This window comes from Opisthocomus hoazin, chromosome 26 (genome assembly GCF_030867145.1).
Source record: "Opisthocomus hoazin isolate bOpiHoa1 chromosome 26, bOpiHoa1.hap1, whole genome shotgun sequence".
NCBI classification, from domain to species: Eukaryota; Metazoa; Chordata; class Aves; order Opisthocomiformes; family Opisthocomidae; genus Opisthocomus; species Opisthocomus hoazin.
Window position 1 is genome coordinate 4,397,088 of NC_134439.1, and position 115,827 is coordinate 4,512,914.

The following is a 115,827-nucleotide window of genomic DNA, read 5'->3' on the forward strand; positions in this document are numbered from 1 at the left end:
GGTACTGGGGAGGGTGTGGGATGAATGCTGGGGTGCTGAGGTGGATGCTGGGGTGCTGGGGAGGGTGGGAGGATGTGGGGTGGGTCCTGGGGTGCTGGGGAGGGTGTGGGGTGGATTCTGGGGTGCCGGGGCGGGTGTGGGGTGGGTGCCGGGGAGGGTGTGGGGTAGGTGCTGGGGTGCTGGGGAGGGTGTGGGATGGGTCCTGGGGTGCCGGGGAGGGTGTGGGGTGGGTGCTGGGGTGCTGGTGAGGGTGGGAGGGTGTGGGGTGGATCTTGGGGTGCCAGGGAGGACGGGGAGGGTGTGGGGTGGATGCTAGGGAGGGCGTGAGGTGGGTCCTGGGGTGCTGGGGAGGGTGCGGGGTGGATCCCGGCTGGGGGTCCCTGACCTTCCTCCCCGCCTTGGTGCAGGATCGCGAGCAGCAACAACATGAACAAGTCGGAGAGCGACCAGGAGGACAACGACGACATCAACGACAACGACTGGTCCTACGGCTCGGAGAAGAAAGGTGGGGGGGACGCGGGGGTGCGCGGGTGCCGGCTTGGTGGGGGGGTCCCCGTCCCCCCCAGGAGGGGTGGGGGACGCGTCCTGGCCGCCCCGGAGCCGTTCAACCCCGGTCCTGAGCGTGCGTGCGGTGGGTGGCGGGGGGAGAGCAGCCGAGCGGGGGGGGTCCCTGACTGCCCCCACCCGTCTCTGGGTGCAGCGGGGGGGGGGGAGGGTGGGGCGCCAGCGGCCGCTGCAGCGTTTGGGGCAAATTCCGCCAGAAAAGGTAAAAAGCCGTCCTTTCTGTCTCTCTCCCCGTAGCCAAGAAGAGGAAATCGGACAAGGTGAGGGGGCTGGGGGGCGGGGGGCGCGGGGCGGGCGCGGGGGGGGGGCTGCCCCGCACCCCCAACCCCTCCCCGCTCTCGTTGCAGAACCCCAACTCGCCCCGCCGGTCCAAGTCCCTGAAACACAAAATGGTGAGGGGGCGGGGCTTCTGCCGGGGGCGGGGCTTCTGCCGCCGGGGGGTGGGGCTTTCACCTCCCGGGGGCGGAGCAGGAGTGTGGGGCGGAGCGTCGCGGCACGGGCGGGGTTTGTGGGGCCGGTGGCAGGGAATGGAGCAGGGGCGGGGCATTTTTGGGGGGTGGGCGGGGCATAGGTGGGAGGAGCTGTTGTGGGCGGAGCTTAGGGGCGGGGTCTGCCTGGATGGACTGGTGGCAGCATGGGGGGGGCTGGGAGCGGGCAGGGACCCTCGCCCACCCCTTGCCCTCCCCTTGCCCACCACCTGGCTTCCCCTTCGCCCCCCCCCCCCATCACCCCCCATCACCCCTCCTCTCTTCCAGGCGAGATCGGTGGGAACCCTGATCCCTTCAAGGTGAGCCCGGGCCGGGGGGCGATGGCGCCCGGTCCCCCCCCTCCGTCCCCCCACCCCCGGGTCGGCCGTGTCCCCCTCCGGCCCTGACGCCGCTCTCTGCCCCCCCCCACAGTACAGCAACTCGGCGGGCATCAACTACGAGACGCTGGGCCCCGAGGAGCTGCGGACGCTGCTGACCACGGTGCGTGGCCGGGGCGGTGGAACTGCTCTGGGGGTTGAGGACAGCGCTGGGAGGTCGGGGGGTCCCCGGGGTTGGGGTCCCCGGAGCCGTCATGGCCGCGCGGCTGCTCCTCCGCCCGCTCACCCGTCCCTTCTCTCCCCAGCAATGCGGCGTCATCTCCGAGCACACCAAGAAGATGTGCACCAGGTGAGAGCGTCCCTGCTCGGCGTTGGGGGGCTTTGGGGGGGGTCCCTGGGGTGCCCCAGTCCCCAGAGGAGCTGGGGGGGGGACACACACAGCAAAGCACCCGGCTCAGCCCCGTGTCCGCTCCGCCAGGTCCCTGCGGTGTCCCCAGCACACGGATGAGCAGCGGAGATCGGTCCGGGTTTACCTCCTCGGTCCCTCCGCGTGAGTGAGCGCACGAAGGGGCCCGGGGCCCTGTCCCGCTGCGGGGTTGGGGACAAGGCTCTGCCACCCGGGGAGGGGGGGGCTGCAGGGGGCACCCCAGATCCTGAGCGAGGGTGGGGACGGGGATGGGGACATCTCCGGGGAGGACTGGAGGGCTGGGGTCGGGATGGACAAGCCGGGTCCCGTGGAGCTGAATCAAGCCCCTGGCATCTCCCTTGCGTGGAGGGGTGCGGCACGGTGGGCTGGGGACCCCCCCCAGTCTGGGGACCCCCCCATAACGCCTCTGCCCAGGTCCCTGCCCGAGGCAGAGGGCAGCGTGGAGAACGACAGCTTCGAGGTGGCGGAGAGCCAGGCCCTCATGAGCGGCCTGCAGTGGGACGGCTCCTCCGACATCTCCCCCTCTGACTCGGCCTCCTCCAAAGCCAGTGAGTGTTTGGGGGGGGGGCGGGGGGCAAAACTGGGGGGCTCCTGGCTTCTCCTAGAACAAGGGGGGACAGACGGACCCCGGCCACCCGCAGCCACCTCGCAGAGTCCCCATAGTGTCTGCTGGGACATCTGGTCACCCACCTTCCTGGGGAGGGGAAGGTTTTGGGGTACATTTCCCTGGGTGTGGATCAGTGAGAGAGGGGGATCTCTGTTTTGGGGGTCTCTTGCTGGCCCAGCTGTTCCCCACCACCCCCAGCTCCTCCCTTTCTCTCCCCCCCAGGTACAAACAACTCCGAGTCCCGCAAGACCAAGAAGAAGAAGCCCCACTTGGGGCTGGTGAGCGGTGCCCCGGGGCTGGCTCCAGCAAGAAGAAGAAGCCCAAACCCCCCCCGCCCCACACCCCCAGCATCTACGACGACATCAACTGAGCGCAGCGGAGCTGAGGGGGGGGGGCACGGACGGACCGATGGACGGACGGACGGATGGACTCGGCCCTGGGCAGCCCCCTTCGGACACACAGCGGGTACCGGGGGCGTGGAGGATGGAGGACGTGGCTGTGGCTGCAGGGGGGGGGGGGTGAGGGGGGTGGGTTTTGGAGCCCCTGTTAGTGCCCCCCCCCCGCCCCTGCCGGTGCCTCTATTTATTCTGTGACCGTTTTTGTACGTGGGGCTGCCGTCGGGGCTCTGTGGGGACGTCTCGCTTGGAGATGGGGGCACAATTTCCCCCCCCAGCACACCCGGACCCCAGCAGGGCACCTGGCCCCCCCCCCCGAGGCAGGTCCGGACCTGGGTGCTGGGGTGCAGTTTCCCCCCCGCCCCAGCAGTTTGGGGTCACCCCCCCCCCAGCCTGGGGCTGCTCCCCCTGCCATGCTCCGGGCTGGCGCTTGCTGGTCAGGCTGGCTCAGGATGGGGGGAGCGTATTGGGGCTGGGGGGGGGGCAGGCTTTTTCCTGCTCTGAGGAGACAAGTGGGGGGGACTCCCCCCCAGATGTGCTGTAAGCAGCTGGATTTGGCTGCTGGGGACCGTTTGGGGCCCAGCACTGCCTCTGCGGGGCTTGCCCGGGAGTCCCTTGGCGGGGGGGACACTGCATGCTGTGTTCTTCGTGTCGGGGGGGGGGGGGGGCCACAGCCGGGGCTCTGTCCCCAGGTCGGGACACGGGAGCTGCAGTGGCTTTCCCTGCTCCCAGCTGGACGCCCCCCCCCCCCCCCATATGCCCACGACAGCTCTGTGTCCCCACATGCCTGGGGACCTGCTGCTGCAATTCAGGCTCTGCCTGCTGCTCATACCCCTGTGGGCTCTGGTCTCTGGCTTGGGGGGCGGGGGCACCCTGGGCCAGGGGCGGGGGGGCACACACAGGTCCCTCCGGCCAAATCCAGCCCACCCCAGCCTGGTAGTACCCCCACTCCAGCTGTTTTGGGGACGGGGTTGGCTCAGCCCCCCTCTGTTTTACCCCCCCCCCCGCTGTCTGACACCCCCAGTTCGGCTGTAGTGTCTGGGGGGGCTGCTCCTGCCCCCTCCCCCCCCCATTGCCGTGGTAGTGTGGCTGGTCACTTCGGGGGGGTTGGGGGGGGTGTCTCGCGTATTATGGTGCTCTCGACTCTGGATTCACTATTGATTTATAACTGCTGCTAAAGGCGAGGGCTGTGGCAGGAGCTAGGGGGGTTGGGGGGGGGGACCCCAGCTGCATGGGGACCCCCCCCCTGCTCCTTCCCTGCTGTGGTTGGCGATGGTTCCCAGCGTGGCTTCGGGGCTTGGGGGGGGGGGGGGGGCTGGACACCGGAGCACGCCAAGCTGGCCTTCGCGTGCCCCGGGGGGGGGTCCAGGCACCCAGAAACACCGGGGACCACCCTACCCCCCCCCCCCAGCCCCCCCCAACCACCTGGGGAGGGCATGGTCCCCGCAGTGGAGAGCCTGAGCCCCTCCGCCTGGGGGAGAGGGGCTGCAATTTGGGGTCCAAGGGGGGTAACGGGGCTGGGGGGGGGGGTCCTGTCCCCCCCATGTGTCCCCCCCAGCCGTGTCCTCACCCACATGACAGAGCCATTGGCCCCCCAGGGCTGCAGACGTGTATTCCTGCGCGCGGACCCCCCCATACGGGCAGCCGCGCCGTGCGTGTCCCGTCCCCGGGCTGCGGCTGCCCCTGTAAATAAATCTGCGTCTGGACTTGGTATCTCGGCCTGGCAGCTGCTGCGCGGCACCGGGACCCCGCTTAATTACGTGTATTTAATTAAGGCAGGCCGTCACACCCCCCCACACACTGTTTCCCACGATGCCCGTGCGGGGGTGGCCGGTTGTCGAAGTGACGCTCCCCGGAGCGGGGTAGGGGGAGGCAGCAGGGCGGTGGGCCCGCAGCGGTTCACAGAACCCCAGCATGGCCGGGGTTGGCAGGGACCTCTGGGGTCACCCAGCCCAACCCCCTGCCCAAGCAGGGTCACCCAGAGCAGGCTGCACAGCACCGCGGCCAGGCGGGGCTGGAATATCTCCAGAGAAGGAGACTCCACAGCCTCCCTGGGCAGCCTGGGCCAGGGCTCCGGCACCCTCAGAGGGAAGAAGTTCTTCCTCGGGTTCAGCTGGAGCTTCCTCTGCTTCAGTTTGTGCCCATTGCCCTTGTCCTGTCGCTGGGCACCACTGGAAAGAGTCTGGCCCCGTCCTCCTGACCCCCACCCTGCAGATATTTAGAGGCATTTCTAAGGTCCCCTCTCAGCCTTCTCTTCTCCAGGCTGAACAAGCCCAGCTCCCTCAGCCTCTCCTCGCAGGAGAGATGCTCCAGTCCCCTCCTCATCCTCGTAGCTGGGCTCTCTCCAGTAGCACCGATCTCCGTTGTGGGGGGTGTCCCCCCACTCCGGGGTGGCTTCGTGATGGCGTTCGGCTTTGAAACGGCTCCCGGGGTTGCTGCGGGGCAGGAGCTGCGGGGGGGGTGGACCGTCACTGCAGGGGACTCCTGCTCAGTACCGGGACCCCGAGCTGGGTGCGGGGCAGCTGCAGGAACCGGGAATCGCGGCGGGGAGGAGCAGGGAGAGGAGACCGGGTCCCGTCGGCCAAAGCCCTTCCGGTGCCTCCCAGGAGGGGGGGCCGCAGGCCCGGTGGGGGCCGGTCCTGGTCGTCCCGGTCCCAGTGGGAGTCCCGATGGGTCCCAGTTCCGGTGGGGGTCCCGGTCCCGGTCCCAGTGGGGTCGCGGGGGTCTCGATCCCAGCGATGGTCCCAGTCCCGGCGGCGGTCCCGGTCCCGGCGGGGGTCCTGGTCGGGGTCCCGGGGGTCCCTCCCTCCCCCCGCCCCCACTCACCGCGTCCCGCCGCCGCCCGCGCGCCGGAAGCGCTACGTCACAGCGCCGCCGCCGCGGGAACGGGCGGGGGGGGGGGGGTGCGGGGGTGCGGGGTGGAAACGAGGCGGCGGTGGGCGCGCACCCAAGTGCGTCGAGGCCGCGCGCCGCGCCACGCCACGCCTACCAGGCGTGGCCCGGCGCGCGCTGATGGCGGCGGCGGGGGCGGGGAGCTCCCGGGCGACGCCTCCAGGCTGGGAGGGAGAGGGGCGGGGACTCCGGGGGGCGGGGCGGAGTGTGATGGGCGGAGCCACGGCGAGGGACGGCGCAGGGCGGGGCGTCGGGTGGGGCGTGGGGAGGCCCCTCCCCCGAGCCTGGCCACGCCTCCCCGGGGCCTGTGGCGCTGCCCCGGAGCCTGGCCACACCCCTCCGAGGCAGGCCACGCCCCTCCGAGCCAAGCCACGCCCCTCCGCGCCCTGTCCCGAGCCCTGCGACCCCCGGTCCCCCCTCGGCGCCGCAGCCATGGCCCCGCCGGTCCCCGCGGGGAAGCAGAGGCCCCGAGAGCCGCCTCCGCCGCCTCCTTTATTCCTACCGGGGTGCTCGGGGAGGGGGGGGCACGGGGGGACCCCCGGGGCCGCCGTCAGGAGAGCAGCCCCTCGAGGGGCAGCTGGAGGTAGCGGCGGAGGGCGGGCGGCAGGCCCAGCTTGGCAGGGCGGCGTGGCACCGGGAGCCCAGGCACCGCCGCACCGCGCAACGGGCCAAGTGCTGCAGACGCCGCGGCTGCCCCGCCATCCGCACGGCCGAGGCGTAGAAATCCCGGTGCTCCTGGAGGGGGGGGACACACACACATAGAGGCACGGGGGTGAGCGAGACGGGGTTTGGAGTGGAGGGGGGGCGGACGTCGGGGTACCCCCCCGTCCCCGTTACCTCCCACAGCTCTGGGGGCACGGCCCCCACCCAGCCCTCGGCGGGGGGGACGCGGTCGTAGGCGTTGAGCAGCATCTCCAGCGCCGGGGGGTGCCGGCAGCAGAACTTCAGCATCTGCCGACAGCGAGCTGTCACCTGGGGGGGGGACGACACACCCCGCCGCGCCCCTGTCCCCCCCCCCCCCCCATCACATCACACACCCCCCCCCCCGCCATCGCCCACCTTGGGGTGCACCGGCCCGGCGCCGTGGTCCAGGAGGAGGGCGATGGTTTCCTCGGGCCGCTGGTCCCGGTATTCCTCGACGGCGTGGAGGGCGCAGTCCATGGGGGTGTACCCGGCGCAGTTGGGGACGGTGGCGTCGGCCCCGTGGAGCAGCAGCAGCCGCGCCAGCCGGGCCTGCCCGTTCCCGCAGGCGTTGTGCAGGGGCGTGTGGTCCTTGCGGCCGGCGGCCCGGGGGTCGGCGCCGGCTGCCAGCAGCCTCTCGGCCACCCGGTAATAACGCTCGGCGTCCCCGGGGCGCTCGGCGGCGGCGCAGGCGGCGTTCAGCGGGGTCTCGCCCTGCCGGCTGCGGCGGGAGGGGTCGGCGCCGTGCCGGAGGTAGAGCTCGGCGTGGGCCGCCAGCCCCTCCCGCGCCGCGACGTGCAGGGCCGTCAGCTCCCGCTCCCGCGTCCCCAGGTTCACCCGCGCCCCGTGCGCCAGCAGCAGCTCCGCGCACCTGGGGGGGGGGGGGGACAACGAGGGTGAGCCGGGGGTGGGGACCCCCCCACCGAGGGACCTGGGACCCCCCCACCGAGGGACCTGGGACCCCCCCGGAGGGAGCTGGCACCACCCCCCCCGGGGCCACCCCGCGCCCCTCGCCCTGGGGCAAACCCCGCCGGGACGCGGGAGCTGCAGCGCGGGGGGGCCCGGGGGGGCGGGGCTCGGGGGGGCTAGACTGTGAGTTGGGCGGGGCTTGGCGTTGGGGGCGGGGCTTGGCTTTGGGGGGACTTGGCATTGAAAGGGAGGGACTTTGAGGCGGGGCTTGGGTCTGGGGCGGGGCTAGCTTTGGGCGGGACCGTATGTTGGGCAGAGCCTGGCTTTGGGGGCGGAGCTTGGTGCAGGACTATTTTGGGCGGGGCTTGGCTTCATGGGCAGGGCTAGGTGCTAGATGGTTTGGGGCGGGGCTTGGCTTTGGGGGCAGAACTCAGCATTGGACAGGAATGTGTTTGGGGCGTGGCTTGGGTTTTGGGCGTGGCTTGCTTTGGGTGGGACCATATGTTGGGCGGGGCTTGGCTTTGGGGCGGGCCTTGGTCCACAGGGGGTGAGGGTGGGGCTTATCTTTGAGGGTTTAGAATTGCAAGGGTGCGGCTTGGGCAGGAGGTGGAGCCTAGCATGCAGATGAGTGCATCCGTATGGGCAGGACTTGAAGAGTGGGTGGAGGTTTGCTGGCAGAGAAGCATGTGGGAGGGGCTTGGCATGCAGATAAGGCTGGGAGCACAGGGGCTGGCACACATGTGGGCGGAGCATGGTATGCAGATTGTGTGGGCGGGGCCCTGCAGTTAGCCAGAGCCCGGGTGGGCGTGGGCATGAGCAGGGCGGGGCTCCGCATGCAGATGAGGCGCGGCGGGCGGGGCCTACGGGAGGCTGTCGGGCGAGGTGCAGAGGTGCAGGGGGGCTGTGCCGGCCGCGCTCAGCACGTTGGGGTCGGCCCCGAAGGCCAGGAGCAGGCGGGTGCAGTCAGGGCGGGGGGCGGCCGCGCTGTCGTGGAGGGGGGCCTGGCCCCCCACCACCGTGTCCACCTCGGCGCCCCGCAGCAGCAGGTGCCGGACGCAGTCGCTGTAGCCCCGGCCGGCGGCGATGCGCAGGGCCGAGGTCTGCTGCCGCCGGGCGCTCAGCACCCACAGCCCTGCCGGATTGGGGGGGGGGGGGGGGGGGGGGAAGGGGTCAGAGAGGAGGCGGGGGGGGGGGGCATCCTCCAGGCCTGCCCACCCACCCCTCACAGGACCCCAACCCGCCCATACCCCAGCCCAGCTGTGAACCCCGGCCTCACCCCCAGCCAGGAAAAGCCCTGTGGGGAGCAGTGATGGCCCCCCCTTCCCCAAGGCACCCTCCCAGTCTCACCCCCGCAAATTTGAGCAGCCAGCCCTCTTCCACCTCCCAGCCCCCAAGGAGCTGCACCCCCAGTCATCACCCCTCGCCCTGGCTCCCCCCGCTATTTCACAGGGAGCCCAGCAGTGAAGGGACCCTGCAGCCCCACGCAGCCCCCCCAGCCCCGTACCCTGCTCGGGCGACCAGACCAGCTCCTCGCTGACCATCTCCATGACCAGGTTGGCGGTGATCTCATCCTTAAAGATGCTCTTGATGCGCACGAGGTCCCCGGTGTACAGGGCGTTGTGGACAGCGGGGTCCCGGCAGTACTGGAGCCGCCGGGAGGGGGTCAGGGGGGGGTCGGGGGCTCTCCGGTAAGAGCCGTCGTGTGGCCGATTCCCGAGCCAGGGCTCGCCGGCGATCCTCCTGCTCCAGCAGCTCCCGCTGGAGCCGCAGCGAGCGCAGGGCGGAGGAGGTGAAGGTGAAGGTCTCCTGGGCCATGGGCACCCCAAGAGGGCAGGGGGAGGCTGGGGGGGACAGCAAGCTGCCTCCTGCGCCTGGGTGGGGGTTATAAATAGGGCTGTGCCCCACGCACAAATGCTGAATCAAGAGCCCAGGCCAGGCCGCCCTATAAATAACTCCCCCAGGGTGGTAAACAGGGTCAGATTGGCACGGGGCTGCCAAGGAGTTTAACCTGTTGGTGGGTGGGAGATGGGGACGGTCCCACGGGACTGGGTACCCCCAAACCCCGCAGGGCTCAGGCTGAGGCTGCGTAAGACCCCGGGGGGTAACGACACTTTGTGCCTGGGGGAGGCTGGGAGAGCAGGGAACCCCCCAGGGGAAGGGTTCGGGACGCTGCGGCTCAGCAGAGGGGGGACAGAGCGGCACCACTGGCTGCAGTGGCAGCGGGGACGGTGACACACGAGCAGACGGGGCAAGGCAGGGGCAGAACAGCCCTTTAATGCAGGTTTGGGAGCCGAGAGGGGCCGGCCTGCCCGCAGGAGTGGGGACAGGCATTGAGGCCGTGTCCCCCTGGGACTCCCCGGGTCCCCCCAGCTCTCGGCTCCAGAACAAACACAACAGAGAAAGGAGCAGGCGGGCAGCCAGTGCATCGCCTGCTCGCTCGGCATCCTCACCAGGCCACGGCGCAGCCCTGACCGGGCCAGCAGTAACCACGGTCCAGCCCAGACCGGGCCAGCAGTAACCCTCTCCCTGGCCATGCCACAGCTCCCCGAGGTCAGCAGCAATCAGCTTGGGCCGGGGCGGAGAAGAAATCCTCAGGCAGCTCTCCCAGGAGCCCGTCCAGGTCATCTGCACAGGCAGAGGGAGGAAGACACGCTGAGTTTTACTTGTGTCCAGAGGAGGAATCGACTCCACGTACCGGGGATGCAGTGGGAAAGACCCCCTTCGGCACTACAAAGGGGAGGAGACGCTGCCCACCCCCAGGAGCTGTTTTCCACAGGACATTGGGCTTTTCCTCCCACCCAGAGCAGCTCCAACTCACCCGTGTCGCAGCCGGCAGCTCCCACCAGTTCTTCTCGCTCGGGCCCGGAGCTCAGCGGGTGCAGGGAGAAGCCCCTGGGAGACTGCTCTGTGCTGTGGCTGCCCATCTTCCATCGTCCCCAGTCCCCAGGGGCAGCGGGACCTCGGGGGGGCTGTGCAGGGTGGTCTCGGAGTAGCCCAATCTGGGAAGGGACCTGCAAAACCCAGCAGAGATGAATCGTTGGGGGCCCACGGGAGGATTTCTCTGTCTCTCCCAACCCTCCCCCTTCCTCCCTGGTTGCTCTGGGAGTGCAGACCCCCTGGTAACAGCCTCGGGGGGAGTCCCAGCATGCCTGTGCCTCCAGGGCCACCGGCACTGTGCCCTCCCTCACCTCCCGCTGCGCTGGCGACGGCTGCGAGAAGCTGCCCTCGGGCTCCGGCGGGTAGATCTTGAGCAGGTTGTTGGGGGTGACGTTGAGGTAGTGGTTGCGGTGGGACGGGGAGAAGACGCCCACCTGCGGGGACAGAGCAGTGGGTCGCAGCCAGAGCTCTGGTGGCATCACCGGCTGCAGCCCGGGGAGGAGCCGGCAGAGCCCCTTCTCCCATTCCCGCGGGATGCGAGCCCGGCAGCTGGGCACGGTGACCACGGGTGAATGGTGCCCGTGGCAGAACCAGCCCCAACGCGTCGCTGCTGCCGGAGATCTGCCTCCACGTCCCCTACCTGCTTGAGGAGCAGCACCGAGCCGGGCCTGAGCTCGCTCTGCCTCTCTTCCAGCAGCAGGCGATGCACTGTGCCCTGCATCTCTCCTGCGGACGAGGAGGGGACCCGTTACCCACGGGAAGCGATGGCTGGGAGCACCGGCCCAACGCAGGCACGAGCATGGCCGCGCTCACCGGTCGGGTCCCTGAACACGGCACCAGCGTCGACGTTGGCTCTGGTCAGGGTCTTGATCATCACCGCCATGCTGGGGACCTTGTTCTTGGGGAGCTGCTTCAAGGCTGCCTGCACACAAAGACCCTCGTCACACCGATGTCCCCCAGCGCAGCCCCGTGGGGTCACGGGATGTCTGCAGGCAGCCCAGCTCGGCCCCCTCCCCACGCTGATGCCCAGCCCTGGAAACATCTCCAAGGGGCAAGGGGAGAGCCAGGAAACCGAGTCCCTGGGGCCAATGCCCTCACCCGGGGCCTCCCTCACCTTCCGCAGCACCATGACCACACTGTAGGTCCTGAGGAAGCAGCCGGGGTCCCTCTCGTCCAGCCCCAGCTCTGTCTTCATGGCAAGCCAGGGGCCCTTCCCAAAATCCTCCTCCACGGGCGGTGAGGAGCTGGGCAGTCCCTGCAGTCACAGGAAAGCCACGGTCACCATGGTGGAGCAGAGCCAGTGCATCTCGCAGCCCCGGGGACCCCCTCCCCTTCCGGCATCGCCCTCTGAAAGCCACGGCCTCGGGGACTGCCCGCAGCAGCACCGCTGGGATTCATATCTGGCTCTGCGCCGGAGCAGGGGGTTACCTCCGTCCGCGGCTTCGCCACAGCCCCGTGAGCCGGCGTTTGGGGAGCGGAAACGAGGATCTCCTCCAGGAGCTTCCCAGCGTGCTTACGGGAGAGAGAGAGACACGTCATGGGGCACCCAGGGGATGCTCCGAGGCTGCCCCAAGCCTTTGCATCTCACACCAGCTGCTCCCATCCCATCCCATCCCATCCCATCCCATCCCATCCCATCCCATCCCATCCCATCCCATCCCATCCCATCCCATCCCATCCCATCCCATCCCCTGCACCCACCTGCTGGGGCAGGATCCCGGCAGGCCCCGGGAAGCGGCGAGTCTTCCCCTGGGGTGGGAGACGGGGGGCAGCTCCGGGTGCTTTGCTGGCCGCCGTCACCAGCTGCACGAGGTGGTTGGTGACCACCGGCGTCTGCAGGCTGCCCGGGGCTGGCCTGGGCGGTTGCCTCGTCGCGGGCTCCACACAGCTCATCAAGGCCGGTGGGTTGGCAGGGGGCAGCCGGGGTGGGGGGCAGCTCTGCCGGGGAGCCTGTTCTGTGGGGGTCCGGGACACCCGCAACCCCACAGAGGAGCTGCTCGCACCAGGCTGGCACGGGGATGCTTGGAAAGGCCTCGGGGATGGGATCCTGGGAGTGGGGACAGAGTCCCAGGAGCCACCCAGCTTTCCCAGGGGGGTGGGGGGCCCGGGGGGGCAGGCACCGGCTGTGCTGGGCCTCAGCACCAGCTTGGGAGCAGGAGCTGCCTGTGGGGCGGGCAGGGGGTCCTGCCTGTCCTCCACCCCCGCAGAGCTAAGGGAGACCAGCTCCTCTCCCACCCGCAGCTTCTTGGGTGCTGCCCATTCCTGGGGGGTCTCCTGCCCCGTGCGTGTCTGTGGGGGCTTCTCCCACTGGCTGGGGGGCGGCCGGGCAGCGCCAGCCCCCGCTGGCAGTTCAGGGCCCTCCAGCTCCATGCAGGCAGCCAGGAAGAGATCATTGTCCAGCTCATCTTGGGGGGCTGCTCCCCTGGACGAGGGTCCTTGGCAGCCTGTGGGTTGCTCCCCCCGCCCGGCGAGGGGCCGCAGGCCGGGGGGTTTACCGGGGCGGTGACCGAGCTGGGGTCCCAGTGGGCGGAGGGGCTGCGCATCACTGGGTGACAAATAGCTGGGGACCACGAATCGGTTCTCTGCGTCCTCCACGGCCGAGAGGAAATCCTGCGGGAAGGAGGCACCGGGCAGCCAAACAAAACAGCCTCGTGTCCCCCCCTTCATGTCCCCCATCCCCATCCCACCCCACGCAGCCACCCCCGGGGGGGGGGGGGGCAGACTAGCGCGGGCCCTTGGGGACTGAAGCCAAGAGCCAGCCACCTCTTAATGAGCGACCACGCTTAATGAGTGACCGCCACCCGGGGGGGGCTTAACCCCCCCACCCCCACAACGTGGGGCAGCACCAGGCCCCAGAGCCAGGCCCTGGTGTCCCATAGGCCCTGTCCTGTCCCTCACCTCATCTGCCAGGTCCCCGTCGGCCCCGAACAGCTTCTGGAGGCGGCCGGCCTGCGGGAGGGGGGTGAAGCCCGAGGGGGGGGGGGGGGCCGGTCATGGCGTGTCCCCCACCCCACGGGGACCCCAAATCTGCAAACCCCCCCCCCTCCCCCCGCTCCCGTTACCATGGCAGCGGCGCGGCCTAGGCCCTGGAGGCGGAAGTGGACCGGGCCAAGTCGCGACCCCAGCGAGGGGGCGGGCGGGAACGGCGCCTATAAGTGCCCGGCGCCCCCTGGCGGCGGGGAGGAATGCGGCCGCGGGCCTTAAAGGGGAGGTGACAGCACCCAGCGCCCCCGCCCTTGGGCCGCCCACGCGTGTCCCGTGTGCACACGCGTGTGCCCCGGCCGGACCCCGCGCTGACTCACGGCGGCCCCGGAGTGATTCATCCCCGCACGCCCACGCGTGGGCCTGACCCTCCCCCCCCGCACCCCCCCGGGTGCCACACACACGCGTGTGCAATTGCACGAGCTGGCGGGCGCGGGCACACGCGCACACGCGTGTGCGCGCGAGGGGGGGAGGCACGCCAGCCCCTCGTGCATGCACATGCGTGCTGGCTGCCGACCCCCCGCCTGTGCTCACATGCGTGTGCGATGGCACGCCGGCTGGCAGTGGGTGCTTGCACACACGCGTGCCGCCGTGCACGGAGCACACACGTGTCATTGCACGCCCACTCATGCGTGATTCACTGCCAGCCCGTCACACACACGCATCCACACATGTGTTCACACTCATGTGCAAGCCTGATGGCACACCCGTCCCACGTGTGTGCACACGCATGTGTGCAGCTGCGTGCTACTGCCACAGACACTCACACGTGCACCGTTGCACAGCAGCCCATGGCACACGCATGCTCACACGGTGTGTGCCATCACACGCCAGCCTGTGGTGCACACACACTCACATGTGTGCCGTTGCACACTGGCTTATCAGACATGTGATTGCACACTAACCCACACGCAGCTGCACATGTGATTGTCACACACACATGCTGTTACACGCGTGCCACTGCACTCCAACCCAGGGCACACTCACACGTGTGCCATTGCACACTAGCACACGGTGCACGCTCCATACGTGCCAATTCACACATACACAATGTGAACACTCACACATGTGACATTGCACACCTGCAGGCAGCTCACACTCACACACAGGCTATTGCACACCAGCTGCCAATGTGCACGCACACCCACTCACACACGTGTGCTGTTGCACACCGGCACATGGTGCATGCTCACATGTGTGTCATTGCATACCCCCGCCACATGCACGCACACACATGTGCTGTTGCACACCAGCACGTGGTGCATTCACACCCGTGTGCCGTTGCACACCTGCACGTGGCACACACACACAGGCTGTTGCACACCAGCTGCCAGTGTGCACACACGTGCACTCACACACGCGTGCCATCGCACACCAGCACATGGCACACGCTTACACGTGTGTCATCGCACCCCCCCCATGCACTCTCACACGTGTGTCCTTGCACACCCACCCCCCAACGTGCGCTCACACCCGCGCGCCGTTGCACACCCGCCCCCCCCGGCCCCTTTAAGGCGCCCCCCCCCCCCCGCCGCGCCCCGCCCCGGAGGGAGGGGGAAGGGGGGGGAAGGGGGGGGGGCGAGGCTATTTTTAGCACAGGGTTCCGTCACGTGACGGCGAGTGACGTCACCGAATGTTGTTGTCGGGGCGGGCGGGGCCCCGCGGCAAAGATGGAGGGGCGGCGGGGCGCGCGCGGGGCGGCGCGGAGGGGCACGGCGCAGGTACCGGGGGGGGGGGGGGGTGTCGGTGCGGCGGGGTTACAGTGGGAGGGGGGCTTCGGGGGGGGGGGGGGGAACCGGAATTGCGGGGTGTAATGGGGGGGGAGCCCCCCTCGTGCATTGTTGGGGGGGCCCGGTGCAGTGGGGGGGCCGTGAGCCAGCGCGGTGGTTCCGCCGCGCGGGCCCTTTGCGGGGGGGGCCGTTGCACCGCGCCGGGCTGGGGTCTGCAGGCAGCGGCCCCCCCTCCCCCCCGGGGTCCGTCGCGCCGCTGGGGAGCTGAGCGTGGCCCCCCCGACCCCCCCTCGGGGCGATGCCTTGGCTGGGGGGGAGCTGCAGCAGCGGGGGGGGGGGGTCCCGGCCCGGCCCGGCCCGGCCCGGCCCGGCCCGAGCGTGTCGTGTCCGTCCCCCCCCCCCGTAGGGCTGGGTCCGACCCCTCGTCAGGAAACCCACGGGGGGGTCCCCCCCGTGTCCCCCCGTGTCCCCCCATTCCTCGCCACCCCCCCGGGCTCCCCGATTCTCCCCCCCCCGTTCTCCTGCAGAGCCTTGTGTAACGCTGCCGGCCCCCCCGGGGTCCCTCTCCCGCGCCCCCCCCTTAGCGACGACCCCAGACCCCCGGGGACAGCAGCCGGGAGCGGGGCCCCATCCTGCCCCCTGCTCAGGGCTGGGGGGGGGGGGCACGGTGCTGGACCCGGCCCTCGGCTCCAAGCAGCCCGGGACCCCGTGTTTGGGGCTGAGGGGGGGAGTGGGGGGTGTCTCTCGTGGGGGGGGGGGGCACCTCGCAGGGTGGGTGCTGGGGTGCTGACGAGGGTGCTTGGTCCCGCAGGGCTCCCGGGCGGCGCGGGCACAGCCCCGGCGCTGACGGCCCCCCCCGGCACCCGCCTCGGCGCGTCCCCCCGGCACCCACCGACACCCCCCGGCCACCATGGACCCCCAGAGCGACGCAGGTGAGATGGGGGGGACACACACACACCGGGGTGGGGGGGCTGCACCCTACCCTGTGCCGGGCATCCCCCCCAGACCCCAGCACGGGGGTGGGGTCCCCACCGCGGCGCCGGACCCCCCAGCTCCTCCCTCCAGCACCCATCGGGTGTCGCGGGGGGGGGGGGACGCGCACCCCGGCGTCTGACCCGACGCGGCTCGGCAGCACCGCGCGCCCACCGCGCCGCTCGGCAGCGCCCGCGTGGGTGTCGCCGTGCCAGACGGGCGCGTGCGGAGCGGCGGCGGGCGCTGTGCCGGGGGGGGGCCGGGGGGGGGGTCCCCACGCTGTGCCGAGCCACCCCGGTGACCCCGGACCCTGACATCCACCCGCGGAGGGGTGGGGAAACTGAGGCAGGGGGTCAGGTCACCGTGGGGGGGGGAAACTGAGGCAGGGGGTCAGGTCAGTGAGGGGGGGGGAAATTGAGGCAGGGGTCAAGTCACTGTGAGGGGGGGAAACTGAGGCAGGGGGTCAGATCACCGTGGGGGAGGGGGGGAACTGAGGCAGGGGGTCAGGTCACTGGGGGGGGGAACTGAGGCAGGGGGTCAGGTCAGTGCGAGGGGGGGAAACTGAGGCAGGGGGTCAGATCACCGTGGGGGGGGAAAATGAGGCAGGGGGTCAGGTCACCATGGGGGGGGAAAATGAGGCAGGGGGTCAGGTCACCACGGGGGGGGGGAAACTGAGGCAGGGGGGGAATTCCGGTGGCATCCGGACCCCGTGGACCCCCCGGGGCTGCCCGCAGCCATCAGGGTGCTCAGGAGGGGAAACTGAGGCACGGAGGGAGGGGTGGGTGACAGAGCCCCCCCCGGTCCTGCTGGATGGAGCCAGGGACTCATGCTTGGTTTGGGAGTGGGGGGGGGAGGGGGTGTCCCCTCTGTCCCCAGACCCCCCCCAGCCGCCCGCCGGTATTTTTGGAGCGGCCGCAGGGCTGGAGCGGTGCCTGGCACGGGGCTGGCACGCGGCGCGGTGGCACGGGGACACAGCCCCCCCCGTGCCGTCCTCGGGGGTCCCCTCCCGGCCGTGGCTCCGAGTCTCAGCCTTGGGGGGGGGGGCTTTGGTTGGCTGAAGCCCCTCGGCTGCTGCGATGAGTTGGGTGGGTCTCAGCTGGGCGTCCCCCGTGGGACCCCCCCCCTGCGCCCGGGGGTCCCCAGTCACCCTTTGGGTGCTCTGTGCCCCCCCCCCCCACTACTCCACTTACGCCCCTTTCCCGTGCTCCCCCCAAAACCGTGCTGTGTTTGGGGGGTCGTCCCGGGGGGCCGGGCACCCTGCTTCCCTCCATCCCTCCCGGGGGTCCCTGCTGCACCCCCCCCACCACCACTAGAAGGAGGGGGGGTCCGGGGGGGTCCGCGGCCCGGAGGGCTCGTTCCCGTGGCCTCCTGCCCGCTGGTGGCACCAGAAATAGCCGGGGCTGACGTCAAGGCCCAGCGCACCCCGGGGGGGGGGCTTGGGGGGGGCCGGGGGGGGGCCAGCCCATAAATATCCCGGCTATTAAAAGTCTCGGCTTGGGATTAAGGCACTGGTAAATAAACGTGGCTGCTGGCGGCGGGGGGGTTACGCACGGCTGGGGGGGGAGGGCGGGGGTGCGTGTGGGGGGGGGGTGTCACCATCCCCGGGGTGGGGGGGGGGCTGTCACAGGCTCAGCCCCTCGCCACCCCCCGGCCCCACCGAGCCGCTTCGAGTCACTGATGTGGCAGAAAAGGTGCTGAGTCGGCGTCTGCACACCCCCCCCCCCCCCCCCGCGCTGGCCTGGGGACCCCCCAACCCCCGGGGGGGGCTCCCAGGTGGGGGGGGGCCCGCTTGCGTTTGTTTTCCCGGGGTGGGGGCTAAACCCCTCCGTGTAACCCGGATTTTATTCCCGGAGGCGCTGATGCGGATTAACGTCCCCGGCAATTAGGGGCTCGGCTGGGGGGGGGGCTTGGGGGGGGGCAGGATGGGGCTGGGGGGGCATCGTGGGGACCCCAGCCCTGCTGCAGGCCTCCCAGTGCCCCCCCCCCCATCATGCAGGGGCAGCCCCTCTCCCCCAGCCCCCAGGGCAGTTTGGGGTGCAGCTGGGTGGCCCCTGTGTGTCCCGGGGGGGGCTGTATCGTGGGGGGGGGGGGCACACAACGCACCCCGTCCCGCGGGAGCCGCCGTGGGCCCCCCCCCCCGACACGCTGCCCTATTTATAGCTGGCTCCTCCTGTGCGTGGCTATTTCCAGGCACCGCAGAGAAGAGTCCGGCGGGGGGGGGGGGGACGGGGACGATGCACCGGGGGGGGGGGGCACCCAGCCCCACCCTGCCTGCGATGGCGGGAGGGGGGGCTGGATCTGCTCCCCTCGCCCCTAACTGCAGGGATGCTCGGTGACCCCTGTGCTGGGGGGGGTTGAGTTTGGGGGGGCTGAGGCTTTGGATGGATTGGGGGGGGCACACCTCAGGGCCCCCCCCCCGCGACGCTGCAGCCCCTTTAGGAGCGGCCTGGGTGTTTCTCTGCAGAGGGGGGGTCCGGCCATGAGCCCTCTCTGGAGCTCCTGTCCCGCGCCCAGCTCCACACCGCCCTCCCCACCCCAGGTGAGTGCTGGGGGGGGGTCCCGGCCCCCCCACCCCGTGCCCAGACCCACCAGCATCCCACCCCCACTGGTCCTGTCCCCCCACGTCCCCTCCCGTTGGGACATTTTGGCTGCATGTCCCCCCCCTCCCCCAGGCTGTCCCTTGCTGCGGGGCTGGGGGGGGAGCGCCTGGGTTGTGGCCCCCCAGCATCGTCCCCGGGAGCCTGGCACCCACAGGCAGTGCTTCCCCCCCCCCCCCCCCCGTGAGTTTCGGGGTGTCCCCATCCCTGGGGTAGCAGAGCGGCTGTCCCGGCGCTGGGGGGGGACACCCCGGTCCCCAGTGCTCTGCCTGGGGTGGGGGTGGGGGGGCACACGCCCCCCGGGGGGGTTCGGCGAGGGTCGCGGTGTCTCCCTGCCGGGACGGGGGGTCCCCGGCTGCTCTGCGCCGGCTCGGGGCGGGTTGGGGTGCTGGGGGGGGCCGTGGTGGCACCTGGGGACGCGGGGGGCTCCGCGTGGGGGGGGTGTGCAATGGGGAGAGCTGCTCTGCATGCAGGGGTGTGCAAGTGGACAACTGCTTGTGCATGGGTGTGCAACAGGGAGAGCTGCTCTCCTTGCATGGGTGTGTGAGTGGTCAGCTGCTCGTGCACGGGTGTGCAATGGGGAGAGCTGCTCTGCTCACACGGGTGTGCAAGTGGCCAGCTGCTTGTGCACGGGCGTGCAGGGGTGTGCAACAGGGAGAGCCGCTCTCTTCACAAGAAGGCGTGCGGAGGGACCAGCCCTTCTTGCACTGGTGTGCACGGGGTTGGCTCTCCTTGCACGAGTGTGCACAGGTGTGCAAGAGGGAGAGCTGCTTTCCTTGTGTGGGTGTGCAACAGGGAGAGCTGCTCTCATATGGGTGGGTGTGTGAGGGGCAGAGTCACTCGCCTTGCACGGGTGTGCAAGAGGGAGAGCCGCACTCCTTGCACAGATGTGTGTGAGGGAGCAGCCCTCCTTGCACGGGTGTGCACGGGGCTGGGTCTCCTTGCACGGGTGTGCAGGGGGGAGAGCTGCTCTCCTTGCACGAGTGTGCATGGATGTGTAAGAGGGAGAGCTGGTCTCTTTTCATGGGTGTCTGTGAGTGTGCAAGAGGGAGAGATGCTCTCCTTGCACGGTTGTGCATGGATGTGCAAGCAGACAGCTGCTCCCCGTGCACGGGTGTGCAAAGGGCAGAGCTGCTCTCCTTGCACTGACACGTGCGAAGGGCCTGGCCCTACTTGCACGGGCATGCGGGAGGGAGAGACGCGCTCCTTGCACAGACGCGTGCAAAGGGACTGGCTCTACTTGCACAGCTGTGCGTGGGGCTGGCTCTCCGTGCACGGGTGTGCACGGATGTGTAAGAGGAAGATCTGCTCTCTTTGCATGGGTGTGTGTGAGCGTGCAAGAGGGAGAGGTGCTCTCCTTGCACGGGTGTGCAAGAGGGAGAGGTGCCCTCCTTGCACGGGTGTGCAAGCAGACAGCTGCTCCCCGTGCACGGGTGTGCAAAGGGCAGAGCCGCTCTCCTTGCACCGACGTGTGCGAAGGGCCTGGCTCTCCTTGCACGGGCGTCCCGAGCCGTGGCCGTGCTGCCCATCCTGGCCTCCCCCAGCGGGGGGGGGCTCGCTGGGGGGGTCCCAGCCCCCACCGTGTCCCCATTTCCCACAGGACCCCCCCATTGCCCCCCCCCCCCGGTGCCAGCGCTCGGTCAGTGGGTCCCCCGGCTTGGGGGGGGGCCCAGGGCAGCGGGGGGTTAAGCAGCTCGGTCCCTCCCGGGGTGGGGGGCTGGCAGAGGGTGGTGGCCCCCCCCGCAGGGTGGTGGCCCCGGCCCCTCGCCAGCCCAAAGCCACTTCTGAGCCCCTAAGTGCAGGTTTGGCCAGGGCTGGGCCGGCCCCTCCCGGGGCTATTTTTAGCTGCCCCCCCCCAGCGGGTGCTGCCCTCCCCACCCCAGTGCTGGGTGCTGCCACCCCCCCCACTGCACCCCGACACCCACTGGGGGGGACTTTGTATGTGGGTGTCCCCAAAGTGGGGGGCTGTCAGGTCTGGGGGGGCTGCAGGGCACCCCAGTGTGCCCCCACCTCAAATCCCTCCCCCCCCGGGAGAACCAAACCCCCCGGGGGGTGTTGGGATGGGGGGGGGTCTGGGGGTGCCCCATGGCCGCCCTTGCATGTCGAGGGAGAGTTGGCACTGACTGGGGGTACTGGGACATACTGGGGGGGCTGGTTGGTGTATGGGGGGGCTGGTTAGTTTCCGGGGGGGCTGCCAGGCATGGGGGGCTGGTTCATACTGGGAGGAGCTGGTTTGTACTGGGAAAGGCAGGCTGGCACTGGGGGGACTGGTTAGCACTGGGGCGTGCAGCGTGGTACTGGGAAAGGGGGCTGGCAGGTTTTGGGGGGCTGGCAGTGGGGAGGGGGGGCTGGCTGCCCTGCGGGGGGGGTCGGTGCCCGAGCGTGGTGGCACGGTGACGTCCGCGGGTTCGTCCCGGGCACACGTCAGTGCCCGACGTGCGGCCGCGTGCGCGGGGCTGGGGGGGGCCAGGGTGCGTTAGCATGCGGCGCCCGCCCCCCCCCCGCCCCCGCCTTCCTGTTTGCGTGGGGATGGGCCCCCCCCCGCTGTCCCCCTCCATCCGCCTGGGTCCCTCCCCGTGTCCTTCACCGATGGGGGGGGGGTTTATGCCCATCCCTGGGTTGAGGCTTGCGGGGGGGGGGGTGGGGGGGTGGGGCTTGATCCTGCCCCCCCCATCTGGTTTCGGGGCCGGTTTTTGCACGTTGCAGATGTGGGGGCTCGGCTCGGGGTGACCCCTCCCCGGTTTTTGAGTGGGGGAGGGAAACTGGGGCCCGGGGCTGATCCAGGGCGCTTGGAGCTGGTGGGAGACCCCTGGGGTCCTGATGGGAGGGGCTTATCCCTCAACCCCCCCCCGTCCCAGGCAGCCCCCCACCCCTGAGACATCCCCAAACTGCTGCCAGCTCCCCCCTGTCCCTGGGACACCCCCAAACTGCTGCCAGCTCCCCCCCCATGCCTAGAATGCCCCCAGCTCCCCCCCCATCCCTGGGACACCCCCAAACTGTTCCTAGCTCCCCCCACATGCCTTGAATGCTCCCAGCTCCCCCCCCATCCCTGGGACACCCCCAAATTGCTCCCAGCCCCCTGCTCATCCCTAGGACACCTCCAGCCCACCCCCAGCTCCCCCCTGTCCCTGGGACACCCCCAAACTTCTCCCAGCTGCACCCTGTACCTGGGACACCCCCAGACTGCTGCCAACTCACCCCCCATTGCTGCGACCCCCCAGCCCCCCCCCAGTTCCCCCCCCCCCATCCCTGGGACACCCCCAGTCTGCTCCCAGCTGCCCCCCCATCCCTGGGACACCCCCAGTCTGCTCCCAGCTGCCCCCCCATCCCTGGGACACCCCCAGAACTGCTCCCAGCTCCACCCACATCCCTGGGACACCCCCAAACTTCTCCCGGCTGCCCCTCCATCCATGGGACACCCCCAAAATTGCTCCCAGCTCCACCCCCCATCCCTGGGACACCCCCAGCTCCACCCCCCATCACTGGGACACCCCCAGCCTGTCCCCAGCTCCCCCCTGCCCATCCCTGGGACACCTCCAGAATTGCTCCCAGCTCCACCCCCCATCCCTGGGACACCCCCAGAACTGCTCCCAGCTCCACCCCCCGATCCCCGGGACACCCCCAAACTGCTCCCAGCTCCCCCTTGCCCATCCCTGGGACTCCCCAGCTCCCCCCCTCCCCTGTCGCTGGGACCCCCGCCCGCCCGCTGAGCCTGCCCGCTGCCCGCAGGGGCGGAGGGGCCGGCGGAGGCACACGCGGCACCCGAGGCAGTCGGGGAGCGCCGGGGGCCGGGGCTGGACGCGGCGGCACGGGAGCGGCAGCTGCAGCGGGAGCTGCTGGCCCTCAAGCAGCAGCAGCAGCTCCAGAAGCAGCTGCTCTTCGCCGAGTTCCAGAAGCAGCACGAGCACCTCACCCGCCAGCACGAGGTCCAGCTCCAGAAGCACCTCAAGGTGGGCTGGGGGCGATGGAACCGGGGGGCATCACCTGCCTGGGGTGACGGAGTGGTTGGGTGGAGATTGGGGCTGATGGAGCTGGGGGGCATCTCCTGTCTGGGGTGACGGAATCATTGGGTGGAGATTGGGGGTGATGGAGCCGGGGGGCACCACCTATCTGGGGTGATGGAGTGGTTGGGTGGAGATTGGGGCTGATGGAGCTGGGGGGCATCTCCTGTCTGGGATGATGGAGTTGTCACGTGGAGACTGGGCGTGATGGCGGTGTGGGGCATCACCTGTCTGGGGTGATGGAGTCATTGGGTGGAGATTGCGGGTGATGGAGCCAGGAGGCACCATCTATCTGGGGTGACGGAGTGATTGGGTAGAGACTGGGGGTGTCGGAGCCAGGGGCATCACCTGTCTGGGGTGATGGAGTGATCGGGTGGAGATTGGGGGCGATGGAGCTGAGGGGCATCGCCTGCCTGGGGTGACGGAGTCATCGAGTGGAGATTGGGGGTGATGGTGGTGTGGGGCATCACCTGTCTGGGATGATGGAGTTGTTGGGTGGAGACTGGGCATGATGGAGATGTGGGGCATCACCTGTTTGGGGTGGTGGAGTCATCGGGTAGAGATTGGGGGTGATGGGGCATCACCTTTCTGGGGTGACAGAGTGATTGGGTGGAGACTGGGCATGATAAAGGTGTGGGGCATCACATACCTTGGGTGACGAAGTGATTGGGTGGAGACTGGGGGTGATGGAGCTGCGGGACATCACCCATCTGGGGTGACAGAGTCGTTTGGTGGAGATTGGGGGCGATGGAGATGTGGGTCATCACCTGCCTGGGGTGATGGGGCTACTGGGGGGAGATTGAGGATGGTGGAGCCATGGAGCATGACCTTTCTGGGGTGATTGGAGCCATTGGGAGAGTACTGGGGCTGGTGGAGCCATGGGGCATCCTGTGTCCAGGGTGATGGAGCTATTGAGGGGAGGTTGGGGGTGACGGAGGGGCAGGACATTGTTTGTCTTGGAGATTGTGGAGGTGCGGGGAGGGATTGTGGGTGATGGAGCTGTGGGGCATTGCCTTTGTCAAGGTGGTGGAGCTGTGGGGAGGGATTGGGGGTGATGGAGCCATAGGGCGTGACTTGGCTGGGGTGATGAAGCTGTTGGGGGAGACTGGGGGTGATGGAGCCATGTGGCATCGCATGGCCAGGGTGGTGGAGCTGTGGGGAATCAGCTGTCAGGGGTGACGGAGCTGGAGGGCATTGCTTATCCACACTGATGGAGCTGTTGGGGGGAGATTGGGGGTGATGGAGCCGTTGAACATCACCTGTCTGGGGTGATGGAGCTGTGGGGCATCACCTGTCTGGGGTGATGGAGCTGCGGGGCATCACGTGTCTGGGATGGTGGAGCCATGGGGCATCTGTTGACTGGGATGATGGAGCCGTGGGGCATCACCTGTCTGGGGTGATGGAGCTGCGGGGCATCCGTTGACTGGGATGATGGAGCCATGGGGCATCACCTACCCAGGGTGATGGAGCCGTTGGGGGAGAGGTTGGGGGCCATGGGGATGGGGGGGGAGGTTGGGCTCGATGGAGCCGCGGGGCACCGTGTTCCTTGGGGTGCTGGAGCTGCGGGGCGTCGCACCCCGGGGCGCCAGCGCTGTGGGGGGATCGGGGTTGGGGAGGGGGGGGTCCATCGCCGAGCCCCCCGCCCCATCGCGCAGCAGCAGCAGGAGGCGCTGGCCGCCCGCCGGCAGCAGGAGCTGGAGCAGCAGCGGCAGCGGGAGCGGCAGGAGGCCCTGGAGCAGCAGCAGCGCCTGGAGCAGCTCCACGCCCTGCGCACCAAGGACAAGAGCCGGGAGAGTGAGCCCGGGGGGGGGGCTGTGGGGATGGGGGGGGGCTGGGGGGGGCTGTGTGGGACTGGGCGGCCATGGGGGATGGGGGGCTGGGGTGGTATGGCGGGCTGGGGGAGGGGATGTGGGTGCTGGAGGCTCCCTGGGGGGGCTGTGGGGGGGGGCTGGGTACGTGCTGTCCGTCCCCCCCCCCAATCCCAGCTGTGCCCCCCCCAGGCGCCATCGCCAGCACCGAGGTGAAGCTGAAGCTGCAGGAGTTCCTGCTCAGCAAGACGAAGGAGCCGGGCGCCGGCCCCCCCAACCATTCCCTCCCCCAGCACCCCAAATGTTGGTAGGTCACCCCCCCACCCTCACAACCCCCCCCCCCAAAGCGGGGTGGGACCCAGGCATCCTAGCAGGGGTCTCTGCTGCCTTCCCCCCCCTCCCAGGGCTCACCACACCTCGTTGGACCAGAGTTCCCCCCCCCAGAGCGGCAGCCCGGGGACCCCCCCGTCCTACAAACTCCCCCTCCTCGGCACCTACGACGGCCGGGACGATTTCCCGCTCCGCAAAACCGGTGGGTGCCGGAGCGCCGGCGGGCGAGGGTGGGGGGACGCCGGGAGCCGTGCCGGGGGCTAACGCCGCTTCCCGGGTGTGCCCCCCCCCCGCACCCCCCCGCAGCCTCCGAACCCAACCTGAAAGTGCGCTCGCGGTTAAAACAGAAGGTGGCCGAGCGCAGGAGCAGCCCCCTGCTGCGGAGGAAGGACGGCACCGTCATCAGCGCCTTCAAGAAGCGAGCCGTCGAGATCACGGGTGAGCCGACACGCCATGACACGCCATGACACGCCACAACACGCAGCCCCCGGGAGCCGCCGGCCGGGACCCCGCGTCCTCTCGGGGCTTCCGGGGCGTGCGCGTGGGTGTGCGTCGTGCGTGCACGCGTGCTTCTGCACATGGATGTTTGGGTAGCATGTGAACACATGTGCTGCTGCACATACGTGCTTGTGCAACACGTGTGCAGGTACATGCTTGTGCAGCGTACACACGTGCTTCTGCACATACGTGTTGATACAGTGTGTGCAGACATGTTTCCGCACATACATGTTAATGGAGTGCGTGCACCGATATGTTTGTGCACAAACATGTTGGTGCACTGTCTGCACACGTGTGTTTTTGAGCATATGTTGTGTAACGTGTGCACATGTGTGTACCTGCACATACATGGTTGTGCCACTCGTGTCCATGTGTACTTGTGCAGGCACATGCTTGTGCAATGTGTGCGCATGTGCTTGTCCACATACACGATTATGCAATGCACGCACACGTGTGCTTCTGCACATACATGCTTGTGCAACATGTGCATATATGTTCCCGTGCAGATACACGCTTGTGCAATGCATGCATGTGTGTTTCTGCACACACGTGCTTGTACAACATATGCACACGTGTGCTTGTGCACATACGTGCTTTTGCAATGTGTGTGTGTTTGTGCACACGTGTACTGCACATACATGGTTGTGCAATGTGTGCACGCATGTTTCTGCACACACATGCTTGTGAGACATGCATACGTGTGTTTCTGCACATACATGCTCGTGCAGTGTGCGCACACTCGTTTCTGCAACAGCTGCACCTGCACACGCTTTCAGCACATGTGTACATGCAATTCCAACACGTGTGTACACGTGTGCTTATGCAACATGAGTGCACACGTGTGCTTGTGCGCTCGCCCGCCTGTGCGTGTGCACACACGCTCGGGTGCAGGCTGCCCTGTCCCGCCGCGGCCGCGCAGCCCAGCAGGGCCCGGGGCGGGGGTGACGCGGCCCCCTGTGCCACGCGGTGCCACGCGGTGCCAGGCGGTGCCGTGCGGTGACGGCGCGCGGCCCCGCAGTGTCCTCGGTGTGCAGCAGCGCCCCGGGCTCCGGGCCCAGCTCCCCCAACAGCTCCCACGGCGCCATCGCCGAGAACGGCTTCACCGGCTCCGTCCCCAACATCCACGCCGAGGTAGGAGCCAGGGGGCACACGCGTGTGCGGGGCGCGGGCTGGGAGCGTGTGCAGGGTGCGTGTGTGTGTGCGGGGCATGCTGGGAGCATGCGCAGGGCGCACGTGGATGTTCAGGTGTGTGCTGAGTGTGCTCGGTGTGCACATGTGTGTTCAGGCGGGCTCTGTGAGCACATGTTCATGTGTGCTGAGTGTGCTACATGTGTGCAGGTGTGTGCCATGAGCATGCTCAGGGTGCACATGGGTGTTCAGGTGGGTGCTCTGAGCATGTTCAGGGTGCATGTGTGTTTTCATGTGTGTGCTGAGTGTGCTTAGCGTGCACATGTGTGTAGGTGTGTGCCGTGAGCATGCTCAGGGTGCACATGGGTGTTCAGGTGTGTGCTGTGAGTGTGCTCAGTGTGCACAGGTGTGTTCAGGCGGGCTCTCTGAGCATGTTCAGGGTGCATGTGTGTTCACATGCACATGTGTGCAGGTGTGTGCTGTGAGCATGCACAGGGTGCACATGCATGTGTGGGGCATGTGCTGTGAGTGTGTACAGGGCATACACATGTTCAGGTGTGCTGAGTGTGCTTAGCATGCACACGTGTGCAGGTGTGTGCTGTGAGTGTGCTCAGGGTGCACATGGGTGTTCAGGTGGGTGGTCTGAGGATGTTCAGGGTGCATGTGTGTTTTCATGTGTGTGCTGAGTGTGCTTAGCGTGCACATGTGTGCAGGTGTGTGCTGTGAGCACACTCAGGGTGCATAAGTGTGTTCAGGTGTGTGCTCTGAGTGTGCTCAGTGTGCACGTGTGTTCAGGCAGGCTCTGTGAGCACATTCAGGGTGCATGTGTGTTCACGTGTGTTCAGCATGCACGTGTGTGCCATGAGCACACGCAGGGTGCACACGTGTTGTCACGTGGGTGCTGTGGGTGTGCTCAGGGTGTACGCGTGTGCTTGGGCACATGGTGTGAGCATGCTCGCTATGGACACGTGTGCAGGTGTGTGCTCAGTGTGCACAAGTATGTTCAGGTGGGCTCTGTGAGCACGTTCAGGGTACACGTGAGTTCACATGTGCTGAGCGTGCACGTGTGTGCTGTGAGCATGCACAGGGGGCACATGCATGTGGGGCACGTGCTGTGAGTGTGCACAGGGCATACACGTGTTCAGATGTGTGCTGAGTGTGCTTAGCGTGCACATGTGTGCAGGTGTGTGCTGTGAGCGTGCTCAGCGTGCACACGTGTGTTCATGTGTGTGCTCTGAGCACATTCAAGGTGCATTTCTATGTTCAAATGTGTGCTGACTGTGCTTAGCATGCACACATGTGGAGGTGTGTGCTGTGAGCACGCTCAGGGTGTGTAAGTGTGTTCTGGTGTGTGCTGTGAGTGTGCACAGCATGCACATGTATGTTCAGGCGGGCTCTGTGAGCACGTTCAGGGTGCACATGTGTTCACATGTGCTGAGCATACACATGTGTGCAGGTGCGTGGTGTCAGTGTGCTCCACATGCACCCACGTGCAGATGTGTGCCGGGGGCGTGCCCAGGCTACACGTGTGTGCAGCCAGGGTGCGTGCTTAGCGTGTGCACACGCATGCAGATGTCTGGTGCGGGCTTGCTCAGGGCGCACACGCGTGTTCAGGCGTGTGCAGCCAGCATGCTCAGCGTGCACACGTGTGCCCTGCTGTGAGCAGCCAGCGTCTGCGTGCTTGGGCTGCACACACGTGCTCAGGTGTGTTGTCCAGGAGCACACGCGTGCTCAGGCACACGCATGTGCGTGCTGATGGCGTGTCACGCCGTGTCCCTGTGCCCCGCAGCAGCTCCTGCCCCAGCACCGAGCCGTGACGCTGGACGGCGCCGGCCAGCTCAGCCTCTACACGTCCCCGTCCCTGCCCAACATCTCCCTGGGGCTGCAGGCCACCGTCACCGTCACCAACTCCCACCTCAACGTGAGCGGGGCCGGGGGGGGGGGCTGGGGTCCCATGGGGGTGGCCTGGGGACCCTGCGCCCGTGGGGTGGCTGCTGGGTGGGGGGTGGGGGGGGTTTCCACGGCGTCCGGGCTCCGGCTGGCTTCGTGCCTCAGTTTCCCCACGGCGCTGAGGGATGTCGGGGAGGGGGGGGGGGCTGGCATCCCGTTCCCCGGTTTTGGGGGTGACACCGCCGTCCCCGCAGGCGTCCCCCAAGCTGTCGCCGCAGGCGGAGGCCGAGCGCCCGGGGGTGGCCGCCCTGCGCCCCGGCACCGCGCTCACCGGCAAGTTCCTGAGCACGTCGTCCATCCCGGGGTGCCTGCTGGGGGTGGCCCTGGACGGGGACCCCCCCGCCGGCCCCGCGTCCCTGCTGCAGCACGTCCTGCTGCTGGAGCAAGCGCGGCAGCAGAGCACGCTCATCGCCGGTCAGTCCCCTGCCCTGCCTCAGTTTCCCCTGTTGGCAAACCACCCCCCAAGCCCCCCAGCTGGGTTTTGGGGGGGTCGGGCTGACTGAGGGGGGGGGTCCCGCAGTGCCGCTGCACGGGCAGTCGCCGCTGGTGACGGGGGAGCGCGCGGGGGGCGTGCGGACGGTGAGCAAGCTGCCGCGGCACCGGCCCCTGAGCCGCACGCAGTCGTCCCCGCTGCCCCAGAGCCCCCAGGCCCTGCCCCACGGCCCCCTGCCCCACGGCCCCCTGCCCCACGGCGCACTCCAGCATCACTTCCTCGACAAGCAGCAGGTCCAGCTGGGCAAGGTGGGGCAGGGGGCTGCCGTGGGGCTGGGAGGGGGACTGGGGTAGGGTACGGGGTGGGTGTGGGGCTGGGGTGGGTTGGGAATGGGGTGGGCGTGGGGCAGGGGCTGGTGGGGATGGGTGTAGGGTGGCCATGGGGTGTAAGGTATGGGGTGCATATGGGGTGGGTGTGGGGTATCTGTGGGGTGTGGGATGGGTATGGGCTGGCTGTGGGGTGCATATGGGGTCAGTATCGGGAGTCTGGGGGGTACGGGGTGGGCATGGGGTGCCTATAGGGTGGGTATGGGGTGGACATGGGGTGCCTGTGGGGTATGGAGTGGGCATGGGGTGCATATGGGGTGGCTCTGGGCTGTGGGGTGCGTATGGGGTGGCTGTGGGGTGCATATGGGGTATCTATGGGGTATTGGGTGCTTATAGGGTGGGTATGGGGTGGCCGTGGGGTATGGGGTGGGCATGGGGTGGTTGTGGGGTGTGGGGTGATTATGGGGTGGCTGTGGGGTGCCTATGGGGTGGGCATTGGGTGCGGGGTGGCCGTGTGGTGGCTGTTGGGGGGCTGCGGGGCATTGGGGTGCGAGGGGGGGTGTGGGGTGTGTCACTTCGGCCCCTGCACCCACCGCCCCCCCCTCAGCTGCTCCCCAAGGCGGGCGAGCTGGCACGGCAGCCCCCCACCCACCCCGAGGAGACGGAGGAGGAGCTGACGGAGCAGCAGTCCCCCCCCCCGGGTGACGGGGTGCCCCCCGCCCCCCCCCTCGCCTCCCCGGACGCCGGGGACCCCCCGGAGCGGCCGCGGGACCCCGAGGGCTGCGGGGCACCCAGCGAGGAGCCGGGCGACAGCGGCGACGAGGCCGAGGTCCCCGACGTCGCCGAGCTGGGGGTCACCTACGAGCAGGTGAGACCTCGGGGACCCTCAGGGATCAGTGCCGGGGGGGGACCCCCAAATATCAGCGACTCCCTGAATGTGTCGTGTCCCCCCCCCCCCAGACCCTTGCACGAGCATCCTTCTCCCGAGCCCTGGTCCCCGGCTCTCGGCCAGCCGTGCCCCCCCTCCCCAGCTTTTTGGGGGCCCGGCCCCCCCTTTTGCTGCTGCAGCGATGACTCGGAGGGGTCGGTGACTCATCCCCCCCTCCCTGCTCCGCCACCCCCGCGCCGCAGCCCCCCCGGCCCCCGCAGTGACTCATTCCCCGCCCCCCCCCAACACCTCGGACGTGGCCGGGACGAGGGGACGTGGCCGTGCCTCGTGCGGGGGGGTCCGGGGCTGATGGGGGGCTGGGTCCCCCCCCAGGTGTACCCCGAGGCGCCGCTGCAGCTGTACCCCCCCACCCCGCTGGGTGTCCTGGCGCTGCCCCACCCGGCCCTCGCCCGCACCCAGTCGTCCCCCGCCGGCGTCAAGCCCCCCGCGCCCGACGGGCCCCCCAAGCACCTCTTCACCACAGGTACGGGGCGGGGGTCCCGGGGCGGGGGCTGCGGCCCCTGGGGTGCCCCGACCCTCGGTGGGGCTGGGGGTGGCTGTGTCCTGTAGGGTGTCACCTCTCCCATGGGGTGACCCTGCCCCACAGGGTGCCCCATCCCTTGGTGGACCCCAAGGGTGCCTGTGCCCCCCCCTAGAGTGCCCCATCCCTTGAGGTCCCCGGGGGTGCCCCTGTCCCCTCAGCTGCCCCATCCCCTGGGGTGACATGGGGTCCCCTGGGGTGCCCCATCCCTTGGGGTGACATGGTGGGGTGCCCTTATCCCTTGGAGTGCCCCTGTCCCCTGGGGTGCCCCATCCCTTAGGGTGCCCAGGGGTCCCCCTGTCCTGTGGGATCCCTTTGTCCCATGGGTGCCCCATCCCTCGATGTGCTCAGGGATGCCCCTGTCCCATGGGTGTCCCCTGCCACAGGGTGCCCCATCCCTTGGTAGACCCCCTATGCCATGGGATCCCTCTGTCCCCTGGGGTTCCCAATCCCTCAAGGTGCTCAGGGGTCCCCCTGTCCTATAGGGTCCCCCCATCCCCTGGGGTTCCCAATTCTTTAGGGTGCCAAAGGATCCCCCTGTCCCATGGGGTTCCCAATCCCTTGGGGTGCCTGGAGATCCCCTTGTCCCATGGGATCCCCCCATCACCTGGGGTTCCCAGTTCCTCGGGGTGCCCGGGGGTCCCGCTATCCCATGGGATCCCCCATTCCCTGGGGTTCCCAATTACTCAGGATGCCCGGGGGTCCCGTTATCCCATGGGATCCCCCCATCACCTCAGGTTCCAAATCCCTCACGGTGCTCGGGGGTCCCACTGTCCCATGGGATCCCCTCCGTCCCCTGGGGTTCCCAATTTCTTGGGGTGCCCGGGGGCACCCCTGTCCCACGGGGTCCTGCTCTCCCATAGGGTTTCCCATCCCTCGGGGTGCCCGGGGTTCCCCCTGTCTGCTGGGATCCCCCTGGGAGCCCCGTGGCCGAGGGTGGGGGATCCTGGGGGGCAGGGATCCTGGGGGGTGGGGATCCCGGGGGGCGGGGGTCCTGGGGGTGGGGGTCCCGGGGATCCCGGGGGTCGGGGATCCCGGGGCTCGGGGGTCCTGGGGGGCGGGGATCCCGGGGGTCGGGGATCCTGGGGGGCGGGGGTCCCGGGGGCGGGGGTCCCAGGCGTGGCTCCCGCCGCAGGCGTGGTGTACGACACCTTCATGCTGAAGCACCAGTGCACCTGCGGCAACACCAACGTCCACCCCGAGCACGCCGGCCGCATCCAGAGCATCTGGTCCCGGCTGCAGGAGACCGGCCTCCTCGGCAAGTGCGAGGTGAGCCCCCCCCCCCCCCCCCCCCCAGCTTTCTCGGGGGTCCCCTCCTCGCCTTGGCCGGGGGGGGCTCACCCCCGCATCCCCCTCCCCAGCGCATCCGGGGCAGGAAGGCGACGCTGGAGGAGATCCAGACGGTGCACTCGGAGCATCACGCGCTGCTCTACGGCACCAGCCCCCTCAACCGCCAGAAGCTCGACAGCAAGAAGCTCCTGGGTGGGTGCCGGCACCCACCCGGGTCCCCTGCCGGAGTCGGGAGGGGGGGGCACCATCCCCACCGCTCCCCCCCACCCCATCACGGCGCTCTCTGTCCCACCAGGACCCATCAGCCAGAAGATGTACGCGGTGCTGCCGTGCGGGGGCATCGGGGTGAGTACATGGGGGTTGGGGGGGTCCCCGGGGAGGCCTGGCCCCGCTGACGTGTGTCCCCCCCCCGCAGGTGGACAGTGACACGGTGTGGAACGAGATGCACTCGTCCAGCGCGGTGCGCATGGCGGTGGGCTGCCTGGTGGAGCTGGCCTTCAAGGTGGCCGCTGGCGAGATCAAGGTGAGGGGGGCGGGCGGGCACGCGGCCCCTCGCGCTGGGGGGGTGCGGGCTGCCCTGGGGGGGTTCCCTGCGCACGCTGGCACGGGCAGCGCCCGCGTCGGTGCTCACCCGGCGTGCAAAGGCCCTTGTGCAAGCTCGTGTGTGTGCACGGTGCTTTCTTGCACGCTTACCTGGAGGCACTATGGCCCCCTGCATGATTGCATGCATGTGAAGTGTCCTCACGCGTGTTTACCGGGGGTGCAGTGGCCCTTGTGCAAGCTCACGTGCATGCACGATGCGTTTTTGCACACTTATCTGGAGGTGGGATGACCCTCCACGTGCTTGCATGCGTGTGCTGTGTCCTCACACGTGATTATCTGGGGTGTAACGGCCCTTGTGCAAGCTCGTGTGTGTGCACGGTGCTTTCTTGCACACTTACATGGAGGTGTGATGGCCCTCTGCACACTTGCATGCGTGTGCAGTGTCCTCACACGTGTTTACCAGGGGTGCAATGACCCTTGTGCAAGCTCGTGTGCATGCACGATGCTTTCTTGCACACTTACATGCGTGTGCACTGTCCTCACACGAGTTTATCGGGTCCATGATGACCCTTGTGCAAGCTCGTGTGTGTGCATGGTGCTTTCTTGCACGCTTACCTGGAGGCACTATGGTCCTCTGCACGCTTGCATGCGTGTGCAGTGTCCTCACGTGTGTTTACCGGGGGTGCAATGGCCCTTGTGCATGCACGGTGCTTTCTTGCACGCTTACCTGGAGGCCCTATGCCCCTCCGCACTCGTGCATGCGTGTGCACTGTCCTCACACGTGTTTACCTGGGGGTGTGATGTCGCTTGTGCAAGTGTACACGTGTGTGCACCGCTCTCAGGCACGCTTACCTGTGTGTGCGATGGTGCTTGAGCACGCTTACGTGTGTGTGTGCTGACACCACGGGCGCGTACCTGGGCATGCAGGGATCCTCGTGCACGCTCGTGTGCGTGTGCGCCGTGTGTGATCACCCCTGTGCAAGCTGCCGTGAGTGTGCACCGCTCCTGTGCACGCTTACCCGGGGGTGTGACGGTCCTGAAGCACGCTTGCGTGTGCACTCACACCGTGCACACGTAACTGCGCGTGCGCGGCGGCCCCTGGGCACGCTTACACGTGTGCCGTGTCCTTGCACGTGCTTACCTGGGGCGTGACGGCCTCCGTGCGAGCTCACACGTGTGTGCACCGCTCCTGTGCACGCTTACCTGTGCGTGTGCAATGGTTTTCAAGCAAGCTTGCACACGTGCGCTCACACGTGTGCTCGTGTGGGTGTGCACGGTGTGCAGGACGCGCTTGTCCTTGCGTGTGCTTGTGTAGGCGTACGTGACGGCACGTGTGTGCACCCTTGTGCACGCTTGCACACGCGTGTGCACTGCCCCACCCCGCACGCTCGCCTGGGGACACGCCACCGCCCTGGCGCACGCGTGGGGACGTGCCACGCGTGTCCCCCTCTCTGTCCCCGCAGAACGGCTTCGCCGTCATCCGCCCGCCGGGCCACCACGCCGAGGAGTCCGCGGCCATGTGAGCGGGGTGGCCGGGAGGGGACCCCCCACCCGGTGTTGGAGTTGGGGGGGGAGGGGGGACACGGGGGGGAGGGGGGACACGGCGGGGGGGTCGTGGCGCTCACCCCGACCCCCCTGTCCCCAGGGGCTTCTGCTTCTTCAACTCGGTGGCCATCTCGGCCAAGCTGCTCCAGCAGAAGCTCAGCGTGGGCAGGATCCTCATCGTGGACTGGGTAAAGCCCCCCCGCCCCGGGGAGGGAGGGGGGGTCCCCCCAGGGGACCCTGTGGCGTGGAAGGGGGGGTCCCTGAGCCCGCTGACCACCCCCCCGGCAGGACATCCACCACGGCAACGGGACCCAGCAAGCTTTCTACGGGGACCCCGACGTCCTCTACATCTCCCTGCACCGCTACGACGACGGCAACTTCTTCCCGGGCAGCGGGGCGCCCGAGGAGGTGGGGGGGGGGCTTCGGGGGGGTGGGGGGGGGACACCCCGAGACTGGGGCCTGGGGGGGTCACCTGGGGGCTTTGCCCAGGTCGGCAGCGGGATGGGAGTGGGCTACAACATCAACATCGCCTGGACCGGCGGCGTGGACCCCCCCATCGGGGACGTGGAGTATCTGACTGCCTTCAGGTGGGGGGCCGGGGGGGGTGGGGGGGGTCCCTGCATCCTGGGGGAGGGTCCCTGGGGTCCCTGCATCCTGGGGGCGGGGGGTGTCCCTGCACCCTTGGTGGGGAAAGCAGTGTGTCTTGGGAGGGTCCCTGTGCCTTTGGGAGGGTCCCCGTGTCCCGAGGGGGGTCCCCGCATTCTCGGGGGGGGGGTCTCTGCATCTTAGGGGGGGGCATGCACCCTTGGGAGGGGTCCCTGCACCCTTGGTGGGGAAATCGCTGTGCCCTTGGGAGGGTCCCTGTGCCCTTGGGGGGGGTCCCTGCACACTGGGGGTGGTCCCTGCATCCTAGGGGGGGGGCTTGCACTATTGGGGGGGTGGGGGGTCCCTGCACCCCTGTGGGGGAAATTGCTGTGTCCTGGGAGGGTCCCTGTGCCCTTGGGGGGGTCCCTTCACCCTAGGAGGGGGGTTCTGGTGCCCTTGAGGGGACATCGCGGTGTCTTGAGGGGTGTCCCCGTGCCCTTGGGGGGGTCCCTGCATCCTGGGAGGGGTCCCTGCACCCTGAGGGGTCCCCGTGCCCTTGGAGGAGGGGGGGGGGGGTCTTTGCGCCCTTGAGGGGGAAAATCCCTGTGTCCCGGGGGGGTCCCTGTGCTCCTGGGGGGGGGTGGTCTTTGCACCTTGGGAGGGGTCCCTGCACCCTGAGGGGTCCCCGTGCCCTTGGAGGAGGGGGGGCGAGTTGCACCCTGAGAGGGGTCCCCACGTTCTGGAGGAGTCCGTAGACTGTGGGAGGGGTCTCTGCACCCTCAGGGGTCCCCATGTCTTGGGAGGGGGCTTTCCGTGCCCTCGAGGTGGGGTCCCTGTGCCCTGGGGTGGGGTCCCCATATCGTGAGGGGGGTTCCCTGCGCTCGGGGGGGTCCCACATGTCCTGGAGGTGGGTCCCTGCACCCTGAGGGGGATCATCGTGTTATGGGGGGGTGTTCCATACACCCTGGGGGGGATCCCCCGTGCCCTTGGGGGGGGTCCCCGTGTCCTTTGGGGAGGTCCCTGTGTCCCTGGGGGGGGTGCCCCGTGCCCTTGAGGGGTGTCCCCGTGCCTTTGGGGGGGGTCCCCATGTCCTTTGGGGAGGTCCCTGTGTCCTTGGGGGAGTCCCCGTGTCCCTGGGAGGGGTCCCCATGCCCTTGGGGGTGTCTCTGTGCCCTTGGGGGTGTCCCCGTGTCCCTGGGGGTGTCCCCGTGTCCCTAGGGGGTGTCTCTGTGTCCTTGGGGTGGGTCCCCGTGTCCCTAGGGGGTGTCCCCGTGTCCCTGGGGGGGGTCCCTGTGCCCTTGGGGGTATCTCTGTGCCCTTGGGGTGGGTCCCCGTGTCCCTAGGGGGTGTCTCTATGTCCTTGGAGGTGTCCCCGTGTCCCTAGGGTGGGTCCCCGTGCCCTTGGGGGTATCTCTGTGTCCTTGGGGGTGTCCCCGTGTCCCTGGGGGGGGTCCCCGTGCCCGCCCCTGACCCTCCGCCCCCCAGGACCGTGGTGATGCCCATCGCCAACGAGTTCTCCCCGGACGTGGTCCTGGTCTCGGCCGGCTTCGACGCCGTCGAGGGTCACCTCTCCCCGCTCGGCGGCTACTCCGTCACCGCCAAATGTGAGAGGGGTTCCGGGGGTGTCCCTGGGGTGGGGACCCCAGCTGAGCCGCTTGTCACCCCCCCTGCACGTGGTGTCCCCCAGGTTTCGGCCACTTGACGAAGCAGCTGATGATGCTGGCGGGGGGCCGGGTGGTGCTGGCGCTGGAGGGGGGGCACGACCTGACGGCCATCTGTGACGCCTCGGAGGCCTGCGTCTCCGCTCTGCTCGGCCTGGAGGTACGGGGGGCACCCGGGGGGACCCCCCCACACCCGTGGGGACCCCTCCTGCCCCCCCGCGGGGTGCGGGGTGCATCGATGCGCACGCCCTGTGCCGTGCCTCAGTTTCCCTTGGGTTGAGGAGGGGCTGGGGTCCCCTCCCTGCTGTGGAGGGGGAGGTTTGGGGGTGCTGGCAGCAGGTTTGGGGGTCCTGATGGTCTGTGTGTGTCCGTCCCCCCCTGCAGCTGGAGCCCCTGGATCCGTCCCTGCTGCAGCAGAAGCCAAACGTGAACGCGGTGGCCACCCTGGAGAAGGTCATCGAGATCCAGAGTGAGCGGTGGGGGGGGGTCCCGGGGCTGCCCCTGCCCCTGGGGTACACGGGGAGGGGGGGTCCCAGTGGGTCTGTCCCTGCCATGGTGGGGTCCCGGGGCTGCCCCTGCCCTCCGGGGGGACATGGGAGGGGTCCCAGGGCTGATTCTGTCACGGGGGGGCACAGGGGGGGTCCCAGTGGGTCTGTCCCTGCCATGAGGGGGGGGTCCTTGGGGCTGTCCCTGTCCTGGGGGGGTCCTTGGGGCTGTCCCTGCCGTGGGTGGGAGCTCGGGGGGGTCTTTGGGGCTGTCCCTGTCCTTGGGGTCCCGGGGGGTCCCTGGGGCTGTCCCTGCCCACGGGCAACATGGGAGGGGCCCAGGGGCTGATTCTGTCACGGGGGGGGGCACAGAGGGGTCCCCAAGGCTGTCCCTGCCATGGGGGTCCCAGGTGAGGTCCCCAGGGCTGCACCAGCTGTGGGTGACACGGGGGTCCCTTGGACTGCCCCACCATGGGGGTCTCGTGGGTCCTCCCGGGTTGTCCCTGCCGTAGGGGGTCCCATGAGTGGCCCCGGGGCTGACCCTGCAGTGGGCGTCCCCAGGGCTGTCCCCTTTGTGGGGTCCCAGGGGAGGTCCCCAGGGCTGTCCCAGCTGTGGGTGACACGGGGGTCCCTTGGCTTGTCCGTGCTGTGGGGGGTCCTATGGGTCCCCCCGGCTTGTCCCCACCCTGGGGGTCCCATATTTCCCCCTGCATTGTCCCCGCCGTGGAGGTCCTCTGGGTCCCCCCGGGTTGTTCCCGCCATGGAGGTCCCCTGGGTCCCCCTGGCTTGTCCCCACCATGGGGGTCCCATGTTTCCCCCGGGGTTGTCCCCACCATGGGGGTCCCATGTTGCCCCCGGAGTTGTTCTCACCATGGTGGTCCCATGGGTGCCCTCAGGGTTCTCCCTGCTGTAGGGGCCCCATGTTTCCCCCTGTGTTGTGTCCACCATGGAGGTCCCCTGGGTCCCCCCAGGTTGTCCCCGCCGTGGGGGCCCCATGTTTCCCCCGGGGTTGTTCTCACCATGGTGGTCCCATGGGTGCCCCTAGGGTTGCCCCCACCATGAGGGTGCCATGTTTCCCCCTGCGTTGTCCCCGCCATGGGGGTCCCATGGGTCCCCCCAGGTTGTCCCCGCCGTGGGGGTCCCATGGGTGCCCCCAGGGTTCTCCCTGCTGTAGGGGCCCCATGTTTCCCCCCGGGTTGTGTCCGCCATGGAGGTCCCCTGGGTCCCCCCAGGTTGTCCCCCCAGGTTGTCCCCGCCATGGGGGTCCCATGGGTGCCCCCAGGGTTCTCCCTGCTGTGGGGGCCCCATGTTTCCCCCTGGGTTGTCCCCACCATGGGGGTGCCGTGTTTCCCCCTGCGTTGTTCCCGCCATGGGGTTCCCCTGGGTCCCCCCGGGTTGTCCCCGCCGTGGGGGTCCCACGGGTGCCCCCGGGGCCGTGCCCAGCCGTGCCCGTGCCGCAGGCAAGCACTGGGGCTCGGTGAAGCGCTTCGCTGCGGCCGTGGGCTGCTCCTTGCTGGAGGCGCAGAAGGGGGAGGCGGAGGAGGCCGAGACGGTGACGGCCATGGCGCTGCTCTCGGTGGGCGCCGAGCAGGGGAGCGCCGACCCCCAGCCCAGGTACGGCCCCCCGGGGAGCCCCGAGGGGGCCACGCGTGTCCTCAGCGTGGGGATGCGTGTCCCTGGGGCGAGCATGGAGCTGCGTGTGTTCTCAGGGTGGGGACGCATGTATCTGGCGTGTGCGTGGAGCCACGCGTGTCCTCAGCATGGGGGTCTGTGTCCCTGGGGTGGGCACAGAGCCACACGTGTCCTTGGGGTGGGGATGCATGTCCCTGGGGTGTGCAGAGCCACGTGGGTCTTCAGCATGGGGACGCGTGTCCCTGGGGTGTGCATGGAGCCACACGTGTTCTCAGGGTGGGGACGCATGTATCTGGCATGTGCTGGGAGCCACGTGTGTTCTTGGGGTGGGGATGCATGTATCTGGCATGTGCTGGGAGCCACGTGTGTTCTCAGCATGGGGATGCGTGTCCTTGGGGTGTGCACAGAGCGATGCGTGTCCTCAGCATGGGGATGCGTGTTCCTGGGGTGTGCACGGAGCCACACGTATCCTTGGGGTGGGGACCCATGTTTCTGGGGTGTGCACAGAGCCACGCATGTCCTTGTGGTAGGGATGTGTATCCCTGGGGTGGGCATGGAGCCACACGTGTCCTTGGTGTGGGGATGTGTGTCGGCACAGAGCCACGCGTGTCCTCAGAGTGGGGATGCGTGTCCCTGGGGTGTGCACGGAGCCACACGTGTCCTCGGGGTGGGGATGTGTATCCCTGGGGTGTGCGTGGAGCCACGCGTGTGCTGGAGGGATGCGTGTTCCCCTTGGCTGTGCACGGAGCTGGCCCTGTCCGTGGGGGCTGCGTGTCCTCAGGGAGCAGCCGTGTCCCTCGGGGCTGCACACGGAGCCACGCGTGTCCTTGGCGGGCACATATGACCCCTACACTGGCGTGTCCGGCCCCGAGGACGATGGGGACCGGGGGGGTGACGGGGCCGTGGCGGGGGTGGCTCCCGGCGTCGCTGCCTCAGTTTCCCCGCTCTGCCCCTGGCCAGGCCGGCGGAGGAGCCGATGGAGGCCGAGCCCGCGCTGTGACCCCGGCCCCACGCCGTGACCCCCCGGCCCCACGCCGTGACCCCCCGGCCCCGCGCGGCCCAGGTGATTTCCGTTTCCAGAAAAGAAACACCGAGAAGAGAAACACACACACAAAAATCACGTTAAAAAAGAAAAAAAAACACATTAAAAAAAGGACAAAAAAAAAAAAACCCGAAATGGAAGAAACCAGGAGGAAAAACAGAAAAAAAAGAGGAAAATATTTTCTTTTTCTATTAAAACGAGGAGAAAAACCACAAAAAAAATTCCCCCCCCCGTCCTGTTGGACCCCGGCTCCACGCGGTGTTTGCGGTCGTGTCTCTGTGCAGCATCGGTTCCACCAGCACCCCCGCTCCCCCCCCCCCATCGGGCTTTCCCGGCGCTGCCCCGGGCCCCCCCCGGCCCCCGCCGCGGCTCCTCTCGTTTCTGTTTTTAGGGGGTTTTTCCTGATTTTCTCCCCCTTTATTTTTTTTCCCACTCGTTCGCTCCCCGGCTTCGGTGTCCGTTCCCCCCCCACCCGGGGGGAGGCGATGGGAAATATTCGTGCCTTTAATTCAGTCCGGTTTTTTATTTAATGCCTTAATTTCCCGCTGATTTTTTGGGTTTTCTGGATTTTCTTTTTTTTGGCCTATCCCCTTGGCGTCCCTGCGAGGGGTGGGGGGACGAGCCCCATCCCTGTGTCCCCCTGGGTCGATGGGTGGTGGCTCCCCCTCCCCCCGCACCTTCGTTGGGAGGAAATTTTTTCAGTTCGGAAAAGAGAGGAGGAGGAAAAAAAAGGAAAAAAAAAAAAAGACAAAAAAGAGGAAAAAAGACACTTTGCTTTTCCTGTCACTTCACCAGCTGGAGGGGGCTCGGAGCGATTTTAGCTTTAAAAGAGAGAAAAAAGACAAACACACACACACACACACACACACACACACCCCCCCCGCGAATCAAAGGTATATAATTTTATTACAGATGTATTATTTAATAGTATTTTTTTAATGGGTGGCACCGGCCACGGGGCCCGGGGCGGGGGGGGGGGACGGGGACAGCGCTTCGTGTTTTAAGTTATTCGGGGGGGGGGGGGGGTTGGGGTGGCGCCAGGGGGGTCCTCAAATTGGGGCGGCGGTGGCGGAGATGGGGCTGAGGGGGTGTCCCCTGTCACCTCCCCCAGCCCTGGAGGTCCCCAGGTCAGGGTGGTGGTGGTGGAGATGGGGCTCGGGGGGGGTGTCCCCTGTCACCTCCCCCAGCCCCGGGGGTCCCCGGCTTGGGGTGATGGGTGGGGAGGGAGGGGGGTGGCACCGAGGCTGCGGGGGTCCACCTGTCCCCATCACTGGGGACAACCCCTTGGCCCCAATGGGGGGGGGGGGGGGGGGCTCTGTCGGGTGGACCCTTCCTATCCGTCCCCTTCCATAGTGGGGGGGGGTGTGTGTCACAGCTGCCAGCCCCCAGCCCAGGAGGGAGCAGCCCCTTCCCAGGGGTGCCGGCCCGGCAGCGAGGCCGTCTTGCTTTGGGCTGGGGTCCCGTGTTCCCCCCCAGGCCGCTGTGTCCCCCCCCCCGTCCCCCCCTCGGTTTCTTTTCTGTCCGTCCGACGCCCGCTCGCGCTCTCGATATGGTTTTCAGTTGAGTATTTTGTAAGATGTTACCGATGTTCGTCCTTGTATAAATAAAACTTGTTTCTGGCAATAGCCGGTGGCCCCCCGCTGCGTTTGGGGGGGCCGGGGGGGTCCTGGGAGCACCAACGCCTTCCCGTCCCCTTTCCTGTCCCCGTTGGAGCAGGGCAGGCGTCCCCAGGGCTGCGTGATTGCCCTGTGTGCCTCAGTTTCCCTTCCTGCAGCAACTGGGCTGCCCCTTTCCCGGGGTGTGGAGCTGGAGCAGCCTAGGGGGGGCTTGGGGAGGGGGGGGGCTCCATCCACCCCGCTGCCCCCAGCCCTGCCCGTGCCCCCCCTCTGTGAAGGACTCGGGGCCGGTGGGTTGGTAATGGCGGTTTTATTTGGTTAGAAAGGGGGTGGCCCCTCCGGCCAGCGCGGTACAGTGGGGGTCTCAGCCCCTTCCCCTCCCTGCCCCGAGGGGGAAACTGGGAGAACTGGGGCAGCTGGAAGGGGGCCGGGGCAGGGGGTGGTGCCATTTCTCAGTGTCCCCAGGGCCGGGGCTGTCCCCACGCTCTGTCCCCAGACCTGCTGGGCGTGGGGACACCCCCAGCTCTGCCCCTCACGCCGGGGGTCCTGGGGGGGAGCAGCGCAGCCAGGGTCAAACAACTGCCCCGGGCTCCCGGGGGCACGGTGGGTGCCCCCCCCGGCACGGAGCTGTTGCCACCGGTGATGGGCACAGGACTCACTGGGATGACCCGACAGTGGGGACCCCAACGGCGGGGACCCCTACTCGGCGTGGGGGGAGCCCGGGGAGCGGGCGAGGGAGAGCAGGAGCCGGGGCAGGAGCGATGCCACCAGCCAGGGCCCAGCCGCGTACCGGAGGAAGCTGGTGCCGTACCAGAGGGTCCCGTCGGTGGGCTGCGGCAGCCGGTGCAGGGCCTGCACGGCTCCCACGGCCAACACGGCACCAGCCAGGCGCTGCCGGGGGTCCAGCCGCTTGCCGCGGCGCGGGGGGAACGCGGCTGCCAGCCCCAGGCCCGCGGCGCTGCCGGCGTCGCGGCAGATGGAGGCGAAGGGCCGGGTGTCGCGACGGAGCCAGGCAGGGTCGGAGCACCATTCGGCGGCCAGGCAGATGGACCTGCAGAGGGGTGAGTGGGTTTGGGTGGGGGGCACGCTGCCGTGAGCCCCCCGCTCCTCGCCGGACGCTCACCAGTCGATGTCGATGCCGGCGGCGATCACCGCGCTGTGCAGGGCGACGGAGCCGAGCAGCAGGGCCAGCGCGGCGGCCGCGAAGAAGCCCGGGGAGCGGGCGACGGGGGTGCGAGCCTGCAGCCCCCAGCCCAGGGCTGCCCCTGGACGGGGAGGACAGGCAAGGTGTGGGGGTCCCGGGGGGGCTCGAGGGGAGGGGAAGGTGCCCGAAACGCCCCGGGGCAGGGGGATGGAGCGCTGCCCCCAGCCCCGCTCACCTGCCAGGATGCCGCCCACCACCTGATGAGGGAAATGGGCCAGGACGAAGACCCGCGAGAGCCCGATGGCGAGGAGGAGGAGGGCGTAGGCGCCGGGGGGGGTCAGCCTGGCCGCCGTGCTGGAAGGCAGGAGGGTCAGTGGCCGGGAGCCAGCCCTCGGCTCAGTGCTGTGCCAGTCAGGGCAGGTTTGACCCCGCTTGGCGGGAAGAATGAGCAAAACCGGGTGAAAAAGGCAAAAATCAGCGGCAGAGGCGGCTTTGCGGGGGTCCCCAGGGCTGCGCAGCCTCTTCCTGCAGCGGCCAGAGCTCCCAGGGCAGAGCCCGTGGGTGCTGCTCGCCGGGGAAGGGTCCCCCATCGCACCTCCCTCCGCCAAAAGGTGTTTCAGCGATGTCCGAGCGCCGGTTTCCCCGTTGCGGGACTCACCTGGCGCAGCGCCTGGACGCCAGCGCCGTCAGCGCGGAGACGAGCGGCCAGAGAGCCGCCCCCGTGATCATGCAGTGGCCGGAGGGGCTCCCTGCGGGGGGGAAGCACGCGACGCTGGACGCGGCGTCGCCCGGGAGAGCCGGCGACGCGTCCGCCACGCCTGGCCCTCGGCCCTGCCGCGGCCCGGGCTCCCTCCCGGCCGACAGCCGCGGCTTGGCGCGAGGATGAGGACGGAACAAGCCGGTGCCCGCGGACGACGGTCGCCTGCCCGAAATGCCAGGTGGGGTGGTGGGCTCTGCGGGCAGGGGCGAGCGAGGCGCCCGGGTCCCCGCCGCCGGCAGACTCTCCGGTGGTTTCCCGGAGCCGGCTGTGCCGTGGCGCCCGGCCCGCTCCCCGCCGCTCGCTCGTTGTCTCTGCCACCAGGCGCTGGCTGACGAGCGGCTTTCCCGCTCCGCGCGTCCTGCCAGCCCAGCAGCGTTCCCGCCCGGACGGAGCCTCCCGGCTCCCGCAGCCCTTCCCTACGGATCCCGCCGAACGCAAGGAAAAGCGTCCGCCCGGAACTCACCCGGTCCCGTTTCGCAGGAGACGGGGAACTGGCGCAACGTCACCATCCCCTCGCTGGCGAACCCCGACTCATGGACCCACCAGAACGGGCGCTCCCCGAACAGGAACCTGGTGGGGAGAGGAAACCGCAGAGCGGTGAACGGCCGAGCGCAGCCCAACGCCGCCAACGCCCATCCCGGGGGACCCAAGGGCTGAAGCCGGCAGCAGGAGGGCAGGATCCCTGCCAGTTCTTACGGCCCCCGGGGCTTTTTCTGCCATGAATGCCTGGCAGACGCGCTCCCGCGGCTTGGGTAACCTGCAGGAACTCCGCACGCTCTCGGCGTGGCGCAGGCCAGGAGCAGCACGCGTCTCTGCCCGCCGAGCGGAGTCCGCGGTTGTGTTTCTGCCACCGCTCGGCCCTCGGGGTGTCACCAGGTGTGACAGGGACCCTGCGACTCCCGGCTCTCCCCTCACCATTTGAGGACCACGTTGAGCCACTCTGACACCAGGCCGATCCACAGCACCGACACCCCCACTTTGTGGTCAAGGAAATAGGCGAGGGGGAAGCAGATGGTGAAGATGCATTTGGGATCGGCCAGGGAGGTCACGGAGATCCAGAATTTTTCCATCCAGGGCGGCCCGGACTGCAGCACCTCCGCGAAGCGGATGCCGGTGGCGTGCAGGGCATCCATCGCGCCGGGCTGGAGGGAGAGAGGGAGCGTCAGAGCTTGGCACAGAGTCCGCCTGACTGGTGCGGACCCCGGCGAGGGGCTGGGGGGTGGCTCTCCAGGGTGGGTGCCAGCCTGTGGCTCGCTCCTGCGCTGGCCAGGACCCCGAGGGACGCCTCGGCGCGTGACGCCGGCGCTGGCACAGCTGCAGGGAGCCGCTGGCCGCCTGAAGTTTGCTGGGGAAGGGTTCTCCACCCTCGCATCCCGCCCGTGGGGCGGCAGCTCCAGGAGAGCTGCGGTGGGGACGGCGGCTGACGCAGCGTGGGCGCATCCCTAGGGGCCTCAGCGTGGGGTTCACTGGAGCGGCTGGGCTGCCCTGAAGAGCCCCGGGGGCTCCTCGGGGCCTCCCTGGAGCAGTCCCGGGGTCTCCCAGGGGTCTCTCTGGGCCAGGCCTGGGGTCTCCCTGGGGCCTCCCGGGGGTCTCTCTAGAGCAGGCCTGGGGTCTCCCTGGGGTGTCTCTGGGCCAGGCTTGGGGCCCCCCTGGGGTCTTCCTGGGGTCTCCCTGGTGTCTCCCTGGAGCAGGCCCGGGGTCTCCCTGGGGTCTCCCTGGGCCAGGCCTGGGGCCTCCCTGTGGTCTCCCTGGAGCCTCCCGGGGGTCTCTCTGGGCCAGGCCTGGGGCCTCTCTGGGGCCTCTCTGGGGCCTCCCTGGGGTCTCCCCGGCCAGGCCCGGGCCCTCCCTGGGCCCACTGGCGGCTGCCGGAGCGGCCGGGCCCTCCCGCTGGCACCTGGTGACGCTCCCCGAGCCGCGGCGGGCCCGGGGGTGCCGGAGGGGGGTGGTGTGTGTGTCTCTGTCACCCGGGCCCCCCCGCCGCCGGCCCCGCTCCCTCCCAGCCGCGTCCCGCCCCGCCCCCCCCGCGCTCCTCTCACCGTCCCCTTCCGCCTACAACCCCCAGCAGCCCCCGCGGCGCCGGCCGGCTACGGCGCGACGCGAGGGCCAAATCGCGGGGCGGAGCCAGAGACCCCGGCAGCGGCGGCCTCGCTCTCACTCCCCCCACCCCCCCCCCCCCAAGCCAAGGTCACCCCGCCCCTCGTCGCGCGCGGTGACGTAGCGCGGCGGCCCCGCCCCTCGCCGCGCCTGGCCGAGGCCGAGCCGCGGCGGCCGCTGCGGGGCTGGAGAGAAAATGGCGGCGCCGGGCGAGTACTTCAGCGTGGGCAGCCAGGTCTCCTGCCGCACCTGCCAGGAGCAGCGCCTGCAGGGCGAGGTCGTCGCCTTCGATTACCCCAGCAAGATGCTGGCGCTCAGTATCCCCCCTGCGGCGGCGCCTCGGCGGGGGGAGCGGCCCGCCCGGGCCTGGGCCGCCGGGGAGGGGGGGGCTCGGAGGGGAGGGCGGGGGTGGAGGGGTGCTGGGGGGGGTCTTGGGGGGAGCGTTGTGGGGGGGGAAGCGGGGGGCTCTGCGCTGGGGTTACTGGGGGGGAGCGGGAGCCCTGTGGTGGGGTTACTGGGAGCGTGGGCAAACATGTAGTGGGGTTACTGGGGGAGCGAGGAGCCCTGGGGTGGGGTTACTGGGAGTATGGGGAACTCTGTGATGGGGTTAATGGGGGAGCAGTGAGCCCTGGGGTGGGGTTACTGGGGGGGAGCGGGAGCCCTGTAGTGGGGTTGTTGGGGGGGTATGGGAGCCCTGTGGTGGGGTTACTGGGGGGTCTGGGAGCCCTGCAGTGGGGTTATTGGGAGTGTGGGGAGCCCTGTGTTGGGGTTACTGGGAGCGTGGGAAGCCCTGTGGTGGGGTTACTGGGGGAGCGAGGAGCCCTGCAGTGGGGTTACTGGGGGGTCTGGGCACCCTGCAGTGGGGTTACTGGGAGTGTGGGGAGCCCTGGGGTGGAGTTACTGGAGGGGAGTGAGGAGCCCTGTGGTGGGGTTACTGGTGGGCTGTGGGAGCCCTGTGGTGGGGTTACTGGGGGAGCGAGGAGCCCTGGGGTGGGGTTACTGGGGGAGCGGGGAGCCCTGTGGTGGGGTTACTGGGGGGTCCGGGAGCCCTGCAGTGGGGTTACTGGAGGGGAGTGAGGAGCCCTGTGGTGGGGTTACTGGGGGGCTGTGGGAGCCCTGTGGTGGGGTTACTGGGGGAGTGAGGAGCCCTGGGGTGGGGTTACTGGGGGAGCGAGGAGCCCTGGGGTGGGGTTACTGGGGGAGCGAGGAGCCCTGGGGTGGGGTTACTGGGAGCATGGGGAGCCCTGTACTGGGATTAGTGGTGGGGTGTGGGAGCCCTGGGGTGGGGTTACTGGGGGAGCGAGGAGCCCTGGGGTGGGGTTACTGGGAGCATGGGGAGCCCTGTACTGGGATTAGTGGTGGGGTGTGGGAGCCCTGGGGTGGGGTTACTGGGGGAGCGAGGAGCCCTGGGGTGGGGTTACTGGGGAGAAGTGGAGTGCCCTGTAGGGAGGTTTTTGGGGTGTGGGAGCCCTGTGTTGGGGTTACTGGGAGGCAGTGGGATGCCCGACAGGGAGGCTTTGGGAAGGAATGAGGAGTCCCGCGGTGGGGTTAATGGAGGGGGGAGCCCTGTGCTGGGGTTACTGGTGGAGGGTGGGATGCCCTGTAGGGAGGTTTCTGGGGGAGCGAGGACCCCGTGGTGGGGTTCTTGGCAGGGTGGGGAGCCCCGCAGTGGGGTCGCTGGGGGGAGAGCGGGGCACACTGTAGTGAGGTTTGGGGGGGGTGAGGTGCCCTGTCGTGGGGTTAATGTGGGGGGGAGTGGGGTGCCCTCTGAGAAGGTTTTTTGGGGAGCAGGGAGCACTATAGTGGGGTTAATGGGAGTGTGGGGAGCCCTGTAGTGGGGTTACTGGGGAGAAGTGGGGTGGCCTGTGGGGAGATTTTTGGGGGGGTGAGGAACCCCACAATGGGGTTAATGGGAGGGGGAGTGGGGTGCCCTATGGTGAGGTTTGGGGGGGAAGTGGGGCACCCTATGGTGAGGTTTTGGGAGGAGTGGGGAGCCCAGTACTGGGGTTACTGGGGAGCCCTACAGTGGGACTGTCTGGGGTAGGGGGGGAGTAGCTCCATAGAGGGCTGGGGTTCTATGGGGAGGCCTTGGGGGGGGCAGGGAGAATGGGGGAGTCGGGGGGGGGTGTGGATCTTGAGGACAGCAGGAGCCCTGGGGGGGGGGGGGGTGTCCTAGAAGGGGATGGGCAGCTTTTTGGGGGGGCAGAGGGAGGCCTTGGCAGCATGGTGAGGTCCCGTGGGGTGGGCAGGGCCTGGTGGGCTTTAGGGAGGGTGGGGGAGGCCTGGAGGGGTGGGAGCCCCTGGGAAATATTAGGTCAGGGGTCCCCGGTGGGCTTTGGGGCAGGGGGGAGCCCTCATCGGCCCTGTGGGATTTAAGGGGAGACCGTGGCGGCAAGGCAAGGTCCTCTGAGGGTAGGGGGGGCTCTGAGGGGTTCGGGAGAGGTTTGAGGAGCTCTGGGGGCTGTGCCAGAAGTGCCCTGTGGCTGGGGGAGCGAAGGGACGGGGGGTCTGGGGGCTGCCCTGGGCCTCGGGTGAGGAAGAGGAGGGAAAGCAGTGCTCGGGGGGTTAAAATACAGATTTACGAGGGTGTGCTTTGCGTTTTAACCTGTGAGTACGGTGAAGGCGAAGGGCCAGGGGCCGTCAGGGAACAGCAAAGGGGCCGCTGAAGGTGGACCCTCAGCCCGGGGACTGGTGCTGGGAGGAGACTGGAGGCCCTGGGGCTGGGTTCTGGGGCGATGGAGGAGCTGTCAGAGGGGTTCGTGGCTGGAGGAAACGCCGCAGGAAAAGCCCTGCGGGGTGCTCGGGCGTTAGGGAGACTGGGGACCTGTCCTGGGCTCAGCTCCTGGTCCTGCTGGTGTGGTCTGGGGTGGGTTGGGGAAGCTCCCCAGGCCCGAGCGGAGGCTGCAGGAAAGGCTGGAAGGGGTTGGCTGAGTGCGTCGCGCTGGCGGTCTGCTCTGGGGAGGGCTGCCAGCCCCTCGTCTGGCTCTGCCCTGGCTCTGGCTCTTCCTCCCGAAGCTGGGATGCTCTGTCTCATCCCCCCGAGAAGGAAGAGACCGGGGTTCCCCGGGCATCCCTCGTTCTCCCTCCTTTACTGGGAGGTGTTTGCTAGGGAGGGCTTCACCCGCACAGCCGGGCCCGGGGAGGAAGAGTCGCCTCCGTGAGCATCTCTTCCGCGGAGGAGACGGCGTCGGCGCGGAAGAGGCTCTCGGTGCTGTGCTCCGGGCTCTTTCCAGCAGCCGGGGGAGCGGGGGGCTAACGACGCAGCCTCCCGGGGAACAGATTGCGCAGGAATTCGTGTCAGCACTGGAAGGGGTGGGTTGTTGTTATTTTTTTCCTGGGGGTGGTGCACTGTTGTCTCATTTACACTTTCCAGTCGTGCTGCGAGAGCGACCACAACAAACCTCGCTGCGTTTGAGGTGTGCGAGGGCGAGGAGGCTTTTCCCGGGGAGCAGCCGAGCAGCTCTGCTTCCGCCCGCGCTGGGGCCTGCTCCCGGGGAGGCCGCTGGCCTGCGGGAGGGAATAGTCGCGGTATGAAAGGTGCAAATTTGTTGGGTGGTGCTTGTGGCGAGCGGGGACCCCGGCAGCAGCACCTCTCCGACTCGTCGGGACGGAATCGCTTTTTCGGCGGAGAGCGTGCAGCATCCCCGGCCGTGCGTGTTCTGCGTTCAGCAATTATTGCCTGGAAAACTCGTGCTATAGTCAGGGCAACTGGATCGGCATCAGATGGGCCCAGGAAGAGGTGGTTGACGGCGTTGGGGTCTCACGGGTGACCCCGTGCTTGGCTGAGTAGGGACGGGGTGGTGGAGGAGCTCGCTGGAAACCAAGCGTTCTCCTGGTTTGCTCCTCACAGCTCTGTGCATCGGGCCCGAGAGCGTCTCCGTCTGGATTTGTTTTCCTTAACGCTTTTTCCCCTCCAGAATGCCCCTCTTCCAGTGGAAAGCCTAATCACGCAGATATCCTGCTTGTAAACTTACAGTATGTTTCAGAAGTGGAAATAATTAACGACCGCACGGAAACGCCTCCTCCTTTAGCTTCACTCAACGTTAGCAAGGTAAGACCCTGCCCTGGGGGGCTCGGGGGCTGGCAGGGAGGGATTCGCGGGGGGAGGTCCCTGTTGGGCAGGAGGCAGCTTTGAAACTTCAAATCACCCGCTCCACTCCCAACCTCCCGCGGCTCCGTTGAGGGTTTAGGTGATGATATTTTGGGTGTGTCGAGTCTCCGTGACCTGCTGCCGGGGTCTGGACCCTCTCTGTGTCGGGGTTGCTCAGCGAGGGAGCTCCCAGTTTCGTTCCATCCGCGAGCCAGTCCTCGCTGTGCTTGCCTGGCGAGCCGATGCCGTCGCTGCCCTCGGCTCCCCTGGCGCCTGCCCACCCTCTGCTCTGTATTTACACCGTGTTTGCTCCAGTGTGGTCCTGCCCTGTAGAATGAAGTGCCTGGGCAATGCTGCAGCCTCCCGTTAGAGCACTTGGAGCTCGGAGAGCGGCTCTGCCCAGCGCCGAGCCCCGTGCCCTCTTCGGAGGCCGCTCTGCTGCGTGCCGGCCTCCAGCTGCGGGAGGAAGCGGGGATTTCTGTGCTGGCGAGCAGATGCGAGTTGCTGCTTCAAATGCTGACGGAGAATTTCAGCGTCAGGGCCTCCGGGGCGTTTTTAGTCATGTTGAGGCTGCAAAGCACCTTGTGACTGGGGAGGGGTGCGGTGGTCTCGACCCTCCTGGCTCCGCGGCAGCCCCGGTGCCTTCGGCAGAGGGATGTGATGTGGTTCTTCGGTGGACAGGGAGAAGGGAGGACGGAGCCTTGCGTAAACGTGCAGGAGGTTCTTCCCCTGACAGCGGGTGACCTGAGTGCTCAAATCAAAACCTGCGGGAGGAGATGGGCATGGCTGAAGCTGCTGCTCCGCTTACCTGAGCCCATGCTGCTCCTCGCGGGCGCTCTCCCCACAACCCCAGGTTGAGAACGTGCTGGAGCACTCAGTGTGCTCCTGTGGGTGATGGTAGGCGAGGTTTGTGCTTCGCTGGGTGCCCACTCTGCCCGCAGCCCGCTCTCCCCGTGGGTGTTGGTCACTTTGGAATCAACGATTTTTGGGTGAAGCCGAACAGCGGGGGGTGGAGAGGAGCAGTGAAGCACACGCAGTTGGATTTTGAGGAACTGCTTTTCGTACGGCCTTCGGGAAGGCGATCGCTTCTGACACCTGGAGATGGTCTGGAAAAAAGGGCAGGTGAACCCGAGCCCTGGGTGTTGGTACGAAGTGGCTGGAGACAGCCGGGCTCCGGGAAGGCCAGCAGTGTGCCCTGGCTGCCAAGAAGGCCAGTGGCATCGGGAGTGCATCATGAGGAGTGTGGTCAGCAGGTCCAGGGAGGTTCTCCCCCCCTCTACTCTTGCCCTAGTGAGGCCCCATCTGCAGTGCTGTGTCCAGTGCTGGGCTCCCCACTTCAACAAAGATGAAGAGCTACTGGAGAGAGTCCAGCAGAGGGCTACGAGGATGATGAGGGGACTGGAGCATCTCTCCTACGAGGAGAGGCTGAGGGAGCTGGGCTTGTTCAGCCTGGAGAAGAGAAGGCTGAGAGGGGACCTTAGAAATGCCTCTAAATATCTACAGGGTGGGGGTCAGGAGGACGGGGCCAGACTCTGTTCAGTGGTGCCCAGCGACAGGACAAGGGGCAACGGGCACAAACTGAAGCAGAGGAAGCTCCAGCTGAACCCGAGGAAGAACTTCTTCCCTCTGAGGGTGACGGAGCCCTGGCCCAGGCTGCCCAGGGAGGCTGTGGAGTCTCCTTCTCTGGAGATATTCCAGCCCCGCCTGGACGCGGTGCTGTGCAGCCTGCTCTGGGTGACCCTGCTTGGGCGGGGGGTTGGGCTGGGTGACCCACAGAGGGCTTTTTCAACCCCTGTGATTCTGCAAGGTCTGGCTGTGGGGCTTTTCAGTTGTCACCTCCTTGATGCCCTGGGGAAGCCTCCTCCGGGCTCTGCCTGCTGGTCGGTGTCGCGTGGTGGCACCAGCTGGGCCTCTGTAACCCCCGTGGGTGCCTTCTCGGTGGGTTTGCACGGTGGTGGTGGTCTCGAGTGACACAGCGCCTGCAGAGATATGACTTGGTTGTGACTGCATCGAGTGACCTCGCCGGGAGCGCAGCCGGGCCTGCTGAGCGGGAAACGCCCCGCGCGACTTCGGATAACTCGCTTCAGCCTTTCCGGCATCAAAATAACTGGTGTGGGTGAAAAAAAATGAATCAAATCGTATCTTCAGTGGCTGGAAGCTGGTGTGCAGCCACCAGCGTGGCCGTGTCCCCACCCCCAGTGACAGGAGGGCTTTTTCCACGCTGTTCCGATCGCCCGATCTGCATCTCCTCGCCCAAGAACATGCTGGCAGGCTGAGGTCCGCAGGTTCTGCAGAACTGGGATGTAGATGAGCTGATACTGGTCATACTGGGGGAAGCAGCTGTTGGCATGCAGGAATGCTTGTGGTGCTCGAGGGCAAGCCTTTGCTGCTCTGAAGGCCCCGGGGAGCAAGCAGAGCCCCCCGGGTATGCTCAGCACTTCGCTGCTTGGTCCTGAGCGGGGAGAAGACGTTGGGACCAGAAGACCTGGAGGCGAGGGGCCAGCGAGGCAGCGGGAGGTGATGCCGGTGCGACCGAGGGCTGGCAGCGGGTCGGTCAAGTTCTGGCTGATCTCAAAGCTGCCGGTGATGGGTGGCAGGGGAGATGGAAGAGGCTGGGGCCTGTGCCGGTCGCTCTGGGGACACCATCCTGCCCCGAGGGGCTGGCCCGCGCTGGGGACCTCGGCTGCCCGGGGCAGGAGATCCCTGTGAGTCGCCCAGGGACGCTGCGCTGGGCCCTTCTCACCAGGCTGCCGGCACCCGAGCGGGACGGGGGCCATCCCGGCGGCGAGGGGCTGCGGCGCGGCGCTCGGGGGCCCTCACCGGCTCCTCGTGCCGCGTTTTCCTCATTCATACGGACGTGAACGGGGAGGTGACTCACTCGTTCACGTCAGCGTCGCACAGGGCGCGTATCCGAGTCTTCAGCAGCCCCGGCGCCTTCGGGCGCTCGCTGCTGGGGGCGTGAGGCCGTGCGGCGCGGGGAGCAAGGCTGTTTGGAGGGCTTGGATCAGGGAGGCTGGAGGCTCGGCGTGTCCGATGCGGGGATAGCAGCAGTGATCAGGGAGAGCACGTCCTGTGGCAGGGGAGGGACGAGTGAGGGGACCCTGGGTTTGGTGCTCGGTTCATAAAGGAACCAGCGCTGCAGGTGAGTCAGCTCTAGGGCTGATGTACTCAGGCCAGTGGCTAGTGGTGTCCTCCAAGGGTCAGTACTGGGCCCAGGCTTGTTCAACTTCTTCATCAATGATCTGGATGAAGAGTTAGAGTGCACCCTCAGCAAGCTTGCTGATGACACCAAACTGGGAGGTGTGGTGGATACACCGGCAGGCTGTGCTGCCATCCAGCGTGACCTGGACAGGCTGGAAAGTTGGGCGGAGAGGAACCTGATGAAGTTCAACATGGGCGAGTGCAGGGTCCTGCACCTGGGGAGGAACAACCCCATGCACCAGTACAGGCTGGGGCGGACCTACTGGAGAGCAGCTGTGTGGAGAGGGACCTGGGTGTCCTGGTGGACGACAGGGTGACCATGAGCCAGCAGTGTGCCCTGGGTGCCAAGAAAGCCAATGGGATCCTGGGGTGCATCAAGAGGAGTGTGGGCAGCAGGGCGAGGGAGGTTCTCCTTCCCCTCTACTCTGCCCTGGTGAGGCCCCATCTGCAGTGCTGTGTCCAGTGCTGGGCTCCCCAGTTGCAGAAAGAGGAGGAGCTACTGGAGAGAGTCCAGCAGAGGGCTACGAGGATGATGAGGGGACTGGAGCATCTTTCCTATGAGGAGAGGCTGAGTGAGCTGGGCTTGTTCAGCCTGGAGAAGAGAAGGCTGAGAGGGGACCTTAGAAATGCCTCTAAATATCTGCAGGGTGGGTGTCAGGAGGACAGAGCCAGACTCTTTTCAGTGGTGCCCAGCGACAGGACAAGGGGCAATGGGCACAAACTGAAGCCTGGGAAGCTCCAGCTGAACCCGAGGAAGAACTTCTTCCCTCTGAGGGTGACGGAGCCCTGGCCCAGGCTGCCCAGGGAGGCTGTGGAGTCTCCTTCTCTGGAGATATTCCAGCCCCGCCTGGACGCGGTGCTGTGCAGCCTGCTCTGGGTGACCCTGCTTGGGCAGGGGGTTGGGCTGGGTGACCCCAGAGGTCCCTGCCAACCCCGACCATGCTGGGATTCTGTGACTCTGGCGAGGAGGAGGACGAGGACGAGGATGAGGTTGGACTTTGCTGGCTGCTGCTAATCCTGGGGTCTAGGAGCACCCGATGAAGGGGTGCTGGGATGCTGCCCATGATGTCGGCGCGTGAGGGGCTGCTCTTCATCCGCACTGAACCACGGTGTCTGGGCTCCTCGCTGTGGCCTGTTGTCACCCACCTCGCAGGGCTGTCCCCAGAGCTGTGGTGCCAGCAGCGGAGCCCGTTGGGAACCGGGTGCGCCGGCCTCGGGGAGCAGCCCTGCTCCGGCGACGAGTCAGCGCGGCCCTGGAGAAGGCTGGTGGTTGCGTGCGTGGCTTGGATGCAGGAAAGTTACTGGGAAACATTGCACCCAGTCTGAAAAACCATTTTGGAAGCCGGGACTGGTGGTCTTGGAGAGAGCAATTCCTGCATAGAGTGACGGAGGTGGCTTCAGAGCCGGCTTGTGCCGGGTCCAAGAAAAGATCCCCGGCTTCTCCCGTCGCCCTGTTACGGCTTCCGTGGCTCGGCGGGAGGCTGAGGAGCCCATGGCGAGCGACCCAACGCTGGCGCAGCGAGCCAGCCCGCCTGGGCACGGAGAGGAGACGCCGGGGCTGCCGTGGCACGAGCCGGGCTGGCTGGGACGGGGAAACTGTCCCTTACCGGCATTATTTGCTGCAAAAAGTGTCCCCACGCGGTGGGAGCTCGGGCTTTCCCTACCAGAGAGGGCTTTGGAGAGGGTGAAGCCGTCCTCGCGCAGCGTGGAGGAAGGCAGTCTGGCTTGGGACGGTTCCGGGGAGGAGGAAGAGGAAGGCTGGCGTGGGCGGCAGTGCCAATGTGGCTCTTCCACTGCGGCAGCCCCGGCCGGGGAGAGGCAGCTGGCCCCGCGCTGCCTGCCCGCAGGCTCCTCTCCTCCCACCGCCGCGGGATGTCACACCGGGGACGCCAGGGTTTCCCCTCTCTGCTCCGGGACCCCGCCGGCGTAATCCCACTTCCCCGCGCACCGACGCTGTGAGCTGCCGGAGCAACTCCCAGATCACCCATCCTGCTTGTTTTTTTGGGGGGAACAGAGTAGCTGCTCCGGGATGAAGTTGCTCACGCTCCTGTGTGGTGCGTACGGAGGCATTTACACCCCACGAGCCCGAACGTAGTGGTTATTCCGGGCTCATTTTGCCTGGCTGCGTGCCTTGAGTAAACAGCGAGCAGCGGAAGGTGGTTTGGACCTAAAATGCAGTAATTAATTCAGGAGAGGCAGAGGGGAAGGTGATGTTTGGCTGATTTACTCCCTGTGCCTAATCAGGGGCATGCGAAAAGAGGGACCTCGCACCCCTAAAATACCAGGGGGGGGGACACAGGCAGTGGTGACAGTGTCTGGAAACGGTGTTAAGCTGTGGCCTCCGGGTTGTGCAGAGGAAGGTGCGGTGGGAGGGTGGAAATTGGGTGCTCATCACCCCGATTTAATTGGCGAGGCGGACAGCGAGCGGCAGAGCTGCATCTGCGGGCGGGACCCGTCCCCTCGGAGCTCTCACGGCCGCTCGGGCGATGCTCGGCTGAGCTCCCTCTCTCTTGGTCTCCCCTCCAGCTTGCCAACAAAGCGCGGACGGAGAAGGAGGAGAAGATGAGCCAGGCGTATGCAATTAGTGCTGGTGTCTCTCTGGAGGGGCAGCAGCTCTTCCAGACTATACACAAGACGTAAGTCCCCTCCTCGGTGCCGCTGGTGACCCCTGCGCTCTGCCTCGGCCCACGTGCCGCTGCCTGGGAGCCGCTTGTGTCCCCGTGTCGCTCGGTGGAAGGAGCCCCGGGGCGGGTTTGCAGTGCCCGGTCCCTCGGGCTGGCCATGGAACGCTGCCGACACGTCCCAGGAGCCACTCGAGTCCCCGTGTCACTTGGTGGAAGGAGCCCTGGGGCGGGTTTGCATTGCCCAGACCCACGGGCTGGCCATGGAATGCTGCTGACGTGTCCTGGGATGTGCTGGCTGGAGCCATGCAGCCCTCGGGGACAGGCGATGGCTCCCTGCCCACTCCCTGCCCCTTCCTGGCACCCACCGGCCACGTGCGGGTCCCTGCGGGCTCCCACCCCTCGTTGGCTGGGTACCCGGAGGGGTACCGGGTGCCTTCTGCACCCACATCACCCCCTCGGTGCGACGAGCTCTGGGGGGGCGGGTGGGTGGTGGCTTTCAGAGGGGCTGGGGGCCGCGGGAGCGTGTTGGTTCATGCCATGTGTGTGTCCCCCCGCAGCATTAAGGACTGTAAATGGCAGGAGAAGAACATCGTGGTGATGGAAGAAGTCGTTATCGCCCCTCCCTACCAGGTGGAAAACTGTAAAGGCAAAGAGGGGAGCGCCCTGAGTCACGTACGCAAAATAGTGAGTACGGAGTGGGACGGGGTGGGGGGGCTGCTGGCACCGGGAGCCCCCTGTGGTCCCTCCATGGGTGGGCTCCCCGTGAGAGCCCCCCGTGGTCCCTCCGAGTGTGGGGACGCTGGGAGCCCCCTGTGGTCCCTCTGAGGGTGGGCTCCCCACGAGAGCCTCTGTGGTCCTGCCAAGGGTGGGCTTCCTGCGAGAGCCCCCCGTGGCCCTGTGAGAAGCCCCCCGTGGTCCCGCTGTGGGTGAGCTCCCCGCCAGATCCCCCTATGGTCCTGCTGTGAGTGGGCTCCCTGCAAGAGCCCCCCGTGGCCCCACAAGACCCCCCATGGCCCCGCCATGGGTGGGCTCCCCGCGAGAGCCCCCCGTGGTCCTGCCATGAGGAGCACGGGGCTATGAAGGGCTTGGGCTGGGGGGGTTTGGGGCAGCTGGGGGGGGGCTGGGTCAGGTGTGGGGCTGAGGCTGGGGTGGCTCCTGGGATAAGCGTGGGGCTGTGAGGAACTGGGGTAGATGTGGGCTGGGGAGGGGGGGTTGGGGCAGGTGTGGGACAGTTGGGGGGGGGGCCTGGGGTAAAATGTGGGGCTGGGGGCTTCTCGGGATAAGCTCTCCCCACGAGTGCCCCCCGTGGTCCCTCCGTGGGCCTGTGTTGAACCCCTCTTCTCTGTCCGTGTCCCCCCCCTCCCCGCCGGCAGGTGGAGAAGCATTTTCGAGACGTGGAAAGCCAAAAGGTAATGCAGCGTTCACAAGCACAGCAGACACAGAAGGAGACGTCCCTCTCGTCCTGAGGCCCAGCGCCGCGTCGGGGACCCCCCCCCTTGCCGTGCCGGACCCCCCCCCTGCCCCACCGGGCACCGGTGGGCGGCGGCGGGGGGCTCAGCTTTTATTTCCTTTTTTTCTGAGCTCGTTAATGGGGAGCTCAACCGATTCCAAACCTTAGACTTTAAAACAAACGAGAAAAAGAGAATAATTTAAAAGCTCATGCATTACTTGACTAACAGACTTTCTTTTGTCCGCCATCTTTTCCTTCCCACCAGGCAGTCGGGCGGCGTTAGTTTTATTTTTTGACCGTTCCTTTCCTCCCCCTCCTCTCCTCCTCCCCCCCCGCCAAGCCCCCCACCCCCCTTTACTTTTCTAAAGGGGGTCTGTCACCCCGTGCCCCCCCTGCCTGCCCCTCGGGAGGATCCCGTCCCTCTCCCCGCACCCCCCCCTCTGAAAATAAAAGTAACGAGCCGACTGCGGTGGCCGAACCGGGACCCTCGTGACCAGCGCGGTCTCGTTTTAATTTTGTTTGCACAGGGCAAGGCTTGAATTAGTCTTATTTTTCTTATCTTTAAATATATATATGAATATATATTAAAATGTTCTTTAAATATTTTCTGCTTCTAGCAGTTTTCTCAACCAGGATCGTGGCAAAAAACCCCCCCACTCCCCCGCCCGGGGCCTGGCTCGGATTCCCCCTTCCCCCTCTCCTTTTCTTTTTTTCTTTTTTTTTTTTTCTTTTTTTGCCCCTTTTTTTGCTTTTTTTATTCTCTTTTAAGTTTTTATTTTCCTTTTTTTTTTTTTTTTTTTTTGCCATGATCCTCCCCCTTCCCCCCCCTTTTTTTTTGGTTTTGGTTTTGAACAGCGCTGGCTCAGCCCCGATCGATTCAAGCCCTGCCTGCAGAGGAGTTAAAAATGAAAAAAAAAAAGAAAAAAAATCATTTAAAAAAAAAAGGAAAATTTTTTAGTATTGTTTAGCAAAAAAAAAAAAAAAAAAACACAATAAAACCCGAAATTTTTTTAACCATCACCCGTCTCTGGCGCTCTGGGGGGCGGGGCTTGCGGGAGGGGCGGGGCTTGAGTGGCGGGGCGGGGCCTCCACTAGGGAACGGTGCTTAGGGGGCGGGGTTTTGTGCGGGGCGGGGTTTCGCGCGATGGGCGGGGCTTGCGGTCGCCGCGCTTCCGGCGCGGGGCGGGCCTTCCGGCGCGGGCGGGCCTGGCGGCGATGGCGGCGGGCCGGGGGTGGCGGCGGCGGGCGCTGCGGCTGCTGACGGCGGGCGGCGGGGTCCTGCTCACCCGCTTCCCCTTCTGGCACTGCTTCAGCGGGCTGCTGCTCTGCGCCGAGCGCGCCGACGGGCGCCGGTGCGGGGCCGGGGGGGGCTGCGGGCCTGCGGGGGGGCCTGGGGCAGGGGGGGCCTGGGGGCTCCTGAGGTAAATGTGGGGCTGGGAGGGCCTGGGGGGCTTCTGGGGTAAGCGAGGGGCTGGGAGGGCCTGGGGCAGGGGGGGGGTCTGTGGGTCTGGAAGGGCCTGGGGCTGGGGGGGGTTCTAGGGTGAGTGTGAGGCTGGAAGGGCCTGGGGTTTTGAGGGCCCGGGGAGCTTCTGGGGTAAGTGTGGGGCTGTGAGGGCCTGGGGCTGGGGGCTCCTGGGGTAAGCCAGGGGCTAGGAGGGCCTGGGGCTGGGCCAGGTGTGGGGCTGGGAGGGTGTGGGGCTGGGGGGCCTCTGGGGTGAGTGTGGGGCTGGGAGGGCCTGGGGCTGGGCCGGGTGTGGGGCTGGGGGGCCTCTGGGGTAAGCGAGGAGCTGGGAGGGCCTGGGAATCTCCTGGGGTGAGTGTGGGCCTGGGAGGGCCTGGGGCTGGTGTGGGGCTGGCACGGGGGGGTTTGGGGATAAGCATGGGGCTGGGAGGGACCTGGGGCAGGTGTGGGGCTGAGCCTGGGGGGCCTGGGATAAGCGTGGGGCTGAGGCTGGGCAGCTCCTGGGAGAAGCACGGGGCTGGGAGGGGCTAGGGGGGTTTGGTGGGGCTGGGTCAGGTGTGGGGCTGAGGCTGAGTGGGCTCCTGGGGTAAGTGTGGGGCTGTGAGGAACTGGGGCAGGTGTGGGGGCTGGGGGGGGGGGGTTTCGGGCAGGTGTGGGACAGTTGGGGGGGGCCTGGGGTAAAATACGGGGCTGGGGGCTTCTTGGGATAAGCGTTGGGCTGGAGGAGTCTGGGGCAGGCGTGGGGCTGGGGGCTTCCTGGGATCAGCGTGAGGCTGGGGGGGAGGTTGGGGCAGTGGTGGGATTGCGGGGGGGGTGGTGGGTCAGTTGTGAGATGGCTGGGGGGGGGTTGGGGCGGCTGTGGGACGGCTGGGGGGGGTTGGGGCAGTTTTGGGATGGCTGGAGGGGGTGTGGGCGCCGGGGGGAGGGCAGAGGGGCAGTTAGGGGGGGCGTGGGAGGCCGCATGGGGCTGGGGGAGGGCTGTAGCGGGCTTAGGGGGCGAGGAGGGATTCTGGGGGAGCCCAGCGGGGGGGTCTGGAGCTGCCTTCCCCCCCCCTCCCCAGGAAGCCGGACATCCCGGTCCCCTACCTGTACGTGGACATGGGGGTGGCCGTGCTCTGCGCCAGCTTCATGTCCTTCGGCGTCAAGCGCCGCTGGTTCGCCCTGGGGGCCGCGCTCCAGCTGGCCGTGGCCACCTACGCCGCCCACGTCGGCGGCCACGGCCACTACGGCGACTGGCTGAAGGTGAGGACCCCCCCCCCCCGACCCCCCCACACCCCGTGGCGGGGGTCGGGGGGCTGACGGTGACCCCCCCCCGTCGCGGCGCAGGTGCGGATGTACTCGCGGACCATCGCCATCATCGGCGGCTTCCTCGTCCTGGCCAGCGGCGCGGGCGAGCTCTACCGGCAGAAGCCGCGCAGCCGCGCGCTGCAGTCCACGGGCCAGGTCTTCCTCGGCATCTACCTCATCTGCCAGGTACGGGGGGGCGTGGGGCGGCGGGGGGGGGGGGGCACGGCCACCTCTGGCCCCCCACCCGCGGCAGGCACCGGGCTGGGTCTGCGGGGGGTTCCCTCCCAGGGGGAGAAGCCTCGTGCAATCACTACCAGTGCTACCAGTGCCACTGTTACCACTGCGCTTCAGCCCCCCCTGTCCCCCCCCCCCCCCCAAGGCCTGTGAGGGGGTGGGGGGAACGTGGCCACCTCCTTTCCCCCCCGGCAGTCACCAGGCTGGGTCTGCGGGGGGGGTCCCTCGCAATGGCAGAAGCCTCAGGTGGGCACTACCAGTGCCACCAGTGCTACCAGTGCCGCTGTTACCACTGCGTGCCAGTCCCTCCCCCCAAGACCTACTTGGGGGGGGGGGGGACATATAGCCACCTCCTGCCCCCCACCCACAGCAGTCACTGGGCTGGGTCCAGCGGGGGGTCCCTCCCAGGGGGAGAAGCCTCAGGTGAGCACCACCAGTGCCACCAGTACCACCAGTGGCACTGTTATGGCCACACTCCAGCCCCGCCCTGTCACCCCCCAGGCCTGTTTGGGGGGGGGCACACACACATGGCCACCTCCTGCCCCCCACCCACAGCAGTCACCAGGCTGGCTCTGCCGGGGGGGGGTCCCTCCCTCCCAGGGGGAGAAGCCTCAGGTGAGCACCACCAGTGCCACCAGTACCACCAGTGGCACAGTTACCACCGTGTCCAGCCCCCCCCGCCCCCCCCCCCCCCAGGCCTGTTTGGGGGGGGGGCACACACACAGCCACCTCCTGCCCCCCACCCACAGCATGCACTGAGCTGGGTCTACCGGGGGGTGGGGGGGTCCCAGGGGAGAAGCAGCCTCAGGTGAGCGTTACCAGTGCCACCAGTGCCACTGTGACAGCCACGCTGCAGCCCCCCCCCCCCGTGTCCCCCCCCCAGGCCTACTCCCTGCAGCACAGCCAGGAGGACCGCCTGGCCTACCTGAACCACCTCGGGGGGGGCGAGCTGGCCCTCCAGCTCCTCTTCATCCTCTACGGGCTGCTGGCCCTGGCCTTCCTCTCGGGCTGCTACGTGCGGGCGGCGGCGCAGGTGCTGGCGGTGCTGCTTCCTCCCGCCATCCTCCTCATCGACGGCAACCTCGCCTACTGGCACGCCGCGCGCCGCGTCGAGTTCTGGAACCAGATGAAGCTCATCGGGCAGAGCGTCGGCATCTTCGGGGCCGTCGTCATCTTGGCCACCGACGGCTGAGCCGGGGCTGCGTGGGGGGGGGGGGCGGGGGGTTTTTAATGAATCGCTGCTATTTATTCTTTTATTATTATTATTATTATTATTATTCTTTTATTTTTAAAATAGTTGATAATTTTGGTGCAGGATGGGGCGGGGGGAGTTGTGCCCGTGGGGTGCTGGCCACTGTGTGGCCAAGCCCCCTCCCCACCAAGGTGTCCCCCCCCCCAGGTGTTTTTTTTACTGATAAGAAGTCTTTTACCTCGTCCCGGGGCTCCCTCGGCTGTTGTGTGCCCGGGGGGGCTCGGGGAGGGGGGGGACACCCGCTTTTGGGGGGCTCGGGGAGGGGGGGAGCCGCTTTTGGGGGGCTTGGGGAGAGGGACACCCGCTTTTGGGGGGCTTGGGGAGGGGGGGAGCCGCTTTTGGGGGGCTTGGGGGGAGGGACACCTGCTTTTGGGGGCTCAGGGAGGGGGGGAGCCGCTTTAGGGGGCCTCGGAAGGAGCTGGTGTGTGGCTGGGCAGCGCTGGGTGTTCTCTGCAGCGGGGAAACTGAGGCAGGGGGGAGCGGGCTCGGGTGGGGGCTTTTGCCACCCGTCCCTGCCGGCGTGGGGGCTCGGTGTGGTTATGGGGGGGTTGGCAGACCCCCGGTGTCCCCCCTGGCCGTGTCCTCGCTGTCCCCCGGACTGGGCTGGCCTGTGTCCCCCCCCCCCGGGGCTGTGGAAAAGCAAACAGAGCTGATAAGGGCCTTCCTCGGGGGGGGGGGGGACACGCGTGGGCCCGGAGGCTGCAGCGGAACCGGGGGGCCATAAAGCGCGGGGGGGCAGCGGGGCCCTGTTTGCTCGCCCTCCGCCTTTCCGACCCCCCCCCCCGGGCTGGGGGGGGCTGCGGGGGCTCCTCGCCCTCCTGGGACCTCCCCCACCCCACGCCGGGGGGGCTGTTGGGGCTCCGGCGCTGCAGCTTCAGCCCCCGACCCTCCTCCTCCTCCTCTCTGCCCCTGGGAGGGGTGGGGGGCGCAGGGTGGGCACCCCCGAGGGGGGGTGCTCTGCCCGGGGGGGGGTCACAATTCCACCCGCTGGCAGAGCCATCCTGTGACCTTTGGAAAATGGCTGTTTGCTGTCACTCGGGGGAAATGGGGCGGAAAATTCCCCCCCCCGCACCCCCCCCCCCCACGCAGGGGGCCCGGCTCTGTGCCGTGGGGGGGGGCCCAGACCCCGACCCTCACCCCCGGCTCGGGGACAGCCGTGCTGCTGCGGTGACATCGCCGCTGGCCTGCGGGGTTTGGTGCCCCCCCCCCCCCCCGCCTCCGCGACCCCCACGATGGGGCTGAGCCCCCCCCCCTCCCCGACCTGGGGGGGCACGCGGCTCTGTCTGCAGCCCCATCGATCCAATTAGTCCTAATTAACAGCTCCTTCGTTTGGAGGACGTGAAAGGTGCTGGGCTGGGGGGGGGGCTGCGCCCACTCCCCCTGCCCCCCCCAAGGCTGGCGTGGGGCCGAGCACGGCGTGGCCGGGGCAGCCTGGCCCCCCCCCGGTGAGACCCCCCCGCGGCCACGCCACGGGAATGGGGGGGTGAGTGTGTGTGTGTGCCCCCCCCCGGGGACAGCCACGGGGCCGGGACCCCCGCGGTGGCACGGCCGGGTCGCCAGTGGGGAGCCTGTCCCCCCCCCGCAACCCCCCCAGCCCGGGCTGGGGCACCCCGGGGGTCCCGCAGAGCTCTGTCCCCCCCCGCCCGCGCCGGAGGCACCCCGGGGTCCCGCAGAGCCGTGTCCCCCCCCCCCAAGCAGGGCCGGAGGCACCCCGGGGGTCCCGCAGAGCCGTGTCCCCCCCGCCCGGGCTTGGGGCAGCCCGGGGGGTCCCCGCCGTGTCCCCCCCCCATCCCAGCGCATCCAGGTGCGGCTGCTTGTGGGTGGGAGCACCCCGGGGTTTTTGGGGACCCCCTCTCCCGTCCCAGCCCCCCCGCGGTGGCCCCCACCCGGCGGGGACCCGGAGCCCCCCCCCCAGCACGTCCCCGCCGGGCTGGCCGTGCCTCAGTTTCCCCCCGGCGCGCCGGCCCGGGGCGTTGATTGCTCCTTAATGAGAAATCCATAACGAATCAGTGCCCCCCCCCGCGGGGGGCTCGGCGGGGGGGGGGGTCGGAAAGGGCACCGCATCTGTCCTGGAGGGCTGGGACAGCGGGCGATGGCGGGGGGGCTGCGGGGGGGGGGGGGGGCTGTGGTGACGGGGACTGTGGTGGGGGGCTGCAATGGGGCTGCGGGTGATGCGGGCTGGGGGGGGGGGGCTTTCGGGGGGGGCTGCAGTGGGGCTACGGTGATGGGGGCTGGGGGGGCTGCGGTGGTGGGGGCCATGATGGGGGGCTGCGGGGGGCGGCTGCGGTGACAGGGCCGGCGGTGGGGGGCTGTGTTGGGGGGCTGCACTGGGGGGGCTGCGGTGGGGCTGCGGTGAGGGGCTGGGGGGGGGGCTGCGGTGGGGGGGCTCCGAGCCCGACCGTCTGGGGACCCAGAGGCAGCTGCGAGCTGTGCCCCCTCCCCGGGCTGTGCCCCACGCGTGCCCGGTGCCAGGGCTGTGTCCCGTGTCACTGCCGTGTCCCCTGTGCCGCGTCACGGCTGTGCCGTCTGCGTGGCCCGGGGTGTGTCCCGTGTCCCTGCGTGTCGCGGCCGTGTCCTTGGGGCTGTGCCTGTGTGCCCTGGCTGCGTGTCACATCCGTGTCCGTGTGCTGTGTCCGTGTGTCCTGTCTGCGTGTCACATCCGTGTCTGTGTGCCATGGCTGCATGTCACATCCATGTCCATGTGCTGTGGCCATGTGCATAGCTGTGTGTCACATCCATGTCTGTGTGCCCTAGCTGTGTGTCACATCCGTGTCCACATGCCATTGCCACATGCCGTGTCCCTGGCCGTGTCCCTGTGCCGTGTCCCTGTGCCATGTCCCTGTCCCATCCGTGTCCCTGTGCCGTGTCCGTGTCCCATCCGTGTCCCTGTGCCATGTCTCTGTGCCGTGTCCCTGTGCCATGTCCCTGTCCCATCCGTGTCCCTGTGCCGTGTCCGTGTCCCATCCGTGTCCCTGTGCCGTGTCCCTGTCCCATCCATGTCCCTGGTGCCATGTCCCTGTCCCATGTCCCTGTGCCGTGTCCCTGTCCCCCGTCCTTGTCCCCGTGCCCCACGCTCGCCCCGGCCTGCACCCCCTCCCCTCGCTGCAGGCTGGGGGGCTCGGCCGAGCGACGGGGACAGGGACAAGGTGCTGGCACGTGTGGAGGGGGGGGCTGCCGGGGTCCTGCCGTGCCCGTGGGTCGGTCACGGGGGGGGGGAGGAGCCAGCAACCCCCCCCGAGGCCATAAAACCCGGGCGGGCGCGGGAGCTGCCGAGTCCCCGGCTCGGTGTCCCCGACTCGGTGTCCCCCGCGCTGTCCCCCCGCTGCCAGCCCCTGCCTGTCACCTCCCGCCTCCTCCAGCGTGAGTGCGGGGACAGCCCGGCCACCGGGCTGGGGGCTTGGGGGGACCCCGGGTGGGGGGGATGGACCCCTTGGGGACATGGGGGGGGGATCCCTGGAGGGGAGGTGTCCCATGGGTGGGGGTCCCTGAAGGGGAGGTGTCCCCTGGGGGGGGGTCTCTGGGGGTCCTTTGGAACGGGGCACCTGCCTTGGGGACACTGGGAGGGGTCCCTGGGAGGGATGTGACCCCATGGGGACTTGCAGGGGGGGTCCGTGGGAGGGAGATGGCCGCTTGGGGACATTGGGGGGAGGTCCCTGGAGGGGAGGTGTCCCTTAGGGTGGGTCCCTGGGCGTCCTTTGGAGCGGGACACCTCCCTTGGGGACACTGGGGGGGGTCTCTGGAGGGGAGGTGTCCCCTGGGGTGGGTCCTTTGGAGCAGGACACCTCCCTTGGGGACACTGGAGGGGGGTCCCTGGGAGGGATGTGACCCCGTGGGGACTTGCAAGGGGGGTCTGTGGGAGGGAGATGTCCCTTTGGGGAGACGGGAGGAGGTCCCTGGGGGTCCCTAGGAGGGAGGTGGCCCCTTGGTTGGGGACATTGGGGGGGGGGGGGGGCTCTGGAAGTCCCTGGGGGTGAGCTGTCCCTGTGGGGTGACCTCAGGGAGGGAGGTGACCCCGTGGGGGGACCTGGGGTCCCGGGAGGGGGAGGGAGACGTCCCCGTGGGGCTCAGGGCCACCCCCAGGGGTGCGATGTCCCCACGGGGGACAGGGTCCTCAGGGACGGGACGTCGCTGTGGGCTTGGGGGTCCGGGGGTGCTGGGGGACACACACACACAGAGCTGCCCTGGGACGAGATGGGGATCCCTACGGGTGCTGGCGGTCCTGGGGGTCCCCGGGACCGATGTCCCCCGTCCACCTGGCAGATGGTGACGTCGCGGCGGCCGCGGCGCGTGCCGGTGGCCCTGGGCGCGCTGCTGTGCCTGGGCGCGCTGGCGGCCGCGTACCCCCCCAAACCCGAGACCCCCGGCGACGACGCCTCGCCCGAGGAGCTGGCCCGCTACCTGGCGGCCCTGCGCCACTACATCAACCTGGTGACACGGCAGAGGTGAGCGTGCGACACGCGTGTGCGGGCCCCGCGACACGCGTGTGAGCCTCCGTGCGCGCGCGGGAAGGGCCCCCGCTCGCACGCTCGTGACCCCCCCTTTGCACACCCGTGACCCCCCCTTTGCACACCCGTGACCCCTGTGGGTGCACTCGGCGGATGCCGCTTGCACGCTCGCCCGCGGTCCCGTTTGCACGCCCGCGTGTGCCCCGGTGCACGCGTGCGCTCCGTGTCCCGCAGGTACGGCAAACGCGCCGGCCCGGAGGCCCTGCTGTGGGAGCTGCTCCCCGGGGCCAGCAGCGGCAGGTCACGGTGAGCGGCCCCGTCCTGTCCCCGTCCTGTCCCCATCCCCGTCCCCATCCCTGTCCCCATCCTCATCCCTGTCCCCATCCCTGTCCCCATCCCCATCTCTGTCCCCATCCCTGTCCCCATCCCTGTCTACATCCCTGTCCCCATCCTGTCCCTGTCCCCATCCTGTCCCCATCCCTGTCTCCCTGTCCCCATCTCTGCCTCTGTCCCCATCCCTGTCCCGGTCCCGTCCCCATTCCTGTCCCCGTCCCGTCCCCGTCCCTGTCCCCATCCCTGTCCCCGTCCTGTCCCATCCCTCTCCCCATCCGTGTACCTGTCCCTGTCCTGTCCCCATCCTGTCCCTGTCTCTGTCTTGTCTCTGTCCTGTTCCTGTCCCTGTCCTGTCCCTGTCCCCATCCCCGCCCCTGTCCCCGTCCCTGTCTGTCCTGTCCCCATCCTGTCCCTATCCCCGTCCCCATCCTGTCCCTGTCCCGGTCCTGTCCCTGTCCCCATCCCCGTCCCTGTTCCCGTCCCTGTCTGTCCTGTCCCCATCCTGTCCCTGTCCCGATCCTGTTCCCATTCCTGCCCCATCCTGTCCCCGTCCCTGTCTCTGTCCTGTCCCGGTTCCTGTCCCCGTCCCCGTTCCTGTCCCGGTCCCTGTCTCTGTCCTGTCCCTGTCCCCATCCTGTCCCCTTCGCCCCGAGGGCTGCAGCCCCCCCCCCCCCCCCCCGGGGTCCCGGGGTGGGTTGGGGTCCCGGGGGGGTCCCGGGGGATCTCGCCCCCCCCGTTCCTCACGCCAGCTCTTCCCCGCAGGTCCGACGGCGACTCGGCGTGGTGACCAGCCCCCTTGCCCCCCCCCAGCCCCCCGCCCCCCCCGCTCCCCCCGCGGGTCCCGCGGCTCTGCCCCAGGCTGGGCCCCAGCACCCACCCCCCTCCGGAGGGCCGGGGACCCCCAGAGCCCGGCCCGGGGGTGTCTGGCGTGGGGGGGCCCGGACCCCGTCCCCAACCCAGCGCTGTCGGGGGGGGGTCCGCGCGGTCCCTGCACGCCCCCGGCAGCGGCAATAAAGAGCACGATCGTGGGCACCCGCGTGGGCTGCGTGGGGGGGGCGGGGAGAGGGATGGAGGGGTGCGGGGGCACGGGGGGCTGCGGGTGATGGAGGGGTGCGGGGGGAAGGAGGGGTTGCGGGGGGAAGGAGGGAGGGGTGAGGGGGCTGGAGGGGTGTGGGGGGAGGGATAGAGGGGTGCAGGGGGGATGGAGAGAGAGATGAGAGGGGTGGAGGGGTGCGGGGGGGACGGGGGGGTGCGGGTGATGGAGGGGTGCGGGGAGAAGGAGGGGTGCAGGGGGCTGGACGGGTGCAGGAGTGTGGGGGGATGGAGGGAGGGGTGAGGGGGGTGGAGGGGTGCAGGAGGACTGGGGGGTGAGGGTGATGGAGGGGTGCGGGGGGAAGGAGGGGGGACAGAGAGGTGCAGGGGGGCGGAGGGGTGTGGGGGGTGGAGGGGTGCAGGACGGATGGAGGGAAGGGTGAGCGGGTGAGTGGGATGGAGGGAGGGGTGCAGGGGGAGGGCTGGAGGGGTGCAGGGAGATGGAGAGAGGGGTGAGGGGGGTGGAGGGGTGCAGGGGAATGGAGAGGTGCAGGGGGGATGGAGGGGCGTGGGGGGAAGGAGGGGTGCGGGGGGCTGGAGGTGGGTGCAGGGGGTGAGGCCGGGGTAAGGAGTCAGGCAGAGAGGACCCGCTGGGGTGCCAGGGTGGGGGGGTGGGGAGAGGAGTGGGGAGCGGGAGGTTGGGGGGTGATGTGCTGGGGGGCTGGGGCACACCGGGGCTGGATACTGGGGTGCACTGGGGCTGGATACTGGGGTGCACTGGGTGCCGGGGTGCACTGGGTGCGGGGGATGCGCTCTCGATCGGTGTCGGGGTGCAGGGGGTGGAGTGCACTGGCACCGGGTGTTGGGGTGCAGGGGGTGCTCTGGGCACGGGGTGCACTGGGTGGGGGGCTGCCATGATGCTGGGGGTCCTGGGGGACAGTGGTGGTGGGTGCTGGGGTGCAGCGGGTGGGGAGCGTGGGGTTCACTGGTGGCAAGTTCTGGGGTGCGCTGCGTGCACTGGGAGTGGGGGGCACTGGGATTGGGGGTGTGCTGGAGGTGGGAGGAACTGGGAGTGGGGTTCTGGGGTGCACTGGGAGTGGGGTGCACTGGGAGTGGGGTGTGCTGGAGGTGGGGTGCACTGGGAGCGGGCACTGACACTGGCCGTGGGGTCCCTGCAGGGGCCGTGGCCATCGGGGGCTGCTTCAGGGCTGGGCCAGAGGCCCCACGGCTTGGGGACCCCCCCACCCGTCTGACCCCCAGCCCAGGGTGGCAGCAGGGGGACAGCCACGTCCTCGGGCATGGCCACAGCGGGGGCTGGCTGCTGTCCCCCCCTCCGCCGCCCCCTGCTCCTCTTGTCCCCCATCCCCCTCTGTCCCCCTGTCCCGCTGTCCCTTCCATCCCACCCCTCACCCCGACGTGGGACCCTTCACCCACCCGGCCCCCCCTGTCCATCCGCCTGCTCCTCCAGTGTCCCCTCTGTCCCCCTGCCCGTCCCTCTGTCCGTCCCTTGCTGTACCTCTGCCTGTCCCTCTGTCCATCCTGCTGCCCACCCATCCTGTCGTCCTCCATCCTTGCACCCCAACAGCCCCCCCCACCTGCCCCCCTCTGTCCGTCTGTCCCCACAGCCATTCCTCTGTCCCCAAACCCTTCCCTCTGTCCCCACACTGTCCCTCTGTCCATCTGGGGGGCCGAGATGCTCTGGGGACAGCCACCGGACACCCGTGTCCCCAGCCCTGCCGGAAGCCCCCCCAGCCCAGGGTCAAACATTAACCAGGGCTGTGCGAGGGGCCCGGCGTCCCTGTCCCCCCCTCTTCGATGTCCCCTGTCGCCCCCTCGATGTTCCCTGTCCCCCCCCCGCCACGTGGCCACCTGGCCACAGGTGCTGCCTGGGAGGGTGACATCAGCTGGGGGACACGGGGGGGATATAAGGGCCAGCGCTGGGGTGACAGCGGTGTCACCGAGGAACTGGGGACCCGGTGGCAGTGCCCCCCCGTCTCGCCGTGTCCCCCTGTCTCGCCGCGTCCCTGGTGCCAGCGCTGGTGGCAGCCGGTGAGAGTGGCCGGGGCCTCGTCCCCGCGGGGGGACAGGGCTGGGTGGGGGGTGACAGCCCCTGAGCTGGGGGACAGGGGGGTGGGGGGGTGTGCAGAGGGCCGGCAAGCGCGGCGTGCTCCTAACGGGGTGGGCACACAGGTGTGAATGGGGGGGGGGCACGCGCGTGTGCAAGGCTCGCGTGTCCATACTGTGTGGTAGGGGTTGTGAAAGGGGGGGGTGGACACACGTGTGCAAGGCTGAGTGTGTACATCTGTGTGTAGGGTGTGAAATGGAGGGTGCATGTACGTGTGCGAGGCTGAGCGTGTACATCTGTGTGTCGGGGTGTGAAATGGAGGGTGCATGTACGTGTGCGAGGCTGAGTGTGTACATCTGTGTGTAGGGGTGTGAAATGGAGGGTGCATGTACGTGTGCGGAGGCTGAGCGTGGTACATCTGTGTGTCGGGGCGTGAAACGGGGGGTGCATGCGTGTGTGCAAGGCTGAAAGTGAACATCTGTGTGTAGGTGTGTGCGTGGGGCGTGCACGCACGTGTGCAAGGCTGAGTGTCCGCATCTGTGTGTTGGAGTGTGAAATGATGGGTGCACACACATGTGCAAGGCTGTGTACATCCATGTGTAGGGTGTGAATGGGGTGTGCACACACATGTGCAAGGCTGTGTATATCCGTGTGTTGGAGTGTGAATGGGGTGTGCACACACATGTGCAAGGCTGTAGTGTACATCCGTATGTAGGGGTGTGAAACAGGGGGGTGCACACACGAGTGCAAGGCTGAGCGTGCACATCTGTGTGTTGAGGTTAGAAATGGTGGGTGCACGTGCGTGTGCAAGGCTCTGTACATCTGTGTGTTGGGGTGTGACCTGGGTGTGCACACACACTCGTGTGCTCTGGGAACGGAGCTTTCCTGTACCCCCCCCAGGAACAGAGCGCACGTGTGCATGCGTGTGCACAGCCACACGTGTACACGCATGTGCAGGAGGGGGGGTCTGTGCGTGCGCCCGTGCACGCCGGGAGCAGAGACGGGCGCGTGCGAGTGTGCAAGGGGGGTGTGCCCGGCTGCGCGGCCGCGTGTGCCCCCCCACCAGCGGTGCGTGCCGGGCTGCGTGCGGAGCAGTGCGTGTGCTCACATGCGTGTGCGTGCGGCCCGTGCCCGCGGCGGAGCCTGAGGTGGCGGCGTGCGGCGCAGCCATGGCTCCCCGCTGGCCCTCCCCTGCTGCTGCTGCTGGGCCTGCGCCCTGGCCCTGCCGGCCACGCGCCCCGGCGCAGCCGCCCCCGCGCGCAGCCCACCTACCCCGGCGACCACGCGCCCGTCGAGGACCTGCTCCGCTTCTACCGCGACCTGCAGCAGTACCTGCGCGTGGTCACGCGGGCCCCGGTGAGCGGCGACGGCGGGGGGCACGGCGGCGGGACCCCTGCGGCACGCGGCCCCCGTCGCAACCCCGCGTGCTGCTGCCCATGCGCTCCCTGCTGCCACGCGCTCCCTGCTGCCACGCGCTCCCTGCTGCCATGCGCTCCCTGCTGCCACGCGCTCCCTGCTGTGACCCCTTCGCCCGCCGCAACCGGACCTTCGCTGCGACACGCTCCCCGCTGCAATGCACTCCCCGTCGCAGCACGCTCCCTCATTGCAACGCACTGCCCGTTGCAACGTGACCTGTTGCGATGCGCTCCCTGCTGCGACCCCTTCGCCTGCCGCAACCGGACCCTCATCGCGACGCACTCCCCGTCACAGCACGCTCCCCGTTGCAATGGGCTCCCTGTCGCAGCACGCTCCTTCGTTGCAGCACACTGCCTGCTGCAGCGTGATCTCCTGCTGCGACGGTCTCCCTGCTGCCATCCCTTTGCCTGCTGCAACCGGACCTTCGCTGCAACACGCTCCCTGTTGCAATGCACTCCCCACTGCAATGCACTCCCCGTTGCAGCACGCTCCCTCATTGCACCGCGCTGCCTGTTGCAACGTGATCTCCTGCTGCGACCTGCTCCCTGCTGCGATCCGTTTACTTGCTGCAACCAGACCTTCGTTGCAGCACGCTCCCCGTCCGCAGTGCACTGCTCGTTGCAATGCGCTCCCCATCGCAGCACGCTCCCCATTTGCAGCATGCTCCCCGCTGCAATGCATTCCCTGTTGCAGCACACTCCCTCGTTGCAACGCGCTGCCTGCTGCAGCGTGATCTCCTGCTGCGACGAGCTCCCTGCTGCAACCAGACCTTCATTGCAATACACTCCCCACTTGCAACGTGCTACCCGTTGCAGCACGCTCCCTCATTGCAACACGCTGCCTGTTGCAGTGTGATCTCCTGCTGCAACCTGCTCCCTGCTGCAATCCCTTTACCTGCTGCAACCGGACTTTCACCGCAGCACACTCCCTGTTGCAGTGCTCCCCGTTGCAGCACACTCCCTCGTTGCAATGCACTGCCCGTTGCAGCGTGATCTCTTGCTGCAACACACCCCCTGCTGCAATCCCTTTTGCCTGCTGCAACCAGACCTTCACTGCAGCATGCTTCCCGTTGCAACGGGCTCCCTGTTGCAATGCTCTCCCCCTTGCAGCACCACCCCCCGTTGCAGCACACCCCCGTCGCAATGCACTCCCCGCTGCAGCATGTTCCCTCATGGCAACGCGCTGCCAGTTGCAACGTGCTCCCTGCTGCAACGAGCCCCCCCGTCGCAGCCCCCCGTCACACCACGCCGTTGCAACCCGCTCAACCGCTGCAGCCGGCTCCCCGTCGCAACTCGGTTCCCGCAGCCACGCGCATCGCTGCCGCAGCCCGCTGCCGTCGCACGCTCTCCCCCACTGCCACGCGCTCCCCGTCGCGACGCGTTGTTCCCTCGCACCCCGTTCCCTCGCTGCACCCTGCGCTCGCTGCAGCCGGCTGCCCCGCTGCCCCCGCGCTCCCCATTGCGTGGGGCTGCACCCCCCCCCCCCCGTAACGTGCTCCCTCCTCGCAGGTACGGCAAGCGGTCGGGCGGTGGGTGCTGAGCGAGGAGCCCCTCGGCGCTGCGGGTGTGCTGAGCCCCAGGTGAGGGGGGTGGGGGGCTGCGCAGCGGCCGAGCTGGGGGCTGGGTGCTGGGTGAGCCCCCCCCGTGCCACCTGTACCTCAGTTTCCCCAACGGGCGCTGTCCTGGGTGGGGGCGGGGGAGTCCCGGGTAGGGGACACGGGGACTGGGGACCCCTCTGGGGGGGGCACGGCGGGGTGGCGGGGTGCTGACCCCCTCTCGTTGCAGGGACATCGCTGGGAGCCGAGCGGGGATGAGAAGCCTGGGGGGCTGCTGCACCCCCAGCACCCCCAGCACCCGCAGCACCCACAGCACCCACAGCACCCACAGCACCCCGGGCCGGGCTCGCCCCCCCCGACAATAAACCCCCCTGCAGCCACCCCCTGCCTCTGCCTGCTCGGGGGGGGTGGGGCGTCTGGGGGGTGCTGGGTCTGGGGACACTGGGGACACTGGGGACACTGGAACACTGGGGACACAGGGGACACTGGGGCACTGGGACTGAGGGTGCTGGGGGATACTGAGGGAGCTGGGGCTGCTGGCACTGGGGACACTGGGGACACTGGTGATACTGGGGCTGGGGGTGCTGGAGACACTGAGCACACTGGGGCCGCTGGCACTGGGGTCCCTGGGGGACACTGGGGACACTGGGGCTGGGGGTGCTGGGACACTGAGGGCACTGGGGCTACTGGCACTGGGGCCACTGGGGCACTGGGGATGCTGGCACTGGGGACACTGGGGACACGGGCTGGCAGTGCTGGGGACCCTGGGGACACTGGAGTTGGCTGTGCTGGGCACCTCGGAGGCACTGGGGTTGGAGACACTGGGAATACTGGTGACGAGGGCACTGGGAACACTGTGACGCCGGTACTGGGGACACTGGCGCTGGGACACTGCGTGGGTCCCCCGCGGGGGGGGTGTCAGTGCCCGCACTGGGGGTTTCCCCCCGCTGTGGGGCACGGTGTGGGGCTGGGGGGGGCACGGGGGCCTCGGGTGTCCCTGCACGTGCCCGTGGCACACCCGCAGCCACGCACACGCGTGTGCAAGCAGGGGCTGGGGTGCCTGAGCGTGAATGGCTGCCACTACGCCTGCGCGGCCACGCGTGTCGGTGTGGGTCACGCGTGTCCGTGCGGGTCACGCGTGTCCGAGCAGTGCCGAGATGCTGTCGGCCGCCGCCAGCTCCCACCACGGGTGGGTGTTCCCCGGGCCCGGCCTTGCACACGCGTGTGCAAGCACCCCCCCGGGCATGCGTGTGGGTGGGGTGGGGGGGATGTCGCTGGCGCGGGGCGTGCACACGCGTGTGCGAGGGGGCACACCCGGGCCCGGCGTCAGGCGTGTGCAAAGGGGGGGGGTGGCTGTGCGGGGGGGGCACCTGCCCGTGCGTGTGCGTGCGTGTGCAGGCGGGTGTGCACACTGGCGGGACGCGGTCCTTTAAATCCACCCCCCCCGCGGCGCCCCCCGCCCGCCCCCCTTGGCTGCCATGGCAACCGCGCGGCCCCGCGCCCCCCCCCGCCCCCTTAAAGGGGCCGAGGCCCCCCCCGTGCCCCCCCCTCCCCGAGCCGCGTGGCTGCGTGCGGGGGGCTCCCACGGGTGAGCACGCGCGGGGGGGGGGGGGGCGGGTGGTGCAGGGGGGGGGGGCGGGCACGCGGGGGTGCGCGCACGGGTGGGCATGGCCGGGGCGCGCGCCCATGGGTTCGCACGCGAGTGGGGGCGTGCTCGGGGGGCGGCTGTGCACTACGCGGGCACGCGCGGGGCCGCACGCGCGTGTGAGAACGCACAGGTAGGTGTTCCCCGGGGGGGGGGGGTGTCCCCAAGTCCGCGCGCGCGGGGATGTGGTCGCCCGCACGTGGTTGCCCCCGCGGGCGCGCACACGCGTGTGCAAGGCCGTGGGGGGGGGGGAGCCCCACGCGGGGCCGGGGGGGGGGGGCGCGGTACCCGGATCTGGGGGGGGCGGGGGGGGAGGCCCCGGCCCTGCGCCCGCAGCCATGAGCGGCCCCGGCGGTGGGACCCCGCCGCGCGCCCCCGCCGTCGCCCCCCTGGGCCCCCAAGGTAGGGGGGGGGGCACCGGGGGGGGGGACGACAGCGGGGGGGGGGGATGTCACGCAGGGGGTCTGGCGGTGTTTGGGGATTGGGGGGGGGATGGAGGCAGGGAGGTGGGGGATGGGGGGGGGTGTCTCTTGGGGCATGCCGTGACCCCCCAGATTTGGGGGGGGGGGCTGTCTGGATTGCAAACATCCCCCCCCGCCCCCCCCGGCTGCAGCGCGAGCATCCCCCGCCATTGCAGCGCAGCCTCGCGTGCAGCGCAGCCCCGGATCCATGGCCCCCCCACCCCCCCCCCCCGCCCCCCCACGTGACATGGCAGCCCCCCCACTTACATTGCAAACCTCCCACTTGCGTTGTACCCCCATAATTGCGCTGCAACCCCTCCCAATTGCATTGCCACCCCCCAGTTACATTGCAACCCTCCCAACTGGATTGCAGCCCCCCCCCCAGTTACACTGCAATCCCCCCAACTGCATTGCCACCCCCCCCAGTTGCACTGCACCCCCCCAGCTGTATTGCATCCCCCAGATTTGCCCTGCACCCCCCCGTTTGCATGGCACCCCCACCTTTGCCCCGGACCCCCCCCCCTGCTGCTGCATGTACCGGGTGTGGGGAATCCCCCCCGGGGGGGTTTTGGAGGATTCCCCCCCGAAGTGCTAGCTTTGGGCGGGGGGGGCTCTGAGCTCCCACCGCACGGTGGGGGGGTCGGGGGGGGGGGCAGCGGGTCCGTGTGCGGGTGAGCTCTGTGCGGGGAGCGGGGTGCTTCTGGGCTGGGGAAACTGAGGCACGGGGGGGGCTGTGGCGCTGGGCAGCCCGGGTTAGACCTTACCTCCCCCCCCCCCCGAGATTTCGGGGGGCTCCTGCCCACATGGGGCCTGCAACACCCCACGGCCCCCCGCCGGGGGGCACGTCTGTGTGTCCGTCCTGCTGTAGGATGAGGAGGGGGGGGGCCCTTCTCCCAGGGGACCCCCACCCCGCCCCCCCTATCCCATAGCAGGGGGGCCCTGGGGTGAGGGGGGCCGGATGGGGGGGGTGCATGGGCACCCCTGGCCACGTTTGACTTTCACCCACGTCGCTGCTCTCTCCTGCTCTGCCCCCCCCCATGTCCGTGTCGTGTCCCCCCCCCCCCCGTTTCCGTGTCCCCCCCGTGTCCCCCCCCAGCCATGCAGCAGGTCCTGGACAACCTGGTGGGGCTCCCCGGGACCCCGGGGGCCGCCGACCTTGACCTCATCTTCCTCCGCGGCATCATGGCCAGCCCCATCGTGCGGTCCCTGGCCAAGGTGTGGGGCGCGGGGGGCTCCGTGTGGGTGCGTGTGGGTGCGTGTGTGTGTCCAGGCCCTGCGTGTGGGTGCGTGTGGGTGCGTGTGTGTGTCCAGGCCTGTGTTGCATGGAGGAAGGCACACGTGTGTGGATGCGTGTGCATGTGTGTGTGTATCCGTGTGTGTGTGTATGCATGCAGGCACATGTGTGTGCATGCACACGCATGCCTGTGCTACATGGAGGAAGGCACACGTGTGTTAATGCATGTGCACATGCGTGTGTATCCGTGTATGTAGGTGTGTACATGTGTGTGGATGCATGCCTTGACGTGTGTGCATGCATAGACGTATACTTGCACGTGTGTGTGCATGCACACATGTGCCTGTGTTGTGGGAAGATGCATGTGCGTGCCAATGCACGTGTGTGTGTATCCATGCATGTGTATGTGTGTCGTGCATGGATGCATGCATGCACATATGTATGCATACATGGATGTGTACTTGCACGTGTGTGTGCACGTGGGGAGGTGGCCTGCAGGTTTACGTGTGTGTGTAATATATGTATATCTACACACATGTGCATGGGTGTGTATGCACAGATGTACGCTTGCACATGTGTGTGCATGCAGAGAGGTGTGTGCCACATGTTTGCACATACGTGTGTGTTCATGCGTGGAAGTGAGTGTGCACGCTTGCACGTGTGTGCGTGCACACACCCATGCGCCATGAGGCTGCCGTGTTTCAGCACGGGGGCAGGGGAGGCTGCTGGGTGGGTGGGTGTTCACGCGTGTGTGTTCACATGTGTGTGTTCACGTGTGTGCGTGCACGTGTGTCCCACCTGCGGGCCGTGCGCGTGGATGCCCCCACGTCCTGCCTCTGCACCAGCCCGCGCGTGTCTGCATTCGCACACACACACAGTTGTGCGAGGACACACGCGTGCCCCGGCTTGGCATGGTGATGTGCACACGCGTGTGCGTGCATGCACAAGCACATGTGCACACCCAGAAGGGCGGCTTTGCCCGTGTGTGTGCCCGCCGGGCGCTCTGCGTGTGCAAAGACCACGTGTGCGTGCTCACACGTGTGCGTGCGGTGTTCGCCCCCGCGTGTGCACGCCGGGCAGCACCATGCCCCCCCCGTGCGGGGAGCAGACGGCGGGGGTCCGGGTGGGCACCGTGGGGGTCCCTCACCCCCCCCATGCCCCCCAGGCCCACGAGCGGCTGGAGGAGACCAAGCTGGAGGCGGTGCGGGACAACAACGTGGCGCTGGTGCAGGAGATCCTGCGCGACCTGGGGCAGCTGGCGCGGCCGGACAGCGCGGCCGCCGAGCTCGCCCGCATCCTGCGCGAGCCCCACTTCCAGGTGGGCGTGCGCGGCCCCCACGCGTGCCACACGCGTGTGCGGGGTTGCGTGTCAGCCCTCCCCCTGACCCCCTGCCTTGCAGTCGCTGCTGGAGACCCACGACTCGGTGGCCTCCAAGAGTTACGAGACCCCCCCGGCCAGCCCCAGCCCGGAGCCCACCTTCAGCTGCCAGCCCGTGCCCCCCGACGCCGTGCGCATGGTGGGCATCCGCAAGGCGGCTGGCGAGAACCTGGTGAGCCCCAGCCCGGGGGGGCTGGGGGGGCTGGGGGCATTCGGGGGTGCTCGGGGCATTGCAGGGTGCTGGGGGGTTGGCGGGTGCTGGGGGCGTTGGGGTGTATGGGGCGTTGGGGGGTGCTGGGGCATTGCTGGGAGCATTGGGGGGTGCTGGGGGCGTTGGGGGGGCTGGGGGCATTGGGGGGAGCTGGGGGTGATTTGGGCTGCTGGGGCATTGCAGGGTATGGAGGTGTTGGGTGGTTTTATGGGGTGCTGGGGGCATCCCTGAGTGCTAGGGACACTGGGGACATTGCAGGGTGCTGGGGACATTGAGGGGGTTGCGGGGTGCTGGGGGCACTGGGGACGTTGTGGGGTGCTGGGGACATTGGGGGGTGCTGGGGGCATCACTGGGTGCTGGGGAGTTGCATGGTGCTGGGGACATTGGGGACATTGCGGGGTGCTGGGTGCATCACTGGGTGCTGGGGAGTTGCAGGGTGCTGGGGACATTGGGGACGTTGCACGGTGCTGGGGGCATCCCTGGGTGCTGGGGGCACTGGGGACGTTGCTGGCGTGACCGGAGGGTGCGGGGCGGGCGGCGTGGGACCCCGCGGAGGGGACGCGGGGCTGAGGGGGGCTGTGCCGCGCAGGGGGTGACGTTCCGGGTGGAGCGGGGGGAGCTGGTCATCGCCCGCATCCTGCACGGGGGGATGGTGGCACAGCAGGGGCTGCTGCACGTGGGCGACGTCATCCGGGAGGTGGACGGAGCGGCGCGGTGGGCAGCGACCCGCGGGCGCTGCAGGACACCCTGCGCCACGCCAGCGGCAGCGTCGTCCTCAAGATCCTGCCCAGCTACCAGGAGCCCCACCCGCCCCGGCAGGTACCGGCCCCCTGCACCCCACATCTGCACCCCACATCTGCACCCCGCGTCTGCATCCCGCGTCTGCACCCCACCCGGCACCCCGCATCTGCACCCCACCTGGCGCCCCGCGTCTGCACCCCGTGTCTGCGCCCCGCATCTGCACCCCACCACACCCTGCACCCCGCATCCACATCCCACCCTGCACCCCACGTCTGCACCCCACTCTCTGCCCCGTGTCTGCACCCCGCATCTGCACCTCGTGTCTGCATCCCACTCTGCACCCCAGCCTGCACCCCACATCTACATCCTGTGCTGCACCCCACCCTGCACCCCGCATCTGCACCTTGTGTCTGCGTCCCACCCTGCACCCCACATCTGCACCTTGTGTCTGCGTCCCACCACACCCTGCCCCCCCACATCCACATCCCACCCTGCACCCCACATCTGCACCCCACGTCTGCATCCCACTGCACCCTGCACCCCTGCATCCACGTTGCACCCTGCGCCCTGCGTCTGAATCCCACCCCACCCTGCACCCCACATTTACATCCCACCCTGCACCCCACCCTGCACCCCACACTGCACCCCACCCCTGCATCCCGCACCCAGCACCCTGCCTGCGGCCCCCCTCTTCCCTGGCCGGTGGGTCCCCCTGTCCTGCGTCCCCCCGCCCCGTGTCCCAGTGCCAGTGTTGTCCCCGTGCCACCCTGCCAACGTCCCCGTGCTCGTGTGTCCCACGTGTCCCCTGTCCCCTTGCCGTGGGCCTCGTCTCCCCGTGGGGCCACTGAGCCCCCCTGTCCCCTGTCCCCCCACCCATGGCTCTGCACGCGGCAGGGACTCGCCCCATACCCACGTGCCCCGTAGCTGGCAGGACCCCAGTGTCCCCCACTGTGCCCCCCAGCACTGGTGACAGCACCCAGCTGTCCCCATCCCCACGACAGCGATGCCTGGGTGGCAAAGGGTGCCCTGTCCCCCCCCCCCGTCCCCGTGCCAGCCCGGCGCCGTCACCCGCCATCACCCTGTCTCCCCGGGGACAAAGCAGCGCTGTCCCTGCGTCCCCTGGCACCGCGTGTCCTCGCGCCAGCCCGTCCCCGCGGCACCCTGCCGCAGCCAGCGCGGGGCGGGGGTCCCGCGTGCCGGCACACGCGTGTGCGGCGCGATGCCTGCGTGCCGCCATGTGTGCCGTGGCGGGGCGCGGTGGCCGCGGCGCTGGGCGCGTGCGTCTGCCTGTGTGTGGGCGTGGGGCTGTGCGTGGGGGCCGCCGTGGGGGCCCTGTGGGGCGCGGTGGCGGCTGCGGGTGCCGCCGCCGTGTGCGTGGGTGCCGCGTGTGCCTGGCTGCGGCGAGCGGGTGGGCGGGGAGCACACCTAGCGCGGTGCACGCGCGTGTGCGCGGGGGTATGGCTCCTGGGGAAACTGAGGCACGGGCTGGCAGCAGCCGAGCGGGGGACCCCAGCGTCCGGCCCCCCCCCCCGCGCTGACCCCCCCCTGTCCCCAGGTCTTCGTCAGGTGTCACTTCGACTACGACCCGGCCAGTGACAGCCTCATCCCCTGCAAGGAGGCCGGGCTCAAGTTCATGGCCGGTGACCTCCTGCAGATCGTCAACCAGGATGACCCCAACTGGTGGCAGGTCGGGGGGGGGACGGGGGGGACGGGGGGGGGGGGGGGTTGGCCGTTTGAGCCCCTCCTGGGGGGTCCCCCTGGAAGCTGGGGTCAGTGGGGGGTCAGGGGGATCCCTTGGAGCTGGGAGAGGGGGGGTGCTTGGGAACTGGGGAGGTCCCTGGAGATGAGGGGGGGGTCTCTGTGGGGCTGAGGGGGGTCCCTGGGAAATGGGGGGGGTGTCCCTTGGAGATGGGGAGGGGGGTCTCCGTGGGGCTGAGGGGGTCCCTGGGAAATGGGGGGGGGTGCTTGGAAATTGGGGAGGTCCCTGGGAAATGGGGGGGGTGTCCCTGGGAGATGGGGGGGGGGTCTCTGTGTGGCTGAGGGGGGTCCCTGGGAGATGGGGGGGGTGCTTGGGAACTGGGGAGGTCCCTGGGAAATGGGGGGGGTGTCCCTTGGAGATGGGGAGGGGGGTCTCCGTGGGGCTGAGGGGGTCCCTGGGAAATGGGGGGGGGGTGCTGGGAAATTGGGGAGGTCCCTGGGAGATGGGGAGGGGTCTCTGTGGGGCTGAGGGGGGTCCCTGGGGCTGGAGAGGTCCCTGGGAAATGGGGGGGTGCTTGGAAACTGGGGAGATGCCTGGGAGATGGGGGGGTGTCCCTGGGAGATGATGGGGGGGGGTCTCTGTGTGGCTGAGGGGGTCCCTGGGAAATGGGGGGGTGCTGGGAAATGGGGGGAGGTCCCTAGCCGATGGGGGGGGGGGGGGTCTCTGTGAAGCTGAGGGGGTCCCTGGGGCTGGAGAGGTTCCTGGGAGCTGGGGGGGTGCTTGGGAACTGGGGAGGTCCCTGGGAGCTGCGGGCTGTCCCTGGGAGATGGGGAGGGGTCTCTGGGAGATGGGGGGGGGGGGGTATCTGTGAGGCTGAGGGGATCCCTGGGAGCTGGGCGAGGGGTCCCTGGAAGATGGGGGTGGTCCCTGGAAACTGATGGGGGGTCCTGGGGAGCTGATGGGGGTCTGTGAGACTGGGGAGGGTCCCTGGGAGCTGGAGGGGGGTCCTTGGGAGCTGGGGGGGGTCCCTGGGAGGTGGGGAGGGTCGCTGGGAGCTGGGGGGGGTCCCTGGAGCTGGGGGGGTGTCCCTGGAGCTGCGGGGGGTCGCTGGGAGCTGAGGGGGGGGGTCCCTGGGATCGGGGGGGGGTCCCCACGCGTGGCGCTGCCCCCAGGCGTGCCACGTGGAGGGGGGGCAGCGCGGGGCTGGTGCCCAGCCAGCTGCTGGAGGAGAAGCGCAAGGCCTTCGTCAAGAGGGACGCGGAGGTGGCCCCCAGCGCCGGTACGGACCCCCCCCCCCCCGACGGTGGGGACACGGCCCGGGGGTCTGGGGACAGGCGGTCACCTCCCGAGGGGCAGCACGGCAGTGCCCTGCGCCCCGTGGCCATGTCCCCAACTACCAGGCTGATGTCCCCATCCTTCTGGCACTGTCACTGCAGCAGGTCCCCAACTCCCAGGGTGATGTCCCCATCCTTGTGGCACTACCCATGTGGCAGGTCCCCAGCTCCCAGGGTGACATCCCCATGCCCATGGCACTGTCCCTGCGGCAGGTCCCCAGCTCCCCAGGGTGATGTCCCCATCCTTGTGGCACTGCCCATGTGGTGGGTCCCCACCTCCCAGGGTGATGTCCCCATCCTTGTGGCACTGCCCATGTGGCAAGTCCCCAACTCCAAGGGTGATGTCCCTATGCCCATGGCACTGCCCGTGCGGCAGGTCGCAGCTCCCATGGCACTGTCCCCATGCCCATGGCACTGTCCCTGCAGCGGGTCCCCATCTCCCCAGGGTGATGTCCCCATCCTTGTGGCACTGCCCGTGTGGCAGATCCCCAACTCCCCAAGTGATGTCCCCATGCCCATGCCACTGCCCATGTAGCAGGTCCCCAACTCCTAGGGTGATGTCCCTATGCCCGTGGCACTGTCCCTGCAGCGGGTCCCAGGTCCCATGGCACTGTCCCCATGCCGTGGCGCAGTCCCCGTGCCACGGCACTGTCCCTGTCCCCGTCCCCAGCTCAGCCAGCCCCCGTGCCCTCGGCAGGGGCCCTGTGTGGCAGCCTCAGCGGGAAGAGGAAGAAGAGGATGATGTACCTGACGACGAAGAACGCCGGTGAGTGTCCCCTGCTGCCACCCCCCCAGGGAAGAGGCGACAGTCCCCAGGCCGTGCCCGTGACGGGCTGGTGGTGGCACCTCACGGGGCGAGGTGCCGAGGGGTCCGCGTGGCACCCACCTCGGGGTCCCGCCGTGGGTGACAGCCCCGTCCCTCGCCCAGAGTTCGACCGCCACGAGCTGCTGATCTACGAGGAGGTGGCCCGCATGCCGCCCTTCCGCCGGAAAACGCTGGTGCTGATCGGCGCCCAGGGCGTGGGGCGCCGCAGCCTCAAGAACAAGCTCCTCATGGCCGACCAGGCCCGCTACGGCACCACCGTCCCCTGTGAGTGGCCCCGGGGCCCCGCGGCGGCGCTGGCCATGCCAGCGTCGCTGTCCCTGCCAGCATCCCTGTCCCTGTGAGTGTCCCTGTCCCTGTGAGTGTCCCTGTCCCCTGCCAGCATCCCTGACCCCGTGAGCGTCACCATCCCTCACCAGCATCCCTGTCCCCTGCCAGCATCCCTGTCCCCTGTGAGCATCCCTGTCCCCTGCCAGCATCCCTGTCCCTGTGAGCATCCCTGTCCCCTGCCAGCATCCCTGACCCCGTGAGCGTCACCATCCCTCACCAGCATCCCTGTCTCCTGGCAGTATTGCTGTCCCCTCTGAGCATCCCTGTCCCCTGCCAGCATCCCTGTCCCACCAGCATCCCTGTCCCCTGCCAGCATCCCTGTCCCCTGTGAGCATCACTGTCCCTGCCAGCATCCCTGACCCCGTGAGCGTCACCATCCCTCACCAGCATCCCTGTCCCCTGGCAGTATCGCTGTCCCCTGCCAGCATCCCTGTCCCCTGCCAGCATCCCTGTCCCTGTGAGCATCACTGTCCCCTGCCAGCATCCCTGACCCCGTGAGCGTCACCATCCGTCACCAGCATCCCTGTCCCCTGGCAGTATCGCTGTCCCCTCTGAGCATCCCTGTCCCCTGCCAGCATCCCTGTCCCCTGCCAGCGTCCCTGTCCCACCAGCATCACTGTCTGCTCTGAGCATCATTGTCCCCTCTGCGTATCCCTGTCCCCAGCAGCGTCCATCCCCTGCTAACAGCACTGTCCCCTGCGAGCATCTGTGTCCCCCTGCCAGCATCCCTGTCCCCCCCCAGCATCCCTGTCCCCCCCAGCATCCCTATCCCCTGCGAGCGTCCCTGTCCCCCACCAGTATCCCTGTCCCCTGTGAGCGTCCGTCCCCCACCAGCACCCCTGTCCCCACCAGCACCCCTGTCCCCACCAGCACCCCTGTCCCCCATGAGCACCCCTGTCCCCCCCAGCACCCCTGTCCCCCCCCAGCACCCCTGTCCCCGGCACAGCCCGACCCACCTGGCACCCGGGGAGCGCTGCCCTGTGCGGCCGCAGCCCCGTGGCCGATCCCCGCGGGCCGTGGGTGCCCCCCGGGGTGGGACCCGCGGGCCGGGGTGGGTGGCACTCAGGCGGGCCACCCCGCGGGGCAGACACGTCGCGGAAGCCGAAGGAGAGCGAGAAGGACGGGCAGGGGTACCGCTTCGTGTCGCGGGGGGAGATGGAGGCCGACATCAAGGCGGGCCGGTACCTGGAGCACGGCGAGTACGAGGGCAACCTCTACGGCACCAAGATCGACTCCATCCGCGCCGTGGTGGAGACCGGCAAGATGTGCATCCTGGACGTCAACCCCCAGGTAGGGGACCTGGCGGGGGGACACGCACCGAGGGGTGGCTGGGAGGAGGCTCAGCTCCATCCCCTCCCTGCCCAGGCAGTGAAGGTGCTGAGAACGGCCGAATTCGTGCCGTACGTGGTCTTCATCGAAGCCCCCGCTCCCGAGACGCTGCGGGCCATGAACCGGGCGGCTCTGGAGAGCGGCGTGGCCACCAAGCAGCTCACGGTGGGTCCCGGGGGGTGGGGGCCGGGGCCGGCGGGGGAAGCGATGGGGAAACTGAGGCAGGGTCTGCGGGGGCAGGAGGCCGACGCCAGGCGGACGGCGGAGGAGAGCGGCCGGATCCAGCGCGGCTACGGCCACTACTTCGACCTCAGCCTGACCAACGACGACCTGGAGCGCACCTTCGGGCGGCTGCGCGAGGCCATGGAGCGCCTGCGCGCCCAGCCCCAGTGGGTGCCTGTCAGCTGGGTCTACTAGAGACCCCCCCCCAGGTAGGGGGGGGTCCCCAGCACCCTCAGCCCCCCCCCCCCGAACCCGGCCGGAGGGGCTGCGGGGGGAGGAGGGCGGTTGTGGCTCCTCGTTGTCTCGCCCACTGGTGTGATGAGCTCGCCGTGCTCAGCACCGGTGTGGGGGGGGGTGGCTCGTGGCAGAGCCCCCCCCCCCCTCCAGCCGAGCCTTGCCCCCCCCTCCCTCCTACCCAGCCCCAGATTTATTGGGGGGGGGGTTGGAAGAAGCAGCCGGTGGGGTCCCATGGGGGGGACAGCCCCCCCTACCGTGCCCAGCACCCACACAGCTATTCACTGCCAAAACCTCCTGCCCCCCCCCCCCGGTTTATCCCGGGGGCTGTGCCCCCCCCCCACCCCCAGGCGGGGTTGCTGCAGGGGGGTGGGGGGAGGATGGGGGGCTCTGCCAGCGCCATGGGGCTCCAGCCCCTCATAGCCCCGTGCCTCAGTTTCCCCACGGGGAAGCCTACCCTGTCCCAGGGCAGCGCGTGGGTTGGGACCCCCAGGGTTGGGGTGGGGGGGGGTGGGATGGGGGGGGTCACACCCACCTGGAGCCCCCCAAGCTGCCATGGACCCAGGCGTCCTGGCTTACCCCACCCCCGGCCGCAATGCCCCCCCCCCCCCCCCCGGACCCCCTTTCACCCTCACTGGGGTGGGGGTCCCTCTCCGTCCCTTGTGCCCCCCCATCACCCCTTACCAGGTAGCAATAACCCCCCCCCCCCCCGAGGACCCCTGCCCGCATGGGTTCGGCCCTGTAATTAACCCTTAATTAATCCTGTAATTAACCCGGGGGGGGAAGTGGGGGGGGGGGCTCGCTGGCACCCTGCCGGGGGTGTCTCGGAGGGGGGCGAGGGGGGGCTGCCATGGGGTGACCCCGAGGGACAGGGACACGGAGAGCACACGACACACACGTGCAGGTGTGTGCACACGCGTGTGCCCGCGTGCTGGCAGGGAGTGTGTTCCCCCTCCCCCTCCCCATCCAGGAGCCCCCCACCCCCGCCGCGCCCCCCCCCCCCCCCCCCCATCCCCATCCCCAAGTTTGCTCCTTTTTGGTACTTTGCTGTGAATTTATTATTAAAGAGAAAAGAGAGAAAAGCGGGCGAGTTCGGTGGGGCTGGGGCACCCCGGGGGGGGGGGGGACGTGGTGCCACCCGTGTCACCCATGACACCCGTGTCACCTCTGTCCCACCCTGCCCCCCTCCCACCCGCTGCTGGTGGGGTTTTCTCTGGATTTCGATGTTTTGCCCCAGTTTGGTGCCTGGGGGGTGTTTGTGGGGCTGGGGGGGGTGGGTTTGCACGCGTGTGCGTGTGTCTGTGCACGCGTGTGCACGCGTGTCTGTGCACGAGCGTGTGCGCACACGCCTGGCTACGTTGGGGTTTGGTGGTTGGGGGTGCTGGGGGTGGTGGGTGGGGTTTGGGTGCTGGGGGGTCGGGGGGGGGTGGTGGGTGTGCACGCGCGTGTGTGTGCACGCGTGACGTTGCACGCCCAGGCCCTTCCCGGGTGCTGCCGGGAGGGGTCAGCAGAGCTGCGGGCACCGCGGCCGGGGGTGCGGGGGGGGGGGGGGTTGGGGGGGTGCATGTGTGTTTGCACGGGGGGGGGGGGTGAGTGTGCCCGCGGTGTGTGCACAGACACGTGTGTGTGTGTGTGTGCATGGGGGTCTGTGCAGTTTGCACACGCGTGTGTAGGCGTGCGTGTGCTTCCTCGCACGCGTGCAGGCGTTTGCACAGCTCCAGGCGTGCACGCCCGTGGTGGGGGTGCAGCACCCAACACGCCAGCTGGTGCCACCCACCCCGCCACCTCATGCACACGCGTGTGTGACACCCACACGCGTGCTCACACACACGCTGCCGCCCCGGGGCCTGGCCCGTGTCCTGGCTGTGCCACCAAGGAGTTGGAGGGGGGAGGGCCATGCCCACCCCGGCACCCCGTGCTTCCTGGGGTGCACGTGGCCGTAGGGTGCCGCAGCCATAAGCTCCTGCGGCTATAAGCTGCGGGGGCTTTAAGCTGCGGGGGCTGTAGGGTGCTGCAGCTGCAGGGCGGCGTGGCTGTGATCTCGGGCTATAAGGTGCCGGGGCTATAAGGTGCGGGGGCTATAAGGTGCCAGGGCTATAAGGTGCCAGGGCTATACGGTGCCAGGGCTATAAGGTGCTGGGGCTATAAGGTGCTGGGGCTGTATGATGCTGGGGCTATAAGGTGCTGGGGCTATAAGGTGCTAGGGCTATATGGTGCTGGGGCTGTAAGGTGCTGGGGCTGTATAGTGCTGGGGCTATAAGGTGCTGGGGCTATAAGGTGCCAGGGCTATAAGCTGCCAGGGCTATATGGTGCTGGCTGGGGCTAGACGGTGCTGGGGCCGTACGGTGCCAGGGCTATAAGCTGCTGGGGCTATACTGTGCTGGCTGGGGCAATAAGCTGCCAGGGCTATACGGTGCTGGGGCTATACAGTACTGGGGCTATAAGCTGCTGGGGCTATATGGTGCTGGGGCTATAAGCTGTGAGAGCTATACGGTGCTGGTGCTATATGGTACTGGGTCTATAAGCTGCCAGGGCTATATGGTGCCAGGGCTATAAACTGTGGAGGCTATAAGGTGCTGGGGCTGTACGGTGCTGGGGCTGTACAGTGCTGGGGCTATAAACTGCTGGGTCTATATGATGCTGGGGCTATATGGTCCCAGGGCTATAAGCTGCTAGGGCCATACAGTGCTGGAGCTATATGTGCTGGGGCTATAAGCTGCTGGGGCTATACGGTGCCGGGGCTATAAGCTGCCAGGGCTATATGGTGCTGGTGCTATAAGCTGCTGGGTCTATACAGTGTGGCATCTATAAGGTGGTGTGCATGGTGGCAGCCATGTGGACCCTGCTGCTGGTGCTGGTGGCCCTGGGCACGCTGGCGCTGGGGCTGGTGGCCCACCGGCTCCTGGCCCCGGCCGGCAACCCCTTTGCCCAGCCCCCCCCGGGGCCCCCTCGGCCGCTGGTGATGGAGCCGCGCGCCCGTGACAAGGTCCTGAAGCGGGGTGAGTGCCGGGTGTCCGTCTGTCTGTCCGTCCCGTGGCCCTCTGGGGTGCAGTGGGGCGGGGGGGCTCAGGCACACGCGTGTGCGCAGGGTTCAGCGCCCACCGGGTGCCACCGGAGCTGGACGCCGTGGTCATCGGCAGCGGCATGGGGGGCCTGGCGGCGGCCGGCACCCTGGCCAAGGTGGGCAAGAGGGTGCTGGTGCTGGAGCAGCACGACCAGGCCGGCGGGTGCTGCCACACCTTCCAGGAGCGGGGCACCGAGTTCGACGTCGGTGAGGACCCCCCGGCACCCCCAACACCCCAACACCTACCCTGGCACCCCTGGCACCCTACCCTGGCACCCCCGGCACCCCACCCTGGCACCCGGCTGCCTGCGTGTGGCTCTGTGTGTGGGCGGTGCGTCGGTGCGTGCAGGCAGCGTGTGCGTGTGTGTGCGGGTAGCATGCAGGCGTGTGCAGGCAGCGTGTGTGTGCAGGCACTGTGTGTAGGTGGCACGTGTCAGTGTGCCCGAGCAGCGTGTATCGGTGTGTGCAGGCGTGTGTGGGCAGTGTGTATCTGTGTGTGCAAGCATGTGTGTGCAGGCAGTGTGTTTCAGTGTATGTGGGCAGCGTGCCTGTGTGTGCAGGCAGCGTGTGCATGTGTGTGCAGGCAGCGTGTGCATGTGTGTGCAGGCAGTGTATGTAGGCAGCACGTGTCAGTGTGCCCGGGCAGCGTGTAGTGGTGTGTGCAGGCAGCATGTGCATGTGTGCGGGTAGCGTGCGTGTGAGTGCAGGCAGTGTGTGTCAGTATATGCGGGCAGCATGCGTGTGTGTGCAGGCAGCGCGTGCATGTGTGTGCAGGCAGTGCATGTAGGCAGCACGTGTCAGTGTGTGTGGCCAGCGTGCACGTGTGTTCAGCCAGCACGTGTCAGTGTGCCCAGGCAGCGTGCATCAGTGTGTGCAGGCAGTGTGTGGCTGTGTGTGCAGGCAGCGTGTGCGTGTGTGTGCAGGCAGCGTATGTCAGTGTGTGCAGGCAGCGTGTGCACGTGTGTTCAGCCAGCACATGTCAGTGTGCCCAGGCAGCGTGCATCAGTGTGTGCAGGCAGTGTGTGGCTGTGTGTGTGGGCAGTGTGCAGGTGTGTGCAGGCAGCGCATATCAGTGTGTGCAGGCAATGCGTGTAGGCAGCACGTGTCAGTGTGTGCAGGCAGAGTGCACGTGTGTGCAGGCAGCACGTGTCAGTGTGCCCGGGCAGCGTGTATTGGTGTGTGCAGGCAGTGTGTGGCTGTGTGTGCAGGCAGCGTGTGCCTGTGTGTGTGGGCAGTTTGTGCAGGCAGGATACAGGCAGCGTGTGTCTATGTGTGCAGGCAGCGTGTGCCTGTGTGTGTGGGCAGCGTGCAGGCAGCATGTACAGGTGTGTGCAGGCAGTGTGCAGGCAGGATACAGGCAGTGTGTGTCTGTGTGCAGGCAGCGTGCAGGCAGCGTGCGGGTGTGTGCAGGCAGCATGTGCCTGTGTGTGGGCAGCATGCAGGCAGTGTGCAGGCAGCGTGCGGGTGCAGCTCAGCGTGTGCGGGCAGGGCGGGTGTCACCTGCCCGGCCGCGTGTCCGCAGGGCGGCTGCACCCCGGGGTGCGTCCCCGTGCAGCGCGGTTGCAGGCTGGGTGCGTTCGCAGTGCACACACGCAGTGTCTGTGCGCACGCAGCGTGTGCACCGCGCAGGGACACCAGCGTGTGCGTGCAGCGGCCGCAGCGGTTTTGCAGTGCATGCACCAGTTGCATGCAGCACGCGTGCACTGTTTGAGAGCAGCACGTGCTGTTTGCATGCAGTGTGTGTGCAACACGTGTGTGTGCAGTGTGTGCATGCAGCGCACGTGCTGTTTGCATGCTGCATGTGTGTGCAATGTGTGTGCACGCATGCACTGTGCATGCTGTTTACACGCAGCATCTGTGCCTGCAGTGTGTGCACGCAATGCACATGCATTTTGCATGCAGTGTGTGCGTGCAACATCTGTGTGCAGTGTGTGCCCGCAGTGTGCATGTATGCCATGTGTGTGCATGTGGCATGTCCATGCAGTGTGTGCATGCAGTGTGTGCATGCAGTGTGTGCAATGAGTGCATGCAACACGCATGCTGTTTGCATGCAGTCCGTATGTGCAATGTGTGTGAGAGCAGTGGATGTATGCTGTGTGCACGCAATGCACGTGCTGTTTGCATGCAGTGTGTGTGTGCAAAGCATGTGCGAGCAGTGCATGCATGCACACGGCATGCATGTAGTGTCCATGCAGCATGCGCATGCCATGCACACAAGCAACACCTGTGTGAGCAGTGCATGCATGCAGTGTGTGTGCATGCAGTGTGTGCAACGCACGCATGCCACACGCGTGCTGTTCGCATGCAGTCTGCATGTGCAATGTGTGTGTGAGCAGCACATGCATGCAGTGTGCGTGCATGCAGCGTGCACGCAATGTGTGCACACAATGTGCGTGCTGATCGCGTGCAGTCCCTATGTGCAATGTGTGTGAGAGCAGTGGACGCATGCCACGTGCATGCATGCAATGTGTGCACGCAATGCACGTGCTGTTTGCATGCAGCCTGCGTGTGCAAAGCGTGTGTGAGCAGTGCATGTGCGCACACGGCACGCATGTAGTGTCCATGCAGCGTGTGCATGCAGTGCACACATGCAACACCTGTGTGAGCAGTGCATGCACGCAGTGTGTGTGCATGTGGCGTGTGTCCATGTGGCATGTCCAAGCAGCGCGTGTGCATGCAGTTTGTGTACAATGCGCACCTGCAGCACGCGTGCTGTTTGCGTGCAGTCTGCGTGTGCAAAGCGTGTCCGAGCAGCGCATGCGTGTAGTGTCCATGCAGCGTGTGCGTGCCATGCACACACACAACACCTGTGTGAACAGAGCATGCACTCAGTGTGTGTGCACGCAGTGTGTGCAACGCGCGCATGCCACACGCGTGCTGTTCGCGTGCAGTCTGCGTGTGCAAAGGGTCCCGCCGCCTGTCCGGGGGGTGCCAGGCCTGTCCCCCGCCCCCCGCCCGCAGGCATCCACTACGTGGGGCAGATGCACGAGGGCAGCATGCTGCGCGTGGCGCTGGACCAGCTGACCGACGGGCAGCTGCGGTGGCAGCGCCTGCCCGACCCCTACGACGAGGTGACCCTGGGCCCGCGGCGCTACCGGCTCCACGCCGGCAAGGCCACCTTCGCCGCCGCGCTGGAGGAGCAGTTCCCCGCTGAGAAGGCGGCCATCAGGGAGTTCATGAGGCTCTCCAAGGTGGGGGGCCCTGGGGACAACCTCCCGGGGGTGGTGGCACGTCCCCAGGTTGCAGTAGTGGGTCGCCTCTGGGTCCGGTTGGCCATCGTGGGACGTGGGTGTGGGGATGGTGGTGGTGGCACTGGTTGGGGTGTGGTGGGGACGTGGGTGGTGGGATTGGGTGGAAAAGGGTGGTGGGAACTGTGGGGAAGGGACAGGGGGAGAGTTGGGGACAGGTGTGTTGGGCCTGGTGGGGACACAGGCGTTGGGGGTGGTGGGGACAAGGGCTGGGGATGGGGGGGACATGGGTGGTGGGGATGATGGGAACTCAGGTGATGGTCATGGTATGGGACAGAAGTGATGGGCATGGTGGGGACAAGTGTGACAGTCATGGTGGGGACACAGGTGTTGGGTGCAGTGGGGACAAGAGATGGAGATGACGGGGACAAGGGTGGTGGGGATGGTGGGGAAAGGGCAGTGGGAACACTGGGGACAAGAGTGATGGGCACGGAGGGGACAAAAGTGATGGGGATGGTGGGGCCGTGGGTGTTGGGGATGGTGGGGACTCAGGTGATGGTCATGATGGACATGGTGGGGACAAGTGTGACAGTCATGATGGGGACACAGGTGTTGGGTGCGGTGGGGACGAGGGATGGGAAAGGTGGGGCCATGGGTGGTGGGGATGATGGGGAAGGGGCAGTGGGAATATTGGGGACAAGAGTGATGGGCATGTAGGGGACACATGGTGGGGACAGAAGTGTTGGGGGTGGTGGGGATGAGGGATGGGGATGGCAGGGCCATGGGTGGTGGGGAAGGGTGGTGGGAACATTGGGGACAAGGGTGATGGGCGTGGAGGGGATGCAGGAGATAGGCATGTAGGGGACAAAAGTGATGGGCATGGTGGGGACGAGGGGTGGGGATGGTGGGGACTCAGGTGATGGTCATGGTATGGGACAGAAGTGATGGACATGGTGGGGACAAGTGTGATTGTCGTGGTGGGGACACAGGCGTTGGGGGTGGTGGGTACAAGGGATGGGGATGGTGGGGACAAGGGATGGGGATGGCGGGGCCATGGGTGGTGGGCATGGTGTGGAAGGGGCAGTGGGAACATTGGGGACAAGGGTGATAGGTGTGGAGGGGACACAAGTGATGGGTACGGAAGGGACACAGGTGATGGGCATGGTGGGGACAAGTGTGGTGGGCATGGTGAGGACACAGGCACTGGGAGTGGTGGGGACAAGTGATGGGGATGGTGGGGAAAGGGCAGTGGGAACTTTGGGGACAAGGGGGTGATGGGCATGGAGGGGACACAGGTGATGGGCATGGTGGGGACAGAAGTGGTAAGGATGGTGGGGACAAGTGTGACGGTCATGGTGGGGACACAGGCGCCGGGCGTGGCGGGGCTGAGGGCTGGGGCTGGCTGGGCCGTGGGTGCTGGGTGACGGCGGTGGCCGTCCTGGGCATGTGGCAGTGGCAGCGGCGGTGACGCGGGGCGCGTGGGGCGCAGGTGGCCTCGCGGCACGTGGCGCTGCTGGCGCTGCTGAAGGCGGTGCCGCGGTGGCTGGCGACGCTGCTGCTGCGCTGCGGCCTCCTCGACCTCCTCTCGCCCGTGCTCCGCATGGCGGCCACCAGCCACAGCGAGGCCGTGGCCCGGCTGACGGCCGACCGTGACCTGCGCGCCCTGCTCGGCTACCTCTTCTACGGTCAGGGGGCTGTCGCGATAGGGGAGGGGCCCGTCGCGATAGGGAGGGCGCCGTCGCGATAGAGGACGACCGTGTCGCGATGGGGGAGCATGGCGTGGGGATGGGGGAGGGCTGTGTTGCGAGGGGAGGGCTGTGTCGTAATAGGGGAGAGCCGTGTTGTGGTAAAGGAGGGCCATGTCGTGACAGGGGATGGCACCGTCGTGATAGGGGAGGGCTGTGTTGGGATGGGGAGGGCTGTGTCGTGATGAGGAGGGCTGTGTCATGGTGGGGAGGGCTGCGTTGCGACAGAGCAGGCTGCGTCATGATATGGGAGGACCATGTTGCCACAGGGGAGGGCTGTAACGAGGTTGGAGAAAGCTGTGTCACGATAGCAGAAGGATGCGTTGTGAGAAGGGCATCGTGATGACGTGGGACAATAGCAGAGGGCAGCACCACGACAGGGGAGGGCTGTATCATGATGGGGAGGGTCATGCCATAATAGGGGAGGCCACGTCACGACAGAGGAGGGCTGTACCATGATAGAGGAGTGCTGTATCGTGACAGGGAAAGCCACGTAGTGACTGGGGGCACCATGAACCCTGATAGGGGAGGCTCATATCACAGTAGGGGAGGCCAAGTCGCAACAGGGGAGGGCTGTATCATGATAGGGGAGGACTGTATCATGACGGGGAGAGCCATGTTGTGATCGAGGAGGCCATGTCACAATAGGGAAGGGCTGTATCATGATAGGGGAGGCCATGTCACAATAGAGGAGGATTGTATCCCGATAGGGGAGGACTGTATCGTGATGGGGAGAGCCATGTCGTGACTGGGGAGGCCACATCATGATAGGGGAGGCCATGTCAAGATAGGAGGGGACTGTATCATGATACGGGAGAGTCACATCACAGTAGGGGAGTCCAAGTCATGACAGGGGAGGGCTGTACCATGATAGAGGAGGCCATGTCATGATAGAGGAGGGCTGTATCCTGACAGGGAAGAACCGAATTATGAGAGGGAGAGCCATGTTGTGGCTGGGGAGGCCACATCACGACAGGGGAGGCCATGTCAGGATAGAAGAGGGCTGTATCATGATAGGCGAGGACTGTACCATGATGGGGAGAGCCATGTCATGACTGAGGAGGCCATGTCACGATAGGGGAGAGCTGTATCCTGCTAGGAGAGGACCGAATCATGACAGGGAGAGCCATGTCGTGACTGGGGAGGCCATGCCACGACAGGGGAGGCCATGTCACGATAGGGGAGAGCTGTATCCTGATAGGAGAGGACAGAATCACGACAGGGAGAGCCATGTCGTGACTGGGGGAGGCCATGTCACGATAGGGGAGGGCTGTATCCTGATAGGAGAGGATCGAATCATGACAGGGAGAGCCATGTCGTGACTGGGGAGGCCATGTCACGATAGGGGAGGGCTGCCCCGCGTCGGGGCGGGGTCCGGCCGTCCCCGCCATCGCCCCCGTCCGCAGGCACGGCGCCGCGGGACTCCAGCTTCCTGGTGAACGTGCTGATGGTGCACCACTACCAGCGAGGGGCCTGGTACCCCCGGGGGGGGGCCAGCGAGATCGCCTTCCACGCCGTGCCCCTCATCGAGCGGGCGGGGGGGGCCGTGCTGGTGCGCGCCCCCGTCACCCGCATCCTCGTCTCCTCCGCCGGCACCGCCGTGGGTGAGCGCCGAGCCCCCCCGCCCCGGCCCCGCGCCGAGGGGGGACGCGCGGTGGGGACAGGGTGGCGGTGCCCCGCGCCCCCCCCCGACCCCCCCCCCCGTGCCCCCCAGGGGTGGCGGTGCAGAGGGGGCCGGGCGAGGCGGAGGTGGAGGTGTTCGCCCCCCTCGTCATCTCCGACGCCGGCGTCTTCAACACCTTCGGCAGCCTCCTGCCCCCCCCGCTCCGCAGCCACCCAGGTACCGCGGCCCCGCGGCGCCCAGCACCACCCGTGTCCCCAGCAGCCCCGTGTCCTGGGTGTCCCCTGTCCCCAGCACCACCAGTGTCCCCAGCAGCCCCGTGTGCCACGTCCTGCTGCGCCCAGCACCACCAGTGTCCCCAGCAGCCCCGTGTCCTGGGTGTCCCCTGTCCCCAGCACCACCAGTGTCCCCAGCAGCCCCGTGTCCTGGGTGTCCCCTGTCCCCAGCACCACCAGTGTCCCCAGCAGCCCCGTGTCCTGGGTGTCCCCTGTCCCCAGCACCACCAGTGTCTCCAGCAGCCCTGTGTCCTGGGTGTCCCCTGTGTTCCCAGTATCCCTGCTATCCCCAGCATCACCAGTGTCCCCAGCAGCCCTGTGCCCTGGGTATCCCCCGTGTCCCCAGCATCCCTATGTCCCACATCCCTGCTGTCCCCAGCATCACCAGTGTCCCCAGCATCCCTGTGTCCTGCGTCCCCACTGGGCCCAGCATCACCAGTGTCCCCAGCAGCCCCGTGTGCTGGGTATCCCCCGTGTCCCCAGCATCCCTATGTCCCACATCCCTGCTGTCCCCAGCATCACCAGTGTCCCCAGCACTCCCGTGTCCCTTGTCCCTGCTGTCCCCAGAATCACCAGTGTCCCCAGCATCCTCATGTCCCTGGTGTGCCCAGTGTCCCCAACATCCCCATGTCCCACATCCCTGCTGGGCCCAGGATCACCAGTGTCCCCAGCATCACCAGTGTCCTCAGCATCCCTGTGTCCCACGTCCTTGCTGTTCCCAGCATCACCAGCGTCCCCAGCACCCCCGTGTCCCATGTCCCTGCTGTCCCCAGAATGACTGGTGTCCCCCAGCATCCCCGTGCCCCCAGGTCCCCAGCATCCTCATGTCCCTGGTGTCCCCAGCATCCCTGGCGTCCCCAGCATCCCTGGCATCCCCAGTGTCCCCGGCATCCCCAGTGTCCCCAGCATCCCCGGTGTCCCCAGTGTCCCTGGCATCCCCAGTGTCCCCAGCATCCCCGGTGTCCCCAGTGTCCCCAGAATCACCAGTGTCCCCAGTGTCCCCACATCCCTGGTCTCCCCAGCATCCCTGGCATCCCTGGCATCCCCAGTGTCCCCACTGTCCCCAGCATCCCCACGTCCCGAGTATCCCCGGTGTCCCCAGTGTCCCCAGAATCACCTGTGTCCCCAGTGTCCCCACATCCCTGGTGTCCCCAGCATCCCTGGCGTCCCTGGCATCCCCAGGGTCCCCACCGTCCCCAGCATCCCCACGTCCCCATCATCCCCGGTGTCCCCAGTGTCCCCAGAATCACCAGTGTCCCCAGTGTCCCCACATCCCTGGTCTCCCCAGCCTCCCTGGCGTCCCTGGCGTCCCCTGGCATCCCCAGTGTCCCCACCGTCCCCAGCATCCCTGGTGTCCCCAGTGTCCCCAGAATGACCAGTGTCCCCAGTATCCCCACATCCCTGGTCTCCCCAGCATCCCTGGTGTCCCCAGCATCCCTGGTGTCCCTGGCATCCCCAGCATCCCCACGTCCCCGGCGTCCCCGGCGTCCCCTCCGCAGGGACGCGAGGTCCCCACCGCCCCCCACCCCCGGTCCCCCAGGGGTCCGCTCCCGCCTGGCCATGGTGCGGCACGGCATGGGCTCCTTCCTGGTGTTCGCCGGGCTGCGGGGCACCGCGGCCCAGCTGGGCCTGCCCGCCACCAACTTCTGGATCTACCCCCACAGCGACCTGGATGCCATGTGAGGGACCCCCGGCACCCGGGGGGGGGGCACGGCGCAGGGGGTGGGGGCACGGTGGGTGCATGGTGGGTGGGGTGGGTGCACGGCATGTGGGGTGGGTGCACGGCGGGTGGGTGGTGGGTGAGGTGGGTGCATGGTGGGTGCATGGTGGGTGCATGGTGCATGGGGTGGGTGCACGGCGGGTGGGTGGAAGGTGGGTGCATGGTGGGTACATGGTGGGTGCATGGTGGGTGCATGGTGCATGGGGTGGGTGCACGGCAGGTGGGTGCATGGTGGGTGCATGGTGGGTGCATGGTGGGTGCATGGTGGGTGGGTGGTGGGTGAGGTGGGTGCATGGTGGGTGCATGGCGCATGGGGTGGGGCACGGCAGGTGGGTGGAAGGTGAGTGCGTGGTGGGTGGGTGGTGGGTGGGGTGGGTGCAAGGTGGGTGCGCAGTGGGTGGAAGGTGGGTGCATGGTGGGTGGGCTGGATGCATGGCATGTGGGGTGGGTGCATGGTGGGTGCGCAGTGGGTGGGGTGGGTGCATGGTGGGCGCAGTGGGTGGGGTGGGTGCACAGTGGATGTATGATGGGTGCACGGTGGGTGCATGGTGGGTAGGGTGGGTGCATGACAAATGGGTGGGTGCACGGCGGGTGGGGTGAGTGCACAGTGGGTGTGTGATGGGTGCATGGTGGGTGCATGGTGGGTGGGTTGGACGCACGGTGGGTGCATGGTGGGTAGAGTAGGTGCAAAACGGGTGCGTTGTGTCTGGGGTGGGTGCATGGTGGGTGCCCGGTGGGGCGGGATGGATGCACGGTGGGTGTATGGTGGGTGCATGGTGGGCACATGGTGGGCAGGATAGGTGCATGGTGTGTGAGGTAGGTGCACGGTGGGTGCACGGCGAGCAGGATGGATGCACAGTGGGTGGGGTGGGTGCATGGTGGGTGCACGGTGGGCGGGATGGATGCATGGTGGGTGCGGTGGGTGCATGGCGGGTGGAATGGGTGCAGGGTGGGTTCGTGGTGGGTGGGATGGATGCATGACAGGTGGGATGGGTGCATGGTGTGTGAGGTAGGTGCACAGTGGGTGCATGGTGGGCGGGATGGATGCACAGCGGGTGGGGTGGGTGCATGGCGGGTGGGGTGGGTGCACGGTGGGTGCACGGTGGGTGGGTTGGATGCACAGCAGGTGGGGTGGGCGCATGGTGGGTGCACGGTGGGTGGGGTGGGTGCATGGCGAGTGGGGTGGGTGCATGGTGGGTGCACGGTGGGTGGGGTGGGCGCATGGTGGGTGCATGGTGGGTGGGATGGATGCACAGCGGGTGGGGTGGGTGCACGGTGGGTGCACGGTGGGTGGGATGGATGCACGGCGGGTGGGATGGATGCACGGCGGGTGGGGTGGGTGCACAGTGGGTGCACGGTTGGCGCGCGGCGCTGCCCGCTCTGCCCGCAGGATGACCCGCTACGCTGCCCTGAGCCGCGACGACGTCCCCGACAACCTGGCCATGATGTTCATCACCTTCCCCGCCGCCAAGGACCCCACCTACGAGCAGCGGCACCCAGGTACGGAGTGGGGGGGGGGGGGGGTGTTCCCTGCTTGTCCCCCACCACCTCTGCAGCCCTGATCCCCTCGCTTGGCGGGCTCAGAGGCTCCTTAATCCCACCGGCCGGGATTACGGGGTGGGCACCGCCAACGCTGCCACGTCCCGGGGTTGGCACCGGGGTCCCCCGCAGTGGGACGGGGGTCGTCACTGGGTGTCCCCCCCCCCTCGCAGGCCGGTCGTGCATGACCATCCTGACCATGGCGCGGTACGAGTGGTTCGAGGAGTGGGCCGGCACCCGCGCCAAGCACCGCGGCCCCGACTACGAGCGGTACAAGACGGCCATCGCCCAGCGCCTGCTGGAACGGGCCCTGCAGCGCTTCCCCCACCTCCGTGACAAGGTGACGGGGTCCCCGCGGTGTCCCCTGCCACGCGGGGGGTGCGGCGCGGGGGGCTGCGTGGCGGGGACGGGGTGTTCTGCGGGGATGGGGGGGTTGGAGGGGTGGGGGCACGGTGGAAATGGGGTGCACATTGGGGACCGGGTGCCTGGCAGGGATGTGCTTGGTGGGGACAGGGTGCCCTTTGGGGTGGGGGTCCCCACTGGGGAGGTGCCCAACAGGACGGGGTGCCCTGTGGCTTGGGGTGCCCAGCAGGGACAGGGCACGCACCAAAGCCACTGGGCATCGCAGACCCCGGGGGCTCTTTGCAGGGGGTGGGCACCCCCCAGATGGGCTCAGCGGGGGTGGTGGGACCTGCTGCTTGGTGGGATGGCTCCAAGCACCCCGAGGTGCCCCGAGCACCCCTCCCGTACCCCTACCCGGGCAGGTGGAGTTCGTGGAGGCGGCGTCTCCGCTCACCAACCAGCACTACCTGGCCGCTCCCCGCGGGGAGATGTACGGCACCGAGCACGACGTCGCCCGCTTCACCCCGGCCGTGGTGGCCGCCATGAGAGCCGAGACGCCCGTGAAGAACCTCTACCTGACGGGTAAGGGACCTGTGTCCCCCTGTCCCCCTGTCCCTCTGTCCCCACGCCCAGCGCCAGGCGGTCCCCAGGGTGCCTGCAGCAGGGGATGTCCACCTCATGGGGTGGCCGTGTCCCACCGTGGCCAGTCCCCAGGGCACGACATGTTCTGCTGCGGGCTGGCGGGGGCCGTGGGGGATGTCCCCCCGTGGGGTGGCTGTGTCCCACCGTGGCCGGTCCCCAGGGCAGGACGTGTTCTGCTGCGGGCTGGCGGGGGCCCTGCACGGGGGGCTGCTCTGCGCCTCCGCCGTCCTGGGCCGCCTGCTCTACCTGGACCTGCTGCTCCTCAAGAAGAAGATCAAGCGGCGCCGGGGGCAGCAAGCGGCTGGGGACGGCGGCTGCGGGGACAGCCCCGTGCCGGGGAGCCCGCTCCCCACCCAATAAATCCCTGTGTCCTGCTGGCCTGGGCCCGTCTCTCGGGATGGGGGTGGGATGGGGATGAGACAGGGATGGGGCAAGCTGGGAGTGAGGATGGGGATGGGATAGGATGGGATAGGATAGGATAGGATAGGATAGGATAGAATAGGATAGGATAGGATGGGATAGGATAGGATGGGATAGGATAGGGATGGGGACAGGATAGGATGGGATAGGATAAGATGGGATAGGATGGGATAGGATAGGGATGGGGATAGGATAGGATGGGATGGGATGGGATAAGATGGGATAGGATGGCATAGGATAGGGATGGGGATAGGGATGGCGATGGGGACGGAGATGGGATGGGAATGGGAACGGGAATGGGGACAGGGATGGGGATGGGGACGGAGATGGGAAGGGATGGGATGGGATGGGAATGGGAGTGGGAATGGGGACAGGGATGGGGATGGGGACACGGATGGGGATGGGACGGGAACAGGAACAGGGATGGTGACAGTGATGGGGATGGGATGGGGATGGAGATGGGATGGGAACAGGAAAGGGGATGGGGATGGAGATGGGATGGGAATAGGAACAGCGATGGGGACAGTGATGGGGATGGGATGGGGATGGGATGGGACAGGGATGAAGACAGCGACGGGATAAGATGGGTGTGAGGATGGGGATGGGATAGGGGATAGGGATGGCAATGGGGATGGGATCATCATGGGGATGGGGATGAGGATAGGACAGGATGGGATTGGATGGGCTGGGAATGGATTGGGATGGGAACTGGGATGGGGAGGGAGATAAGATGGAATGGGGATAGGATGGGATGGGGATGAAGATGGGATGGGAACTGGGATGGGGATAAGATGGGATGGGGATGGGACAGGAGTGGGGACAAGGACAGGGATGGGGATGGGATGGGGACAGGGATGGGGATGGGAACAAGGATGGGGAGGGAGATGAGATGGGATGGGGATGGGACAGGAAAGGGGACAGGGATGGGGATGGGGATGAGAACAGGGTTGGCATGGAAACGGGATATGGACCGGGATAGAGACGGGGACAGGGACAGGGTGTCAGGGCCCCGCCTGACGTGCGCTCACGTGCCCACCCGGCAAAGTCCAAGCAGTGCCAGGCTGCACCCACAGCCTGGGGGGGGTGCAGTGCCCCCCCATCCCCTAAACTTCCCCCCCTTTTCCCCCTGTACCCCCCTGAGCCTCCTCAGCCCCCCCAAACCACTACAGCAGGGAGATTTTGCACTTTGAAAAATAATAAATAGAGAATTTCCCCCCCCCCACCCCAATAGCATGGTTTGGGGAGGATGGATCCAGGCATCTGGGGGGGGGACAGGGACCCAGGTGTCCAGATGGGGCCATCCGGATGCCTGGGTCCCTGTCCCCCCCCCCCCCAGTGAAGGGTAGCATTGTCACCAAGCTGTCCTCGGGGCGCGGGGGGGGGTCACCCCTAGAAGCTGGTCTGGGTGGTGAAGTGCGGCGCTGGGTAGAGGAAGGGCTTCGCCGTCACCTAAGGGTGAGGTGGGGGGGGTTACTGGGGGAAGGGGGGTCATGTCACACCCCTCCCTGGCTCCCAGGATGCTGAGGTCCCCAGGGGGAGGAGGGTGCTGAACCCCAGATATTGGAACTGAGTCCCCACTTTGGGGCTTGGGGAGGGAGGGTGCATGGGAGTAGGGGAGGGTGCTGCTGGCATGGGGGGGGGTCTTGTGGGCCCACGTAGTCGGCCCCCATGCCCTGCTGAGCCCCATAGACCCAGTGTCCATCACCCCATAGCTTCATCACCCATCACGGCATACTCCCAGTAACCACCACCCCAAAGCCCCAGCACCCTGTAAGCCCAGTACCCACCACCCCATAGCCTCAGCACCCACCACCCCATAGCTTCATCATCCACTACCCCAAAGACCCAACACCCCATAACCCCAGTACCCGTCACTCCATAGCCTCAGCACCCACCACCCCACAGCCCCACCACCTCACAACTCCAGCACCCACCACCCCATTGCCCCACCACACCATAACCCCACCACCCCATAGCCTCAGCACCCACCACCCCGTAACTTCAGCCCCCACCACCCCATAGACCCACCACCCCATAGCTTCATCACCCACCACCCCATAGCCCCACCACACCATAACCCCACCACCCCATAACTTCATCACCCACCACCCCATAGCCCCACCACCCCATAGCCCCAGCACCCCATAGACCCAGCACCCCCCACCCCATAGCTCCATCGCCCCATAGCCCCACCACCCTGTAGCCCACCCCATTGCCCCATGCCAGGCTCGGCCGGGTGCCCAGCACCCACTGCCGAGTAGGACCCACCTCGCTGTAGGGTGGGGGCTCCAGGCCCACGGGGATGGCCCCACCCGGCAGGCTGGGGAGCGCGGGCATTGGGGCCAGCGGGGGGGGCGCAGGGCCCTGGGGGTCCCTATAGGGCGGGGGGGGCACGGGGTTTTGGCAGAGCTTGCAGCAGACGTGGAAGGTCATGATGAAGAAGATGACGGCTATGAAGATGATGATGACGATGAAGAACATGATCCTGGGGACACCGAGAGGCGTGTGCTGGGGGCTGGCAGGTCCCCCCTCCCTGGCACCGCGGGGTGCCTGTGCACCCCCCAGGCCCCCCACACCCACAGGGCTCATGAGGCCTCTCCCAGGTCCCCCACCCACAGCCTCCATCCCCAGGGACCCTTCCCAGACATGGCACCCTCGGCGGGGTGCCACCAGCCTCCGTCCCCCTGCGTCCCCCCTCCAGCCAACGAACCCAGGTGTCCTGGCATCGCCCGGCACCGCCGTGCCACCCTCCTCGCCGGAGCCAGACTATGGACCCGGGTGCCCGGGGCACCCCACGCCCAGCACCCCGGTGCCCTTCGCACCCTCCCTGCCCCACTGTGGACTTTGCCCTGGGTGGGGGGACCCCCACGGTGGGGCCGTTTTGGGTGAGTTGGGCCACTTTGGGGGCTTTTTTATGGGGTGGCATCACGCTGAGGGCTGCTGGCACCCTACTGTGGGGTGCTGACCCCCAGACTGGGGGGTGGTGGGCTGAGGTCATCGTGCTACTGGGGTGGGGGTCCCCAAGGGGCTGGGGGGGCTCTGTCCCAGCCTGTCTGTCTGTCTGTCTGTCCTCTGGTGCTCGGTGCTGCACGTGGGGAGGGTGCATGGCACCCCCGGGGTGCCCCGCTGCCAGCCCAGATACCTGGGTTCCTCGGTGATGGGGGTCCCACACTTGAGAGGGTGCGAAACGGCCTCCAGGGACTGGGTGCTCCTGATGTCACCCCTGGGATGGGCTGGGGAGGGGGATGGGAGGCCTCAGCCTGCTTTCCGTGCCCCTGTCCCTCTTCTCCTTGCAGTCTGCCATCCCCGCCTCCATCCCCCCCCCAAACCTCCTCTATCCCCCCTGCATCCCACCTCCATCCCCCCTGCATCCCCCGTTCATCCCCCCCTGCAGCCCACCTCCAAACCTTCTCCATGCCCCCCTGCACCCCTCCACCATCTCCCCTCCATATCCCCTCCATCCCACCTCCAAAAGCCCTCTGTCCCCCCCTGCATCCCCTCTCCACCCCCCCTCCATCCCACCTCCATCCCCGCTCCATCTCCCCTCCATCCCACCTCCAAATGCCCTCCATCCCCCCTGCATCCCCCCCCTCCATCCCCCCTGCATCCCCCCCTTCATCTCCCCTCCATCCCACCTCCAAATGCCCTCCTCCCCCCCCTGCATCCCCCCCTTCATCCCCCCTGCATCCCCCCTCCCTCCCCTCTCCAGCTCCCCCCACCCCCCTCCGTCCATCCCCCCTCCTCTGCTCCATCCCTCTGTCCTTCCCTCGCTTCTCCGGCCCTCCCCACCCTCCCTCACCCCTCCTTCCCCCATTTTGGGGAGCTCGGGGCGGGAGTGGGGGGGACGCAGCTCCGCTCGGTGTCCCCATGCCCTCCCCTGGGGTCCCCAGCCTGGGGGACACCTCAGAGCTGTCCCCAGCAGCTGCCCTTCCCCACCCCGTCTGCCTCCCGGCTGCGGGCTGGGTCCCCTCCCCGCTGCTGCTGATGTGGCAGGCTCCGTGTCCCCGTGTCCCCCGTGTCCCCGTGTCCCCCGTGTCCCCCGAGCCACGGCCACCCACCGCCGCCCCCCGGCTGGGCCCGATCCTGCCCCCCCGGCACCCCGGATCCAGCTGCCCCGGTTCAGGGGTCGGGGGGTGGCGGGTGCTGAGTGGGGAGGGGGCTTGTGAGGTGTGCGGTGTGCGTGTGTGTGAGCAACGTGAGTGTGAGCAAGGTGCATGTGTGTGTGTGTGTGTGTGTGTGATGTGCATGTGTGTGCTCTGTGTGTGAGCAACGTGTGTGTGTGCATGCAACGTCTGTGTGTGTGATGTGTGTGCTCTGTGTGTGTGTGCAGTGTGTGAGCAACGCGTGTGTGTGCGTGCAATGTGTGTGTGTGTGATGTGCATGTGGGTGCTCTGTGTGTGAGCAACGTGCGTGGGTGTGCGTGCAATGTGTGTGTGCAATGTCTGTGTGTGTGCGATGTGCTTGTGTGTGCTCTGTGAGTGTGTGCAATGTGTTTGTACAGCATGTGCGTGTGCAATGTGTGTGTGTGCGTGCAATGTGTATGTGCAATGTCCGCGTGTGCAATGTCTGCATGTGCAATGCATGTGTGTGTGTGCAATATGTGTGTACAGTGTCTGAATGTGCCATGTGTGTGTGGAGTGTGTGTACAGCGTGTGTGTGTGCAATGTGCACGTGTGTGTGCAATATGTGTGTACAGTGTCTGTGCAACGTGTGTGTGCAATATGTGTGTGCAGAGTGAGTGTACAGCATGTGTGTGTGCATGCAATGTGTGTGTGCAGTGTGCATGTGTGTGTGCAACGTGTGTACAGTGTCTGTGCAACGTGTGTGTGCAGTGTGTGTACAGCATGTGTGTAATATGTGTGTACAGTGTCTGTGTAGAGTGTGTGTGCAACGTGTGTGTGTGCAATGCATGTGCAACATGCATGTGTGCAATGTATGTGCAATGTGTGCGTGTGCGCAATGCACGTGCAGTGTATGTGCCATGCGTGTGCACTGCATGTGTGTGCAATGTGCGTGCATTGTGTGTGCAATGCGTGTGTGCTGTGTGTGTGTTCAATGCGCGTGCATTGTGTGTGCAATGCGTGTGTGCTCTGTGTGTGTGCAATGCGCGTGCAATGTGTGTGCTCAGTGTGTGTAGAGAGCGTGTGTGCAACGTGTGTGTGTGCAGTGTATGTGTAATGTATGTGCAATGCATGTGCAACGTGTGTGTGCTCTGTGTGTGTGCTGTGCGTGTGCAATGCATGTGCAATATGTGTGCAACGCTTGTGTGCTCTGTGTGTGCTGTGCGTGTACAATGCGTGTGCAATGCGTGTGCCGCAGCCCCGCGTGCCCCGCACCAGGCCCTGTGTCTGTGCACGTGCAACTCACGCTGGGGGGGGTTCAGTGCACACGTGTGTGCAACGGGCCTGTGCGTGTGTGCCCGGCAGCGTGTGCCACGCACCCTCGGGTGCCACGGGGGTTGCTGGGGGTGGCGTGGGGGACACTGGGCCTTGCCCCCCCCCCGCGTGCCCCGTCGCCGCGCCACGGCCGCGCTCCCGGGGCGAGGCGCTGCTGGCGAGGCCGAAGGAGCGGGATCCCCTCGCGGGTGCGAAGAGCCCCCGGCTCAGGGCCGTAAGCCCCCCAAAGCCGATCAGCGCCCTGAGCCCCGCGCCGGGGGGGCTGCGGGGGGCTGCGGGGGGCCGCCCGCGCCAGGCAGCCAGCGGGTGAGTTGACCAAGGGCAGGCAGGGAGGCGGTGGCAGAGGAGCCGCGGCGGCGGGGGGCAAGGGGTCAGTTTGGGACTGATCCCCGGCGCTGGGGGAGGCGGGGGGCTGGGGGTGGGGGGGCTCGGGGGGCCGAGGCGCTGCCGTAAGCAGGATCATCCCCCCTAAGGGGTTTATGGCAGCGCGGGGGCTGCGGGGTGGCACCGGCGGAGTAATTGGCTCAAGGACTTAACGAAGGATTTGCCGCCACACGTCCTCCCGTGCCCCCGGTGGGTCCCAAAGTGGGGACCCCCCCCCTAAAATCAACCTCCTGCTGAGGCAGAGCCCCCCCAGAATTAAACCCCGGCTGGCGGCAGAAATAACCGCGGAGCCCGGCGGGTGCCAGCGGCCAAACCTGGCCGGACCCGCGGGCACCGGGACACGGAGCACGCACAGGCGGGCACACGCGTGTGCACACGCATCCCCCGGCATGTGGAGCTCCCCACCCCCACCCCAGCCCCACCGCTCTCTCCCCGTGCCCGGGGTGCCAGCCCTGTGCCCGCTGTCACGGTGCCACCGGCTCCGGCGCATGCAGCCCGCGACACGCGTCGTGACCGGCCGCTGTCCCCAGATGACCCCGTTGCCCAGTCCGGGATGGCGGGAGCGGGGCGCGGGGCGGCTGGGCATCGGTGCCACCCCGGCACAGCCACGCCAGGGTGGCACAGACCCCCGTCCCCCACCGAGCCCCCGCCGTGCCCCGGGGCGGGGTGGGCGCTGGGCTCCCCGCTCGCCTCCCGCTCGCTTCGGGTTGGGTTGGCGGCGAGGCCGGAGCTCGCCGACGCGCGGTTGCGTAAGCGGCTCTGCGCGGGGGCCCCCCGAAAACGTGAGAACCGGCAGCTCTGGCGGGAGGGGCACGGCCGGGGCCCTGCTCGCCTGCGTGCCTCAGTTTCCCCCGTGGGGTGCGTGGGTGGGCGTCCCCAGCCGTGTGTCCCCGTCCCCTCCCCGGGACTCGCGCCAGCGGCTCAAGTCGAGCTCCCCAACGCGGCCCCAGCCGCTGGGGACAGGGACATGGCGGAGGGGACCCCCGCGCCCCGTCCAGGCCACCGGTCACCCCGCCGCCCTCCCCGCCCCCCGCCTGGCCCCGCGCCCCCCTCCCCGCCGCGGCCCCTCTCCCCTCCCTGGCCGGGCCTGGTCCCCGCCAGCTCCGCTGTTTGAAGCTGTTTTTTCCACAGCTCCTGCCAAGAGCCGCTAATGAGAACCACCCGGGCTCCTCCGGCCGCCGCCGCTCGCGGCCCACACACCTCCGGCTGCCCGTCGGGCCGGGCCGGGACCCTCCTCCCGCGGGCACGGGGGTCCGTCCGCCTGGCACCCTCCCAGGGCTTCTCCAGCCTGCCCAGCTGGCACCGGTCCTGGGAATCTCCATATTCCCCGTGTGCCACCAGCCCTGGGCGTCTCCATCCTGCTCATCCAGCACCATCTCCAGCATCTCCATCGTGTCCAGCACCATCCCTGGGCATCTCCATCATGTCCAACACCATCCACAGCATCTCCATCGTGTCCAGCACCATCCCCAGCATCTCCATAGTGTCCAGCCACCATACCCGGGCATCTCCATATTCCCCTTGTGCCACCAGCCCTGGGCGTCTCCATCCTGCTCATCCAGCACCATCCCCAGCATCTCCATAGTGTCCAGCCACCATCCGCAGCATCTCCATCATGTCCAGCCACCGTCACTGGGCATCTCCGTACTCCCCTTGTGACACCAGCCCATGGTATCTCCTTCCTGCTCATCCAGCACCATCCCCAGCATCTCCATCGTGTCCAGCCACCATTTCTGGGCATCTCCATCATGTCCAACACCATCCACAGCATCTCCATCGTGTCCAGCACCATCCACAGCATCTCCATCGTGTCCAGCCGCCGTTCCTGGGCATCTCCATATTCCCCTTGTGCCACCAGCCCTGGGCGTCTCCATCCTGCTCATCCAGCACCATCCCCAGCATCTCCATAGTGTCCAGCCACCATCCGCAGCATCTCCATCATGTCCAGCCACCGTCACTGGGCATCTCCGTACTCCCCTTGTGACACCAGCCCATGGTATCTCCTTCCTGCTCATCCAGCACCATCCCCAGCATCTCCATCGTGTCCAGCCACCATTTCTGGGCATCTCCATCATGTCCAACACCATCCACAGCATCTCCATCGTGTCCAGCACCATCCACAGCATCTCCATCGTGTCCAGCCGCCGTTCCTGGGCATCTCCATATTCCTCTTGTGCCACCAGCCCTGGGCACCTCTGTCCTGCCTAGCTGACACCATCCCCGGGCATCTCCATCTTGCTCATCCAGCACAGGCCCCGGGGCATCTCCATCCTGCCCACACGCCATCATCGCTGGGCATCTCCATTGTGCCCAGCCAGAAGAATCCCAGAGTATCTCCATCCTCTCCAGATGCCATCATCCCAGTTTATCTCCATCTTGTCCATGTGCCACCATCCCTGGGTGTCTCCATGCTTCCCATCCAGCACCATCTCTGGGCATCTTCGTCCTGCCCATCGAGACACCATCCCCAAGCATCCCCGTCCTGCCCATGTGCCACCATGGCTGGGCATCTCCATCCCACCGCAGCTCAGAGAAGGGCCAAGGAAGGGTCCCACCAGCCCCCAAGCTCCACAGCAGCCTCCTCCGCTGTGTCCATCCCCGCGGGGACGCGGCTGTGGCCGGGCGCAGGATCCAGCCGGGTGCGGGAGCGATGCAGGAGGCGCGAGGGAGTCCCGAGCTGTCCCCCCAGCCGGGTCCCCCCGGCCACCGCGGGCTCTGCCGGCGCCGCAGCCAAGCCCGTGCTGTTCCAGTTGGCCCCAGCCCGGCCCCGAGTTCTCTGTGGCTCCGCGGCCGCTCACATTTTCCACTGAGCCGAGTTTGTGTTGGGAGGGAGGAGGGGAGGGAGCGCGGGAGGAGGGCTGGGACCCCCTCGGATTTGCACCGCGGGGAGGGGGACGGAGCGTGGGAGGGCGAGAAGACGCATTTATGGGAGAAGGGGTCGCGTCCAGGGTGGGAGCGTGATGCGAGCAGCAGCCAGGGATGGGAGCAGCAACCAGGGATGGGAGCAGCAACCAGGGGTGGGAGCAGCTATGAGGGGTGGGAGCAGCTACGAGGGGTGGGAGCAGCAACCAGGGGTGGGAGCAGCTATGAGGGGTGGGAGCAGCAACCAGGGATGGGAACAGCAACCAGGGGTGGGAGCAGCTATGAGGGGTGGGAGCAGCTACGAGGGGTGGGAGCAGCAACCAGGGGTGGGAGCAGCTATGAAGGGTAGGAGCAGCTATGAGGGGTGGGAGCAGCAACCAGGGCTGGGAGAAGCAACCAGGGATGGGAACAGCAACCAGGGATGGGAGCAGCAATCAGGGGTGGGAGCAGCAACCAGGGGTGGGAGCAGCTACGAGGGGTGGGAGCAGCTACGAGGGGTGGGAGTGATGCCTGGGGTGGGAGCGGTGCCTGGGGTGGGAGCGGTGCCTGGGGTGGGAGCACGGCTCCGGACAGGATCAGCACCTGGAGCTGGGAGCGGTACCCAGGGACAGGGACATTTCCTGGGGACGGGAGCGTGAGCTGGGGGTGGGAGGACAATTTGGGTGTGGGAGCAGTGCCCGTGGACGGGAGTGGCACCAGGCATGGAGCAGTACCCAGGGATGGGAGCGGTACCCAGGGATGGGAGCAGCACCCCTGGATGAAAAGGTGGCCAGGGATGGCGCGGTACCCCAGTACGCAGTGGTACCCCAGTACGGAGTGAGTGGTACCCCAGTACGGAGTGAGTGGTACCCCAGTACGCAGTGGTACCCCAGTACGGAGTGGTACCCCAGTACGGAGTGAGTGGTACCCCAGTACGCAGTGGTACCCCAGTACGCAGTGGTACCCCAGTACGGAGTGGTACCCCAGTACGCAGTGGTACCCCAGTACGCAGTGGTACCCCGAGGTGGGAGTGGTACCCAGGGCCCGAGGGGTACCCCGGGATGTTGCGGTACCCAGCGACGGGAGCACCCCACAGAGCTGGCACAGGCATCGGGTGAGCAGAACCCTTCTCCCCTCCATCACGGCCTGGAGGCTCCCGCGGCGGCGGTGCCCGAGCCAGCCCCGCGGCGGGGGGCTCCCCTCGAAGCCCCCTCCTCATCCTCAGGCTGCCTGGGCCCCGGGGAGGCAAAAGCCCCCGTTTGGGGCTCCCGCCACGGCCGGGGCAGCGGGCATGCGACGGTTCCTCGAGCGAGCGAGCGGCAGCCAGGCGCGGGCTCGGCTGGCGCGTGCCGGAGCGGGACGTCACCGGGGCCAGCTCCTCGCCCCGCTTCCTCGAAGGAGCCGGCCGCTGCCTGCCAGGGTGACGCTGGCGGCGCGGGGCTGACCTGGTTTCTCTGCTCCAGCCCTTCCTCGCCGCGACGTCCCTCCGGCCAGGCCTGGCCCCGGCGCAGAGCGAGCGCTGAGCGCGCCGACGGCTTCCTGCGGGGGTGGAGGAATTTGGCACCCGGCCGGCGGAGCTGGGAGCCGGACACCGCGCGTCGCCCGGCACCGCGGCCCACCCGGCACCGCCGGCCGCGGGGAGACGCGACGCCCCGCCGAGCCGCGGCGTCGAGCGCGCCCATGGCGGAGGGGACGGGGGAGCGGGGACCGAGGCGGCGAGGGGTGGCCCGGGTGGGGCTGGCCGTGCGGGCGGCCTCCGGCGGGCACACGCGTGGCACAGGCGTGTGGATGCGGCCGGTGCTGCTGAGCACACGCGTGTGCATGAGCAGGGGTTGCACACGCAGGGGTTGCACACGCAGAGTTGCACACACAGGGATTGCACACGCAGGGGTTGCACACGCAGAGTTGCACATACAGGGATTGCATGCCCAAGGTTTGCACACAGGGGTTGCACACACAGCGGTTGCACACACAAGGTTTGCACGCACAGGGATAGCGTGGGCGGGCATTGCACGCAGGGGTTGCACACGCAGGGGTTGCACACACACAGGGATTATACACTCAGGGGTTGTATGCACAGGGATTGCACGCACGGGGATTGCACACAGTGGTTGCACAGACAGCGGCTGCACACACAAGCGTTGCACACACACAAGGGTTGCACACACACAGGGGTTGCACACGCAGGGGTTGCACACAGACAGGGGTTATACACACAGGGATTGCACAGACAGCGGTTGCACACGCAGGGGTTGCACACGCAGGGGTTGCACACACAGGGGTTGCACACAGACAGGGGTTATACACACAAGGATTGCACACACAGCAATTGCACACACACTGGGATTGCACACACAGTGGTTGCACACACAGCAATTGCACACGCAGGGATTGCACAGACAGCGGTTGCACACACAGGGGTTGCACATGCAGGGGTCGCACACACAACCCCCAGCCCCTCTCCACCTGCTTCCCCCCCCCGGCGCGGCCGGGAGCAGAGCGCCCTGCTCTGCCGGGGCTCACAGACGTGGCCCCCCCTGCTCCCGAGCTCGGGTCCCTTTGGGATGTCTCCGTGTCACCCAGGGGCTGCACTGAGGGACTGGGGCCCTGGCTGTGACCCCGTGGTACCGGAGCGTCCTGGATGGGGGGACAGCGACCCTTGTCCCACCCCACTGCCCAGGGGATCCCCAGGGAAGCCCCATGGCTGTGGGAGACGCTTTTCTTCGCTCTCGGCTCAGCGGATCCCGACACAGCCCCGGGAGCAGGGAGGGGACAGTGTGGCGTGGGGCCCGGCGGTGGCACGCCCAGGGACCAGGCAGCTCTGCCAGGCTCAAGCCAGGCAGTGACGGCAGAGAGAGGCAGCAGCGTCCTGCCCCATGCCGTGACCCGCCATGGTCCCCAGGGAGATCCCGGACATGGCAGCGGCTCCAGCTGCCCACAGGCTCTGGCTGGGACGGGCTTGGGAGTGGAGTCACCGAGCTGCCCAGTGGGACATGCTCTGTGGCCTGTGGGACACTGGGTTTGTGGCCAGAGGGCTGGAGGGCGGCGGGTGCTCAAGCCCCTATTAGACATCAGAGAATCCCCACTGCCTCCCCAGGAGCAGCCGCATGGCAGCAAGGGCTGGGTGGCTGCGCTGGTGGGACTGGACTGTCCCTGTCCCCATCCCTGTCCCCCCCAGCTCAGCCCCGGCGAGCACCCAGCCGTGTCCTGGCAGCTCCCCCGGGCGGGGGGCTGCTCCGGCTGGAAGCACCCCAGGGTGCTGCAGGGGCGGTGGGACGGGGTCTGCGCGGACGGGAAGGGGCTGCAGGGTGGGGGGATGGACGGAGCGGCTGGTGGAGGCACCGACGGAGGAGAGGGGACGGATGGAGCGGAGAGAGGGAGGGAGGGACGAGTGCGTGGGCGTGGGAAGGGAGGGAGGGAGGGAGGGAGGGAGGGATAAATAAAGGAATGTAGAGCTGGAGGATGGGTGGGTGGACGGACAGATGGACAGATGGATGGATGGATGGATGGATGGATGGATGGATGGATGGATGAGTGGATGGGTGGATGTGCGGATGGATGGACGGACGGATGGATGGAAGGACGGATGGATGGGTGGATGAGTGGATGGGTGGGTGGGTGGGTGGATGGATGGGCGGATAGATGGATGGATGGATGGATGGATGGGCAGATGGATGGATGGATGAATGGATGGGCAGATGGATGGGCAGATGGATGGGTGGGGGGATGATGGATGGGAGAAGGGACAGACGGTGGAGGACAGACGGGCGACTGGAGCAAGGGGTGGCTGTCTCATGGCCAAGGGGGACATTTAACAGCAGGGCATCGACACACCCTAAAGTGAAAAGCCACCCTCGGTTTCACCACAGAGCGCTTTCATCCTCTGTTTGTCCCCAGAACTCCTCCCATTAGCGCAGGGCAGCACTAACCCCCCCCCCCCCCCATGGGTGCTGCAGGCGGTGGTGATGTCCCACCGGCTCCTGGGACGGCACTCGGGGATTGTGCATCTGCGGAGCCAGCACCGCCTGCCCTGGCGCGTCCAGCCCCTGTGCCGGCACCGGGACGGGCACAGCCCGGGTGGGTGGAGAGGGGAGTGGGCTCTGATCTTGGCACGGCTCGGGGTACAGCCACGGTGTGGCCCCAGCGCTGCCCATGGTCTGTCCCCAGCTCTGCCCACGGTGTGGCCCCAGTACTGCCCAATACATGGCCCCAGTGTTAGGTTTAGCCCCAACGCTGTCCACAATTTAGCCCCAGTACTGCCCATGGGGTGGCCCCAGTGCTGCCCACGTTATAGCCCAGATGCTGCCCACATTCTGGCCCCAGTACTGCCCGTGGATCGGTCCCAGTGCTGCCCGTGGATCGGTCCCAGTGCTGCCCGTGGATCAGCCCCAGTACTGCCCGTGGATCGGTCCCAGTACTGCCCATGGATCGGCCCCAGTACTGCCCGTGGATCGGTCCCAGTGCTGCCCGTGGATCAGCCCCAGTACTGCCCACGGATCGGTCCCAGTGCTGCCCATGGTCCAGCACCGGCGCTGCCCCCGGTATGGCTCGCGCGCTGCACGTGCCCTGTCCCTAAGGACTGACCGTGGCATCGGGGGGGCTTTTCCCCACCCTGCTCGTGACACAGCGTGGCACATCCCACCCAGCCCGTGCCACATCCCACCCTACCCAGGCCCCTGCCAGCACCTCAGGGCGATGCCCGGGCGGGTGGGTCCCTGGCTGCAGCCCCCCCCCCCGGGGCTGAGCAGGGTGGGGACCAGCCCAGCACAGGGCAGGGGGCCCTCCGTGTCCCCCCCACCCCGGCTCCCGGGCCCCTCTCGCCTGCTGACGTGGAGGCTGTGCCGGAGACGTGTCGGGGTGGGGTGGGAGCCAAGGGCATCGCCTGCGCCTGCCCCCGGTTTCGGGGGGGGCCGAAGGCTGTCAGCAGCCACCCCGCCAAGGGAGGAGGCACCGGCCGGCGGGGGCCAGAGGAATGTGCCGGGCACCGGAGCCGCTCGCTGGATCCCCGGCCTCCATCGTCCCCGTCGCCATGCGGGGACACGTCTGCTTCCCATTAGGGCTGGGGGTACAGGGCCGCGCTGGGTGGGCTGGAGTGGGGGGACCCCCCTGGACCCCACTGCTGCCTCTCCCGGGGTCTGAGTGGGGACCGAAAGGGGTCCCGGTCCTTGGGGACGCCGTGGGCTCCGTCACGGCCCCTCTCGCCCCGCCGTGCCTCAGTTTCCCCTCCCAGGCGGGTGCACACGTGTGCACGGGCAGGGACAGGACGAGGCGGGTGGGGGTTCTTTTTTTTTAGGGGAGGAAAGGACTTTTTTACTTTTTTTGGCTTTGCCTCAATTTCATCCCTTTGAAATCCTTTTGTTGAGTGGCCCCGCCCCCTCCCGCACTGGCCCCTCCCACACGAGACGACCCCACCCCTTCCCTCCTCCACCCCCCCCCCCAGGGCCTCCCCCCTCCATGTCCCCCCCCCCATATTTCCACGATGGCCGGATCCCGCTGCCAAAGCGGCAGCGCCCGGCCCCGGCGGCTGGGGACGGGACGTGGCGGGGATGGAGGGGGGGGCCGCGGGGATGGGGGGGGCTGCGGGGACGCGGGGGGGGCGAGGGGACGGGGGGGACCCCGTGGGGATGGGCGGGACCCCCCTGGGGATGGGGGACACGGAAGGGATTGGCGGGGGGGGGGAACACCGTGGGGAGCATCAAGGGAAGAGTTACCCCCCCCATCCTCGTCCATGCTGGTCCCCCGGGCAGGGAACTGGGATGAACTGGGGGGAGCGGAGAGGGAGGGCTTGGGGGGAAGGTGCTGACGTGGGGCTGGGAGGAGGAGGAGGAGGAGGAAGAGCCGAAGCTGGGCTGGAGCATCGCTGCTGCTTGGGCCGAGCTCCAGCTGGAGGGACCCCGTGTCGGGGGCGGTGGAGCTGGGGGGGCCGGGCGGGGGGCACTGGCCCAGCTCCCCCTGCCAGCCTCAGCTCCCCCGGCCTTCCTCGGGGGGGGACACACGGATCCTGCCCCCGCAGCCGGGCTAGGCATCCCACCCCCCAGAACCTACCAGCCCCACGGACCCCGGCGACCCCCAGCTTTGGGGAGCCCCCCCCCCCCCCCCCCAGGGACCCAGCAGCTCCCTGGAGCGGAGTTTGGGGACCCCCTGGGCTGCGGGAGCTCAGAGCGCTGGGGTCCTCACACCTCCCGGGGAGCATCCACAGCCTGCCTGGCCTCCAGCCGCCCGTCCGTCTGTCCCACCACCCCCCCCCTAACCCCACCGCCTCCCGCCGTACCCCGGCCCTGAATCGAAACCGAATGACTCCTAACGAGATAAACCACCAGACCACGCCCCCAGCAGCCAACCCCCAGCTCAACCACCCAGCGACGTCCACCCCAACCCAACACCCCAACCACCAACCCAACAGCCCCAACAACCCGAGTACCCCCACCCAACAACCCCAGCACAAATACCCCAAACCAACACTCCTACCACCACCCCAACAACCAACAACCCAACAACCACCACCACAACCCCAACAACCTGAGTACCCCCACCCAAAAACCCCAGCACAAATACCCCAACAACCCCGACCCAAATACCCCTACCACCACCCCAACAACCAACAACCCCAACAACCTGAGTACTCCAACCCAACAACCCTAACCTGACAACCCCAACCACCAACCTCAACAACCTGACTACCCCAACCCGACACCCCCAACCCAAATACCCCAACCCCCACCCAACAACCCCAACCCAACAAGCCTGACCCAATGACCCCAACCCAACAACCCCCACCCAACAACCCCAACCCAACAAGCCTGACCCAACGACCCCAACCCAACAACCCCCACCCAACAACCCCAACCCAACAAGCCTGACCCAACGACCCCAACCCAACAACCCCCACCCAACAACCCCAACCCAACAAACCTACAAACCAACAAGTCCAAACCAATGACCCCAATCCAACAACCCGATGACCCCAATCCAACAACCCAACAACCCCAACCCAACAGCCCCAACTCAACACCCCCAGCCGTCAACTCCACCACTCCAACCACCAACCCAGCAACCCCAACCACCAGCCCAACATCCCTGACCAGCACCCAACTCCCCACTGGGAGCGAGACCCCCCCCAGAACCCACAGTGGGGGGTGTTGCTGCTGGGTGCCCAGTGTCCTTTGGGACCAGGGACCTGTCACCCCTCTTGCTGACAGGGGACACCCCACAGCTCTGCCGTCCAAAAGCCATCAGACCTTCAGCCCTGCAAATGCCAGGGGTCCCCCCATCCCTCCTGCAGGATTTTCACTCCGTCTCCCAAGAGTTTGGGGTACGGCAGCCCCCAGCGTGCCCCCCGCACACGGGGGTCCCATTGGCCTGGGTGGTGGAGGGTGCGAGGCGGGTGCTGGCAGCCCCGCGCCCCGGCCACGTGGCACCGGAGCCACGGTCCCAGCCAGGCCCTGGGCACGCGTCCAGCCCGCGGCGGATGAGGTCACTCGGAGGAGCCGCGTCGGGAGAAATCCCAGCCAGGCTCCGGTGCCGGCCGGCAGCGCGGGGAGCCCCCACGTCCCCATCCCCGTCCCCATCCCCTTCCCCGTCCCCGTCCCCGTCCCCGTCCCCGTCCCCATCCCCATCCCCGTCCCCATCACCATCCCCATCACTGTCACCGTCCCCGTCCCCGTCCCCGTCCCCATCACCATCCCCATCCCCGTCACCGTCCCTGTCCCCATGACTGGGAAATGGCTCTGGCAGCCTTGGGGGTGCCTGTCCCTGGGGTGCAGCGGTGGGAGGGGTGGGGACCCCCTCCAGGGGAACCTGGGGGGCTGTGGGATGGCAGGGGGTGGGGGGCGGGGGGTACCCCCGCGTCCCTCCCGCTCCCACGGTTGGGCTGGGATAGGGTTGGGGAGCATCGCCCCGTCCCCGGGCATCCCTGGGGGGTGCGGGGGGGCTGCGGGCCGGAGCAGCGAACTCTGCATTGAAACTGAAAAGGAGAAAAAGGGGGGGAAAAGAGAAAAAAAAAAAAAAAGAAAAAAAAAAAGAGCAAGAAGCAAACTGGCAACGGAAAATGTTCGGCGTGGAGCTCGGCCCTCAGAGTTTCCATCCCTGCTCTGCGAGCCCAGACAGTGGGGGCCCCGGCTGGGCTGCTGCTCCCCACCCGGGAAAACCCCCCCAAAGCCCCTCTGCCCCCCAAAGCCCCCTTGACCCCCAGGGGTTGCCCCCGATCTGTCCCCAGCTCCGCTCTGGACCCCAGCGCTGGGATGTGGGGGTGCAGTGGGGGGATGAGCCCCACCTCAGGGGCCCAGCAATGGGATATGAGGGTTCAGAGGGGGTGGGATGAGACCCCCAGGAGGGAGCCAGTGCTGGGATGTGGGGGTGCAGAGGGTGGTTGAGCCCCCCAGGAAGGATCCAGTGTTGGGAATTGGGGGTGCAGATGGGGGGTGAGCCCCCCAATAAGGACCCAGTGCTGGGATGTGGGGGTACAGAGAGAAGATGAGCCCCCCAGCAGGGACCCAGTGCTGGTATGTGGGGGTGCAGATGGGGGATGAACCCCCCAGCAGAGACCTACCCCTGGGATGTGGGGGTGCAGGGAGGGATGATCACCCCAGGAAGGACTCAGCACTGGGATGTGGGGGTGCAGATGGGGGATGAACCCCCCAGGAAGGGACCCAGCGCTGGAATGTGGGGGTGCAGATGGGGGATGAGGCCCCCAGCAGAGACCCACCCCTGGGATGTGGGGGTGCAGAAGGGGCATGAGCCCTCCAGAAAGGACCCAGCGCTGGGAAGGTGACAAAGCCAAAATCCCAGTCCCCCTCCACCCACCCCGAGCAGCGAGCCCACCGTCCCCACCGAGCTGTCACCCGCACATCCCCCCCTTCAATCCGGGGGTCCCCATGCCACACGAGCACCCGATTTCGGGACCCCCCCGGTGCCCCCGCCGAGGTGCAGCGTGGCGCTGGCAGCCCGAAGGCCAATTAACCAATTTTCCTTGCCTGCTCCGAGCGGCTGGAAATAGCCGGGGAAGTCGGTGCCCGTGATTACGGGGTTTTGCCCTGCCTGCCACATTTGAGGGTGCCGAGGGCCGGAGGCCACCAGGAATAGCCGGGGCGGTGCCGGGCTGCGGGCTGCGGGCGGGGGAAACTGAGGCACGCAGCCCCCACCGTGTCCCCACGGCGGAGGAGCGAGGGGTTTCGGGTTGGAGCGGGGTGATGTGGAGATATCCTCCCCCCCCCCAAAATGAGCTTCTGGGTGTTGGTGTGGTGGGTGCCAGCGGGGTTTGGGGACACCGGGGACGCCTTGGGGTTCCTGCGGTGGGGTCTTCAGTGGGGTCACCCCCCCCATCCCAAGTCTGGGGTCAGACACCTGCGTGTCACCATCTCGCCCCCACCCTCGCCCAGACCCCCACCACACTGTGGGGACCGTGGCAGGGACCCACGGCACCGGGGCTGGGTGCGGGATGGGGGGCGATGGTGCGGGGGGGACCCGGTGTGGGGCTGGCTCCCAGGGCTGCCGAGTGGGGAACAGGGAAAGGGGGGGGGGAAGAGAAAAAAAGGGAATTAATCCGATCCATGTGTCTGCGCTGTCGAGGGGAGTTAACTCACACCAGATGCCGGCGTCTGCTCCAGCTCCTCGGCGCAGGCAAACAAACCCCAGCACCCTCCTCCCCCCCCAGCCCCCGGCCCCACCAGCTCTGTTTTTCTGTAGGTCCTACCCAAAAGGGGCTGGGGGTGGCTGGGAGGGGGGGCTAGCTGACCTCCCCTGCCCTCATCCCTCCCCCTGGTCCATGGGTCCCTGCTCTGGATGCG

At 67.9% G+C, this 115,827-nt stretch overlaps 10 protein-coding genes across 12 annotated transcripts in view; 7 read left to right on the forward strand and 3 right to left on the reverse strand.

Annotated features, from left to right (window-relative positions):
* Positions 1–2,866, forward strand: part of ATXN7L3 (ataxin 7 like 3) — a 6,416-nt gene extending 3,550 nt beyond the window's left edge. The window contains 10 exon segments of the mRNA XM_075443840.1: positions 408–505; positions 802–824; positions 912–969; positions 1,320–1,351; positions 1,464–1,532; positions 1,675–1,718; positions 1,848–1,919; positions 2,211–2,344; positions 2,626–2,697; positions 2,700–2,866. Coding sequence (XP_075299955.1) covers positions 408–505; positions 802–824; positions 912–969; positions 1,320–1,351; positions 1,464–1,532; positions 1,675–1,718; positions 1,848–1,919; positions 2,211–2,344; positions 2,626–2,697; positions 2,700–2,773 — 676 coding nt within the window. The 3' untranslated portion in view covers positions 2,774–2,866.
* A 3,296-nt stretch (positions 2,867–6,162) lies between these two features.
* On the reverse strand, positions 6,163–9,173 carry ASB16 (ankyrin repeat and SOCS box containing 16). Its single transcript, XM_075443821.1, is given in 6 exon segments — positions 6,163–6,425; positions 6,528–6,641; positions 6,750–7,242; positions 8,145–8,412; positions 8,785–8,953; positions 8,955–9,173. Coding segments are annotated over 6 exon segments (1,422 nt in total). The 5' UTR covers positions 9,096–9,173; the 3' UTR covers positions 6,163–6,188.
* A 378-nt stretch (positions 9,174–9,551) lies between these two features.
* HROB (homologous recombination factor with OB-fold) lies at positions 9,552–13,281 on the reverse strand. 2 transcript variants are annotated; one of them, XR_012766233.1, is made up of 11 exons: positions 13,220–13,281; positions 13,056–13,106; positions 11,859–12,767; positions 11,586–11,669; positions 11,272–11,412; positions 10,971–11,079; positions 10,798–10,883; positions 10,469–10,591; positions 10,099–10,291; positions 9,782–9,905; positions 9,552–9,749 (listed from the first exon to the last, which is right to left on the reverse strand). XR_012766233.1 is itself a non-coding variant. In XM_075443527.1 (10 exons), the coding sequence occupies exons 1-10, from the start codon at positions 13,220–13,222 to the stop codon at positions 9,832–9,834; spliced, it is 1,773 nt and encodes a 590-aa protein (XP_075299642.1). In that variant the 5' UTR covers positions 13,223–13,281; the 3' UTR covers positions 9,552–9,831. The 2 variants fall into 2 exon arrangements, 1 of the variants encoding a protein (XP_075299642.1); XM_075443527.1 differs by having other exon boundaries at positions 9,552–9,905.
* A 1,491-nt stretch (positions 13,282–14,772) lies between these two features.
* Positions 14,773–40,075, forward strand: HDAC5 (histone deacetylase 5). Its single transcript, XM_075443309.1, is given in 27 exon segments — positions 14,773–14,860; positions 15,681–15,727; positions 15,729–15,801; positions 22,168–22,388; positions 24,095–24,233; positions 24,440–24,554; positions 24,652–24,779; positions 24,884–25,015; positions 26,094–26,206; positions 27,993–28,124; positions 28,348–28,567; positions 28,674–28,894; positions 29,520–29,780; positions 30,174–30,324; positions 31,517–31,650; positions 31,743–31,863; positions 31,967–32,016; positions 32,087–32,194; positions 33,678–33,733; positions 33,860–33,947; positions 34,048–34,167; positions 34,249–34,346; positions 35,830–35,948; positions 36,032–36,165; positions 36,390–36,474; positions 37,951–38,104; positions 39,083–40,075. Coding segments are annotated over 27 exon segments (3,348 nt in total). The 3' UTR covers positions 39,123–40,075.
* A 999-nt stretch (positions 40,076–41,074) lies between these two features.
* On the reverse strand, positions 41,075–44,799 carry G6PC3 (glucose-6-phosphatase catalytic subunit 3). 2 transcript variants are annotated; one of them, XM_075443311.1, is made up of 7 exons: positions 44,721–44,799; positions 43,600–43,826; positions 43,148–43,254; positions 42,583–42,673; positions 42,160–42,278; positions 41,904–42,045; positions 41,075–41,831 (listed from the first exon to the last, which is right to left on the reverse strand). In XM_075443311.1, the coding sequence occupies exons 2-7, from the start codon at positions 43,815–43,817 to the stop codon at positions 41,480–41,482; spliced, it is 1,029 nt and encodes a 342-aa protein (XP_075299426.1). In that variant the 5' UTR covers positions 43,818–43,826; positions 44,721–44,799; the 3' UTR covers positions 41,075–41,479. The 2 variants fall into 2 exon arrangements, with proteins under 2 accessions (XP_075299426.1, XP_075299425.1); XM_075443310.1 differs by lacking the exon at positions 44,721–44,799 and adding an exon at positions 44,579–44,684.
* Positions 44,800–44,906: 107 nt separating this feature from the next.
* LSM12 (LSM12 homolog) lies at positions 44,907–57,129 on the forward strand. Its single transcript, XM_075443725.1, has 5 exons — positions 44,907–45,095; positions 48,696–48,829; positions 54,596–54,705; positions 55,251–55,377; positions 56,067–57,129. Exons 1-5 carry the CDS (start codon positions 44,975–44,977, stop codon positions 56,157–56,159), a joined length of 585 nt encoding a protein of 194 aa, XP_075299840.1. The 5' UTR covers positions 44,907–44,974; the 3' UTR covers positions 56,160–57,129.
* Positions 57,130–57,353: 224 nt separating this feature from the next.
* On the forward strand, positions 57,354–60,329 carry TMEM101 (transmembrane protein 101). Its single transcript, XM_075443613.1, has 4 exons — positions 57,354–57,495; positions 58,667–58,847; positions 58,932–59,078; positions 60,010–60,329. The coding sequence occupies exons 1-4, from the start codon at positions 57,359–57,361 to the stop codon at positions 60,316–60,318; spliced, it is 774 nt and encodes a 257-aa protein (XP_075299728.1). The 5' UTR covers positions 57,354–57,358; the 3' UTR covers positions 60,319–60,329.
* A 4,309-nt stretch (positions 60,330–64,638) lies between these two features.
* Positions 64,639–65,943, forward strand: LOC142364251 (pro-neuropeptide Y-like). The gene is made up of 3 exons (XM_075443556.1): positions 64,639–64,820; positions 65,058–65,129; positions 65,919–65,943. Exons 1-3 carry the CDS (start codon positions 64,639–64,641, stop codon positions 65,941–65,943), a joined length of 279 nt encoding a protein of 92 aa, XP_075299671.1.
* A 7,238-nt stretch (positions 65,944–73,181) lies between these two features.
* On the forward strand, positions 73,182–82,912 carry MPP2 (MAGUK p55 scaffold protein 2). The gene is given in 14 exon segments (XM_075443684.1): positions 73,182–73,271; positions 74,427–74,545; positions 75,730–75,882; positions 75,965–76,114; positions 76,743–76,862; positions 76,865–76,972; positions 78,450–78,581; positions 79,766–79,780; positions 79,782–79,872; positions 80,625–80,693; positions 80,856–81,017; positions 82,168–82,370; positions 82,446–82,574; positions 82,650–82,912. Coding segments are annotated over 14 exon segments (1,692 nt in total). The 5' UTR covers positions 73,182–73,207; the 3' UTR covers positions 82,827–82,912.
* Positions 82,913–85,698: 2,786 nt separating this feature from the next.
* LOC142364252 (all-trans-retinol 13,14-reductase-like) lies at positions 85,699–97,361 on the forward strand. Its single transcript, XM_075443557.1, has 11 exons — positions 85,699–85,864; positions 85,954–86,136; positions 88,891–89,120; positions 90,607–90,802; positions 92,269–92,466; positions 92,577–92,702; positions 94,299–94,437; positions 95,869–95,978; positions 96,191–96,357; positions 96,782–96,941; positions 97,162–97,361. Exons 1-11 carry the CDS (start codon positions 85,699–85,701, stop codon positions 97,359–97,361), a joined length of 1,875 nt encoding a protein of 624 aa, XP_075299672.1.
* The last annotated feature ends 18,466 nt before the right edge of the window (positions 97,362–115,827 follow it).

What these genes read in the sequence shown, in the direction of transcription:
- HROB (XM_075443527.1), bottom strand. An exon ending in TGGTCATGGTGCTGCGGAAG is followed by an intron (nt 11,080 to 11,271) that starts GTGAGGGAGGCC and finishes CTTTGTGTGCAG; the next exon opens with GCAGCCTTGAAGCAGCTCCC. An exon ending in AGCTGCCGGCTGCGACACGG is followed by an intron (nt 9,906 to 10,098) that starts GTGAGTTGGAGC and finishes CTGCCTGTGCAG; the next exon opens with ATGACCTGGACGGGCTCCTG.
- G6PC3 (XM_075443311.1), bottom strand. Translation starts at nt 43,817, where the DNA reads ATGGATGCCCTGCACGCCACCGGCATCCGCTTCGCGGAGGTGCTGCAG. An exon ending in CTCCTGCGAAACGGGACCGG is followed by an intron (nt 42,674 to 43,147) that starts GTGAGTTCCGGG and finishes TCCCCCCCGCAG; the next exon opens with GGAGCCCCTCCGGCCACTGC. An exon ending in GCCGGCATCGACATCGACTG is followed by an intron (nt 41,832 to 41,903) that starts GTGAGCGTCCGG and finishes ACCCCTCTGCAG; the next exon opens with GTCCATCTGCCTGGCCGCCG.
- LSM12 (XM_075443725.1), top strand. Translation starts at nt 44,975, where the DNA reads ATGGCGGCGCCGGGCGAGTACTTCAGCGTGGGCAGCCAGGTCTCCTGC. An exon ending in CTTCACTCAACGTTAGCAAG is followed by an intron (nt 48,830 to 54,595) that starts GTAAGACCCTGC and finishes TCTCCCCTCCAG; the next exon opens with CTTGCCAACAAAGCGCGGAC. An exon ending in TGAGTCACGTACGCAAAATA is followed by an intron (nt 55,378 to 56,066) that starts GTGAGTACGGAG and finishes CCCCGCCGGCAG; the next exon opens with GTGGAGAAGCATTTTCGAGA.
- TMEM101 (XM_075443613.1), top strand. Translation starts at nt 57,359, where the DNA reads ATGGCGGCGGGCCGGGGGTGGCGGCGGCGGGCGCTGCGGCTGCTGACG. An exon ending in ACTACGGCGACTGGCTGAAG is followed by an intron (nt 58,848 to 58,931) that starts GTGAGGACCCCC and finishes GTCGCGGCGCAG; the next exon opens with GTGCGGATGTACTCGCGGAC. An exon ending in GCATCTACCTCATCTGCCAG is followed by an intron (nt 59,079 to 60,009) that starts GTACGGGGGGGC and finishes TCCCCCCCCCAG; the next exon opens with GCCTACTCCCTGCAGCACAG.
- LOC142364251 (XM_075443556.1), top strand. Translation starts at nt 64,639, where the DNA reads ATGGTGACGTCGCGGCGGCCGCGGCGCGTGCCGGTGGCCCTGGGCGCG. An exon ending in AACCTGGTGACACGGCAGAG is followed by an intron (nt 64,821 to 65,057) that starts GTGAGCGTGCGA and finishes CGTGTCCCGCAG; the next exon opens with GTACGGCAAACGCGCCGGCC. An exon ending in GCCAGCAGCGGCAGGTCACG is followed by an intron (nt 65,130 to 65,918) that starts GTGAGCGGCCCC and finishes TCTTCCCCGCAG; the next exon opens with GTCCGACGGCGACTCGGCGT.
- LOC142364252 (XM_075443557.1), top strand. Translation starts at nt 85,699, where the DNA reads ATGTGGACCCTGCTGCTGGTGCTGGTGGCCCTGGGCACGCTGGCGCTG. An exon ending in TCCCCCACCTCCGTGACAAG is followed by an intron (nt 96,358 to 96,781) that starts GTGACGGGGTCC and finishes CTACCCGGGCAG; the next exon opens with GTGGAGTTCGTGGAGGCGGC. An exon ending in GAAGAACCTCTACCTGACGG is followed by an intron (nt 96,942 to 97,161) that starts GTAAGGGACCTG and finishes GCCGGTCCCCAG; the next exon opens with GGCAGGACGTGTTCTGCTGC.